Below are 144,179 nucleotides of genomic sequence, written 5' to 3' on the forward strand. Positions count from 1 at the left end.
CGTTTTAAAGTCTTAAAAGAGTGTGTATTCTTTGATTTAGCAACTAGATATCTAGACGTTTATCTAAGAAATCATCACAGATGTGCTCAAAATATAGCTACAACGATATTCATTAGAGAGCTACAAATACTGTCGAAAACTTAGAGACAGCAGTGTCTAACAATAGAGAATTGTTTAAATTCGTCATAAAACATTCATATGACAGCACACTACCAGAAGCAGAAGAATATTTGATGCTCACAATACATTAAGTGAAAAGTTTTCAACACTACTTATTGCACTGTTTCAGTTTTGTATCCACACACTGAAAATGATAGAAAACAAATCATGCTACCAGTGGTTATCTTTGGGAATTGGAATTATTGGTGATTTTTATTTTATTCTCATTGTTTACCTGTCTTCTATAATGTTCTTACTACTACTTTTATTAAACAGCTGTGTTGAGATATAATTTGCATATCATACAACTATGTTACTACTTCTATAATTAAAAAAAAGCAATAAAATTATTCTTACCAATTGAGGTAAAGCTTTCGGGGACAAACATTTCATTAATATTTCATCTCGATTATTTTAACATCGAGCTCATATCCAACATCTATATGGCACTTTGTGTTTCACACGCACCTATACCTTTGCACAAGGGTCTTCTAGCCAAGTGGGCCTTCTTGCAGACAAACAACTAGTGACCTACGCCTGTTAGAGCGCAAGGAATTAAATCTTGTTGGGGTCTCTGCTCCCCCTTAACGGAAACTACACCGTGAATCAGACAGCAGAAACAGCCTTATTGGAAAGCCTTAGATATATGTCATGTCCCTCTTTCTGACACACTGTGGGTCTTCATAGAATTCCCACCATGACTCACGACTCATGCCAAAGAGAGACAGAATACAACGTCCCTCTTTCTCCATTACTGTTCCCATTACATCAAGGATTCACAACCACACAAGAGGTGCAAAACTCTGGCAGCCACGGACGCGTCCAAATATGAGACTTCTATGTTCATTTCATTGTCCACTAACACACAAAACTAGCCTATTAAATGTGAATAAATTCTGCATTCAGAGCACCTAAAATACTGGCCAATTCCTCACTGGAAGGATCTTGGTGATGCTGGAAACCTTGAAGTGGGGGTTCAGGGCAGTTTGCATGATTTGGGTTGCCGGGGGACACTTAGCGTCTGCAGGTCAAGGATGGGGCGTGCTCTCAGACGGCAGAAAGAGCCGAAGTGTTGGAAAACAAGGGTCAGTACAAGGGTTAAATGAAAGTGAAACCATGCTGCCCCAGAAACGCAAATGAACATACCTCAGCCCCCTGTAGAACTCCAGGAGCCTGAATGTGCCATTCTTCCCTCAGATTACCTAGTGTCCCAGGAGAGGCTCCGGCGATTAAGAGAAAAGAGATGAAACGTGGAGGGAAGCAGCAGGCAGCAGCGGAATCTAATTTTATTTGAGAAGCATCGCCACAATTTATTGTGAACTTCTCGCACGGGAAAAAAAAAAAGCAGTTTTGAAGTTTATTTCCCTTTCTTTATATTGCTTTTACTACCTTTACTAGTCCAAAGTCAAAGCTCAAAATTGGAGGTGATTTTAAAACTACATCCTAACCAATCAAAAAGCAAGAGCACGCAAAGCTTGGAGATTTATCATTCTCATCAGCATTTTGTTCTACAAAGTTGCAAAGTGTGCAGGAAGCTCCTGGCTGCTGATAGAAAGCTCCCTCAATATAAATTTCAGGTAAATAATGTCATGGCTCTCATCATTAATGGAATTAGGAGACAGAGAGGAACGGAGGACAGAGGGAGGGAAAAAAGAGGTGGGGGAAGAGAAGAGAGATGATAAATTAAAGAAGAAGAAGAAGAAATGGACGCAGATTTAAAAGAAAAAGCACAGAAACCCAGATCAGCAAGGGACTCATAGTTGGGGGCGGGGTGGGGGGAAACATCAAACAAGGTAAGCCAAGGAGAGAGAGCAAAGGGCTTACAAATGTGGGTGGAGAGCCAAATGGCCTGGGCTTGAAGCCAAGCTCCATACTTAATTTCTGGTGACTTTAGGCAGGTGACTTAACCTCCCAAAGCCTTGCTGAGAGAGATCATTTGCGAGAATCTACGCAAAGTGCCTGGAATAGTGCTGGGGCAGAGCAGGTGTTCAATCACCACAAGCTCAAGTGACAGCCCCTTCCTGTACATCCCTGTCCCAGAGGGAGGTGTGAGCCAGCCTCCCAACCTCTACCTTCCTCTGTCTCCACACCTGAGGTCATAGTAATGACCACTTGAGGGCCTGGCGACACATCCAAGACAGGGAGCACTGAACTTTTGAGTTCAAATCTCTGTTCTGTCACTTACCAGCCGTTAATGCATTAATTTACACAACAAATGCTTATCAACCATTCACTACCTTCAGGTTCTGGGCCAGTGCCTGGTGAATGAAAACAGACATGGTCCCTGCCCTCAGGCAGTTTACAGGCTCCTAGGAGAGCAGATAGTAATCAAATAAGTAAGCAAGTATATATAAAATTAAAAATACGAAAGACGGGCACACCCACGGAAGTACATACAGTCCCTTGAGGAAGACACTATTGAGCTGAGCCCGTCAGCGGAGAGGGCATCAAGCTAGATCTTGAAAGGGAAAGGAGGAACATTTTAGGCTGAGGGAACTGCCAGTCTAGTGGAAGCCCAGAAAATGAGATTGGAACAGTCTCCCAGGGCCAGACCAGGCAGGGCGTGGTAGCCAGGTTGAGGTCTTTGGTCCTTACTCTGAGAGTGAATAGAAAAATCACTGGAGGATTTTTAATCAGGAAAATGTCACGATCATATGCAGCTTTGGAGAAGACCACTCAAGCTTCAGGGTGGGGAATAGATTTGAGCAGGGCAAGGCAGACAATCCAGGAAGCTCCTGCGCTGTCCACAGAGAGCACGTGGAGGCTGGGGCTGGAATGGAAGCTGTGCGGGGCATCTACAGGTGGGCGGACATGACATCAGCAGGACTTGCAGGCTGGACGCAGAGGGAGGGTTTCTCCTGGAGGAAGTGGATGCTAAAATTTTCATTCACCGAGACAGAGAATGCTGGGAGAAGGCCAAGTTCAAGTTCAGGGGCGGAGGGGAGGTTTGCTCACAGGTTTAGTTCAAGGCATGTTTACTTATATGGCCTTGGGGAAGCCACTTAACCCCTCTAAGCCTCGAAATCCTTGTGAGGATTAAAGGAGATCGCATGCCTGAAGGCCTGGCTACTGAGAGTAGACGCTCAGTGCATGGTGGTTAGTGTGCGTATTGGGATTTTAGACAAACACTGAAGCAACTTCGCCTGGCCTTCCACAGAGGGTCCGGGTCTTTCACTTTACACTTCAGATTTCATCTTTCTTGAGACAGTATGTGATCCACAAATACAAGATCCTAAAGCAGAATGCCCCATCTGAGAACAAAGTAAATCAGGATCCTTGGATCCACCGGGGAGGAATTCACATTTAATTTATTCACGAGGAGATTCCTTGATCTGCCCTTTAAAAAAAAATTATTGTAAATCAAGTTCTGAGACTTGTACACATGGTGCTTTCTCTTCATCCTCTTGCACAGGGAAACCTGCATTTGACTGTCCAATTTATGAACTTTAAGGATAAACATATAATATATATTTAACAACTATTTCTTAAGCACATCCTTTATGTAATAAACTATGGAATGAATACAAAGACAAATGAGGCACATTCCTTGTTCCTAAGGAGACTGAGGGTCTGATGGGAGTCACCCACACCCACTGAAATACCACAAGGCAGTGTGCAATAACAGAGGGTGGGGAGCAGAACGCTCAAGGCTGAGAACAGCAGATCCTAAGTGTCAATTGGAAACCGAAACACAGAGCTGCTTTCAAATGCTGCGCCAGCCCCCTGGTTTTGGTGGTGAAGCGTCCTATTTAAGTTTGGGTCTCAAAAACCAGCTGGATGGACACTGTCTCAACCCCGTGACAGAACAAAAGATAAAGGGACTATCAAGTTTGGATATAATAAACATAGACAGCCAAAAATCACTATTAAATTGAATTCTTTTGGGGGGATGAGGGAGATCTTAGTGGATCTGGGAGATCTGCTGAGTCTAAGGAAAAAAAGTATTTGCTACAGAGAAAGATTTTTCTAACATCAAATTAGAGAACTACTCGTACAGCCAGGGAAGTGATAGATATTATATCACATGGTTGACACCCATGGTTTTGTCTCATAAAAGTAACTTGAAAAACATCCACACAATTCTGCCTGGCACTAGGTCTGCTAAACACCTTCCAGTGTCAGCTCTCTAAGAAACAGCAAACTCAAGGAGCCAGCTTAACTCACGTGTTTTTGCACTTTGTAAAATTTCTTCTGAAATTTAAATTAAAACCAGTTCTTCAGTAATGGTCTTTATTTTCATCTATACAGCAGTTTAAAGATGCCATTTATTTTCTGTCTGCCCTGAGATTGGAAAATGAGGCATCGCTGAAGACAAAGCAAAGCTAATTCTAGGAATTTCCAAAATCAAAGACTATTCCTAGAACATCCTCACATCAGGGAAACTTGAGAACAATCTTAGAGAAGCCACCTTCCAGATGGTCTTGTCCTCCAATAACTGAAATGATTAAGGCCAGAATATTCACCGAATTGCTTGAAATAAGAGTCTAGTGTTCAGCTAATAGGTTTTGTCAGTTAGTCTCCCGAGTTAATCCAAAACGAGTTAATCCAAAACTTCCCCTTCTAGCAGGCTGGTAGCCATTAAGCAGAAAAAGTAATTCTATTAATGGGAAAATTGGTGTCCAACACATTCTCTGAGACCCAACTCAAATGTCACCTCCATTACTGCCTCCCTGGTCTTGGTACACAGCTCTTTTGGAGTCTTTGTGACATTAAATGGAAATTGCTTCCAGTGCCCATCTGTTCCTCTACACTGTGAGCTTCTCAAGGGCAATGACAAGGGCATGTGCATTTTTGTGACATAATCCCTGACACATAGTAGGCATCCTATCTGAATTAAATGAATAAAAGGCAAACAGGGAGAGAAACACAGAAATACAATCAAGAGAGACAAGTGTCCCAGAGAAATAACAAAACTGCACCCGTCACAAGGCCATACAAAAAGAGAAGGGCAATGAAAGCCACTGGAGTTACAGTGACATGTCCAGGAGGCTGCTGAAGAAGCTGGATGTCAACCAAGGACCTGGGTGTGAGAGCCTGTCATTTCTCCCCACAACTGTCACCTCCTTTGAAAGTGATCTTGCCTTGCTATTTCCCCTTGGGTCTGGCTCATTGGTGAAGGGGATGGAACAACTCCAGAAGCTGGGTGTGTTGTCTGAGGCAAGTCCCAGGCTCCCACCCAAGTAATATATACGTGGCTGGGGTTTGAGTTCCTTGCTGTTGCTTTTTCTTTGTTGATTTTTAATGGCAAGTGGAAGGCAAGGGGTCTTACTGGCAAGTGGAAGGCAAGAGGCCTATGAATGATCAATGCACTCTCTGAATGGGCCATGTGCTTGAGGAATAAATCTAGTTGCACAATCCCCTCAAGATACACCATAAAGTTCTATCACCCTCGTCATGCAAGCCTTTATCAAAGCAGGAAGGGGGGTTTGCAAATTCTATACTCAAACAGGAGTTCAGATGAAAATCTTACATCTTTTGGCTTTGATGCTTTTCAAAGGAAATTTGTATCTTTGTAAACGCTCCTGGGGGTTGTTTTTATAAACATGATTTTTAAAGCAATCTTTTAGATCAGACATGGATAAACAGCACCAGAAATGTTATACGATGTTTTAATGTCTAACTTTAGTCTTCGTCTTTTTTTTTTAAGATTGTCACTTGAGCTAACACCTGTTGCCAATATTTTTCTTTTTTTCTTCTTCTCCCCAAAGCCCCCCAGCATGCAGCTGTACCTTCTAGTTGTGGGTGCCTCTGGTTGTGCTATGTGGGATGCCGCCCCACCATGGCCCAATGAGCAGTGCTGTGTCCGCACCCAGGATCTGAACCTACGAAACCCTGGGCCACTGCAGCAGAGTGGACGAACTTAACCACTCAGCCACTGGGCTGGTCCCAGTCTTCATCTTAGTAAGCTTAAATTCTTAATTCTATGAACAGATACTCTCGAAAAACTTTTCTTCATTTTTTTCATCGGGAATCATCAAATCTTAGAGCTGGAAGGGGCATCGTCAGCCATCTGGTCCAATATACACACCTGGACTCTCTCTCTGCTACACAGAAGTAGAAAGAATCCGGTTTAGCATTGTCAGGAACCAACTTTTGTACTGACAGGAATCCAATAAACAGAATTTTATTACTGATTACTGAAAGGTAATATATCCCAAAATGTATTTCATATAAAACTAGAGACTTCTGAGATAATTTTTTTAAAAGATTCTGTGATCAAATGTGTTTTATACGTACAGGGCTAAACAAAGTTTAAAAAGCTCTTTCTGTTTTTATTTTAAACTGTCATACTTCTCAGAACTTGTAAGACACCAATATGTACATCATGAATATCCAAGAGGGGGTAAAGTATGCAATGGAAAAGAGCCTGAAACCTTCTTCCCCATGAAATATTCATTGTGTCATAAGATGCTAGTGTTCAGTAAAACACAGCTTAGGAAAACTGGCTACAAACTTTTCAGCTGTAATGAACATCTGTAATTTGCAGTAGTTATTGGCTTTTATTCACAGAGATAGAATATAAATTTGTCCTTGAGCTTCCTAGTAGCCAGTGCAAAAAGGAATGATCACATGATCAATGATCACAAAAAAAGTTCACAGCATTCATCAGATGACAACAAACCAGTTGTTCCAAAAGCACCAGCTATTCTTGGTAGTTGGAACTGAAAGGTACAGCCCTCAAAGATCATCATAAAGAGTATCAGGATGACATCCTCAGTAACACCCACTTCAGTGCATAAAATGGAATTTCATAGGAAATCTTCTAACATCCTTTTCTGGAGACTGATGGAAGACTGCCACAGTGCAGTTCAGTAGAAGCCCTTTAGAAGGAGTGGCACCACGTTTCAAATATCCATAGCTCTTCATTGCCTAACTTAACCCAAGATTCCAGTCCCACTTTGCCGCTACCAGCCACACCTGTCACTGCAGGTGCATCATTTGCCTGCTCTGGGGTTGAACTAGACGAACCCTGAAGTCCAGCTTGAAAATTCTAGAAGTCTATAGAATTTATTACCTTGTTTTTCAGAAAAATGTCAAACTTTTAGTCTCCTTTGCAAGTGTCAATTGATCCTTGTAGGTATCTCACGTGGCTTTCGTAGCTTACACTCATAGGAGATATGCTGAACACCACGAAAACCTCAAGCCGTGGTAATGTGTCAGAAATTTGGAAGAACAAAAAGAAAAAGGGAGAAACTAAGAGTAGAAGTGGGAGAGTACAAAAATCATTTTATCTACTTGAACATTTTTCTTTACATCTTCTTTCGCTTCTTTAGGAGACTTTAATAATAATTGATGGCAATAATAATCATAATAATTTGCTCTAAATCAGCCTATAGTTTCTTAGGAAATAACAATATTAGTGGGAGTGGTAACAGTAATAGAAGCAGCAGCAGCAAACACTTATTTGGTGCTTCCTACATACTGGGCCCTATTCTAAGTGTTACACATAATCACTCATTTAATGCTCACAATAATCCGAAGAGGTGGACACAGTTCCCATCCTATTTCACAAATGGGGAAACTGTGACTCCAAAGGGTGGCATAACTTGCCTAAAGCCCTGTGAGTAGGAGCAGCCGATGCAGAACTCAAGCTGGCTCTGGTGTCCGCGGCTCACCCAGCACACACGCGGCCTCCAGGTACCTGTAGTCAGAAACTGCTGCTCGGCCGAGAGGCGGCCTCACTGCAGCCATATACTGGCTATTAGAGAGAGCACCCTCCTCTCAAAGGAAGACTTTGCTGAAGAAGAGATGTGGGGCTTTCTAAGAAAAGTGGCTCCATAAACGCAGAGAATAAAGATTTTAATAATCAATGATTATTACCCAAATATTAATACAACAGAAAACAATTCTGCAGTTCCCCGAAAAATCAAAGGTGGTATCTCCATGATGATGCAGCGGTCATGACTCCTTTGGTAAAACTTGAACACGCGGACTGCCCTAAAAGCCACCAGAGTTCAGATGGCAAGGGGGTGAGGGCGTGCAAACTCCCCTGGGAACAGAGGAAGGCCCTGGGTCCACACTCAGACGTGCAGGGCTCCCAGGCTGTCTTCCTCCCTGTCAACATGACCTACTCCAGTTTGCTCCAACATCCCGTCTTCCTTCCAGCCCTTCTCCCCTGCCTCCCAGCACGGCTTCCTGTTGGACACATAGGAGAGGAGGGTATTTGAAACAGTCTGGCACCACCCCAACACAGAATCACCCGTTCTAATCACGCATCCAGGAATCCCGTGTCACACTTCTAACCACCTTTCATCAGAGGATCTCAAAGCACTTTTCAAACAGTAATAATCTTCTCTTCTTATGTATTTTCCTCCTAAGAGCTGAAAGGAGAAACACAATGATTATATGTCTTATTCCTTAAACTACTACCGACTTTTCTCTTGAAACCCTTAAGCCAAACACACACACACACACACACACACACACACACACACGTACGCACAGAGTGAGAGAGAGAGAGAATTTTTTTAAATGGTGACAGGGCAGTGGATTCTTCATATCCAGTCCTGCGCTCACAGCATGGGTGGGGCCCATGCCATCTATATACCATAAGCGTTAATGATGACATAAAGTTTTCCAGCAGATCAGCAATAAAATAAGACTCCCTTTCCCTTTGTGAAGTTGCCTGCCTCCTGTTACTAATCTGTCTTCTCTGAGCCACCCATACCCTGACTGGGATAGGTGGTTTTAGCAAGACCACCCTTTTCTCATCCAGCCCATTTTGTAGTCCTGAAGTGCAGAACTTCCCCCATCAAGAACTGTGCATTTCAGAATTGGGTGAATTAGTTCTTAAACGTTGGCTACTTTCAAAATTTGAATGCGATCAGCTTGGCCCTCTCAAGTGAACTGCAAACCCATGGTAATTTCCTAATGAACACGGACCACCTAAGAGGCGAAGTTGAAGCGACCTTTGGCTTGGCTTGTGCTACTTTCCTTTGGTTTCTCTCCTACTTGGAGCTTTGAGTCAAAACAGTAAGACATTGGAGAAACCTGAAGCTGCTGTTGTCTCAACATTCCCCGTGGCCTCCTTCTAGGAGCCCCATCCCCAAACCCCACATCCAGCCCAATGGCTCTGCCTGGCCTGAGGAGCAGCTCTGGGCCATTTCAGGGTGGTCCCCAGAGAAGGAGCTGTGCTTCCTGGGGGCAGACTGCGAGGCCCAGGAGAGCCCCTTGAGGCCATGACTTTGGATCACCCTTGGAAGTCTCAAGAAGCCATTGCATAGCTTGTTGCCCTGTATGGTGAGCAGAATATTCTGGAAAGCAGATTTTGACTCCTTCAGCTGTGAGATGTAAGCTTTAAAGTGTATATCGCAGTTATCGCTCTTGGAAAGTCAGGATTTAATGTAACTGCTACCCTGCTTTCAGCATCACATTAGAATCCCTGCCCTCACTTTCAGGAAGGGAAGTGAGCTTTGAGACCTTGCCCAGCCTTGACTTTTGGTCTTCTCCAGGTCCCTCCACCCATCTGGAGATGCTTTCTGTCTCAGTGTCTTCCTTTCAGTCATCCATCCTATGAATACTCTACTCACCTAGTGTGTGCCAGGCTTTGTGCCAGAGCCAAAGGAACGAACAAAACAAACGCCAGCCACGCCCTCTTGAAGCTACAGTCTGGAGGGCACACAGATGGTAAACAATCAGGCAAATAGCTGCATTATTCCAGAGCTGTGATACGCGCTTTCTGGAAAAGTAGAGAATGCCATGAAGGAGCATAACAGGCAGGCCTAATGCAGGACACTTGTGCAAGAGCATTTGTCAGACCATCTGTCCAGAGCGGTGGACCCCATGGGCGTGCGCCACAGCCAGAGTGTGCTTCTCATAGCTGCCCTCCAGCTCTGGCGAGGATTCCTTAAAAGAAAAGCAGCTGTCTTCAGGGTTCGCCTTAGCGAGAAATCTGGACTGTCGTCCCAGTTTGCTTTAAATCGTAGAGTTTGAAGAGACTTCAAGAAGCAGGATCTCCCTTGGGGCTGGCCCCGTGGCCGAGTGGTTAAGTTCGCACGCTCCGCTGCAGGCGGCCCAGTGTTTCGTTGGTTCGAATCCTGGGCGCGGACATGGCACTGCTCATCAAACCACGCTGAGGCAGCGTCCCACATGCCACAACTAGAAGGACCCACAATGAAGAATGCACAACTATGTACCGGGGGGCGTTGGGGAGAAAAAGGAAAAAATAAAATCTTTAAAAAAAAAAAAAAAAGAAGCAGGATCTCCCGTCACACGGCTCCAGGGCAACCTTCACATTGTCATCTATTGATGGGGCCTCCAGAGTTACACACGCAGCTAGTTAATGACAAAGCCCGAATTTTCTAAGTAAGATTTCTAACTCGTGGAAGAATATTCGAGCAACTGTGGATCTTCCAGAGCACTTATCACTATATCTCTCCCATTTCCCCTTTAAAACAACATTGGCAGGCAGAGATTTCATCTCTTCCCAATAACTCTGTACAGGAAGCATAATTCCCCTTAATTAATTCCAGACTTTCCCGCTTTGCCTGGTGACGGTGGGCGCCGGCCTGAAAGGGAAGCCCAGGGCTGGGTGCTGGCCCTGGGCATGGCTCACAGGAGTTCACCAGCGGTTCCTTGAGACCTTCGTGGTGACACGTGCCCTAAAGCGGACCCTCCACACTGCCCACGAGGAAGTGGTGCACGGGCTTGGTTCCCAAAATACGTGCAACATGAGGTTTAAGAGGGCAGGCTCTAGAATCAGACCGACTTGAGCATGCATCTCGGCCCCACCACTAGCTAGCTGTGTGACTCCGGGTGTGGTCTTCAATCTCTTTGGGCCTCAGTTTCCTCATCCATAAACCTCATGTTCTGTGTGTGTGCACATGTGTAGATTAAATGAGATAATGTATATAAAATGATTAGTCAAGTGCTCAACATAAACACTCAATATTTGTTAGCATATTTATATTTATATTATACATATATTTAGCAAAAAAAAGTACACATATATAAAATAGCAAGCACCTATATGTCAGCAACGTGCTCAGAGTCATACGGTTATTAAGTGACAGAGCCATTTGCTAATTTGAACCTGTGTGGTCTGGCTCTGGTGGCTTAACCATTCTACTATAAATAGCAAAATAAAAAAGAGGGGGGAGGGGGAAGAAAAGAAAAGGGAGAAGAAAAATAGAAGGAGGAGAATAAAAAGGAGGCGGAATAAAGATTTAAGGCAATATTTTAAAAAATCAAAACTGATGCAAAAAATCCATGATAAACCAACTTTCAAAGTTTTAAATGAAGACAGGATTAGTATTAGCGACTTTGTCTTTGCCTTAGGCTCCAGCGTGGCTTTGCATGACACTGAAAGCCATCACCATTTGTGGGAAAGTGTGCTGGCTTGCTTCTTCTTCCTGAGATCTGAGAATCGATGGGCCGTGAGTGAATGTCTGGGGCTGGCTCGTAGCAGCTGGTGAGCGCCAATTCCACGCAACTCTTCCCAACTCCACGTTAAGGACATCATTTTGATAGCTTGAATTCAAATACGGTGAGAACTTTATACCAGGGAAATGGGCAAAGGCCCTTTTTTCCCCCCCGAAGATGCCCATTTACCTAGTGCAAAGTTTGTCAACTCTCTATTTGGCAACAAACATCGTTGGCGAGGGTACAGTTTTAGAGCTGGCTGTACTGCAGGGTACAACTGACATTTGGGGCCAGGTAAGTCTGTTTTGGGAGGCTGTCACGTGCATTGTAGGATGTTTAGCAGCATCATTGACCTCTAACCATAGCACTCCTCCAACCCCTCGATGACAACAATCAAAAGTGTCCAAATGCTGTCACACGTCCCTGGTGCTAGAGAGGAGGGGACACACATTGTTCTTTTGAGAACCAACAGCGACCAAAGGGGACAGCCCCAGGCTGAGGGAGCCCAGACACTGTGAAACAGTTGCTTCCACCCTTTTCCCAGCAGGAAGAGGCAGCAGTTGGAAAGAGCCTCCTGGCTGGGAGTTTCCTGGCTTTCCGGGGAGGTTTGTCATGCCTCCCTCAGGACTGGTTTCCTCAGACAAAAACATTTGGTTAGTGTAAGGGTAATCCAAATGATGATTAGAAACAGATTACCCAGCTCAAGACTTGTGTTTGGCCAGGAACAAAACCACACACACAAATCCCTAATCACTTTCCAGGAAGAGGCCTCTCTTCAACTGGGAAGTGGGGACAACGGGCCGTTTCTTGAACTTTTCATCTTTTCACGTATTTATCCATCCCTGTGCTTCCACTGGCCTCGAGGCAGCTTCCAGCCAGGCCCAGAATCTTTGAACACACTCCCCTGCCAGTGCAGCCAGGATGTGTGCACAAAGGTGGTCACCTGCCGTCAGCAGATCCTGACAAGTAGATTTCTGATTTTCTCATCACCAGGATTTGGGACAAAATATGAGGTGAAATCATCTTTGGTACAGAATTAAAACTTTATAAATAATAATTTGCCACTGAAAAAAAGTTGGCCAGCAATTTTTACCCACTTCCTGCTGTGAGTTTCTCTCTCTCTTTCATACACACACATCCACTCCCCACCCCCACCACGCACACACACAGACACACACTCATCTTGGCAGCAGCTGTAGCCAGATAGTATCTTCATCCTGGACGCCTTCTTGATTCCCAACACACAGCTGTTGAGTTGGCCCTCACTCACCCTCTCCAGCTGCTGTTTGCAGAATTAGAAGCTGGACAACTGAAGAAGAGGCTATGCTAAGCAACGGAGGAGAGAGTTAATGCACTCCTTTCTTGGAATCTCAAGGATCTAAGGACTGTGTTGGGGGGATCAGGACTAGCCATCCAGGCACCAGAAAACACCCGTCCACCTGCCCTTCCCCATGCAACCGGAAACCCAAGCCCTTTTTTAGGTGATGGAGGAAGCTAAATAATTTGCCATTTCAACTACTACCCCAGTGACGACAACTCCCAAACCTTCATCTTCAGCCCTGACTACATTCTTGAGCTCCAAATCTGAATTTCCAGTGTCATGTCCACAGGTGCACCTGCCAGCCCCTCAAATGCAACGTGATCCATGTGAAGATCCCCATTCCCAGCCTAGGAGACCCTTCTCCTGGGGTCCCCTCTCAGTGCCATCCTCCCCCACCCACCGCCCCTGGAATGCACAGGCTTGAAACCTTGGATCACCTTCAAAGCCCTTTTCTTCGACATCCCCACATCCATTCTGTCTCTCAGACCTGCCCCTTATATTCAATTCTACAGAAATGATTCTCTCACCTAAATTACTGCACTACTCTGACCACTGATCACTCTGCCTCATTTCTGTCCTTAACCTAGACACTCTTTCCTAAACAGCTCAAACTTTGTCCCCTGCTTATAAAACAGCAATGGCATTCCTTGACCTATGATGGCCCTGAACAAGTTTCTCAAAGACTGCCATGGTTTACCCGCCACCTCACTTTTCCCTTCTCACGTGTCCTTGGAGCCCTCCCTTTCTTCCAGCCATCACGAACCACTTGTCCCCCTACAGCCGGGCGATCACACTCCGCGGCTGCACGTGCTGCTTTCTCAGTCGGGAGACTCTTTCACCCCTTTCTCTGACGACCAGCATTGAGTCCGGGATCAAACGCTGCCTCTTCACCTGGAAAATCTGTTTCCTCTTCTTTCTCACGATTCTTTGAGAGAGATATATACATATACATATTTTTAAGAGTAGTTTATATTTCATACATCTTATACATCTTATGCCTTAGCCAGCCCCCTACCCTCATTCTACATATTAGCATACTGAGGCACCTTATCTGCATTTGCTTGTTAGTTGCTCAGGAAATAGCTCCTGAACTAAAACCAATTCCCAGAAAGAACAGGCCAAATTCAACAGGTGAAACTAGGGTAAGATTCGCTCTAGGGGCAGCACTGAAAGGGGAAAACACATTGCAAGAGTAACATATAATAAGACTGTGGGGATGGAGGGGGCAAGAGCAGATCACCCCCTTACTTTGGCAGTGAGGAAATGGGAGGAGGTCCACACCACCCCAGTCTCCAGTTCCCTCGGCGATCCCCCACCTTCCTCTCTGGAAAGAACCCTGACTCAGCAATGTCCCAACGCCTGCGCTGGACCGGAGAACAAACTCAACACTGCCTTGGGGTCAAGAGTTAAGAAACCAACCCCGTGAGCCCACTGGGCCAACCGCACACCACAAAGCCTTTCCGCAGAGATTTCCTTAAATGTGGTAACTCGATACTAAATCTTCCCTTAGTGCAGATCACGTATTTAAACTGCGGTTCTTTGACTTGAAATATTCCTTTAAAAAAAAGCCTCAGGGGACTGTTGAGGAGCGTAATTACAAGGAAAGCCCATATCCCAAGCCAAAAGTTTCTTCGAAAACTTTTAAAAAATCAGCCCTGCTGAAGTAACTAGAAAAGGCGAAAAAGTGAGGAAGACAACAAATCGTTATTTTTTAACTCATATTCAAATCTCATTTGTTGAGCCCCTACCTTATGCAGGGAGGCCACTGGATCTAAGTGTCACACGTCACACAGGTGGGTGGAGTTATCTTTATTTTCGAAATGGGAAGACTGAGGGTCAGGAGCATGTATGTGACTTGACTTTGTCACTTAACTAGCTGATAAGCTTTTTGAGGCGTGCCCAGTCTTACAGTGTCTTCCACCGTGTCGAAGAGTAGTATGTGTTCAACAGATACTTGCTGAGCCTCAAAATTAAGATTCCCCGCCCTTTTGTGGAAGACATACCTTTAGTAATTTTTCTCCTCCCTATAAACAAGAAGTCACCTCCTCTCGCCTCTGAACGCCCACATGGCAGCCAGAAGAAGGAGACTTCCTCCTCCATGGAGCATAAATGATGATCGCTGGGCTGCGGCCAGCCCTGAACTGCACTCCCCAGCTGCCAGACCACCCCTCCCACGGTGCTCCCAGCCAATGAGTGAGTGCCGCAGCTGCCGGACCACGCCTCCCATGGCGCTCCGAGCGAATGAGTGCGTGCGGTGGTGATGCCAAAGCGTGGGTTCCCGGGAGACAGGGCACTCCTCTGACCTTCAGCTTTGGCTGGTGGGTTCCTCGATGGCCTCGCCGAACCTCTCTTGGACTGAGCTAGAATGTAGAGGACGGTCTTCCGAACCTTCCTTTCTTCCCTTCTTCACTCTAGGGTCAGACTTGCCTCACAGTCTGACGACTCTCCTAGTTTCCTCTCCATTTTTTTTCGTATGCCTTCCCCCTAATAAAATCCTGGCAGGTGTAAACCTGTCTTGATGTCTGCTTGGAAGACTAGGGACTAACATACCCCAGTTTTTGCTTTAATAAAAAATTTATAATCTTCATTCACTTCAGAGTATTTGGTGAGCACCTGTTGTGTGCTGGGAATACAGTGGGAAACAACAAAAGCATTACTGATGTCCTTAAGGAGCCGGTGGATTAATCAAATAATTACAAGAATTAAAAGCAGAGGGGGCTGTGATGCGATGTAACAGGTGGAACCTGACCTAATCTTTGGGATTGAGAGGGAATCCTTTTAAGAAGAGGGGTTTAAGCTGAGACCTGAAGTATGCGGAGTTGCTAAGGAGGCAACGGTGCAGAGTAATTCAGGCTGATGGAACAGAAGGTGCAAAGGCTCTGAGGTGGTAGGAGTCTCAAAAAAAAGAACACAAAGGCTGTGGGGAATGTAGAGCAATGAGACTGAAGAGGAGGCAGGGCCCATCACAGGGGGCCTGGTGCACCATCTTGGGAATTTGGGAAGATTATTTATCTTTCTAGAGTGTAAGTTCTTTGAAAGGAAGTGGCCCTCTTTGCTTGGTCTTTTTAATAAAATGCCTGGCACAAAGGGAAGGCTCGCTAAATATTTGTCGACTCAAAGAGGCAGAATTCAATGAGCAAATAACTGTATTATTATCCCTAACATCAAGGATATAGGAAATTAGCCAAAAGTGTCAGCCACATGGAAGCTTCTGTGCCCTGATGGTGGATAAGACTGATGATAACAATGAGGATGATCGTTCCTATGCATTGGTCGAATCCTTAAAGAGATGTAAGCAGAGAGACACGCCATATCAGTGGGCACTGTGGTGGGTAGGAGCAGGTCCTGGATCAGACTGCTTGGTTCAAATACTGGTGTTACCACCTCCTACCTGGGTGGCTTTGAGCAAGTTACCTAACGTAACCACGTCTCAGTGTCCTCATGTGTAAAGCAGAGCTGATCACACTACCCCATTGGATGCTGGTGGGGGACTGTGGGAAAGCACTATGTAAAGCACCCTTAGCAGGCTGCCTAGGGCAGAGCATATGATCAATAAATGGGACCAATGGTTAGTATTCAAACACAGTTCTCTCCGCTGAGATAAGAGAACATTAGCAGGGAGATTTCCCAAACCAGGGTGAGTTGTCACAAACCATCTGTCATCAGCACTGCGTGGGATCACTTCTGATGCAAGAGGTCAGCTTTGGGGGCCAGTCGGGTGGGCTGCAAACCCTGGGACCTGGCCAAGAGACCATGCCCAGACATGTACTTTACACACTCAGACTCTGAATCTCACACTAGTAATTAAATATAGATCTGAACATCAGGCCAGACAGTGCACCACTAACGTGTATATGCAATACGCTCACAGGGCAGGCAGTGGCTGGGGAAAGAAGGACATGCTGCTTCTAGACTTTCTGTCCTGGAGGGCAGAGGCTGTGCCTTTTGGCTTCATTTCCAAACAGCAAAAGGCAACACTATGAGCAGATGCAGCTTAGTTAATGCCTTCCGGGTTTGTTTTCCCACGTTGGACAATGCAGTTAGAGCCCAAGCTTAGAAGAAACTGCCTATGGAATCAAAAAGGATGAAAGGAGGAAAAATACCTGGCTCGCTCCCCAAGCACTGTGTCCCAGCTGGCTCGGGCTGCCTTGGAATGAGGCAGGGTTGTTGGGATGTAATTGCCCGGGCAGAGATATGAGGTATGCAGGCCTACGTGCGCTGTAGCACACACTACCGGGAGGGACTCTGTTTAGTGAGTGTCCATCTGATAACAATCTGGATCCTTAAGATGCCAGCTGCCTGCCAAGCTGGACATGTTCATGCAGTGGCATCCAGAGGTCCAGGAGACAGAACAAAGGGCCTGTTATCGACTCAGTCCTGTGTTAGCATATCATCCTCACCAAAATAAATCTTGGACCAGGCTGGCAGAGAGGCTGTATCCAAGAATCGCAGAGTCTAGAATGGAGACTGTCAAATTCCAAGGGGCTCTCTGATGGCAATTTCAATGTCAATGGTTGAACCTGGGCCGTCTCATTAGGATTTGGCACTCGGGCTCATACCTTCCTAAGAATATTCTTTTCCATGCCTCCCATTGTCGCCAGGCCCCATGAATGCTGGCTCTCTTGGGGCCCTCCTCTTTAGTGCACAACATCCCTCAAGGCCCGAAATCTTCCCTTTCCCCATTTCACTAGGACATAATATTAATTATGGCCAACACATATTTACTACTTACACTGGCCACTTACTGCTCTATACGCTTTAGATATATTTTAACTCATTTACTCATTGCAGCAACCTGAGGAGATGTGTACAATTATTTTCCCATTTAACAGATAGATAAATTGAGGCACCGAGAGGTTAAATAATTTACCCAAAGTCACGTAGAGCCAGGAAGCAAGTCCAGGTAGTTTGGATCCAGAGTTCCTGTTCTTATCTATTATGCTATACTTCCTTTCTATCCATGACCCATTTCATACTGATAAAAATTTTGAGAAGGCATCATATTCCTCGGTCTATTCTTCGGAATAAATAGCACTCCACTGCAGAGGTAGGATTTGATAACTTCCTATTTTGTGTATAGTAAAATTGGGAAATGTTTACAAATTAGGAGTGGCTAGGAAGGGAAGCTGAACTGCCCAAGAAACTTGATATCAGCATTAATATCTAGAACTCTGGTGTTTTTAGCCAAGTGAGTACTTGGGCAAAGTGTCTCTCTTGGTACAAGCTATGCCTCGGAGTTTCTGGTTTAACAGAGACATAACTTAGCCCAGTTAGGGGAACTGGGTGTATAGTTAGGAAAAGCAGCTACTGATTCATGGCTTGTTTATAGCACTGCCTCCCCACAGGGGAGCTCTGTGTCCATACTGATGAGCCATTCCCAGGAATCCATCCCAGAAGGAACTCCTTGCAGCCACAGAAATGAAGGAAGGGATCGATGATTGTTGAGCACTTAGTCAGCTAGCATATCATGCTCACAGAAAGCCTGGGGTTAGTTGCAATTTTCCCCATCTTGGAGGTGAGACTACTGAGGCCCGGAGATCCTATATACTTGCCCAAGGTAAGTCCTGGTAAATCAGGACTCAAACCTCATCTGATTCCGAAAGAGGGAAGGACCCAGTCCAAGCCCAACTTTTCCAGGAGACTTCCCTGATTCCTTGGACCCACATCAGTCCCTCTGTCTTAAAATACCTATACTACATGTAATTTTTGCCCAATCTAGTGCTTACTAACATTGTTTCACGCTGGGCCAGTCTTATCAGCCAATCAGATTATAAATTTTGGGGGGCAGTGACTGCGGGTTGAATTTTATTTCAGGCTGTTCCTGGGTATTTCAGGGCATGAAAACTGGGGGAAGTAAAGACCTAGAACCACAGTCTGGTCTCCCTGGTCAGGGTAGGTCCATCCACTTCTTCCCCAGAAGGGGCCAGCTTAGCTTTCCAAGTTTCTAAAGCGTTAGCTGGGAATGGCTTTCATGTTACTCTTGCCCTCCTTTGTCAATCTCTTTAAAACTCCTTGCGGCTGGGTCCAGACAGTGCAAAGCATCCCCCAAAGGAAGTAAGTCTTGCTGCATTGTCACGAACTTGGCTTTGGCACAAGAGGAAAGATAGCTGAGTTTTCAGCCCTGCCCCCGCTTTACTTCAGCCCACCATGCAGCAGGCCCCTCTTCCTGGTGTGGCGCCGACCAACATGAGACCCAAGATCTAACCTCAACGCTTCCTGAACCCCAAATACTGTAGACTAGAAATAATGCCACACGGCTGGCATACTCAGGCATGTATGTGTCACCACCAATCAAAGCCAAGATGTATTTCAAGAGAATTTACAAGGCAGAAAGCACCTTCTAATTTAACAAAAAAAAACAAGAAGGCTGGGTGTTTCCTTTCCTTCCCAAAGCAAAGACACAAAAGCTTTTCTCATATTAAAGAGCTGGAACCCACCCAACCTGATTCTCTCCTCTCAGTCAACAAGTACCTCAACGTCAACAACAGTGACCAGGGCATACTGAGTCACGTATGAAAGGCAACACGAGGAGGGTGTCAGCTCTGTCCTACCACCTCTCCAGCACACCGGATAGCTAGGGGATTGTCAGCTGACTGCTTCAAAGGCGAGTAGAGTGGCAGGCTGTTCCAAGTGCCCTGGGAACCTCACACCATAATTTACTACAAACACAGAGCAGGGGCCGCAGAGACAGCTATAAGATAAGATGGTGAAGATATCAGTTCCAGGCCCTTCCTGATGCCTCTCAACTACTTAAATCTCCCCACTTTAAGATAGATCTTGAGGCCACCTTATGCTCCAGTGTGCTGTTCTCTCTCTGCTTTCTAAAGGGACAGATCCTCTGGTCAGTGACTCCACAGGAATATGTCGGTGTATTCTCATGTATTACAGCACACCAATTGCCAGCCTCTTGCCTCCTCCTCCTCGGTTATATGAGCATCTTAAATGCAGGTAACTTTCTTAAGTGGGACTCGCAATTCCAGCTTCAGTCCAGACTAGTGAGGCGTGAACTGAGGTTCCTCTCAAATCCCCATTTCTCGCTGCTTTCTCCTCATGCTCTAAGGTGCATTGGGCAGGACGTTCCCGAGGGCAGGAGTTCTGGGTGATAACCACTGGTTTCCCCTGCCACTCCCAGCCCCTCCTCGAATCGCAGTCCCCTCCAATTTCGTCTCCACTCTGGTTACTCTTGGAGCAGTGCTTTTCCAGGGATGTGTGTGCTCTTTGGTCAAAAAGCAAAAGGAACTGGAGACAAAAGGGAGACCCCTTGCCCTCTTCCTCCCTGGCACTGTCCCCATTTCTCCACAGGTCACTCACCATCTCTCTGGGAAGGAAGGTACCCAGAACTGTCCTTCAGAGGCCATGGAACTAGCTCAGAGCTTCTCAAATAATCTGCAGCAAAGGGCCAGTTTATTATTTTTTTTATAATTTTCAACCTGTTAGAAACTGAAACATTTGTTAAATAAAAATGAATTACTAAAGAAGAATTTAAAATAAAAGGCAAAACAAATGTAAGCCCAACCTTTTTGTTATTGGATTCAATAGTCATAAAATTAGTCTAGCATATTGCTACAAAAGTTTCAAACATTCCCTCTCAGCTCCTGACCTTGTTCCCAGACCAGCGCTGGTTTGAGCAGCTCTGCTCTAACTCAAGGCCCTTGCCTTGACTTAGCCACTGGGAGCCTGGACCACTCATGTCTGACGGATGGGAGAACAGGCCACACCTCAGCGGGTCAGTGATGTCTCATGTCTCTATATTCCAGGGACTCCTTTCTGATTCTTCCTTAGGTTCTAGAAATATTTCCCACATTAGAATAATGCCGACTTCCTGAGGAGGGGATTTGTCTGTACTTCTGACTGCGGATCTAGAGCTACCAGGCTCTAAAGCACCTCGGAGAACAATGAAAGAAACGTACGAGTGAGGAGCAGGCAAAGGCTTTCTGGTTGGAACGAATAGGTATTTTGAAAAGCATCCTCAAAACATGTCAAAAGTCTGAGAATTGTCATCATTGTGACTGGTGAGTCATGGTCCAGGCTGGCACTAATGCAATTGCCAGCAACGCAATTGGCTGCTGTCTATTCAAAAACCTGCTCCTGGAACCATGCGCGGGGTAGTGGGGGGTGAAGGTCAGTCCTTAAATGGCTTTGGACAGGAAAAGAGGGCGAGCTGGTCTACAGCACTCAGGAGGGTCTGGGAAGTAGCTGGGAGGGAACAGTGGCCCAGTTAAAATTCTTTCTTTACTTCCCGAGGAAGCAAAGTGATCTGTCTCTACGCATAACAAAGGACCAATCGCCCTTTTGGAGCAAAATTGGGTGTGATCATCCTTTAGTAGTGGAAGCTGGAAAATGAGGTCCGACAAATTGGCTGGGGGAAAGGACTCCATTTCCTAATTTTAAAAACAGCTTTATTGATGTATAATTGATATCCAATACACTTCACATGTTTACAATGTACAGTCTGACAAGCTTTGACATATGGATGAACCGGGGAAACCACTCCCACAATCACAGTAAGGAGCGTGCCCATCACCACCCAGAATTTCCTGGTACCCTTTTGTAACCTCTGCCTCCCACCTCTTCCCACACCACCTACCAGGCAACCACTTTCTATCACTGTAGATTAGTTTGCATTTTCTAGAATTTTATATGAATGGAATCATACAATATATACTCATGTTTGGTGTGATCTCTCTCAGCAAAATTATTTTGCGATTCATTCATGTTATTGTATCTATCATGTTGTTGATCATTTTTACGGCTGAGTGGTCTTCCACCTCGAAGCAATTTTACATCTCAAGCAAGGTTATCTTGGGACTAAGATTTTGAGGTGTTAAGGGAAGTTTATGAAGATTTGAATTCTTCCTTAGAGTGGATCTTGCTGCCCCTATCTTAGAAAATAAGCCTTTTTTGCTTCAAAATTAAGGATAGAACAAAGAAAAATCAGCCATTTAAGATTCTTAAATGATAAAAGGGATTTTGCAATATGCAAGGTGTGTGGCCTATGAGGAATAAGGAGAAAGAGACCTGAGAAACCAGCATCCTTCCTGCTCGAGACACTTCTCCAGCTTCCTGAATCTCCAGTGCCTGTTCAGTTTGTTTCTTCCCCTGGGGTAGGAAATGCTCTGAAGAGAATGTTCCCATCACAATTGTGATTTTGCTTTTGGAATCTCAAAAAAGGAAGAGTACACTGCAACTCCATAATTAGAGTTACTCATTCATTTGTTCCTGCAATCATTCACTCACCAGACATGGATGAGGGGTGTCTATGTGCCAGGCACCATGGTGGGGATACAGAGCTGCCCTAGGGACTTATAGGAGGACTTGGTTCCTGCTTCCACAGAGTTATAGGGTGTGCAGGCTTCATGGCTGGTTAGTTTTACATCAGACTTCTTCACGATAAATCAGGGATCAGAGATGGCAAACAGGTCAACACAGTGGTTGGGCCAAGCTGTTATCATCCTGGAGGCTGGAAGACAGGATTGAATGTGACAGTGGTGGCAGAGGAAGAGCTCTGGTTCATGGACTATCAAGAAGCACAGCGCCCCACTGACAGTGACAGACAATGCCACCCCAACAACCCCATAGCGGGCAGTGGGGAAGAAAGGAAGACATAGGGGACACATGGAGCATGTCTCCTGGCTCCAAAAACTAGCCTTGGACATGCACATTGTTGGCTGCCCTACCAAAAAGTAGAGCCTATTTTTGTAAATAAGTGGTGGTGGTGTTCTAACAGAAGAAGGTTTCTTTAAAAAGCAGACCTGTATTTGTTCCCAATCCTTCTAGCAAGGCTACACTAAAAGAGCACAGTGGAAAACAGCAGGATACAAAAGTGAATGAGTAAGATGATGATTATAATAAATCAAACAATCTATTCCTTAGAAGGGAGAGGTCTAGTGGAGAACTGTCCAAAGAAAACACACTCAGAAAGTTGAAAACCACTTGTTTGTGTCTTCAAATTTTCTCCAGTGAGTATTGTGCTGCTAAGACTTTGAAGAGTTGCTCTGAGACGCACTCTTCTTGGGAAATATGGATTCTCAGCCAAAGGAAACCACAGTCAACAGTTCGAATTTGCCTGCAGTCTGGAGAGAAGCCCGGAACCATGGAGGGACATCAGAGAAACCAGCGACAGAGGAAGAGTGAGACCTTGAAAGGGGGCTTTCGCCAGCCGGAGGGCTCCACCCTGAGGTGCGGAGAGTGAAGAAGACGCGCAGATGGAAGTGGGGCCTGGGGTTCAGCTGGAGAGCAGGGCAGAGGCAGGCATGAGCGTGCCGCTTCCGAAGGACCAGGGCCAAGGAGGCCAGCACCTGGCTGGGAAGTCACAAGAAAGTAGTTTCTTTTGGCCTCAGGATCCTTGTCTGCAAATGGAAAAGCAGGACTAGGTGATCTTTACGGTCACTTCTAACTCTACACGTGTAGGAATCTGAATTGTATGAATCCTGTCAACATCTCTCCATTGAGGACCTTCCATGTCTGAAGCACTGTGGGTCGGCAACCACAAACATCTCTTCAGTTGAGCTCACACCAATCAGAAACAATTGAACACCTGTTATGAAATGTACAGTGATGTATATTTTCTAGAAAAAGAGTAGTACAAAAGCAGTCCCTGATTACAGCAAAGGCTAAGATAGCACATCTACCTCTTTTATAATGTGACAATCCATTCTGGTTAGGGGTGTCAGAAAAAGGATTCTCCAGAAGTCATGGAATGGAAATTGACCCACGCCTTAGCCGGGAGATGCCGAGGCATTGAGAAAGGCCTGCTGCCCTCATGGGCATCGCTGTCGGAAGAGGTGTTCCTCTTCCGGCTCCCAAAACCAGCTCCAGTCACCACTGTTGACTAAAGTTGGAGGTGAACTGCTGCCTGTTGGTGAGATATGTGAAAACTCACGCACAGATGGGTGGAGCAGGAAGCTGAGGGAAGGTCAGAGAAAAATAAAAGGGGTTTCCTGTGATGAGTCACTGCCTTCTGGGAAACAATTTCAGAAGTGACCACAAAGTCCCCAGCACCTGTCCAAGGCTTGTACTTTGTGCCAAAAGAAAATATGGCAAATGAAGGACTGAGCCACATCTGACAGCCTGCAGGCCATATGCAGGGCAGAGGTCTGAGAAAGAGCCAGGCTGGGCCAAGCACACGTGAGAATTTGCAGATCGCCTGCCGGAGTCTCCAGGGCACGCATGGGGGTGGGCTGAAGACTCCCAGTTCTTCTTTTCCTTAAATGGAGCAAACACTATACTGTTGTTTCTTTCAGTAATCACAGTGTGGATTTTCAGATAAAGTTTTTTTCTTCTTTTTGTTTTTTTTCTATTGCCCTGTGATTAAGGTCAGAGAATATCAGATAAGGTTTTTAAGTGTAAAAACCTTACTGAATCTAGAAAGAAAACAATTTGACCATAATTCTGGGTCTCCAAAGCAAAATGGGAATTGTTGGACCTGACGTGGGATGAATTCCTTTTCTTGGTTTATGTTGATCTGAAAACAAAACCAACATTTATTTCCTCATCCATTAAAAGGGTGTGGTTTATAGGTAGTAGGGTAAAAAGCACAGAGGCAGTCTCGAGCTATTACTAGATGATATATACAACAAGCCGAGAGAGTAACCAAGACATAAGAAGACACAGGAGCCAGAACCCAGGGGATCCAACTCAGGAGAGAGGCGGAGGGCATCTCCCGGGCGACGATGAGGAAGACGTGGAGCAGCCCTGGAGAGCCACCAGTCCTGAAAGGAGACGGGGGACAGGAGCCTCTAGGAGGGCTTGCTCGCTCTACAGAAAAAAAATAATAATGTTTGCACATAGATCAAGCTGTGATATACAGCTCCGTCAGAGAGCTCTGTATGGAAAACTAAGCAACTGCATAAACAGAGCAGAGCTGCCCCTGCCCCCCGACACACATCAAGGCTCACCTCTTCCCCCAGGGCGTCCTGCTTGGCCAGCTCCCCTCCAAGGGCAAGCTCCCTGGAAGCAGGAGCCAGGGAACACATGGAGGGACAAGACATCCAGAAGCTGCCATGGGGCCCTCGATGGAGCAATCGGACTTTATTGGTCATCTCAGAAAAGACTATTGAGAGCTACTTTGGTTTTTAATTTTCAATCTGTTAAAGTTACAAATTTAAAAATCTAGGTCTTCCTCAAGCTTTTAAGTTTAATTTAGAGGTCTTATTACATCCGTTGTCTAAAAACCTCTTATAGCTCTAACAAACTTTAAAAAATGACAAATCTTAGAGTCTTTCAAATATTCCAATACTGACAGTAATTTTAGAATGTCTTCTAATTTAAAACGACAAAACTAAGTCAATTTCTTAATTACATATTTTAAATTGGTATCAAAAGGATGATCATTACTCTAATGGGCCAATTTCCCTTAAATATTGCAAATACTTAAAATACCAAATGTGTACAAATTAACAAAAATATAATGAGTTTCATGATTCTCTTAAACATTTCTACATTTATTTATAAATCTTTGTGGGATTAAAAATGCTTACCCAAAGTCCATGGTTTACTTTACAGCTCACTCTTGGTGTTGGACATTCTATGGGTTTGGACACAAGTATAATGACGTCATAAGGTAAACTATGGACTTGGAGTGGTTATGATGTGTCAGTGTAGGTTCATCAGTTGTAATAAATGCACTCCTCTGATGGGGGATGTTGATAATGCGGCAGGCTATTTATGTGTGGGGATGGAGGTATATGGCAAAATAGAGCAGTTTATTTTTTTAACTGCTCTAAAAAAATAAAGTCTGGCCGGTCCGGTGGTGTAGCGGTTAAGTTTGCGTGTTCCACTTCAGTGGCCCGAGGTTCACCAGTTCGGATCCTGGGGGCAGACCTACACACCAGTCATCAAGCCATGCTGTGGCAGGTGTCCCACATATGAAATAGAAGGAGATGGGCACAGATGTCAGCTCAGGGCTAATCTTCCTCAAAAAAAAAAAAGTAACCATCAAAAACTAAAGCCAATTTTTAAAAAATTGCTTACCCTCTAAGGAAACAATGCCCTCTTAAATAGTCCTAGGTTGCTGTCCCAGACAATTTTGGGGGTGCTATCTCAGCTGGATGAGGCTTCTGGTGGTGACCCCACAGGTGTCTGCCTCCAGCCCGCTGTCATGTGGAGGATGTTTCTGAATTGCCTTGTCTCATAGACTGCCTCCCAAAGATTCCAGTAACTCCTTTTCTGACTCTATTCTCCCCCAGTTCACCACCTGGTTAGTTCCAACCAATCTATTTTCTCTGCCATTTTGTTCTTAATTTTTTTCTTATTCATCCTTTTAGCACCACAGATCTTACAGATATTTCAGTGCCACCCCATGGAATTCCTCACAGTGCTGTCCACCTCTGTTTTCCCAGTTCCAAGTTCATGCCACTGATGGGAAGAAGAAGACGGAGAAGGTAAAGCGTATTTAAATTTCTGCATGGCTTTCGCCATAGCACCCTCCTCTCTATAAGGATCAGGGAACAAGCAGAGAAGGTACCATTGCCCCTGAACTCTTAATGCACCCTGGGGTCAGCCCCATCACTTCTCGTCTGCCTGAGCTCAGGATTCTCCCTGTAGAGTCCTGAAGGCCCAGGCCTCCAGGCCCAGGGTCAGTTCACAGAGCCAAAGGGGCTGATCAGGCTGGCGAGTGATTTTGCTTGTCTCTCTCTCTCTCACACACACACACACACACACACCCCTCTATACAACTGATCCTCTGTGGCCCTGGACACAGGCTCATAATCATTCCCATCCACTATCACGAGGCCAGGCCCTTCCACGTTGAAATTCCTAAGCAGGTTACACGAACTCTGTCACATCCTTTGGCTGTTGACAGTGGAGCTGCCTAACCTATTTCCTTTCTGGTCTTCGTTTACAGCAGTCTCACTTAAATACAAAATAGGTTTTGGTACCAAGGCAGACAAGTTGAATGACTAGTTTAGAACAGACTGTTTGGGGGAGGGGGATAATTTAACAAAACAGATGTGGCGAGGCTCCCTCCTCCCACCACGGGGGGCAGTGGTGCAGTGAGTGGAAGAGCACTGGACACAGAGTCGGGGGCTTGGTCTCCAATCCAGTTTCTGTGACAAACTCTGCATCTTGGGCCCAACTCCCATGAGCCTTGGTTCCTTCACCTGTGACATCACTGACATGGACACAGGAGCAATTGACAAGGGTGTTTCCAAGATTAAACTTGAAAGTACACAACATAAATGAAGTCTTCAGTTGGCTCCCAAGATCTGACACATTCCTGGTTTTCCTCCTGCCTCATCAGCTGGTCCACCTCAGTCTCTTTGCTGGCTCTTCCTCATCTCCCCAACCTCTAAAGATTGGGTTCAATCCTTGTACTTCTGCTCTCCATCACTACTTACCTGATGCTCTTACCCAGTCACGTGGCTTTAATATCATCTGTAGGCCGATGACTCCCACATTCCTATCTCCAGCCCAGAACTCTCCCCTGAACTGCAGACTCGTCTTTCCACCGCCTACTCATCATCTCAGCTTGGGTGACAAATAGGCATCTCGAACTGTACATTCCAGCCCTATTCTCCAGCAGTCTTTCCTTGTTCAGTAAATGGCAATTCCCTCCTTCCAGTTGATTGGATCCAAAATCTGTGCACTCATCCCTGACTCATCTCTTTCACACCTCCCATCCATTCCATCAGCAAATCCTTTGAGTTATCTTCAAAAGATATCCTGAAGCAGACTGTTCCTCACCACCTCCACTGCCACCACCCTGAGGAAGCCCACATTATGTCTTACCTGGATTCTTGCTGTAGTTTCCGAAGTGGTCTCCTTGGTTCTGGCCTCGGCCCCTTCCACCCTCCTCAGTCTGTTTTCAACACAGCAGACACAGTGAAGACTGTTAAAATATAAATTAGATCATGTCATTCCTGTCCACAAGACCTTTCAACTTCTACCCATCATATTCAGAGAAGTTACTGTTACACATCACTCACTACAAAATGGGAGCCATAATAGTGCCTACTTCATGGTGTTGTGAAGATTCAAAGAGTCAATATATGTAAAGGACCTAGAACTAATACTGATTGAGTGTTTGCCACGGATCAAGCCCTGCCCTCCATACTGATATATATTAACTCATCATGTATTAACTCATTACTTCTCAGAAGAATTCTAAGGTATATACTATTATTATACCCATTTTACAGTTGAGCAAACTGCAATGTGTTACAGAGAAGGTAAGTAACTCCCCCAGGTCACACAGCTAGTGAGGGCAGAACTGGGCTTCCACTCCTGGTAGTTGGCTCCAAAGACTGTGTGTTCACTACTTGGCCTCATCAGTAAGCCTTCTTCTGTGATGTACTCTTTAGAGGTTGACTAGTATCCCATCCAATGGAGGGACCATTCATTTACTTAATCAGTTCCTCATTAAGTCCTCTGATCATTCTGGAGGTTCTCATTTAAGCTAATAAATTCATTTATTCAACAAATATTATTGAATAACAATATACTAGGCACTGGGGACAGAGGAATGAACAACCAAAAAATGGACACCGAACTCTGTCCTCATGGAGCTTACATTCTTCTGGAAGTACTTTTGATAATGGAAGGGTTTCTAGAGACCTGACTGGCTTGTTGACGAGTCGTTCTGCTCTCCTGAGGCGATCAGGCTCAACTTCGTTCGTTTGGCACCTCTCTTGGGCAAGGCCCTTGGCTGACTTCTGTGGGAGGAACAACAATGATTCAGACGTGGACCTTGCTCTCGGGAGGTTGTACATTAATGTGCGCCTGGGTATCTCTAGGAAGCAGTTCTTGTCGAACTTGTTTCTGGGTCTCTCCAGTGCCTTTTTTCATTTGCACACCTCTGATTAAACATCTCAGCTCCCTAAGGAGGAGGAACACTCTTGTGGCTTCCTTCTCTTCTCACAGAGCCTAGAAGAGTGCTTTGAATATGCTGGTTTCACAGTTTTATGTTCTTTGTTGAGCACCAAGTTCTAGAAAGATTCCTCAAAAAACTCTTTGGCCACAAATTTTATTCCCCATCTTTCTGCCCTTATTAAGGCCACAGAAGTTTAGTCCATCAGCAGACAGAAGAAGATAAGGCTGTGAGCTACCTTTTGTAATTATGAGTATTTTAATCGTCCTCTTCCCGACGAGTTTTAACCTGTCAGTCACTAGGATGGAGGAGGCCTGATGACCTGTTGAATGCTCACTTCAAAATACAGCAGATGAATTGCGTCACAAACACACACACACACACACATCCTGCTTAACACCCTTCAAGGGTTTCCCATCATTCGGGAGGAAAAACAGCCAAATCCTCAGCAAGGCCTCCAATGCACATGGCCTGAGTGGCCTGGCTGTGCCTGCCCCTCCAGCCTGGCCTTACGGTAGACCATGAATCTCCTTGCTTTCTGCACTCCAACCACAGGGCCTACTTGTGGTTCCCCAAACAACCTGCTCCGTTCTGCCACAAGGCTTTTGCATGTCCAGTTCCCTCTTCCTAGAAAGCATTTTTTCCTCCAATCTTCAGATTCAACTCAATCATTACTTCCTTGGGAAAGCCTTCACTGGCCCAGGGCCCGAGGCTTTAGCCAGCATCAGTCCTTCTCAGAGCATCAGTACCTCTCCTTCAGGGGTACTGTTTACCTGTTCATTCATGCTGGTGGCAATTTTACTTGTATACGTGAAAATAAGTCATTACTGTCTCTCCTCCACTAAACTCTGTGCTTCCCGAGAGCAAGGACCATTTCTGGTTCTGCTCACCGTTGTGCATCCAGAATAGAGCACAGTGCTGGAAACTAAAAAAGTGCTCATTCGCTCAACACATATTTAATGAGCACCTTTTGTGTGCCCGCCCTATTCTGTGTGCTGGGGATACATGAGTGAACAAGCCACAGCCCCTGCCTTCCTGGGGCTTACATTCTGGTTTGGAGAAGAGAAAATAAACAGAGAAGCAAGGCGATTTCAGGGAACAATAAGTGCTATCAGGATAAGGGTGTAGGATGTGACCCCTGGGGATAGGTGGGACGCTGTTTCAGATAACCGTCAGGGGAGGCCTCTATCAGGAGGTGGCATGTGAGCAGAGTCCTGAGCATTCTGAAGAGGGCTGGATTTTCAGAGCAAAACTTGGGACAGTCCCAGGCAAACCAGGACAGTTGATGACCCTAGCACGGAATGTTGCTGGGAGCCTGCCCACGCCTTCGGCCACTTACTCAGGAAAACGGTTCTCCCACACATTCTAAATCTCTTTTCCAGAAACATTAACTTTTTGAGAAATACAGTTTAGAACTTAATAAATGCTTTGTAATGATGAGGAAGCTTCCCAGGAATCCACACCCACTCAGCTTAAGAATGACCCTGGCTTTGGTATTGATCCCGGCTTTAGGACTCCCAGTCACACCAGGCCCCCTCCTGCAAACCTTGGCTCTTGGAGGCCCATATTTGGATTTCCATTTGGGTGGAATCCACTCACCAGGAAAAGCTCATTTCCTCCTTCCCTCTGGTTCACACTCTCAGCCTGGAGACTTCTTCCACAATACCCCCTGGCAGACTCCTGCACTCTCTCTTGGCTGGCTGTGCCTCCAGTGAGTTCTGCCCAATAATCAACTACCTGTAATAAACTACAGAGTGGTCGATCCCTGCCCAGTGGTATTCCCACTCCTTTGGGCAAACGGTCAAGCCAACTCTGCCTAAATAATTGGGGGTGGGGGGGGGCTGCCCCCTTGGCACAGGTGCTAATTCTTCCCCACTCTAACTGCTCTAAACTACTTCCTTTTTTGCTTTTTTGCTGAGGAAGATTGTCACTCAGCTAACATCTGTGCTAATCCTCCTCTATTGTGTATCTGGGACACTGCTACAGAGTGGCTTGATGAGTGGTGTGTAGGCCCTCACCCAGGATCCAAACCTGTGAACCCCAAGCTGCCAAAGCAGAGTGCACGAACTTTAACCACTACACCACCAGGCGGGCCCCTCTAAACTATCTCTTTAATGGATTTCAAAATAGTTCACTGACTAAACTTATTTTTCATTTCATCTGTGGTCAAATTCCTAAGCCGTTGTCACACGCCTCTCTTCTTCCTCATCCTCTTTCCCACCCTCGTTTCTCCCTCCCCTTCTCCTCTTGCCTCCCCACCTGCTCCTACTGATCTGAGTGTCCTGGGGCTCCAGAGCCAAACCTCCAGGGCTCTAGTCCCAACTCTCCTCTCACCAACTGTTTGGGTAACATTAGCACCTACCTCCTTGGGAGGATTGAAAGAGTTAATGTAGGTTAAGCCACTAGAACAGTGGCACACAGTAGGCCTTCACATGGATTCACTGGGCAAATGGAATGCTAGCTCTTATTACTGCCCCTGAGACCTGAGGGCCCTCTGTGCCCTGCTCAGAGAGTAAGTGGCTGCCTCTTATGGCTTTATTTGAAAAGACAAAATATCCTTTTGTCCAAATGCCTCCTTCCTAACTTTGAAATCCCTACAACTAGCATCTTCATTCAATAGAGCACACGAGAAGGAGGGGAAACATTATAACAATTACCCATTCTTTTTCCAGGAGGGCTTATCAGATTAAATGGAAGAAGAGGGGCTGGCCCGGTGGTGCAGTGGTTAAGTTCGCACGTTCTGCTTCAGCGGCCTGGGGTTCGCCGGTTCGGATTCCAGGTGTGGACTTATGCACCGCTTGGCAAGCCATGCTGTGGCAGGCATCCCACATATAAAGTAGAGGAAGATGGGCATGGATTTTAGCTCAGGGCCAGTCTTCCTCAGCAAAAAGAGGAGGATTGGCAGGAGATGTTAGGTCAGGGCTAATCTTCTTCAAAAAAAAAGAAGGAAGAAGAATACTAGGGACTAAAGACAGACAGGGAGGAGAGACTATGTGCCTTGTTGAAAAGAGAAGGTCAAAAGTGGTGGGGGCCGGGGGGGGGGTGCGCCTCTAGAGCCAGCCCTGATGGCCTACTGGTTAAAGTTCGGTGCACTCCACTTCTGTGGCCCAGGTTCAGTTCCTGGGTGCAGAACCACACTCATCTTTCAGTAGACATGCCATGGTGGCAGCTCACATAGAACTAGAAGGACTTACAACTAGAATGTACAACTATGTACTGGGACTTTGGGGAGGAAAAAGAAAGAGAGGAAGATTAGCAACAGATATTAGCTCAGGGCAAATCTTTCCCAGCAAAAAAAAACAAGGGGGAGCTCTCTAAGGAGGGGAGGCCTCATGAGGGCACTGGGCTCTCAAGCGGGCGAGGGAAGCTGAAGCAGAGGGCATGGAGGAGTGGGAAGGGTATGGATAGGAGAGATGCAAAGATAAAATTCGTGTAGGGTGATGGAACCAACTCGTTTTCTAGATCAACCCACCTTCCCTCCCCAGCTCTGGGCTGCTTACTGCAGGCATTCAGGCCAGGAGAAAATAGCCTGGATTTTCATGCCAGCATCAACTCAGAGCAAATTCCAGTTCTACCATTTACTAATTGACAAAGATAACTGACCTCTCTAAACCACGGATTCCTCTTCTGTAAAAACAACACAAAACCAAAACTCTCCAAGAGTTGTGAGGATTAAATAAGCAAAAACATGTGACATGCCAGCTTAGTGCCTCGCTCCCAGTAGGTGCTTTCTTCTAACCATCACCCCAACACGCGCCTGGAGCATACTCAGTCAGCTTTCTCAACACACTAAATCCATAACTTCGTGCACATTTTCACGTCTAGTTTTACATGTAATTGATCACATCCAATTCAACTCAATAAAGAGTTTACAGAACGCCAAACACTAAACTGAGTGCTAGGAACACAACAGGATCAGGTCCCACTTGCTCCTCCCCCCAAAACTTATAGCTTACTGGGGAGCCTGGTGATCAGACATGTAGTTACGACAGTAGTGAGCATTCCAATAAGGTAAACACAGGAGCTGCCAAACACACACAGAGCTCTCATATTATATAATAAATGCATATATGAGATCTACATCCTTTATGCTGTGTCAGGACTCAGCAATCAATACAGCCACAATAGAAATCTACAGAGACATCACAGTGGGGCTCATTATTAGGTTGAAAGTAGCTCCAAAGTTAGCACAAAACTGAAAACTACATAAGCAATCACCTCTAAAAACAATCCCTTTATTACCCATAAAGTACAGTACACATGGTTTTGATGTACAACCATGGATAGTTATGTAAGTATGTAAATATGTAATAATCTACAATAATAAAGAATATGTAAAATATATTTATACATTTTTATTATACAGAAGAGACCAAAAGGTGAATTGGAAAAAGGTTGCAAAATTCAATGTTCCTCGTGTAAAACCTTTCAGTAGAAATGCATGTTTATTTCTGACAAAGTCCTAAAAGGTCAATATGCAGCTGCGATGCAACGCACACTTACACTCAACTGCCCTGAGCTTTTCTCAGAAAGTGTAAATAAAGGCCGCAGATTCAGGAAATCATCCTTTAGTTCTGGTGGGATCCGGTTGATCTTACAGAGTAATAGAAAGAAAACTAGCCCTCTAAACCTTACTAGCCTTGCATCCTTGGACAAGTGATAGAAGCATAAAATCTCAAGGTTTTAAGGGAACTTAAAGATCATTAGTCCAACTTCTCATTAGATGTTTCAGTCCCTCCCAAGGGATCAGCAACCTCTACTTAGATCACTCCAGTGGCTAGAAACCACCCATTCCACCTAAGAACGCCTCCAGCAAGAGTAATTAGACACACAGGGACTTCAAAATGTAATATGACAAAATGATGTGTGGCATCAGGATCTCCCTGGTGTTGCTTCACTTTAAAAATATTATGAAGAATTTACTCTGCAGTATTTTAGAAAATCACTAAGATCTCAAAAGATACACAAGTAAAAATATAAATAATCAAGATATTTGATTTAAAAGTTTAATCTAGCTCATTTAATAGGCAAAAGAAGATCTCACATTTTAATACATTAAATAACAAAGGTTTTGAAAACGATAATACGCAACATTAGCAAAGCAGCAATGAAACACACCTAGAAACTGCTGGTAGAACCATAGATTGCCATCAGTTTTATGTATTTCAATTTGGCAATACTCATTTGTCAAAGAACAAAGACCAAGACCATCAGAGGTTTTGCTTGCTTTTTTTAAAATCACAGCTGAGTCTCCTAATTTACCAGGCACGGGAACATGCCCCAGTGGAGAAATTTGCAGAGTAGCTTCCTGAAGGGAGAAAAGTTGGGGGGGGGGGGCGCGGTTTGCTTTTTTAAGTGCTAGGACGGTGGTTATTCTAATTAAGCACCGAGAGCTAGCCTCCTGGAGAGGCAGTTGGTTTAAACCAGTCCTCCTACTCACTGGGCAGAAGGGTCTTCAGTCAGGTCCGGGGGCCAGGGCCTTAAAGTTCATGGTCCTTTATTATCATCAGCTGGTTAGAACCAGTTGGGATGAAACATAATGTTTAGTTTTGAGATTTCCTACGCAAGTTCTCCCATAAGTGAAAACTTTTCTTTTCATTCATCTATTCATTCAAAGACGTGCATTAGGAACCAACGCCAGGCTGGCCCCTGGCAATGCAGCAGCCCAGAAGGCAGGAATGTCGCTGCATTCAGGGAAATTGCCACTTAGCAGTGTGAGCCCGTCATGAAAATGTTTATATCATTTGACCTAAAAATTCCACTTCAGGAAACCCATGCTAAGGAGATAATAAATAAAGTGGTCAAATATTTATACACAAAGACAGTCACTGGAGTATTGCTTAGCCAAAAAATGGAAACAACCTAAACTTCCAACAATAGGGAAACTGTTGGAAAAAATATAATACATTTATAAAATTGACTATAAAAGGTTTAATGACATGGGAAAATGTGTATGACATAATATGAAGCAAGGCAAATAACATAAAATAACATAGATTGTGGTCTCAATTAAAATGAATTTTAAAATACCTAGAAATATATCTGACATGCTAACAATATTGGTAAATGAATGCTGGATTATGAAGAGTTTTTTTCTCTTTATATTTTAGTTTGATTAGAGCACGTATTAATTTTATAATCTAGAAAGTTTGGTAAACCCCCTGTCCCCTCCAAATAAAAAAAAAATCAGAACAAAAAACAAGCCCAAGTAAGTAAAACTGAAAAGTACTCTACAAGTGGCTTAGTTCTGTGTTTGCAATCGAGATCCTGTAACCTAGGACTCGGTGTTGAAAGGCAGAATGTCCATGAGAATTAATCTCATTTTTCTTCCTACTGACTCTATAGACACTGCGCTCCCCACGGTTTGCCCAAGATGAGCAAACAGGGTAACACAGACTTTTCTGAGATGGACAGTGTCGTCATGGACCTCCCCCCCCGCCCCCCGCCGCGACCCCCGTTGTATGACCAAGGAAAAGAATCCCACCTCTCATTTCTATGGGCCACAGGAGTTAAGGAAACTCCCTCATCTTGAGCCTCACAGCAACTCAGAGAGGTGGCAAAGTGAGGAGAATCTAAAGCTCAGTTGCCCGGAGTCACGGTCGTGACCAGAGAGAGCCTCAGACTCAGACGCGGACCTAGGGCTCCAGGCCGGGCCCTTGCGGGTGGCAGGCATCCTAGGACCCGTTCGGTGGAGCTGAGGACTGATTTTACCTTAAGCTCGGCTGTGTCCATTTTTAAATCTACCAAAAGGTAACAGCCCTGGAAAAATTTCACGCCTCTTAATACAAACTCTCCCTCCCCTTGGTCCTCTTTAGTCTTTCCAGTGAACACAGGAAAATGGGAGATGTCGCCAAAACAGGCTATGCCAGCACTACAATTTATTATCCAAGAGCTAAGTACTTCTATATATGTTATCATAAATCGTTCTCTTGTGGACAGATAAAATATCTAAAGATACGCTTTGATTTCCTCATCTGTCAAATGGACTGAAGAGCGCCTGCCCTTCCCATCCTTTCCCTGCCACAGGGTTGTTTAGGGATCAACCGAGATAAAAACGGTGGGAGAGAGCACGTGGACACTAGATGGCTCTACTTAGGAAAGATGCTGTGAAGTGCAGACCCAGAGGCCGGGCCCGGGCCGCCCCAGGAGCGAGGAGAGGCTGCCCCGAAGCGTCCGTGCGCCCCTGACGCGCCTCCGGCTGCCCTGCCGAGCAGAAACGCCTGGACGCTACCGCTGCGGATCAGGGATCGCGGCCCCGCTGCGGCCGCACAGCCGGAAGCTGCTCGGAGCGGCTCGCGAACGCGGGCAAGGGCGAAGTCCCCGCGGGCGCGGCGGCCGGGCCCGCCGCCAGGAGCAGGGCGCCTGCGCGCCACCGCCCCGAGCCCTGGACCGCGGCGCGGGGGGCGGGCTGGCGGCGCGCCCGGCCGGGCGGCTCGGCGCTCACGTAGCGAGAGCGTGAGTCAGCGCGCTCGGCCGCCCGCCCGCGGGAGCGCGCGCTCCGGGCCCCCAAGTGGCTCTGGAGGGGCGGCTTCGGCCCAGTCGGTCCCTGCCGGCCCGGAGCGGGAAGGGTGGGGCAGGGCAGGCCAACCCCCACCGCGGCCCTTCCGCAGCGGGAACTCGATGTCCCTGTCCCCGCGTCCCTTCCTCTGAGCCGCACACTCGCGAGCTCACGCCTGGCCCGACTTGGTCGTCCCCCGCCCTCCGCCCTGGTCGGGAGGCTATGGAGCCGGGGCTCTGCGCCCAGCGGCGCGGGCCGTGCCCAGGGCAGACCCTGGAGGCTGAGGCCACAGCCTCCGGGGGGAAAAGTCCCTTATCAACTGCGTCTCCCAGGCTGCGGGGACTTATCCGAGTCGGCCTGCATTTCCTCAATTCTGCACCTGTTCAGTCACAACCACCAACTTTCTAAGAGGAAGTTGCCTACGTGCCTGGCGGCTGAGGGACAGAATTAGAAGTCCTCTTGATTAAACGTGTGAATGGAGCCTCCCGTTCAGCTCTAGACCTACGGGGTTGCAAGGCTGGGCCTCCCAAGGGCAGAAAAAACGCCAAGTCCTCCTTTGCCTTTTGGTAAAATATTCTTTCCCAAATTAGGGCACATTATAAAGCACTCCTCTTCGTGCACCTGTGATGTTCCTGTGTCACTTTTTCAAAGCTTGTGCAAGAGTAGGCGTGTTATGGCGAGGGAAACAGGAGAAGGATGCTTAGGAAGGGAAAGAGATACATGGGGAAGAGGGGAAGTTAATTAGGAAAGGAGCATTGAACAATAAGTAAAGGATTAACAGAACATATGGAGCCCCTAATGGAGTTCACGCATGGCTGGGCACTGGAGAGGCAACATAAGTGGCTCCCCAAGGTCTCCACTCTCGGGAGTGCACAGGGGAGAGGAGGACGTCAACTAAGTAGAAAGTTCAACGTAAGGGAGACTCAGTGCCCTGGTTCAGCACCCAGACTCAGGAGTCAGGCTGGCCAAGTTCCCATGTCAGCTCTGCAGCCTGCAGACTGTGTTACCTTAGCCCACTTGTTGTCTGCCCCAACTCCCACTTCATTTACCTCGTTTGAAAATGATAGTTGAAAACAGTACTTTTTAGGATTTTTCAAAGAACTAAATACGTTAATACAAACAAAGCCCTTGAACAATGCCCTGCGTTCACTGGGCACTCGATAAATATTGCTAAAAGAATGAATCAAGGAGACACAGACCGGGCCAAGTACAGCAAGGCGGGCTGTGCACTGCACAACTCCAGGAGGCCCGTACACACAGACATGAATGAAGCTTTCTGGAGCTGTGCGGAGGGGGAGTTCTGAGTACAAGTATGTCTATTTTAGAATTGTTCATAATAGCAAAAAATTGAAAATTCAAATGCATTTATTTATAAATAAAATGTGGTACTTTCATACAATAAAGTACTATTAGAGCCATTAAAAGGAATAAACTACATCTGTGTGTATCAACATGGATAAATCTCAAAAATATATTCAGTAAAAAATAGCCAGTTGCAAAATGATACATGCAGCATGATGCCATTTATATAAAGAAAGCATGCACACAAAAAATCTATGTATTTTATCTATGTACGTATTTTTTTAATGCTGGAAGAGTACACACCAAACTTAAAGGTATTTCTGGATGGAGGGGGAGGAATTAGAATTTGCAATGGTGGTCATTAGAGATTTAGTTTATTCCACATTGCACTAATTGTTTCGAAGAACAATGTACCTATACATCATATGGCTTTGTGTTTTTTTAAGGTATAGATATATAAAATAAAAACAGAAGCCAATATGTCAAAACTGGCTAATTCTGGGTTGCAGGAACATAGGCAATCACTACTTTTTCATCTGTAATTTTCTACATATTCAAATTAAAAATAATTACAACCTTGCAGGGTAAGTGCTGTGATAAAGTTATGAAAGGGGTGGGGCTGGAGGGGCGTCTAGGCTTGCACGCCGAGATACTTTGGTCCTAACAGAGAACAGAGCTGGCTTCCCGGGAGCCCTCTGTTCTAACTGTACCCTGGGGCAGGAGAGGGGCCTCTGGCATCCCAGGGCTGGCCCGGGTTTGTCCCTGAGCGTGATGTTGCTGGTGCCCACACTTTGCCCGTTCCTCTTTCTATTTTCAGCCTCCCTACAATATGGCATTGTCATGCCCGCTGTGGAAACACTGAGTGACAGTAGAACCCCTGAGAGAGGCCACCATGCTCTACAAGTGTGTCCCCTACAATACTGAACATTTCAGTGAGCTACGGGCTGTCACACAGCCAGCGAACGGTAGAGGAGGAGAAGGAAATCGCCTCCACTCCCAGCGGTGAATGCTGACTCTTCACCTCAGCCTCTGCTGAGGACACGTTTATGGGTGTTGCCCTTTTGGGGAGCAGCTCCAAGGAGGGATCAAGATTCAGGCTTTGCAGTCACTCAGACCTAGGCTCAAGTTGCCAACAACTACGATTTGGGACAAGTTACTCAATTTCTCTAAGCGTCTGGCTCTTCTTTTGAAATGGGGATGACAATAGCGCAGGGAGGACACGCTGGGATGGCAACGCGGTGGCCCCCAGGGAGCCCTCAGTCAGTGGTGGCTGGAAGAGGTCTTTTCGTCATAGCGCCTGTTCTAAAGAGGGGCTTCTTCCTCACCCTGTGGCTGGTAACCCTAGCAAAGGGTTAAATAGTGTGTAGAAAAGGAGGAAAGCCCTTGCCTCCGTCACGTGGGACTGAACTTGATATTGACATTCTACAAGGGTTTGAGGCCTAGGAACAGTTGTTTGAAGAGCGCCCAGACCCCCCTGAAAGAACCACTTGTGTTTTTGTTTCTTAACAGCCACAACTATCCCCTGAAAGCTCCCCATCTCCAAACATTAAAAAAATCACTTGGAGCCAGTGCTTCTGAAGGGAGCAGACTAAGGGAAAACACACTAAAAATTCCTTTTTTCTCCTTTGGTTGCTTTCTCTCCCTGGCACCCAAGAACAAAAGTGTCTAAGAGATTTTTAACTCAGCTGTGCTGAAAATCCAAGGTTTAAACCCGATTCCCAGCTGCTCCTTTAGAACGGGTTGCACGAGAGGTGGCTAGCTCTGGGGAGGGTTAAACCCATACCGCTGGATAGTGGGACGTGCAGAACGTCAGGAGAACAGAACCAAGCAGAGCTAAGCATGTGCTGTGACTAATAAAAGATGACTTAGGGTGGGGCTGTCATGAGAGAAATCACCTCCCCATAGGGCCGCGGTACCTAAGAGAGTTCGGGAAAACAACATCTGACTCCCAGTGTTTACCCAGCTAAGGTGAATGTGGCTTCAGTTATCATGTTCATGCTTTTCCCAGCTGCCCTCCTGTTTGTGTAGGAAAGGGGTGCTGCCACAGGGAGTCTTTTGGGAAAGCCCCATACCTGCGAAGCCGGCAGCCCAGCCCCCAGCAAGACAGAAAAGCCCCCGCCCTCAGCCCTGGCCTGAGCAGAGATGCCCAGACATTTTCCATAGGCATTCCCAGCCCAACACTCCTCCCTTTCTTTTCCCCAGGGTTTGGCTGGGCGTGGAGGGAGGCTCCTGGCACAGGGCACCATCACTGGCACGACTACACTTTCCTCCGTGTTCCAGGACAGCACTGGCCTCTCACCAAATGCAGCTTCTCTTATTTTTCAAAGGATTGTTGGTGAGGATTGCATTTGTTTGTTGCTGGCTTAGAAGTAACACATGCAGGTTGCAAAAAGGAACTTAGATGAAAGAGAAACAAATGAAGAAGGAAATATCAACCATCCTTGTACTGGGTTGAATAGAGTCCCTGCAAAATTCATGTCCACCTAGAACCTGTGAATGGAAATAGGGTCATTGCAGATTTAAGCAAGTTAAGGTGCAGTCATACCAGACTAGGGTGGGCCCTAAATCTAATATGACTGGTGTTCCTATAAGAATCAGGAAATGTGGACACAGACACACAGGGAGATCACCAAGTGATTGATGGAAGAGGCAGAGACTGAAGCGCTGCAGCTACAAGCCAAGGAATACCAAGGGTTGTTGGCGACCACCGGAAGCTGTGAAGAGGCGAGGAAAGAGCCTTTGGAGGGAGCATGGCCCTGCTGACACCTTGATTTCAGACTTTTAGGCTCCAGAACTGTGGGATACTAAATCTCTGTTGTTCTGGCCACCTGGTTTGTGGTACTTTGTTATGGCTGCCCTAGCAAACTAATACAACCCCAAATCTACTAACCAGAGAGAAACACTGTTCACTTTTTAATGCATGTCCTTCAATTCTTCCTATGGCTACATGCATCTTATGGGGAATGGATGGCCAGCCTTCTTCTGGGAAAATTCCAGTCATAGTTCTCCTAACTGACCTCAGGCATCCACTACATTTCCAGAGAACTAAAAAGCTGGCAGAATACTGAGGAATACCCCCGATCCCTCCCAACATACCCCGAAGCTCAGAGCCCAAGGCCCTAAAAAGCCCTGCTGTCACCTCCAGGTGACTGTACAAGTCATTCTGGGCAGGACTGTCCTAGTTGGTCTGAGTGGCAGATGCAGCCAGCAGGGCCTTCATGCCAATCACCCTCTCTACCCCTGTGTTCCAGGGCAGTGAAAGCCTCCCCTCCCCCATGGAACCTCTTTCCTTAACCCTCCCCCAGCTCCAAAGGGAGAAACTGACTTCAGACTAAATGTCTTTCCTGGACAGATCACTAGCACCCCAGCTGTGTTTGTCATACACTAGCCATGTGCCCATTCACCTTGTTGGAAACCTTGACAAAGGTTTTGGCTCCTCCCTCTCCTTTTCCTTTTACTCCAACCATCCTCTCTAAATCTAAGGAAATGTCACATTCTGAAAACCTTCCCTGTGTAAGATTTCATAAAGTCATCCTCCTTCTACAGCTGCTCAGACAGAGGCTCCAGATCAAGGTCAACATCCACAGTGATAAATCATATTGATAGTATAATGTGATGAAAATGGCAGTTTATCTCTGTAATCTTCCTCCCCAAAACCATAACTCTAGTCTAATTGAGAGGAAAAAATTAGACAGATCCAAGTTGAGAGACAATCTACAAAATATCCAACCAGTGCACCTCAAAACTGTCGAGGTCATCAAAAACAAGGAAAGCCTGAGAAACTGTCACAGCCTAAGGAGACAGGTTGACTAAACGTAGTGTGGTATCCTGGATGGATCCTAGAACAAAAAAAGCCCATTCTATAAACACCAAGGCAATCTGAATAAAGTATGGTCTGCAGTTAATGATAATGTATCAATATCGGTTTATTAATTGTGACAAATGTACCATAGCATATAAGATGTTAATAATGGGGGAATTGGGTGTGGTGATATATGGGAATTTTCTGGGCTATCTATGTAATTTTTCTGTACATCTAAAGCCATGCTAAGAAATTAAGTTAATTTTTAAAAACCTGTGTGAGATCTCTTACATAAGGCCACCTCTCCAAGATCAGGAGATGTAGCTGACCTGCCTAGTACATAGCTATAAGCACAGAGAAAGAAGCAAAATGAGGCGGCAAAGGAATACGTTTCAAGTAAGGGAACAGGACAAAACCCCAGAAAAGGAACTAAGTGAAACAGAAATAAACAATCTACCTGACAAAGAGTTCAAACAAAAAGTCACAAGGATGCTCACTGATCTTGGAAGAAGAATGGATGAACTCAGCGAAAACTTCAACAAAGAATTGGAAAATATAAAAAAGAACCAATCAGAAATGAAGAATACAATAACAGAAATGAAAAATTCACTAGAGGGACTCAATAGCAGAGTAGATGATACAGAAGAACAGATCAGCAAGCTTGATGAAAGACTAGAGGAGATCACCCAAGCTGAACAGATAAAAGAAAAAAAAATTAAAGAGAATGAGAATAGTTTAAGGAAACTCTGGGACAACATCAAGTGCACAAACATTTGTATTATAGGTGTCTCAGAAGGAGGAGAGACAAAGAGGTAGAGAATCTACTTGAAGAAATAAAAGGTGAAAACTTTCCTAACCTAAGGAAGGAAGCAGACATCCAGGTACAGGAAGCACAGAGAGCACCAAACAAGATAAACACAAAGAGGTCCAAACCAAGACACAGTGTAATCAAAATGTCAAAATTAAAGATAAAGAGAGAATCCTAGAAGCCACAAGACAAAGGCAACAAGTGACATACAAAGGAAATCCCATAGGGCTATCAGCTGACTTCTCAGCAGAAACCGTACAGGCTAGAAGGGAGTGGCACAATACATCTAAAGTGCTAAAAGGAAAAAAACCTACTGCCAAGAATACTCTACCCAGCAAGGTTATCATTCAGAATGGATGGAGAGCTAAAGAATTTCCCAGACAAGCAAAAATTAAAGAAGTTTATCACCAAGAAACTAGTTTTACAAGAAATGCTAAAGGAACTTACTTAAGTGGGAAAGAGAAGACCACAAACAGGAACATAAAAATTATTTTTAAAAAAGGGCAATAGCATCACTGGTAAAGGCAAAAAGGTAGCAGATCAACCACCTATGAAGATAATATGAAGGTCAAAAGACAAAAGTACTAAAATTACTTATTTCAATGATAGGGTAGTGGATACACACACACAAAAAGAGGTTAGATGTGACATCAAAACATAAAATTTGGGAGGAGGAGAGTAAAAGAGTAGAGCTTTTAGAAAGAGGTCAAACTAAAGAGACCATCAACTTAATATAGACTGTTATATAAGCAGGTTATTATACATGATCCTCATGGTAATCACAAACCAGAAACCTATAATAAATACACAAAAAATTCAGAGAAAGGAACCCAAACATAACACTAAAGAAAGCCATCAAACAACAAGGGAAGATAGCAAAAGAAGAAGAAAGGAACAGAGAGGAACTACTAAACCACCCAGAAAGAAAGTAACAAAATGGCACTAAGTACATACTTATCAATAGCTACTTTAAATGTCAATGGACTAAATGCTCCAGTCAAAGACATAGGGTGGCCGATTTGATAAAAACACAACACCTATATGTATGCTGCAGACAAGAGACACACTTCAGACCTAAAAACACTCACAAACTGAAAGTGAAGGGATGGAAAAAGATACTCCATGTAAATGGTAATGAAAAGAAAGGTGGGGTAGCAATACTTAGACAAAATAGACTTTAGAATAAAAACTGTAAGATGAGACAAAGAAGGGTACTATATTATGATGAAGGGAACAATACAACAAGAGGGTATAACATTTGTAAATATCTATGCACTCAACATAGGAGCACCTAAATATATAAAGCAATTACTAACAGACATAAAAGGAGAAATAGACAGCAACACAATAATAGTAGGGGACTAACACTCCACTTACACCAATGGATAGATCATCCAAACAGAAGGTCAATAAGGAAACACTGGCCTTAAACAACACGTTAGACCAGATGGGCTTAGTGAATATACACAGAACCTTTCATCCAAAAACCACAGAACACATGTTCTTTTCAAATGCACATGGAACAGTCTCCAGGATTGATTACATATTAGATCACAAAACAAGCCTCAATAAATTTAAGAAGAGTGAAAAAATACCAAGCATCTTTTCTGACCACAAAGGTATGAAATTAGAAATCAACTACAGGAAGAAAATCAGGGAAGCCACAAATATGTGGAGATTACACAAAATGTTATTGAACAACAACTGGGTCAATGAGGAAATCAAAGGAGAAATCAAAAAATACCTGGAGACGAAAATAAAAATATGACATGCCAAAATTTATGGGAAACAGCAAAAGTGATTCTAAGAGGGAAGTTTATAGCAATATAGGCCTACCTCAACAAACAAGAAAAATCTCAAATAAACAATGTAACAGTGCACCTAGAGGAACTGGAAAAAGAAGAACAAACAAAGCCCCAAATCAGCAGAAGGAAAGAAATAATAAAAATCAGAGCCGAAAAAAATGAAATAGTGACTAAAAAAACAAAAAAAATAGGGCTGGCCCATGGCCAGGTGGTTAAGTTTGTGCGTTCCGCTTTGGCGGCCCAGGGTTTCGCTGGTTCACATCCTGGGCGCGGACATGGCACTGCTCGTCAGGCCACGGTGAGGCAGCGTGTCACATGCCACAACTAGAGGGCCCCACAAGTCAAATATACAACCATATAGTGGGGGATTTGGGGATAAAAAAGCAGAAAAAAGAAAAAAGATTGGCAACCGTTATTAGCTCCGGTGCCAATCTTTAAAAAAAAGAAAGAAAGAAAAAAGAAAGAAAGAAAGAAAGGAGGAAGGGAAGGGAGGGAAGGGAGGGAGGGAGGAAGGGAAGAAGGGAGGAAGGGAGGAAGGGAGGAAGAGAGAGAGAGAGAGAAAGAGAGAAAGAAAGAAAGAAAGAAATGAAACCAAGAGCTAGTTCTTTGAAAAGATAAACAAAATTAACAAACCTTTAGGTAGACTCACCAAGAAAAAAAAGAGAGCATGCTTAAATAAATAAAATCAGAAATGAAAAGGGAGAAACTACAACAGACACCTCACAAATACAAAAGATTATAAGAGAAGACTATGAAAAGCTCTAGGCTGACAACTTGGATAATCTAGAAGAAATGGATAAATTCTTAGACTCATATAACCTTCCAAAACTGAATCAAGAAGAAATAGAGAATTTTGAATAGACCGATCCCCAGTAAGGAGATTGAAACAGCAATCAAAAACCTCCCCAAAAGTAAAACTTCAGGACCAGACAGCTTCCCTGGTGAATTCTACCAGATATTCAAAGAAGACTTAATACCTGTCCTTCTCAAAATCTTCCAAAAAATTGAAAGGAAGGGGAAGCTTCCTATCTCACTCTACAAAGCCAACATGACCCTGATACCAAAACCAGACAAGGACAACACAAACAAAAGAAAATTATAGGCCAAGATCACTGATGAACATCGATGCAAAAATCTTCAACAAAATACGAGCAAATCAAATACAACAATATATTTAAAAAGATCATACACCATGATCAAGTGGGATTTATTCCAGGGATACAGGGATGGTTCAACATCCATAAATCAATGTGATACATCACATTAACAAAATGAAGCATAAAAATCACATGACCATCTCAATAGATGCAGAGAAAGCATTTGACAAGATACAGCATTCATTTATGATAAAAACTCTGAGTAAAATGGGTATAGAAGGAAAGCACCTCAATATAATAAAGGCCATATATGACAAATTCATGGCTAATATCATTCTCAATGGAGAAAAACTGAAAGCTATCCCTCTAAGAACAGGAACCAGACAAGTATGCCCACTTCCACTGCTCTTATTTAACATAGTATTGGAAGTCCCAGCCAGAGCAATCAGGCAAGAAAAAGAAATAAAAGGGATCCAAATTGGAAAGAAAGAAGTGAAACTGTCACTATTTGCAGAGGACATGATTTTATATATAGAAAATCCTGAAGAATCCACCAAAAAACTTTTAGAAATAATAAGTGAATATGGTAAATTTGCAGAATACAAAATCAACATACAAAAATAAGTTGCATTTCTATACACTAACAATGAAGTAGCAGAAAGAGAAATAAAGAATACAATCCCATTTACAATTGCAACAAAAAGAATAAAATACCTAGGAATAAACTTAACCAAAGAGGTGAAGTATCTGTACACTGAAAACTATAAAACATTGTTGAAAGAAATTGAAGAAGACACAAAGAAATGAAAAGATATTCTGTGCTCTTGGATTGGAATAATTAACATAGTTAAAATGTTCATACTTCCTAAAGCAATCTACAGATTCAATGCAATCCCTATCAAAGTTCCAATTACATTCTTCACAGAAATAGAACAAAGAATCCTAAAATTTATACGGAACAACAAAAAACCCCAAATAGCCAAAATAACCCTGAGAAAAACAACAAAGCTGGAGGTATCATAGTCCCTGATTTCAAAATATGCTAGAAAGCTATAGTAACCAAAACAGCATGGTACTGGCACAAAAACAGACACACTGATCAATGGGACAGAATGGAGAGCCCAGAAATAAACCCACACATCTATAGACAGCTAATTTTCAACAAGGGAGCCAAGAACACACAACGAAGAAAGGAAAGTCTCTTCAATATATGGTGTTGGGAAAACTGGACAGCCACATGCAAAAGAACGAAAGTAGACCATTATCTTACACCATGCACAAAAATCAACTCAAAATGGGTTAAAGACTTGAATGTAAGACCTGAAACCATGAAACTTCTAGAAGAAAACATAGGTAGTATGCTCTTTGACATGGGTCTTAGCAGCACATTTTCAAGTACCATGTCTGGCCAGGCAAGGGAAATGATTAAAAAAATAATCAAATGGGACTACATCAAAGTAAAAAGCTGATGCAGAATAAAGGAAACCATCAACAAAATGAAAAAACAACCTAACAAGAAGATATTTGCAAACCATATATCTGATAAGGGGTTAATATCCAAAATATATAAAATACTCATACATCTCAACAACAAAAAAACTAACAACCCAATTAAACAATGGGCAAAAGATCTGAACAGACATTTCTCCAAAGAAGATATACAGATGGCCAACAGACACATGAAAGGATATTCAACATCATTAACTATTAGGGAAATGAAAAATCAAAACTACAACGAGATATCACATCACTCCCATCAGAATGGTTATAATTAACAAGACAGGAAACAGCAAGTGTTGGAGAGGATGTGGAGAGAAGGGAACTCTGGTACACTGCTGGTGGGAGTGCAAACTGGCGCAGCCACTATGGAAAACAGTATGGAGATTCCTCAGAAAATTAAGAATAGAACTACCATACCATCCAGCTATTCCACTGCTGGGTATTTATCCAAAGAACATGAAAACAGGCATGCATAAAGATACGTGCACCCCTATTTTCATTGCAACATTATTCACAATAGCCAAGACTTGAAGCAACCTAGGTGCCCATCAAGGGACAAATGGATAAAGAAGATGTGGTATACATACAACAAATACTACTCAGCCACAAGAAACGATGAAATCCAGCCATTTGTGACAACATGGATGGACCTTGAGGGTATTTTGCTAAGCAAAATAAGGCAGAGGGAGAAAGTCAAATACCATATGATCTCACTCACAAGTAGAAGATAAAAACAACATCAAACAAACAAATAGCAACAGAGATTGGATTAGCGGTTACCAGAGGGGAAGTGGGGAGGAAGGAGGGCAAAAGGGGTGATTAGGCACATGGTGTGGTGATGGATTGGAATTAGTCTTTGGGTGGTGAACATGATGTAATCTACACAGGAATTGAAATATAATCATGTATACCTGAAATTTATATAAGGTTATAAACCAATGTTACTGCAATAAAAAATACATATATATGAAAACAAAAGACAAAAAACTGTGTGTGCATAGGGCAAGGAGCTGGTTGTGGATGAGGATGGCGGTAATCAAGCATCTTTAGCGTGGCACATCCCCTGCTGGCCCGATAAATCAAAACACCATTGACTCTGCCCACTCCCACCTCTCAACCACCAGCAAAGGTGTTCAGAATCCAAAGAACTAATGGCTCTCCCAGTAAGAGGGGAAGACATTTCCTTTCTTTTCTTGATTGTGTTTCAGAGAAGTGAAAACAAACCAACAACACGTTGGGCAATCACTGCGTTAAAATATTTTAATATATTGCCCTGTCACAATAATGTGGTCCTAGATTTTCCTTAACACTTTATCTACCACTATCTACCCTGCATAAGTCTCATGTTTTAGTCAAATTAGTCTAGAGCAGTGGTTCTCAAACTTTGCTATGCATTATAATCACCCGGCAGGCTTGTTAAACACGAATTGCTGAGATTCGCCCCCGAGTTTCTGATTCGTTAGGTATGGAGTAGGACCTGAGAATTTGTGTTTCTAACTAGTTCCCAGGTAAGGTTGGTGCTGCTGGTCCAGGAATTACTGTTTAAGAACCACTGGTCTAGAATTATCTACCTTACCTACACACTTTTTTCCTTCTTATCTCTGTGCCTTTGTGCACTTAGAGTCTCATCTGGAATACAATCAACATATTATGTACCAGCCATGCCAACAGATTCTTAGGCTACACCAGTGAAGAAAAGAAATAAAGTTCATATCCTCATGGAACTTACATTCTAGGAGTCAAACAAAAACAAACAAACAAGAGGATTACAGACTATGGAAAGTGCTGTGAAGGACATAAACAGGATGACATAACAAGCAATTCAGAGCAGGAGGTGTATGAACATTTCTCGGGTGCCTCATCACCATCCTTTCTCTCCAGTCCCCACTCGCCGCTACCATGAATTTCTCAGCAATGTTGCTTGGGTGGGACTGACCCTCACCCATAGCTCTAAAGGCGGACCCTGACTGGCTTAAGCCAATGAGTGCAGCAATGCTCTTGGCTCCAGTGGTGTAGTGGATGCTGTGGTGCCCAGTTCAGATGTCCTTTACCAGGCAGTGCACATATCCCCGAGCTACTGTGAGTATTGACTGCTAAGTCTCACAGCCGTCCTTTTTCTCTAGAGAATTGCCCTGGCTGATAGGAGCTGCCTTAACTGGGGGCAGTCCTCAGCCAATAAGTAATATGTGGGCACAAAAGACCACTTTGACTCCAAGGCCACATTGCCTCTGTGCGTAGTTTATGCTCCCTCTGTGAATTAGGCCAAAGCTAAAGTTGACCTGAGATTTTATAATTGCTCAGTATCTTCCCCTTCCTTAACCTGTTCCACTCTCTCCCTCACAGGTGTTTCCTCCCTTCCTTTCTCCCTCCCTCCCTCCCTTCTTTCCTCCCTCCCTCCCTTCCTGCCTTCCTCCCTTCTTTCCATTTTCCTTCCCTCCCTCCTTTCCTCCCTTTCTCTCTCTCTCTCTGTGTTTCTTGTCAAAATGCTGCACATTAGGTCTTCAGGGCTTATTCATCTTATAACTGAAAGTTTATACCCTCGGACCGCTTTCCCCACTTCTCAGCCTCTGGCAACCACCATTCTATTCTCTGTTTCTATGAGTTCAACTTCCTTAGATTCCACATATTCTCACTGCAAGTGATATAATGCAGTATTTGTCTTTCTCTGTCTGGCTTATTTCACTTAACATAATGTCCTTTAGGTTCATCCATGTTGTCACAAATAACAGAGTAGTATGGACATTTTAATAATATTAATACTTCTAATCCATGAACAAGGAATACCTTTCCATTTATTTGTGTCTTCTTCAGTTTCTTTCATTAATATTTTATAGTTTTTGGTGTACAGATCCTTCACCATGTTGGTTAAATTTATCCCTAAGTATTTTATTCTTTTTGAAGCTATTATAAATGGGAATGTTTTCTTAATGTCTTTTTCAGATAGTTCATTGTTAGTTCATAGAAACACAACTGATTTTTATGTTGATTTTGTATCCTGCAACTTTACTGAACCCATTTATTAGTTTTAACAGATTTTTGGTAGTCTTTAGGGTTTTCTATATATAAGATCATGTCATCTGCAAACAGAGACACTTTTACTTCTTACTTTCCTATTTGGATGCCTTTTATTTCTTTTTCTTGCCTAACTGCTCTGCCTGGGACTTCTAGTACTATGTTGAATAGAAGTGGTGAGAGTGGGCATCCTTGTCTTGTTCCTAATCCTAGAGGAAAAGCTTTCAGCATTTCACTGTTGAGTATGATGTTAGCTGTGGGCTTGTCATATATAGCCTTTATTATGTTCAGGCACATTCCTTTATATCTAATTTATTGAGAGTTTGTATCATGAAAGAACGTTGAATTTCTGCATCTATTGAGATGGTCATATGATTTTAATCCTTCATTCTGTTAATGCGCTATATCACATTTATTGGTTTGCATCTATTGAACCATGCTTGCATCCCAGGGATAAATCCCACTTGATCATGGTGTACAATCCTTTTAAGGTGCTGTTAAATTTGGTTTGCTGGTATTTCGTTGAGGGTTTTTGCATCTATGTTCATCAGGGATTTTGAACTCTAGTTTTGTTTTCTTGTAGTGTTCTTGTCTGGCTCATGGTAATGCTGACCTTGTGAAATGAGTTTGGAAGTATTCCCTCCACTTCAGTTTTTTGGCAGAGTTTGAGAAGGATTGGTATTAATTCTTTAAATGTTTGGTAGAATTTAGTAAAGTTATCTGGTCTTAGGCTTTTCTTTGTTGGGAGATTTTTGATTACTGATTCGATCTCCTTATTATTGGTCTGTTCAGATTTTCTGTTTCTTCTTGATTCAGTCTTGTTAGGTTGTATGTTTCTGGGAATGCATCCATTTCTTCTAGATTATCCAATTTGTTGGCATATAATTATTTGTAGCAGTTTCTTATGATCCTTTGTATTTCTGTGCCATCAGTTGTAACATCTCCTCTTTCACTTCTGATTTTGTCTTCTCCCTTTTTTTCTTGTTTAGTCTAGCTAAAGCTTTGTCAGTTCTGTTTATCTTTTTAAAAAACCAACTCTTAGTTTTGTTGATCTTTTGTATTGTTTTTCTGGTCTCGATTTCATTTATTTCTGCTCTGATCTTTGTTCTTTCTTTCTTTCTTCTAACTTTGAGCTTAGTGTGTTCTCCTTTTTCTAGTTCCTGGAGGTGTAAAGTTAAGTTGTTTATTTAAGATTTTTCTTTTTTCTTAATGCAGTCATTTATCACTAAGAACTTACCTCTTAGGACTGCTTTTGCTGCATCCCATAAGTTTTGATGTGTTGTGTTTTCATTTTTGTTTGTTTCAAGATATTTTTTGATATCCCTTTTGATTTCTTCTTTCACCCATTCGTTGTTCAGAAGTGTATTGTCTAATTTCCACATATTTGTGAATTTTCCAGTTTTCTCCTGTTACTAATTTCTAGTTTCATACCATTGTGGTTGGAAAAGATACTTGACACCTCACAGGTGTTTCCTGAAGAGCACTTACCATGTGCACCTGAATCTCTACCTCAGACTCTGCTTCTGGAAAGAAGACATAAGACAAATAAGCACAAGACCCAAATCAGGACTATGGGGGCTATGTGTATTTGACTCAGTACTCAGACTTTGGATGAGTTGTTGACAGCCATTGGGGAGAAGAGAAGAATCAAGCCAACACTAAGGAAGTAGAGTGAAAAATAGAAAATAGATCTTGGTTATTTAGCTTAAGCTGTGGCTATGGTGTAATCTTAGGCCAGATCTATGATTAGTTACTTAGCTATGTGAGACAATAAATTCCCTTTTTATAATATAAGTTAATTTAAACTGGAATTTCCATTACTTAAGAGGAAAATCATCTTAGCTAATATATGGGGATCACGAGAGAAAGTAACTCTAAAGTGACATTTAGACTGAAATTTAGAGCATGAGAAAAAACCAGCCATGTAAAGAGGCGAGAAAGGAAAGAAGAGAGAATAACAAGTGCAGAGGCCATGCAGCAGGAAAGAGTTTAGCAGCTGGGGCAACAGAGAGGAGGCCAGTGTGAGCAAGGTGGAACGAGGTAGGAAACAAGATTGGGAAGGTGAACAGAGACATTATAGATGCAGTTTATGCAAGAAAGGTGAGTAGAACTCTAGTCAACAAACCCCTACTCATAGAAGAGGCTTTGTCTTAGCCTCAACAGATTGATGAGTAATTCTACATTTAGACAGTTTAGGTGAAAATATTATGTTTCTGGTATATATGTATCGTTTTTATGATTCCCAATTGAAAATTTTTTAATTAAGCAACTACCCATTACAGATACCAGGTGAGAGTGTTTTTACCCTATCTTATCATAGAGATATAGTATAATCTATTTAACCTTATTGATTGTTGCCAGTGTTTCCTATAATTAACAGTGCTGCAATGAATGACCTTGTACATACACCTTTGCACAGTTATTTGAGTAAGCCTCCCATTTGATGAACATAGAATTTGTGAATCACAGAGTATTCATATTTCCATTTTAAACAAATGTTGCCAAGTTGTTCCTGAAAATATATGCCAATATATATTCCATTTACAGAAAATCTCAATGGGCATTTTATCAATTAAAAAATACATTTTCTAATCAAATAGGCAAAACAGGCTTTAATTTGCATTTCTTCAATTATTGAAGAGTATTTTCATTTACCTATTGGCCATTTATAATTCTTCTATTATGAATTCCCAATTCATGTTTTTTTGTATCCTTCTGTTGAGTTCTTTAGCTTTCTATTGACTTGTAAGAGGCCTTTGGAGAGTATGAATATCAGCCCTTTATTTGTCATACATCAACCAAATACTTTTCTCATTATCATAGGTCTTTGACTTTGTTTATGGTATGTTTTAGATTTTTGTGTAATGAAAATTATCCTTTTAAAAAGCCCTCTAGGTTTTGTTTCATGCTTGGAAAAGCCTGTGTACTTAAGATTAGAAAGCCTCTTACCCATGTTTTCTCTAACATATTTATGGTTTAATTTTTTACTTTTAAATCCATTTGAATTAATTGTATGAGGAGTGAGGTAAGGATTCAGCTTAATTTCTTTTCCAGAAGGCTTGCCAGTTGTCCCAATGTAATTTATTGAATAATCTACATTTTTCCTACCAATTTGAAAAGAGCCTATTATCAAATACTAACTATTTTATATATTTGGGTCTATTTCTATGCTCACTGTTCAATTTCATTAATATATCTATTCTTACATCAGTACCAAACTGTTGTAATTACTACAACAAAATGCTTGCTTTATACCTGCCTTTTCTTGGCTCTTCTTATTGCCAAGTTTTAATGGTTATTTATTTGTTTTATCCCCCAAGTGACCTTAAGTTCTTTTAGAGCAGGAACTGTTGCTTGAGCATTTTTATAGCTTCAGCAGTTTGGCTGAGTAAGTATTTATTTTTCTTAGTAGCTTTCCATCCTACTCCCCGACCTCACAGTGAAGGCACAAAGTAATCATTCAGCAAACATTTATTACATTTTAAGTGTTACAGAAGCAAGAACAAGATGTTCCAAGATAAGAGATAGACCTCAAAAGAGTGAATTCACAAGAGGCTGAAGCAGATAGCCCAATGGTAGTCATGAAAGACAACTGAGATGATAAACAGCCCCAATCAGAATGTCAGTCTGTTCACAACAGCACCAGTATTGTGGGTGCCGCTGAATCGGCCCTGGTGCTTGATCAAGTGCTCGCGTCAACAGATCTGGTCAACAGATGACTGAAGGAATAAATGCCTTTGTCATCCACATCTGTAATGGCTGCATGGAGAGCCGACCACCCATTGCCTCCTGCATTTCCTGAAGAACGGCTGTCACTATAAAGTACTGTGACTTGGCATACACAGAGCTAATCATCCCGAGGAGCTGCCCCCCTTCACAGTGGCCACCAGCATGTTGATGAATTGCCTCTGTTAGGAAGCGGTATATTTATTCCAATGATTCTGCCACAGACCACAAAGTTTTATTGGCATTGCCCTCAGAGCCTAAGGATAATCCACATGTAAGAGGATTTGGGAAAAAGCTGCCAGCTGAGAGTTAAACTCCCAAAACTAACACAGAATCATCACTTTCCAAAATTTGCATCTACGTTAAATTGTTAAAATTTCAGATTTCCAGTCATGTGGAGAGTCTGGTTTGGGAGGTTGGTGTGCGTTTGAATATGTGTGTCTAACAGGCTCCCTCGGTAATTATCAGTTTGGGAAACACTAACATAATGGATTGGATTAATGTAGGTAGAAATGGGTTATACAGGAGACTTAGGAATCACAGAATTAAGCTCATTAGGGTGTATCTTTAAAACTAGAGTAGAACTAAAGAAAACCAAACCTAATTATTTACACCGAGAATTATTTAAAAAATAAATTAAAAAACCTGTGCTGACACGAGATTATGTGTCAGACTGAAGCCTAAAAACATAAATCAGAAAAATATGTATTATTAAAATGAAAGAATGAATGAATACACAGACCAGCCAAAGCAAAATTTCAGCTCCCCTTTGATAAGAGAATTTCGGAAAAGTTCTGGCCATGGCAGGTGCTAGAATTCAGTATACAGCTGACCAGGATGACAGATTTAAAATATAAAACTCATCCGAATGCAGGTGTTTCAACATGGATTACTTTTAAAAAGGCTTTAGTTTTAAGTCACACTATGTGGCACTGATTATAACTAAGTGTGTGACTTTGGGCAAGCTGCTTACCTCTGTGGGCGTGTTTCCTGCCTATAAAAATGAGGTTAGATGGTTTCTGAGTCCAGGCAATCTATAAGCTCATATAGGCCTCAAATTCTTTGGTTCTATGACATCACCATCTCTCACCTAAGGCACACACAGGGATCCCTGTTGCTGACATTGACCTGGAATCTCATGGCCTCACTTCTAGTCCTTCTCAAAGACAAGCACTGTGACCCAACCTGAGGCTTCAGGCAGGGGAGGCAAGCTGCCGCAGAACACTCCGGCTCCTCTAAGATCCTTGCCTGGCCTCTGAAGGGGTTTCAGGTCTGGGTTCCAGTGATATGCCTTGCTTCCAAATTATTCCTTTCTTTCCAATGGGCATTGTCCTTTAACTGCTGGTCAAGCAACGTGTCACTTAGCCAAGACCCCAAGGTCAAAGGTGAATATGATTTTCTATCATCTTTCAAGGATTTCTGTTCACCAATAGTTATCCAGGCAAAGACACTTGTCATTAAGAGTCCCTAAAACAATGTTTCTATAAAAATGTGTCAAAAAAGTAATAAGAGAGAAAGAGAATTGTGTCCTTTAAAAAAGTAGATAGAGATAGGGACAAAGAGAGACAAAAAGATCTTTATAGGTTAGGGAGGTTAGAATTATGTATATATTAATCTAATACACAAAGAACTCTGAAAAACTGAGGAATAAATGACAAAAAATCTGATAGCAAAAGATACAAACAGAAAATTTACAGAAAAGACATAAAGCAATTCATAAACATGTAGAAATCTGTTCAACTTCAAAATAATGATAGAAATACAAATTAAACAATACTGAAATACCTTTTTTTCCAAGTTGTCAAAACTCAAAAACCTTGACAAAATGTTTTGCCGGCAAGGCCATGGGGAAGCAGTAACTCATACATTCCTGGTTTGCTGTTAGCGCCGTTGGGTGGATTCCAACTCCTAGGACCCCGTATCCAGCAGAGCGAAACCCTGTGCAGTCTTTGTGCACCATCTTCTCACCTTCCACCGCCACATCACACAGTGCTCTGCTGCTTAAATAGGGGTTTCATGGCCAATTATTTCAGAAGAGCATGGCCAGATCCTTTTTCCTAGTCTGTCTTAGTCTAGAAGCTCTGCTGAAACCTGTCCACCATGGGTGACCCTGCTGGTAATTGAAATCCTGGTGGCATAGCTTTCAGCATCAAACCCACATGTAGCCACCACAGTATGACAACTGACAGACAGGTGGTGTGGTTCCCTGAGCGGGAAACGAAGCTGGGCCACGGCAGTGAGAGCACTGAATCTTTTTTTTTTTTTTTTTTTTTGAGGAAGATTAGCCCTGAGCTAACATCTGCTGCCAATCCTCCTCTTTTTGCTGAGGAAGGCTGGCCCTGAGCTCAGATCTGCACCCATCTTCCTCTACTTCATATGCGGGACGCCTACCACAGCATGGCTTGCCATGCCGTGCCATGTCCGCACCCGGGATCTGAACTGGCGAACCCCAAGCCGCCGAAGCAGAACGTGTGCACTTAACCACTGCGCCACCAGGCCAGCCCCAGAACACTGAATCTTAACCACTAGACCACCAGGACTGGCTATATTCCTGGTAGAAAGGCACAATGGTACAATTCTTATAGAGGGAAATTTGATAATATCTAACTAAACTACATATATGTTTAACTTCTGACCCAGCAAACTCACTTTTATGACTTTACCTTAAAACTATATCTCTACCATTGGAAAAGATATATCAGCAAACGTATTCATAGTAGCAATATTTGTAATTCCAAAATTTTGGCAGGAAACCCAAATTCTCATCCATAGGAGAGTAGTTGAATGAACGGTGGCACCTCCAGTCAATGGAGTCTGCATCCCTGTAAAGAAGAATGAGGAAGACCTCCATGAAATGAGATGGAGTGAGTTACAGAATATAGAGGTAGGTGAAAAAGTGAAGTGCAAAGAATATAGACAGTATGCTACCTTTTGTGTAAGAAAATAAAGGTGAAATAAGAAAATCTACATGTATCTACTTATTTTGCAAAAAAAACACAGCAAGAGTAATCAAGAAATGAATGAGTTTGTTTATCCACAGGACAGGGGTAAAAACAAGGTATAAAAGATAAAGGGAAGAGTGAGAGTTCTTGGAATACATTTTTTAGGTATCATTTTGGCTTTTGGAAGTGTGTCGCTGTTTTATTTACTCAAAAACATGAAGTTAAACCAACAAGAATGGAGGTGGATGAGAAATCTAAAATGGAATATGAACAGAAACAAAATAAAAACCTTACTATATTTCAAATAAGCAATATAAATACACTGAAGAAAAATAAATCCAAATAACTTTTGAACATAATACTTTGTTTCTATAACCTTGATCTAATGACAAAAAGAATAACAAACAAATATTGAACTCTACTTTAGTATATTCCTTTTTCTCAGTAGTATGGATATATAATTCCGAAATTCTGTGTTGAAGAATTAAGCAAATGAATAAATATTTTGATGACCTTGGGCACCAGGTTTCTTGATTTTGGAGAAGAAATACAAATATGGAGGGGGTATGCTAGGAACAATCCTGTGTTGTTAGATTGAAATCAGATATAGTAGGAATTTATAGTTTTCAATATATATAATATAGAAATAGATGTATGTGTTTCTTAGCTCTTGGTAAAAGAGCCTAGAAGCTTTGATACTCAACAACATCCAAATCTTGGTTTCTAAATACCATTCCCCACTGAAAGGAACCGGGAGTCCCTGGAGAAATGGCTGATCACAGGGCTGAGGCAGAGAAAACACAAGATGAATCTAAACTATCTTGTGTCAGAAAGTAAACAAGTGCTCAGAAAAGATGAGGACGTGTCAAAAGAACATAAGGACCAGCTTAAAGGTGCTTCTGCTGGTCAAATCTGAGACAATTCAAGCATCAAAATCAATAATTGTAGTAATGACTAATAACTCATTGAACAAAAATAAGAATCCATTAGTCCATGCTGATAATTAATGATGCCAGTAAGTGCTCCCTTACAACAGAATGCCAACTAACAAATGCAGAAAAAATGGAATTAGAAAATCAACATTTTGCAACCATCATAGTAATAATCGATTCAGGTAAGAATCATTAAGAATAACAAAAGTAGTAGATAAAAGCTGTGTGAGAAACAGTTTATTTACATAATCTCAAAACATCGCACCACTAATTATTCGTTAATTACCAAGGGAAAAGTAGTAACTTTGCAGTAGAGAAATCTGGCAGACACCACCTTAAACAAGTGATCCAAGTTAACATCATCGATAGTGGGTCACGCTGACCTCAAGAGTTTCCTCACAGAGTGCACTGCGAAGGACACGGTATCACTTACGTAGGATTCCTGCCCAAAAGGCATAACCTGAATCTAATCATGAGGGAACATCAGACAAACTCAAACTGAGGGTTATTCTGGGAACTATATGGCCTGTACGCTTCAAGAAAATGTCAATGACATAAAAGGCAGAGGAAGCTGAAGAATCATTCCAGATTATGCAAACTAAAAAGCCATATAAGTAAATGTAATCTTCGATCCTATATTGGATTTTGGGCTAGAAAAGCAAAATTGCTAAACAGGACACAAGATGAAATTTGAATAAGGGTATAGATTAGATGAGAGCATTGTGTCGATTTCAAAATCCCCTGATTTGATAATTGAACTGTGGTTTTGTAACTGAATATCCTTATTCTAAGGAAATATGCATGGAAATATACACTGAAGTACAGAGGTATGAATAATCTCAAGTAATTCAGAGAATGATAGAGCAAATAGGATAAAATGTTAACCATTGGTGAGTCTGTAAAGGGTGTATGGAGGATTTTTTATACTATTCCTACAATTATTCTGTAAGTTTGAAATTATTTCAAAATAAAAAGTTTTTAAAAAGTAAGAAAGAAAAATCCCCCCGATATCCCCCTGCCCAACATCCGAAACTGCCAGGTATTCTTTCTGGCTTTTGTGTGGAACTTGACAGTTACTGATTGGGTCACAGGAAAGCCCTGAAACCCAAAGGCAACCTCAGGCAAGAACCCGTCATTAAGAATTCTAGTCTCCTACCTGAAACCCTCAGGCCTCTGTCCAGGAGGTCACCAGTTGGCCCACTAACGTGTGATCCTCACAGAAGGGAAGCGAGAGTGTTGAATGGCCAACTCATAGCCATGACCCCAAACTATTCATGACTTTGCTCTATTACAAAAGACAGCAGGTAAAGTAATTTTTTAAAAAGACAATCCCAGGAGTCTTCTGTGCACTGGCCAAGCTTGTGTTCTAGTTAGAAATCTCAGGGGGCTTACATGAAGTTCCCCATAGAGTACAGACTGGATTACAGAGGCAGAACTAGGCTTGTGTCCCTGTGTTGTAACTTAATAGCAACTTAGTTTTCTAAGCCTCAGTTTCCTCACCTGTCAAATGGACATAATTGTGCCTACATCATACAACTGTGGAAAAGATGAAATAAAATTTTATATATATATATATATATACACATGTGTATTGCACCTAAATTATGTTCAATATGTATTTTTTTCTTTTCCTTTCCCACAAATGACAAGAATGTGCCTGATAGTATAAATATCTTTAGGAGTGTGGCCAATATTCAAATATGGAAAGTAAATTTAAAAAAATTCCAAATGAATGAGTGGTAAACAGATTAGTTAACTCTAATCAAGAAGTAAACTAGTCAGAGCTGGAGACTCAAATCAGAAGAAAGAATTGGATAATGGTCTAATTTGAAACCAGGAGGTCAGCTATGAAAATAACCCCATTTGAAAACAACAAAGGAGTCTTTTGTTATCACCGTGACTATGAAAAAGGTGCTCAGCATCTCCTCAGTGCACAGTCAGGGCCCTGGGCTTTCAGACCTTACAACCATAGCCGAGCCAAAACTCTTGGCCAAAAACAGCCCCAACTTGCTTGAGATGGTAAAAGCTATCTGTCAACTCTGGAATGTTCAGAATTAAATATAGAGATGAGGAAATAAACCAAACCATGCTATGAATAATTTGATCATATATTTAGGAGTAATCCGTGTCTATTTTAAGAATTTGGAATGTTAAAGAGATTTTAGGAAATTTGATATATTTGGCCTTTGATTCTAATTTAAAATGTATAATTGAGTAATTTATTTTAGACAGATTTTCAGTTGAAAGATAAAGAGAATTATGCAAAATTTTTAAACAAAATCGGCATGCATATGATTAACTTGATTTGGACCACATTCATTAGTTTAATTAGATTTATTAGAGTGGGAAGGCATTGGTAGGTCAGTTAGGCAATAGAAGTGCTTTACAAGATCAGATATATTCAATTTATAAATGCAGTCTAAAATGTTCCAGGGAATTTTATAAATTAAGATGTGAAAAGATTGTTTCAGGGAATTTGGTCAGTTCAGCTAGTCAATCAAACTGTAATCAGATAACTCACCAGATTTTTTATATTTATTTATAAAATAAGAATTGTAATTCGAACTTGAGAGCTTAAAGAAAACTAGATTGATTTTTACTTTTTAACTTTTCTAAATTGAATATTAAGTTTAAACTCTCAAGGTTTAAATTGTATTTTGTATCCACAAAAACATATAGCACAGATACTAAATAATTCACCTTGACAGTACCAATTTTTAGGTCAATGACCACTTAGATTTCTACTGTATTTTGTTTCCTAGGAGTGCTAGATACAGAAAATGGAATTTACTCAATTTTGAATTAAATATTTTGAAACTATTTTAAACCTCAGGAGATGAAAAAATGAACAGGAGGAAAAAAAATCCATGAAAGGATCATAATGATGATGAGGATAGCACAAACTTATTTTGTTTTTGTGTTTAGTGAGTAGCCGGCACGGCTCTAAATGTTTTACAGATACTACTCATTAAAACCTCCTAAAACCCCACGAAATATTAGAGGTATAAGAACAGCATAGGAGAAAAAAGAAACTGCTGTGCGGGTCACCACAATCTAGGAAAAATTCTTATCTTGGCATGTCAATGTCTTCTAAACAACCAAATGTTGAGGAAAGACTGCAGATTATTTAGAAGTGAGAGTCGATGCAACTTATTGGAAATCAGACGTTAAGGAAAAGGGGGTGTCTTCTCCCAGGTCCTCAAAAAGCAAAGCCTAGGCCAGAGTTAAGGTCATTACAATTTATTTGGTAGATGGAATCCCAAGGAAGTGAGAGAGAGGAAAAAGTGAAGCGGTCAAGGACAGGTGTGCCATAACGCCCTGTGTTGCATTGCCACCTTGGCTCCTGTTCATGACAGGAAGCAGAGAGACAGTGGGTCACTTGGGAGGTGTGTCTATTCAGCACACAAGACTCCTTAGAAGGGCTACAAAGAGCAAACATCACCTGAAGTAATCCATAAAAGAGAGAAAGGAGAGGGGCTTTATCTCACAAGTTACTGCCTATCTTCCATCTACCAAGACAAAGAACCCTAAGGAAGGAGTGAGTGGAGTGGTAGAAGGTGGTGAGAGTTACACTTGGAATATGTTTAATTGGCTCTTATGAGATGCCCAGATGGAAATCTCCAATAGGCAGATGAATGTGGTTGGAGTCTGGAGCTCAAGAGAGAGAAAGCCAGGTTATCAAAGGCTGGAGAGTGGGCACACAGTGTGTGCTAGGCTGGGCCTTTCAGAACCTCCCACTAGGAATGAAGCACTCGTCCTCCTGGCTGCCAGGACTGTTGCCGGTTGGTGGCTCATGGCCATATCCCTCTTTAAGAATTACCCTTTATCAAAGGAAGCTGCCTTGTCCAAGTTTATGCACTTGCCCCGTGCATCCAATGACTGCTTGACATGAGGTTGCAAATACCTGTCCCCTTTGCCTCAATGCAAATCATCTCTGAAAGGCCATCCAAGCTCTCGGGTTCCCTAGAATTGGGTGATGCCACTGTTGCATCTACACTGCTACTCTTCCCTCTGCCAGTCCTGCTGCGATGAGAATGAGGGAGAAGGAGAGGATGGATGTGAATGCAGGTAAAGTTATTTTCAGTGTAAAGAAGGTTAGGTCACTCGCTGAGAGTAAGATGTACTGGAGACAGGGGAGCTGGAAGCCTGAAGACAGTAGAGACATTAGAAATAGGCACTGGGGACAACGGCAGGGAGAGTCACCTGGCAGAATGCCACAGAATTGCTGAGCAGTGATGAGGGACAGGTTGAGAATGAGGTCACCAGGAATTTATAGTGGCAATCATCATAGTACTAAACATGGTATGTTATAATTATTCACAGACCTCTCTCAGCACAAGCTGAGAGCCTGACAAGCTGGAGGATCCAGGAAATGTTGACTGAATGAATGAACCCAGTTTCAGTGAGCCCTCCAGTTAAAGGGCCACATCTCCTCCACCATCACAGTTTCATCAACTAAAACTATATGACAGCTATCTTGGGTCTATCTCTCTCACATTTTCAGTCTAAAGAAATGTTGAGGTGGAAAATGCACCTTTCTCTGCTTTTGTACAAGTTTATTGCATGTTATATATCTATGCTTTGTAATGGCTGTATGCATTTAGTAATTTTCCAAAGATCACTGGGCAGGGCAGAGCTCGAGCTAACTCGGATCACCTGACTCCCATTCCACATACTGTGCTATGAGACGTGCTGTGAAAAACTGTCAAGGCATTCTAGATGATTCAATATTTATATTATAGACTATCTATAATATAATATAATATCTATATTTATAGACTGTCAATATTTCCTCCCTCCCTCCCTCCTTCCCTTTCTCCCTCTTTCCCTCCCTCCATCTTGCCTTCCTGAGCATGGTGGGCCTCTTGGAATCGTTTCCAACCTCCCTACTAGGCTGTCCCCCAGCTTCATTATGTTCAGCCCTCATTTGCACATGCTCTTGACACCTGGTGTTTGGTGGCAGAAATGGCTGATAAAATTCCACACTGATTAATTTCGTGTTTAATCTAACTGATACCTCTGTAGCCTTTGCAAATAACCTTTTTGAACAAAAACTGCAAAGGCTCATTCCAAACCCGATCAAAGAGGTATGCATGACTCACGGCCACTAAATAAACATTGATGCCTGATGGCAGTAATATGGCTATTTATATTCAGAGCCTGATTTAACCAGTGGCATTCCTGTAATAAGATAATAAGCATGAGCTGTTTACTAGAAAAAAAGGAGAGTCTGTGGTGCTGGTGTTCAATAAAATCTCTTAACAGGCAAATGAGTCTCTGAAATTGGTTGGCAAATACACCCAGAATGAGATGTGCTAATTAGTTGCTGTTACTGATTTTCTAAAATAAAGAGTTTAAACTTAAATTAGCTCTGAAATTTAGTACAATAAAAAATACTGAATATATAATATCATGTTGAGAGTCTTATAGATTATGCCTAATACATGGCCAGCAATACAATTAAGAAAAAAGGACTCTGCACCTAAATCATTAGATTTTAAACAGAGACTGTCGATGAAGAGGTTTTGTATGTGGAGAATTATAAGCATAGATATTTGAATCTCAGGTTCAAATTTTTTTGCATTTGGAGAATACTTATAGGTGATCTTCTTGGCTAAACTGGTAGAGATCCATTACTGTCAGCACTTTAATTTTAAAATAGAAAGAGCAAAAGAATGCAAGAATTATCTTAATAGAATCAGCATACCCTTTAAAAATAGATTAACCCATTCAAAACCAAGATCCCAGAGGTCCTAGGTAAGCAGGTAGGAGACAGTTGTCTGGATTCAGAAATAAATGATGAAAGCGTCAAGCTTGTGAAGCCTCTCCCAACACCTTCCAGCGCTTTCTCCTCCCCTGACGTAAGAGCAGCAGGTGCATTGTGCTTGCTTCCTTTCTCCTTCTGCTACCCTCCACACAGCCCCTCCCAGCTGCTACACACGTCTTCGCACCTCCACCGACACTGCTTCCTTCGCCCAGTTGGAAGGGACTGCCTCTCTGGGCACTTGCAACCTTAAATAGTGAGATGATCTCAGGGGACATCCAAATATTTTTTTTTTAAAAAAGCAAATATTGCATATAAAAAGATATGGCCAAGTCATGAGAGGATTCATGTTGTGTCTCTGTCATTTTTTTTAAAAAACAGGTTTGAATTCAAGAACCTGTTGTCTGAATTTAGCTGTTTGACATGTTTGTTTTCCCACAGCAAATGGTCATTCTTCTTTTCAAGCCAGCTAGATGGGTAAATGTCAGTGCTGTAGCCCCAAAGTAGTAAGGTTCCTAACAATAGCAAAGAGTTTATTCATTCATTTGGGTTCTATTTATCTATAGCTAAACAGACCAAGTTTGATTTTTCATTTGTTTTAATTAAGATGTTCAGTCTTTATCAGAGTCTTTAGTCACCAGGGGTAATTGATCATGTACATCTTGGTTTCCATCTCACAGTGCAGCCCCCAGCTCAGGTAGCAACCTTTTCTGCTATCACTGAGATCTAGGATTGTGGGGAACACTCTCACATAGCCTAGCAAAGAACTGAAATTATAAACAGAACCCTGAGTCATGAACATATGGTCTTCCCTATATTTGTCAATAGTATTAATTAAGGTTCTCTTGAAACCAACTCTGGCTAGCTTAAGACAAGGGGCAACTTACTTGAAAGGATGTTAGTACTCTTACAAAATATAAGGAAGACTTGGACAGCCATGCCTCAGAAGTGCAAGAACCACAGCAGTTCCAGAGACATAAAAACAAGAGTTTCTGGGCTTATTCTGCTATTTTTGCAGCTCAACAACTAATATCTCCTGGTTCCTTTGTTTCTTTTTTTAAGATTCCATATTCTTAGACAAGAAAATCTGGTTGGTCCAGTTTGGCTCAAACAAATGACCTAAACACATCAGTTATGACTAACAGAAGAGGGGGTCGGGGCACGTGGTATGGACGTGGCTTCTGTGGTGGTCCCCAGAGACTGGAGGATGGTTGTCAGCTGGGGAACAAACCCAAGGGGCCGTAAACCAGTGCTCCTCTAAGTGCCAGTCCCCAAAACAATTTGATGCCAGTCCAGGAGCGGGTAAGGAGCACGCACCAGAATGTAAATCAACACACTGGTTACTTTTGAGAAAGTCTCACTATTTAAAAAAATGTCAGCCAGCCTAAAGAGTGTGCTTAGTGTCAAAGTGGGTTTACATTCTGGGTCAGTACTTCTTACCTCCTGGGGGACCAGGAGCAAACAGTTTGCTGACGGGCAACTGCCTGTGGACCACCCCTTGAGTAGCAGTCTCTTCTCTTCAGCCCTGTCCGATTTTATAGGACTGGTACCAGAGGAATCGAGAACGTAGACTTTGAAGTCATCTGGGTTTTAGTTCCTGCTGTGCTTCATAGCTGAATGAAAAAGAGATGTTATTGGTTTATGAAACAGGAAAGTATAATAGTGAGGGAGGTACCACATACATCTGAATCTGGGGCTCAAATGAAGAAAGAGAAGCCTTCTCTTTCCCAGCAATCAGAATTGGATTACGTGGCATATAAAGACTCTAACTGGCCCTACTTAGGTCATGCTCCCAACCCTCAGCCCAATCACTGTCAAAAAAGACATTAAGTTTCATGATGGGCCAGGCTTGGGTCATGTGCTTGGGAGTAGGCAGGACGCTATGACTAACGGATTGACAGGCCTGTCAAATAAACCCTTTCTGTCTTGTTCTGTCATATCTCTGGTGCCTAGCACATAACAGGTGCCCCCCAAATTAGGTAAATCAGTGATTAGGGAAGGGGTAGTATGCAGCCTCTCCAGTCAAAAGAGCGGACAGACAAAAGCAATACAATGCCACGATAAATGCCTACATCACTTGGTTGTTGAGATTAAATAAGAATGTGATGCACATGGGACAGGGCCTGGCACATAGTGGCACTTTCTCTGCGATTTAGATCAGGTCAATATGGGAGCCCATATTTTCTGTGCAGTGACTTGCACATAGCAGGTACCCAGGTTTTTTGATTGACTGAGTAAGCTAATAAGTGAACTCATGAATGACAACGAGCAATCTGGATCTCATATCTTCCTTTGGAAAATAGTCTTCATCCTATTGCAATTTTGATTTTGTCTAAAGTTTTTCTATGAACAACCAGACAAGAATCGTACAATCAACAGAGCAAGAGTAAATGGGCACTAAATTACAACTGGGGCATTTTAGTTAAAGACCTATGTTAGGAAAACATTATGGAGTCTGGAAAACAAATTTTCTTTGATGAAACTTACAGAAAACAGGCTGGTTTTTATTACTATTCTTCCTAGTGGAAGAAAAGGGACAGATGACTTTTAAGAGTCCTTGCCCATTGACTGGCAGCTTTTGAATGTCACATTCCGGTCCAAGGGAGGACAAAGGAAGGGGGACAGGAGCAGGAGACACAATGTCAGAATGTTTGGCCTGGAAGTGTCCACAGAGCTCACCTAGTCTAACCCCCTCTTTTTGCTGAAGAGGGAACTGGGGCCTGAGGAGATGAAGTGGCTTGTCTAAGGGTCACAGCTGGTAAGAGGCAGAGCTGAGTCCAAATCTTTTTAGTCATGACCAGTATTTGTCCTCCACACCACACCACAGGCAGTGATGACTCACCGTGCACCATTAATGCCCCTGTCACCACTGTAAGGTGGACAGGGCAGCATGTGAGGAATCATAATGCCTCAGTGAGAAACTAGGAAAGACCCTTGTGGGGTGAAGGGTCAAAGGGTGGGGGGTAGCATGACCCAAAAGACAATCTGACTCCACTTTTGGTCACAACCCCCGTGTATTGCTAACCCACACCTTCCCACCTGCCACATGAAGAAAATCCAAAACATGTACAATATATTTTTTTAAATGTTACATGTGTCAAGCAATTTAAGCAAATAACAAATTAGGCTATTTTATGAACACTTCATTTTTTAAAATAAAATTCAGGACGCTTGAATCCGACAGAGGATATTTGAGCCTCTTTGAGTAGGAAAAACATACATTCAGGTGCTGAAATGTTAACTGTGTGGGTTTCTCAGGAGAACAGGCAGCTTATTTGCAACTGGGACAAATCTAGGACATGTGCTCACTTCGAGGGTCTGGGTATCAGTCGTGGGGCAGACTACTAGTTACCCACCGATAGCAGTTCCGCCCTTCCTTCCTGGCAGAGCTCCTCTATTGCCGGGAGTGAAGGATTCCCAGCTTAAATTTTTTTTATGATTTACGTGAGATGCAAGTAAAAGTCATTGAGGCTTTCTAGAAGCCCCTTTAAAGGGACTGACTCAGCTGGCAGGCCCGTTCTGTCCTCCCTCTTTCTACATCTTCCAGATGCTGATCAGATGACTGAAGCTCCAGAAACCATACTTTAAACATGGGATGAGGATCTGTCCTGGGGATCGTGGAATGGCGAGCAGCAAAGAGCTTGGGTCCCCAAAACCTCCTGGGCCCACCACAGCAGGCCTGCACTGCCCACTTCTGGATGTCTTATTAGATAGAGGAAAATAAAGCCCTGTCATACTTAAACCAATTTTCTGATCAGCCAAGTTCTGTTCCTGACTGATGCGAACTCATGGTACAGGCTTGGCAAAGTAAGTTCTTTAGCCCCTTCGTGCCTGTTTCTTCCTCCTTAAAATTGAGTAAGAGTACTAGCCACCATGAAAGAACACAGAATACAGTGTTTTAAAATTCCGTTGACTGAAGCCTTAGAAATTTTTTGGAGGAAGTTCAAAGGAGTGAGGGGGGTGAACACATGGGTATCTGAACTCCACAATCGATCAACAGAACAGTTTCTCTTCTATTTAATTTTTATATTGAGTTTCCAAGTAGGATTTCATTTGGATGGAAAAAAAAGAATTTAATGGCTAAAATAATTTGAAAATCTCTGGCCTAGATAAACGCTTAGTCCTTCATATGTGAGAAGGACACCGGGGCATACCACTGCTCCTGAGATGAAATTTTTCCAACATTGCCAATGGATCTGATGATGCTGGTTGGAGCCTTCTTGGGACCAATATCCTACACTTGTAGACCGGCCTAAGGGAGCAGTCTGGGGCCTCCAAGCAGTGTAGGCCACCCCGATCCACACAGGAATAAAACCACTCAGCCCCTCTGCCTTCACACCGTGGTCTAACCCCCTGAAGAATAACTAATGAGTCTGAGGTGTTACATAGAGAAGGGAGGAATCTGAGGAACCCTGTCCATTAGGAAGGTGTCTCATCCATCCGTGGTTCCCATGGCCCTGACCTCTCTGACCCGTCAGACTCCCTGGACTGACTTACCCAAGGGTTCAGCAGCCTTTCACATGAGAGAAAGTCCCCATCTGAGATTAAAAAAAAGAAAGAAAAAAAAACGTCCTGGGACTTTTACAAAACCTTGACTTCTAATCATCTATCTCTTAGCAGAACATCTCACCTGGGCTCTGAGGGATGAGCTAAACCACAAAGATCTTGGGACCTTGGAAATTAGCCATTGTCTGGCTGAACCCCAATGCCTTTGCATCCACAGGTATAGCCTCAAATCCCAAGAAAATGATACAACCAGGGCCCTTTCATTATACAAGCCTCCCCTGCATGCAAGGCCACCTCAGATAAGAAACAGCTGAGGGCTGAGGCTGGTGCCCTGGAGCAATCCCAGACCCTGACTCCAAATTCTCTTTCCTAACCAACTTGATCTCAACTTTGGCTTGCCAATCACGCTGCAGCTTGTTCAGCTCAAGTCCTTGGCTCTGTTTCTATGAGCGTGACCACTGTCTGTCTGTTCCTCTCACTTTGTTGGGGTCACGTCCCATTGCTGAGCCCCAAATCCCTTGTGAGCCCTTGCCTTTAACCCCTGCTCACTCTGCAGGCTATCTCCAACCTACATATGTGCCCGTTCTGACCACTCCTAGCTGCCAAATTCCAGACTCTTCTGGGGATAGTCAGACTGTCTGCCTTTTTTGTTTTTTATGTTCTCAAACATCTCTACACAAACAGCTCATTCAAATAGATCATGAAAGTAGACTATATTCTGTTTGCATTGCATGTTACCTCTTTCCTTTTCAACTCTGCTCTCCCACCCAATGTGGCTTCTGCAAATACATCCTTCTGAGTGAGTTTTTATATAATGGGAGAAATAAAAGAGGAAAAGTGACACTAAAAATAAGGGGAAGGTGTCTAGAGAGTAATTATGAAGAGAAGATGGAAGGTCTCTGATTCCTATCAGATTCAGGGAGGTTGATGGGAGTACTAGATATTGTCTCTCAGCCCTCAGCATCTATTTCTGCCTCTTTCTATGCTCCCCTTTGGATCATAGGGGCTGAAAGTCTTAAAACCATATTTTCCCAACTCCCTTTCTGCTGGGGTTTTAGATGAGATTTATCTTCTGCCAATAAAATGTGCTCAAGTGCTATCTGGCCATGCAAAAGGGACGTGGAGGGCATTCTTTCTGGGGCAGTGGTGACTGATGAGCATGCGCCCTCAAACATGAGCTTTTGCAGTGGCCAGACTCCATGTTACACTGTCTGATGACCTGCCTCATGGGTTTTGGGCAGCTATCAGGCTGGCAGCAGTTTCCTGCCCTCTGGGTAATAGTAGAAAGCAGATGGAAGGGAGAAAGAAGTCTTCTTGGATTAAGTAAGGTGGATTGAGCCACGCCCCTTAGCTGGAAGAGCTCCAGCTTCTTACCCCCGCATCCTCTCCCCTGCAAAATAGGGTCAAATAACGGAGACACTGTTCCTTATAAATGCTCTTCAAAATGTGATACTATTGGAATGACTACTGCTCACAGGATACAAGACTGGTTCAATGTTCAAAAAATCAATCAATGTAATCTACCATATTAATAAACTAAAGAGGGAACATCACATGATTGCAGAAAATCACACGTAGCAGAAAAAGCATTTGATAATATTCCACACCCATTCATGATTAAAAAAAAAAAAAAAAACCTCTCAGAAAACTAAGAATAGCAGAAAACTTGACAAGAACATCTACAAAAAAACCTATGGCTACCTTTATTTAATCCTAAAAGACTGAATGCTCTTCCCCTAAGATCAGGGACACGGTAAGCATGTCTGCAAGGACGTCTTCTCTCACCACTGCTATTCAACCATTATCTAGCCAGCTCAATAAGGCAAGAAAAGGAAATAAAAGGCATACAGACAAGAAAGGAAGAACTAAAACTGTCCTTCTTTGCAGACTTAGATTTTCCACATGGAAATCCCAAGGAATCTTAAAAAACATTCCTTGAAACTAGTAAGTGAGTTCAGCAAGGTCGCTGATACAAGATCAACATACAAAAATCAATTGTAACAATAGAAAAATTAATTGCATTTCTATATTCTAACAGTGAATACATGGAGACAAATGAAAAATACAATATCATTTATAATCACTCAAAAACATACAGCAATGGAGTGACTGCTGTTCACAGGTCTCTCGGCTGCTAGAGAGCCCCGTCCCGTGATAAGATGCCTCTCCACCCTGACTCTAGTGAAGAGGTCAGGAAACCTTGAGTAAGGTTGGAGGTATTAATTTCGGGCAGTTAATTACATTCTTTCAGCATCCGTCTCCCTGCAGTTTTCACTGGGCAAATCCTTCAGGAGGACATCCCCATTAGCTATTCATTTTCCTTTCGCACTGACTGGAGAATGAAGTGACTGTTGGCTGTGTCACACAACTCGTCGAAATTCACCCCTGGGTGCAGTGATCCTCAAATAATTACCAAATGTAGTTCAGGTAACTGAATTAGTGAATTACATTGGCTCCTTTGAGATGAAAGACTCTTTAGGAATGTGAAATACTTTGGCTCTTTGTTATTAATAACCTGAACAATGAAAGGACCCAAAGTAGTATTCAATATGCTCCAGGAATGGGATGACTAAAATTAAAGAATACAATTGATTTTCATTTTTCATACTTTTCATTTTCTATCCCTTTCATTTCAATAGTCAGGACTGAGCCTGAGAAGTCGTCAAATCCCCTCTGATGTTAATAAGGCATCAATGATAGAGAAAAATTCAGCCGAAGTATGGCAAGTAGGTGGATTTCCTCCTTTCTATGATTTGTTGCCATTTCCTCTCCCCTGCCCTATGACAAAACTTGACAGGAGAAAATCTTGTACCTTCACCTGCTTCATTTTCTCCTGCCTTAGTCTAATTTTCCAAAATTAAGTGTGTCAACTACTCTTCTACCTTTCAGACAAACAATTGCTCCCTTTCATGGTGCTCACGAGAGAAATGTAGGATGCCCTCTGCTTAGTGCTCTGCCCTGGGTGTGAAGAAGACAGAAGCAGAGAGGTGAATCCCTGGCAGACAGCCTGACCTTAAGGCAGGAGGGATAGGAGTGGTGGGAGGGGGTTAAGGGGTGGCAAATCAAGGCCCAGTCTACCTGAGGTTGGTGGAGGGCTGAAGATGTTGGTGGAGATTCTAGGCCCTACTCATGCTGGATATGAGTGTGCTGCATTTATGGAATCCAATTTACAGTTCCTCATTTTTCGTTTTCATTTTTAAAGCATTGAGGGTTTTCTCTTTCTCTCTTTTAAAATATCTTTTGAAGTGCAATTTATTTATTTTGCAATTGGAATAGGTAATACATTCACATAGTCCATAATTCAAAAGGCACACAACTGTATACAGTGAAGTCTCCCTCCACCCACCCACATGCTCCAGCCACCCAGTTGCCCCTCCAGAGGCATCAGTGTCAAGGACTTCCTACTTTCCCTTGCAGAAATATATAAACAAATTTGTATAAAGTACACCCCACCATCTTTTGTTTACACAAACGGCAACTCACTGTTCTGTTCTGTATCTTTCTTTTCTCACCATATATTTTAGAGATCATTCCACATTAGTACACAAAGAGCTCCTGAATTGTTTTTAATGATGAATAGTAATCCATTATATTAACATGTCATCATTTGTCTAACCACTCTCCTATTGATGATCATGTGCATTATTTCCAATTTTTTGATACTACAAACAATGCTGCAATGATTAACCTTGTTCAATAAGTAATTTCCACATGTAGGAGTACGGCTGTAATTTAATAGAATTTCTGCGGTTAGACTTACTATAAATAATTCCTATTAATAGAATTGCTGAATCAAACATTATGTATATTTGTAATTTTGATAGATATTGCCAAATTGCCAATGTACATCACCTGACACAATATCCTTTGCCCATTTTTCTGTTGCATTATTGGTCTTTCTCTTATTGATTGTGTAGCAATGAGTTGCAAGTATGTTTCCCAATTTGTCTATTGACTTTTGACTCAGCTGTGGTTGTTTTTGCACACAGACATTTTTTAAAACACAGACGAATTTTTCAATCTTATATTTGATTACTGCTGTAATTTGCTCATATTTTAAAAGGTTTCTTCAGTCATAAGTTACTATAGGAAAATCTTTCACGATTTTTTTTCATATTTTTATGGTTTCACCTTTTTATATTTAAAATGTGTAACCCATCTGGAATTTATTTAGTGGTGTGAGGTATGGTTTCAACTTTAATTATTTATTTATTGTTAAAGCTGGCTACCCTGTTGTCCAAACATCATTGATAAACAAATCTAATTTTCCCCAGTGATTCGAAATGAGAACTTTCTTTATCATACACTAAATCCCTTTATGCATTTGGGTCTACTTCTTGATTTTCTATTCTGTTTCATTTCTCTATTCACGTGCCAGTGGCACCCTGTTTTATTTTTTAAAAACTTAATTAAAATTAGTTATACCTCAATTTCTAAAACTTTATTTATGTATCTCCCCACAGCGACTTTTCCTTTTGGTTACTGATTCAATAGAAACAAGGTTTCCTGTCTGTGTCTTATGTTTTGTTTACTTCCCCTCAGATAGCCCATGACCAGATTTTTCTTAATCTTCTAGGAAAAGAAATTTAGCCTGTATCTTCTGAGTGGAATAGTCAAATAAATGAAGTAACCTCGGGCTTATAAGGAAATACCACAGGAATACCATATTTCACTTTTCCAAATCCTAGTGCATAATGGGTTCACAAGGAACATGATCTTTTCTTTCTAAGGCTATCACTTTAACATAAAGTTATAGTTAATGAATGTTTACTATCTGGCAAGTTGTCTCAGGTAGGATGCTTTGGGCTTCAGGTCGTAGAAACAGTAATGCCTTTCACAATAAGGAAATGCATGAATTTGGCTAACTGTAATTCTTAAGGGGCAGGGGTTGGGTAGGCAGATTCCATAGCCCGGCCATATCCTTACAGATCCAGTCTTTTACCCTTTTTCTGTTCTGCCATCCACAGCATCAACTCCTTTCTCAGGCTGATGGCAAGATGGCTTCAGTATTTCCAGTTATCCTTTCCAGACATGACAACACCCTGAGGAAGAAGAGACAGCATCTCTTCTTGTTTTCTTTCTTAGGAGCAAGGAAATATTTCTCAGAAGACTCCCATGTATCATTGGCCAGAATTGGGTAACATGCTCATTCCAAGTCAATCACTGACAACAGGAATGTGATTGCCTTTAGACCAATCAGACCTACCTCTGGGCTGGGGAAGGGTGAGTTTCCCCTAAGGCGCATGGCTGCTTGGAAGAGGGTGGATACCTGCACAAAACCTGGATCCTAGTAGTGACAGAAGTGAGTAATGGATACTGCTGATGAGTCTGCCCCATTCCTCTCTCTTTCTCTCTTCTGACTGGTTTCCTTTACTAGACAACCAGCAGTGTCCCCCTCGCATACACTTAGTGTTTGGTAATGTATTAACTGCAAACTCATTTATCCAATAAACACTTAGTGAGCTCATTCTATATGCCCAATACTATGTGAGGAACTGAGGACTGGAAGAAAGAAAGACAGGGATCCTGATCTGAATGATTTAGTGAGAGAGGCAGAAAAATAAGGAATTCCACAGCATAGTGATAGGTGCTATGTACATGATTAAAGGTTGCTATGGGAGTTCCAAAGAATGAGCAACTTCATGGGGAACTTCATGGTAGACCAAACAGGGAATATTCAGCTGGGCTTTGAAAAATCAGTAGGTAATCAAGGAAGAAAGACATCCAGGAAGGGGAGATAGCTTGTATGAAGGAACAAGAGGGCACTGGCACGGCATACTCCGCTTACTATTCGTGTTCAGGATGTCAAGCTACTGGGTGAACATGATGGTGAGGCCCCCTGGGGAGGCTTTGGTTGCAACCTCAGTTTATACTGTTTAAGAGACATCACCAGTGGAAACCATCCCTAAGAAGTTCTAACAGTGGCTAAAGCTAATCATAGAATTCAGACACAAACAACAGATTATTAACCAACTTTTTGAAGTCAAAGACCACCTCTCAGAGACCCCTAAATCCTTCCATCACTTCACAATAAAGCTTTTTGAAAAAGATATCCACACTAACAATCTTCTCACCTCCATTCAATCCTCAATCTCAACCCAGTGATGTGAACAATATGGTGGTTGCTCCTGCTAAAGTCACCAGTGGCTTCAATAATTGTAAGACACAAAATAGAATAAAACCACCAATAACAGTGAAAAGATTCTCCCACATTCTACCTTCCAACCACACTGAACTATTTAAAATTCACTAATTACACTGATTAATATGTTTAGAGACCCATGGCACTGAAAGTATTTCTTTCTTCCACTTCAACATGAAATTAAAATTAAAAACATCCTAAATCATAATTTTTTTCCATGAGGACTTCATTTTTCTTTTTTTGAAATATGAAATTCTTTAAAAAAACAAAAAATCTCTCTCTCTCTTAGTACTCCTGCTTTGTGGCTTATCTAAACACATCTGTGATCCACCAGTTGAGTAGTCCAGCAAGAAACACATTTGTACCTTGTTCATAGTGTGTTGAATAGTGTCCCCAATAAAGTTATAGCCACCCAGAACCTCAGAATGTGATCTTGTTTGGAATAAGAGCCTTTGCAGGTGTAATTAAGGCAAAGATCTCAAGATGAGATCATCCTGGATCAGGGTGGGGTCTAGATCCAGCGTTGAGTATTCCTATGAGAGACAGAAACAGAATTATAGAGACTACACGGGAGAGTACCACGTGAAGACGGAAGCAGAGATTGGAGCAAGGCATCTACAAACCAAGGAATGCCAAGAACTACTGACGACCACGCAAAGCCAGGAGACCTCAGAGCCTCCCGAAGGAACCAACCTTCCTGACACCTTGATTTCGGACTTCCGGCCTCCAGAACTGTGAAAAAATACATTTCTGTTGTTTTAAGTCACCTACTTTGTAGTAATTTGTCACAGCAGCCCTAGGAAATGAATACATTGTTCTATAACATTTTGAATTAAAATCAGGGAACTTCCGATTGTAAGAAAAAGAAACTCACTCCAGTTAGCTCAGGAAATGAGAAATTTATTTTAAAGAACTACAGTCTCACAGGACACAAAGACAAGGAACTAAGCCTCCTGCTTTTGGAGCTGGAAACCAGGGCTGGGAAGGGAAGTGACTCTTCATCTCTAAGAGTCATCTAAACTCCCTCCTACTGCTCTCTCTGTGAGTCACCCTGCCCCTCTCTCGTCCTCTCTCCTGTCTGGCTTCCTTTGCTTCATACACTCTCTGGATGTGCACAGCTCATCAAGGTGACTTCAGCCCCAAGTCTCTGTAAACTTTAAGCTCACTCCCCACATCTAACTGACTGTCTTTCAGCACCCCAATTACAAATTTTCAGGTGAGAAACTGGGTTGGCTCAGCTTAGAGTTACCCAAGAGCTGGACCCCAGGCCAGCCAGTGGACGCCCATCTTTGGCGCAGTTATAGCACATGAGAGGTGGAGTCTGTGGTATGGAGCACTGCCCTGTCCACTGGCTATGGCCAGAACTCTCCCTGCAGGGGCCACAGGAGTGTGGGCAAAGCTTCACCCCTCTGATGCAATCTGGTCATTTTTCTGCTCCTTGGATAGATTGTGAACCCCTCGAGGGCAAGAAATTCAGGTTGTGTTGTCTTGTTCATGGTAGACTTCTCCAAGGTATATAGGTCTCAGTGCCTGACACACGGTAGATATTCAAGATAAGTTTGTTAAATAAAAAGGAATTAGTTGAGCTTTATAGAATTGTATCTATTCAGTAGACTAAGGAAAAGAAAAATGTTTAGACCACCTGCTCTGTTCTTTCTTGACAAAGGGGTGATTTTAAAACTGACTCACTTCCCTTAGCTCATTCTTGAAGATAGCAAAGAGCTTACTTCTACATATTCGATAAAAATAGCACTCACAGGGGCTGGCCCCGTGGCCGAGTGGTTAAGTTCGCACGCTCCGCTGCAGGCGGCCCAGTGTTTCGTTGGTTCGAATCCTGGGCGCGGACATGGCACTGCTCATCAGACCACGCTGAGGCAGCGTCCCACATGCCACAACTAGAAGAACCCACAACGAAGAATACACAACTATGTACCGGGGGGGCTTTGGGGAGAAAAAGGAAAAAGTAAAATCTTTAAAAAACAAAAAAATAGCACTCACAAATCCACACAACCTCACCATGGGCCATGATCCTTTATCAGGTAAACAGTTCCCTGATCCCTCTCTATTGGTGTCCAAACCCCCTAACCTTTTGCCTGCATATGATCCTCTGAAACAGAGAGCCCAGGCAAAGAGGCTGTTTGGGCCATCCTTTGCCTCCAGTTATGGATTTCCTTTTCCTCCTTTTTTAAAAAAGTAGATTCTTTCTTCCCCAGAGAAGATCTTATTTTGACAAAAACAACCTGCTGGAAGGTTCTTTCAGGAGCTTGATTAGCTTTCTAGAAACTTCCCTTGCTTTAGCTATAGCTAGTTTGTTGAGACTATTTCCTAATAGCTTCTCACTTTGGCCTAACCTTCCCTGAGTACACAGTGCTGTGCCAGGGCCTGCTGGAGAAAGAATTAAAAAGGACTAACCTACGTCATCACAGAGCTCCCAGAGTGTGGGGGACCTTGCTGGGCCAATGCTCAGAGAGGACCCAGGAATCATCAGTGCCTCACCTCCATGAGATTTGCAGACCAAAAGGGTCATGGCCCTAGAAACCATACTTCTCAGTCTGGTGGGGAAAAGATGGCCATTATTGTACTAATCAGATGGACAGACTTAGCCCTGAGCAGGAAGAGAGAGACAGAAAATTCCTAAAACCATTCTGTTTCTTCCAAGACAAGCAGCCCTCATCTGAAGGCCCCCCAAATGATCATTAAAGCCACCTCAAGGGAGAAATATTAGAAAGGAAGCAGGTGTAGGGGTCACTTTATACCCTGCAAGGCGTGGACATCACAGTTCCTTCCATGACGAATTGGAAGTGCAGAAACCTAAGTAAAATCATTTCTGTCCCCGAACTATAACTGTTTCTAAGTTTAAATGTCAATCACCTCTTCTCTTCCTTGTACGTACCAGCAAAAGGCCCTGAGTGCTGTCAAAGGGCTGTGTAAATGGTGGACCCCCATGCAAGGGCAAGGCATTATTGCAACCCACACTCATGCTTGCATAGTCACACACAGCATATACACACATATGCACTTGTCCAGAGAGATAAATGGCCCAATTGCCCAGCAACCAATGCCTAGTGCTATGCTGGCTGGATTTCCAGAGAACCAAAGTCCTTGCCCAGTATTAGTAATGTGCTCACTTCCTCCACTATTTACATCCTCGGGTCACCAGGGAATGGCTGAGACTGAGATCCCCTGCATGGGGACAAAGGATAATTGCCAGGGTCCCCATCAGATAATCAATAACTGTGAATGAGTGGACCATATGAATGAATGGGGCCACTGGGCAATTGGACCAGCATTAGGACAGAGTGAAAACATTTTGTTTTAGAGTCTTGGACATCTACAGAAAAGGCCTGAGGCAGAGGTAACCCAGATGGAACACAGGACCTCTCCTCCCTGGAAAATTACCCTTCCACCCCTTTCCCAACTCTCCCCTCACCCTAGTGAAAGCTCCCAGCCAGCCCAGACAGTGTCCCACCCACTCCAACTCACTTCCCATTCATTCATTCGCTCACTCATTCAACAAACATTTACAGATACTTACTGTGTGTCAGTCACTGTGTCTGGCCGTGGAGAAACAGGAATGCTAGACACAGCCGGCTTGCCAGACCCTGCTGGGGAAAGGGTGGGAGCTGGCCCTCTGCTCCTCTCATTCCAGGCATGCTCCACACAGGCCATCTCTTCAGAGAGCCATGGTTTTTCCATTTCTTCTCTCTGAGGCTTCACCCTAGTGCAGGAGCAGTGACAGAAAATTTCTGTCCTTTCCCTCTCATTGTAGGACTTTTTTAAACAGCAGCAGTAGCAGCAGCCTTGGCCTCCAAGAAGCCTGTGGCTTAGGCTATTATTTACATGTATTTGCATTTCCTTGATACCCACGGATGGGGAAAGGGTAAGGAAGGGAGTTTTGCCAGCGAATGAAAATGCGCCCTGGACCAATCCTCAAAGCGCTATTGCAATTGACAATTTATAGTCAAGAAGCAACTTGTTTAGCTAAAATTCAGGTAATTTCTATCACTCCCACTCTGGCTCTTCTTGCCCTGCAAACTCACAGCTCCTGAGCCGACCTGTGCAACTGTTCAAGCCAGTTGTGGGCGAGCTGTGTTTTGTCTTGGTCTTACATGCACTGGAAATCTTCTTTCTCCTCTTAATTCTTCAGGTTTTGGTCATTTTCAGAGAGCTCTGTGGGCACCCTCTGGTGGCTGACGGAAAATTTTACCTGCAAAAATTGCAGTTTAACAGGGATGGCTTTATCTTGCAGTCAGGCCCTATGGTTGGATGTTGGAAACTGCAAGTTTCCTTGCTGTCCTTCGTACCACCTTTATCACCACACGATACCTGAAGTTGAGCCTGGAATAATAGCTTTGCCCTCTCGGGAGGAATGGTTCCTTATGGAAGGGGCAGAGCTGAGGAACAGGGCCTGACTTGCAGGTTGCAGTATTTCCAGGTCAGCCTGGGTGAGGAGGACGAGAGCAGCCCTTCTTTGGACTCTCAGAGGACTCACCCTTGAAGGAAAACCACCTTCATTCCCGGAGCAGGCCAGGCTCCCTGAATGGCTTTCTTCCCAAAATTCCCACTCCTCCGCCAGCCCAAGGGGCAACCATTCCTGAGAGTCTTCCTGGTCTTTGGAGAAGGGTGGGAATAGGGAGGGAGGACGGAAGGAGCAGAGGCGGGAAGGAGAGCTATCTACCTGAGGCTGAGCCCCCAGGCCCTAAAATCAGAGGATCTGATGAGCAGAACTGCTCTGTCGACACAATAAATACCACCACCTGAATTTCCTTAGATCTTTCTCCAAAGGATTTTATTAGTCTTGGGATACTCCCCAGAGTCGGTTAATGTGCCATCATTTTGCAAAAAGAAGCCCCAGGAGGTTAAGTACTAATGTGACTTCACCCAGCCCGTCAGCGTGGGCCAACAAGAGTTTTGTCTCCTGCTGGTAGCACTCTGGAATATTTACCTGCGGCTGCTGTGTCTCAGCCACACCCCGCCCCTGCATCTGTCCATCGGAGCTAGCCATGCTCTGACAGGCAAATCATGACAAGGTATTGTAGGGAAAGATCTTAAGGACGGGTACACTGGAGGCACAGGAAGTAGCAATATCACAAGTGGGTTCCAGAAGCTGGAAAGAGAACCAGGTTGCTCAGATTCCAGACTCCATTGTCTTAGGCCTAAGGCATATCATTTACCTGGAAACAAAGAGGCATTGTCTACGAGGGGCAGCCTTTTTTATTGCTACCATTTTTCATTTGCTTTCTTTCACAACCAGGCCCCAGGGCAGAAGGGAAGTTCAGCTCCCAGTAAGCCATCCGTCACCCGACACTGGCTGTGGCAGCCCCATTCTGCCCAGGTGGGTGTGAGAGTGCCACTGGGGGGAATGATGTCTTTGGTGGGCAGCCCAGAAGCTAAGATATGACTGGAGCAGAGCAAAAAATGCTCTCCCACCTCCCCTTAAACCAGGGCAGTCTTCCAAAGCTTCCACTGACCAGATTTTGCAAAATTCCTGCTGGACATTGGCTCTGAAACCCAGGGAGCGGCCTCCTTTCCTCCTAGAGGCAGACCTGAATGGGCTCCTCCCTCTCAGCACACTGCTCCAGGGATCCCCTCCAGGCGCTAGCAAGGTAACAGGAGTCCTGATTCCGCCCAGGTTGCCTGGGTTTGGCAATCTGGGGCTTCCAGCCCTGGAAGCTGTCCCTCTCTTCCTTAGCCAGATTATTCCAATTTCCCTGGAAACACAGATATTCATTTTATGGGACATGAAGGCAGAGCCAGTTCCTTCGCTGGGTATCAGGCTCCCCAAGGGACCCCTCAGACAGCCACTCAGGAAATTGAGGAGTGGGTGGCCCAGCCACACCACTTCTCCTGAGGAGCCCACATTCATAGGGCATTACCGCATTTTACAGCTTATCTGTTTGATTAAGAAATGTCTTACGCAAATTTTTCTCCCTTCTAGCTTATCAATCACATACCTGGCTACCTTCCAAAATTGACTCTGGCCTTTGTCTTTTAAGGTTTGTGTTCTGCTGTGTTGGGCAGTTGAGTTTTATCAAATGGAATCAACACCATGACACCAATTTCGAATTGCCTGGGGCCTGTGCTAGATGTCTTCCATTTGTCCCTCCAGATCTCCCCTTCACATGTCTCCAACCTGTTCTGTGTCCCAGGGGGCTGATCTATGAGTACGGTGTCAACAGCTTCCTTGTCCTCTGGCTTTTGTTGGGTTCGTCCGATGGAGGTCATGGCAGTAGATGAGTAGACAGGAGGAGAGAGAGGCCAGGGCCTGTCCCCCGGCTCCCTTCCTGCCTGGTTACCATGGGTTATCTGTATCCCTCTACTGAGCCTACAGCCCACATATTCTGGCATCCATAGGTAGGTAACAAACTACCCCCAACACATAGTAGCTTAAAGCAACAATCATTTATTTTATTGATGAACCTATAATTTGGACAGGGCCTGGGGGGTCACTCATCTCTGTTCCATGTGACATAAGCCAGGTCAGCTGGATTCGGCTGGAGAATCTATTTCCAAGATGGCTAGTACACGGGTGCTAGTTATCGTCTGGCTGTTGGCAGACTTCCAGGGGGGCCTCTCCTTGGGGCTGTTAGACTTCCTCCCAGCAAGGTGTTTGTGTTCCAAGAGCAAGCGGTCCAATGGAAAGGAAGTGGAAGCTGTCAGTCTCTTAGGTGCTGGGTGTAGAAACTGGCACAACATCCCTTCTACCATGTTCTACTTGTCACAGCAGTTGCAGAGGCCCCTCTGATTCAAGAGGAGAGAACATAGACTCCACTCTTGCTGTATCAAGGACTTTTAGACTATCTTTACTCCCCTACGTTTCATAAGTGGCCTCTCCTGCAGCACCATCTCAGGTTCCAGTACTGCTCTCTCCCCTTACTCCTTCAGGCCAGGAGCGGAGCAGCCAGCTCTTTGTGAGTGCTTGTCCCGAGGTGCTGGACTATCCTGGGTTTGATTTTCCTAAACCCTAATCACACATTGGTCATAGTTGCTTTATTAAACTCCCCTCAAAGTATCCAGCTGGAGTGAACCCAAGTATTTGCTGAGACCCTGGCAACATTTCTCTACCAAGTTCTTACTTGCTCCCATAGGAATATTCCATGAGACCACCCTCCTCAAAACCTTTCTCCCAACTCCAACCAGCCCCCAAACTCCCACACTCCAATCTCTTTCCAACTTTACCTCTTGCTTTTCTTCTGGTCCTTGGAAGACCTCCATTCAGTCAGTAAGAGCTGGTTAACTTATCAAAATAATTCATGCTTCCATGCTTCCAGGGGCTCATGGCTTCCCACCCACCTCACTCAGGAAAATGTTTATACTGTCGTAGAGTTTCTCAAGAGTCACTTCTTAACCCAAAGAGAAATCCATAAAAAGAGAAATTTGTGACCCTCCAATTAGACCAATAAAGAGTCTTTTGGGGCAAGCTAGACTTTTAGCTCCTCTGAAATCACACAGGCAACCTCCAAATCTTCCTACTCTCAGCTTCTCCAAGACATTTGCCTTGACCTTGGATCCCCATGCAGAGCTTGAAGATCTATTTTTCTTTGTTTGGCTTTTCCCTATAATTCAGTGCGGGAACTGTAACTGATAAATTCAGGGCCAGGGCAAAAGGGCGTGTTTACTGCCCCAGTGCCTCATTTCACTCAAAGACAAATGTATTTCCAGCAAGTGAAGAGGAACAAAGGTTGCATTTCTATGACAGTGCAAAAGATAGCATTTTCTGGATTCTTATCTAGAACTCTGATTATGGATTTAATCAGCAGAGACAAGAAAGGCAGAAACTTAACTATTTCTCAGATGGTTTCTTTCCTTCTAGTGCTTCTGAAACTTCTTTTCTTTAATTAATTAATTGAAGAAACAGTTATTTGAACACTTGCTGTATGTGCCAGGCAATGTACTAAGCATTTAAAATCAATGACAAGCAAAAACAGATGGACTGGAAGACACATTACTCAAAGAATGACACAAATTGAAAACAAGTTGTGATACCAGTTTCTGTGTAGCATGAGTAAGTATAGTAGGGAGATTGTCATAATCAGGGAGGTCACAGATAGGCATCTGTCACTCAAGTCCCATTGATGCTCTTGCCCTCAACCAAGCTCATCGCTGCCCTGGAATAACCACAGAACTGCTAAAATAAAAGCATTAGTCCCTGTTGCTTGTAGCCCTGAGCTGCCAAATGCTGGGGACTTCTACCTACAGCAGCCCTGTCAGTTTCCTAGTTCAACCCACCCACCCCATGAGATGTCAGGAGCCGTGGGACACCACTTCTATCAATGAGAAGGGTCCGGAGTGGGTCTTGGTAGGAGGCTTCTTCTAAAGCAGAGTAAACCTTGTTTCACAGTGGCATAGCTGGGTCTTCTATGACATCTACCTGTTGCCACACCAGGCTGCCCAAGGAAGCAGTTTCAGCCCCATTTACTAGAACACCTCAAAGGCAACGTTACCAGAGATGTCAGTGGGGTATCTGGCTCGGCTCTTCATCCAGGTTTTTAAAGAGCTGGTTTTGACCCCTTCCCTGAGTCCATGTGTTATAGGATTCTATGGGGCTCTTTCTGCCATATCTCCAGGTATTATTATCCTGATACTTTTAGTTGCTTCTCTTCTTAGAGGCAGTCACAGATTTAGGCAGTACCCAAGGTTCTCTGGGCTCCATGTTCGCTCTGTCTTCTAATGGGAGCCAAGTGCCAGTGAACAGCCGCCTGGGGACTTCTGTGCCCTCCAGATGCTGCTCATGTTACTAGAGCAGACACCCCATGAAGCTCTGCCCTCCCCTGCTCTTTCCTGCCCGTGTATATAGAACGGGGGCCTGCCTCGCGGCAGAGGCCTCATGTGCTAGGATGAATGGTCCCATTTAAGGATGCTAGTGTGGTGAGGCAACAAACAGTAGTGAGAGAAACATGAGTCAGAAGTTGATTTAAATGCTGGTTCTGCTATTCACAAGCTATGTTCATTTGGGCAACATACCGAAACAGCGTCCGTTTCTTCATCAACAAAAAATGAGATAATAAATTCCACCTTCCAAGCATAAATAAGACAACAACAACCCTAGCACAGGGCTGGGAACCCAAAAGGGGCTCGATAGAGTAAGTTTGCTTTCTGTTCTGACAAATCTGCTAAGGCCAAAGATCCTCCAGCTAGGTCTACACTTGGCCATCCGCTCCAAGACTGAAGCAAAGATGCAGGTAATCAGAAAGACATGCTATTTGCTGAAATAAAACACTCTTTCCTGGAGAGGAGGATGGCATCCTAAACGCTTTGGAGGCAGAGAAGTCAGATTCCACAAAGAGCACCATGATGGGGCTGAGCTACACTTTCACACGCAGTGGAAGTTCAAGGCATGGAGGCTGGGGGGTGTCTACTGGGTCGAAGAGATTCCTGCAATTCTGAGGGAGAAAATGGGGATATTGGAAATGTTTCAAGTAGAGTCGGCCCACTGCCCTAAAATGCTGCGCTGACCTGACTCAGGCCGGCAACTCCAGGCCCACCCCCATTCTACGAGGCAAGAGGAGGCAGTGATGAATGACAGGGTCTCCAAACTCCTAGAAAGAGCAAGCTAGTGCTTCCCAACTGCTGGATCAGAACAGGATCTGTGAAAGGATCTGACGTCACCAACAACACCAACAAACGGATCTTGACGACCTCTCCACGCTGAGTCAAGAGTTTAAGAGACCCTCTCTGCGGGGCTTGGAAGAGGCTGTGAGAGGGAATATACACATATGCATGGGGCTCAGCGCAGAGCAAGCCTCCGGAGTGTCTGAATAAATGCATGTTGTTCTGCATGCCCAGAGGACAGGGCTGCCTCTCCTTGGGTGACCTTGCTGGCAGCAGTGGCTTTGTTAGTGTGTGGACTTTCATCATATTCAAAAGACTCTACATTTGAGAGGAGTTAAGCTGGAGGAAGCTGGGAAAAAAGGAGTCAGAGAAGGCCTACTGGGGTAGTATAAGCCTTCAACTGAGTTGTCACCCGGGGGCCTGAGTGGGTAGTAGACAAAGAGGGCTTTTCTCTCATACACACACTTTTCCACAAGTGAGAGGTTATCATAACAATAGTGATCATCATCACCATGACCGAGTTGACCGCATGCCCTGAACTCTCCCGAGCACTTCACATCTGTCCTGTAATTTCACCCTCACAACCACTCCATGAGGTGAGTATTCTCTCCGGTTTACAAACAAGGAGACCAAGGCTCAGAGATGACAAATCTCCAGCCCTAGGTCATAACTGTTAGTAAGTGGTAAAGCTGCCATTCTCAATTTGTGAAGAGTAATAAAGGTAAGTCCAGCATCTTAGAATTAGAGTGCAGGGCTGGCTGGTGGCATAGCGGTTAAGTTCTCATGCTCCGCTTAGGTGGCCCGGGGTTAGTGGGTTTGGATCCTGGGCATGGACCTAAGAATCACTCATCAAGCCATGCTGTAGCAGCATTCCACAGACAAAATAGAGGAAGACGGGCACAGATGTTATCTCAGCAACATTCTTCCTCAAGCAAAAGGAGGAAGATTCGCAACAGATGTTCACTCAGGGCCAATCTTCCTCACCAAAAAAAAAAAAAAGAGAGAGAGAGAGAGAGTGCCCACAGGGTAAGGGTTTTGAAGTTACAGACTCTGAGGATTAGAAGGCATCCCGTCATTCACTCCAGGCTTCTGTCTCCTGTTCCCCAAGGGCAGGAGGAACGGGACCCTGGGCTCTCAATGAAACACCTCCTCTAACTCATGGGCATGTGACACACACTGCAGGTTTGCCCCAGAGTATTAGGGCCCTTCCCTTCCTATCCCATCTTCTTCTTATCTAGGAAGGTCCGAGCTAGGGCGGGCTTCACAGGCCTGTGCCCTGCGAGTCAGAGGGCCCTTGCTGAGGAGGATCCCACCCTTGATTTACTGCTCTGCAGTCACTGCCTTAATACATTTTTAAACAAAGGACCCTGCATTTTCATTTTGCAATGAGCCCCACAAATCATGCAGCTGGGCCTGGATGGAGCTGTAGGGTTAGGGTGGGGCGAGGCAGCCACTCAAACCACAGTCAGTGTCTTTCCCCTACAGCCTCTGCTCGTAAGTAGTGGGCGACCCGGTGGAATGCCCGTCACAAGTGATGGAGCCCGAGGGGCACTGACAGGCCCCTTTCCAACAAATGCAGATGAAACTGTCCTGGGAATTTGTCAATATAGGAGAAGCTCACTGGTAAACGTGCGTTTTCAAAAATTTACCTGTGTAGTCTCTAGTACCAACAGCACAAACTGGTCACTAACCAGCCCAGGTTTTACTCAGTTTCATAAAAACCACAAAGAGCTTGCCACCCTTTCCTCATCACTGCTAAGCTCAGGAATTTCAAGTACACAATTGTAGCAATTATCACACTTTTGCTCAGATTTCCACAGCATTGCAGAGGGTCATAAGGAAGAAAAGAGCATTGTTTGCTGTCCAGTTGTGTGGAGCATGTAGGAACAGGAGTGGAGGTCCTGATGGCAAAACCCTTATGTTTCTCTTACCCTGTGCTTCCAGGCACGCTTTGCTTTCTGGTGCTAAGGAGCCAGGGGCCTGAATGAAGAGATGCTGGGCCTTGATCATTGTTATAGGACTGAGATCCTCTGAAGTAGCGTTTGCTTTCACCTAAAGACAAACCGCCATTCCAGTAAGGATCTGTGTTTGTGGAGAAGTAGGCTCCTCCAAATCTTGATTTCATGGCACTTAAAAATTTGTAGGCAGGGCTGGCCCCATGGCCTAGTGGTTAAGTTTGGTGCACTCCACTTCAGCCGCCCAGGCTTGGATCCCGGGCGCGGACATACACCACTCATCAGCGGCCATGCTGTGGCAGCGGCTCACATGCAAAATAGAGGAAAATTGGCATGGATGTTAGCTCAGGGAGAATCTTCCTCAACAACAACAACGACAAAAATATGTAAGCAAGATGAGCCCAGGTAGATATAAAGAACTAAACTAAATAAAAATTAAGTGGGGCTTCAAAGATTATTTTAAAGAGAGGAACAACTATTTTGACATATAGGTCTATTATGCACCCCTGGAACACATACAATTTTATCTCCTTTATTCAAAGACTAGAGGTTTTTCCTCTCTAGATTTGGTGCTGGAATAGCTGACACCAGTGATATTTATTCCAAGGCATCATTCATTCATTCATTTACAAGGTCAGGTTCCACTGACTAGGCTACTGGTTGAGCACTCCTTCCTCCAACATGCTTTCACTATTTGTTCAGCATCTATTTAGCAGAGGTTGGAAAGCTGATTTGATATTAATAAAAAATGAAAATGTCTTTGTTTATAACCCACATCAACTATCCTTTCATCCCCTTCTCCGCATATATTCAAAGCAAAACTCCACTTGCTGAAGAGCATTGGTGAGCAATGAAATTTACTGACATGTCTGAAACGGTGATGGAGAAAGGCATTTACATTGCACAGCAGCCAGTATTTTGCTTGAAAAATCCCAATATCATGTGTGTAAGATGCCGATATATGTTCTAGGTAGACAGAAAGGCTCCTCCAGGGAAAGAAAAATATGCTTAAAATAAACCTGCTTTGTCCTCACCTTTTTATTATTACTCTTCCCCCCACACATCCTCCTGAACTCAAAGAGTGTTCCACATTTGAGTGGAGTTAGTGGATCCTTGGTTAATCCAGCTAGGATGACTGGGAAGCAAAGCAAAAGCAGCGCGGTCCTCCAGTGCCTTGTAGTGAGCACAGACTGGGAGGCCCAGCGTGGCCACAGAGCCTGCGCTCACCTCTTCTCTCCTGCACGTCTCCTCCACCCTACCCCACCTACACAGACACACTCACATAGTCTTCAAGACAACCCACCCCCAGAGGCCCACATTCGCCGGAAAAGCCAGACTTTGGTACAGTCTCTTAGTGTAACTCAAAGGGGACGTTGCCCATCTTGTAGTCACCCAGACCTCCTCTATCAGGGGCTCAAGGCTCTAGGCCCTGCCTTTATCTGCAATCCCTTCAGTAGAAGGCCTCCTGGGATAGGAGACCAAGAGTTCTGGAAACAGAAGATGGAGAAGTAAAAGCTAGCTGGGACTCTTTGGGAACAGGGAGAAAAACCCCTGATTGCCTGCAGGAGTAGGGGTAGACAGGAGAGTGATGTATAAGAAGCTGAGGGGAAAACCTCCTGCTAACAGTCACATGGCAGGTAAACCACTCCCTCCTCTTTCCATTCCAGAACTCTCCAGAAGGATCTCCTGGGAAGTGTAGGAAGTAGGTAGTGATAGTGTCTTGCTCCAATTTACCTCTTGCACAATCTCTTCCCCTATCCATAAAGAAAGCTACTCCTTGAGCAGTTTTTATTGGAAACCAACAGTGATGATTAAGAAAATCACTAACCAAGCCTTATAAAGAAGGCACATTATGAGAACTTTTGAATATCTTCAGAATGAGACCCACAGAGACCTCTCCTTCATGTCATTTACTTTGAATGTTACTCTCAGACTTTAAGTTATTTTAATATGCCTTTCAAGTCACTTTCCTCTCTGCTTAAGCCCTCTATTGAATCACCCCTGTCTGTCATTGTTAGCACTGGTGCTGACACCCCTAAACAGTACCCACTCTCCCCACCCTCACACGCTAGGTGGAGGTACAGGGAATACAGTAAAAGAGCAACAACAAACCCAAACAAAGTAAAGGGTGCAACTGTCCAATGAGTGTTGCAGATAGAAAGAGCTGGAGGAATCAAGAGGGGAGAGAGAGCTTTAACCAGAAGCAAGCAGAACAGGAGTGACATGGAAGCAGAGGGGAGTGGCAAGGATTATGAAGACAGATCTACTTAAGGGAAAGTGAATTCCTCAGTCTGAACTAGTCTGTTGATTCAAAATGGAAGGGCTCAAGAGAGTGGTGTGCTGGTGTGGGGGACTGGAATTGGCCACCCCAAGATATGTCTCTTTGGCATGAGGATTATTTGGGGCTAGTTACTTTTAAAAAACTTCAGACAGGAAAGAAACTCTGAAAAGTAGAATTTACTTACCCTTTGTTGAGAGACATTTACATTTGTAAAGGAAATCTCCATCTGTAAAGGTGTCTCCCTCTCTGTACAAGAAAGAAGGAGGGATGACCTTATCTCTAGAAACTCTTATCAATGTAGAAGGCAAGGACTCAAGTCTGCATAATAATCTGACTCTTGTTTACTGTACTTGTGTGGTCATCTCCTGTAACTGACTCCCCCACCCCCAACATCCTCCTTTGTCTTTAGCTGAAGATGATATTTAAGGTGGTGGCTTCAGCCATTTTGGTGAGTTGCTCAGTTTGCCTGAGCCTCTCCCATGTATACATGTTATAAAGCTTTGTTTAATTTTCTCCTGTTATTCTGTCTCATGTGAATTTAATACATTCTCCAGCCAGAAGGACCCAGAGTGGGTAGAGGAAATGTCTTCCTCCCCTACACTGGTAAATGTTTGACAGCTATCTCTGATTTGTAGACTTTGCCAATTTCCATGGTGTAAATACTTCCTCCCATTGCAACCTGCCAACATGGTCTCACCAAACACAGAGTTAGGAAGACATGCACAAAACTGGCTCCCCCTGCCAAGGAGGTGCAAGTTGGCTCAAGCACACCACTGGGGCAAGACCTCTGGTGCCTGCTGCTTAAATCTAACAGAGTTTCATTAGCCTCAACCAGCACTTTTCAAGATGAAAATGGGCTGACATAGAGAACAATCAGCTATGTCAACACCTGATGTGCTGCCTCCATGCAAAGAATAGGGAACTGGCCTGTTTTTAGCATTGCAATTCCCTGAATACTATTTGCAATTCTCTGGCCCACCTCTAGTCTTAGTATTCCCTCTGTAAAAGAAAGGATATCTTATCAGCCTCTGCTCAGCCTTTTGAACTAAAGAGAATGTGCTCCAGCCCAATCTACCCTGTTCCCACCACTGTTGATGCCCCTAACAGCACCTCCGCAGCCTCTCTTGGGATCTGCCTGGAGGCACAGGTGGTCATATACTGATTGTATCAGTTCCTAGTGCTAAAATGGTGATCTTGAGCCTCTGGCCAGGTAACATGTGCTAACATAACTCCTAGAAGTAAAATACCTCAAGACTCTCTGAACCCAAAGTTTTTTTTTGTGCTACAAAGGGAAATTGGAAATATCAAAAGGCAACAGTTAGGGCTCCTGGGCGGACCTCTTACAGGAAGCTCAGCTTTCCTAGGGTCCCTTCCAGAATTACCCCACTTCCCTTTTACAGCTACCCTACAAAAAGGATGCAACTATATGAGTCAGGCCATAGCAACACTTCAGGGCCTACTTCCAGTGCAAGTAAAGTGGTGGGGAGTGATGGGGCCGAGGGGCAGAGTCGAGTCTGTGAGTCCGGCATGAAAGATTTGTCTTCCATCCTATAAGTGTGTCAGAAGCACCGCAGGTTCAAGTGTCAAGAAACGAAAGCAAACACTTTCCAAGCTCTCCTTCACCTCTCTTCCAGTTGGAGATCTATGCAGGTTTTCTCAGAAAACAAGATAAGCCAGGAATAAGAAGTAAAGAGCCAAAGATATATCCTGAAAAATTAATGCAAATAGATATGAGGGTATTTTTTCTTTTTCATCCAAATCCTACTCCCAATTATTTTTTAAGACCTTGGTTATGGTACAATTGGAAGAAAACATTCTAGGTAGCTGTTCTGAGACATAGTCAATAAGTCCATTTATAATTTCTTGGAGTGTTTGAACTATACAACCATTCTGTCTTTCTCTTGGCCTCTACCCTTTGCTTTCCAAGTGACTTGAGCTAAATGCATTGTGAGAGATTTTATTGTATCATACTCCCTCTTTCTAAATACCTGACTGATTTCATTGTTTTCTCAGGCCATGAACCTAAAAACCTAATTGACAAAGGAATGTGTGTTTTCTCAGAGTTGCACATTCATCCCAGCAGAGGGGTTTCTGAGTGTCTGCTATCGTTCCAAAGTCCCTGGTTACTGATCCTGATATTGCACCATTGTCCTATAAAGATCTTAATCACACAGACATAAATTAGCAGAAGGACTGAGAGTCTTCCTGAATATTCCTGGGTAAGAGATGCTTTTCTGACTAGAAAAGCCTGCAGGCAATCGCATGCCATGTTGGGAAGAGGAAGAGATTTCCACTGGGAGAACTTATCATTCCTTAAATCTTTATGTTTGCATTCTCAGTTATAAAATTACCACATCCCTCTGAAGAATTCCATCAAATATGTCTACTGTCTGAGGGGATTGTTTTTTTCTTTTACTACAGCTTTCAAGTTAATACATACATGACTTTTTAAAACTTTCAGTCAGGGGACTCTCTTTTGTCACAAGAGAGACGTGCAGGCTCACCAATTTCTTGAATGTTTCTCTTTTTCGTAACTATACAGAAACCACACTCTGTGCGCATTCAACACTCTTCCAGGAAGTACAGCTTATGACAGTGGAGATCCTGCCTGTCATTTACGACACCTTCCTCTCTGTTACTTGCAGTGAAATCTTAAGATTTCAGAGTCAGATGAAGTCATCTGAAGTAACTTTTACAATTTATTTCTCTTCACTTTCGTTATGGGCAAAATGGGGAGAAACATACCTGCTGCTATCCCACAATGAAGAAAGAATGGGTGGCTTGCCTTCCCTGGGGAAAGTGGCATTCTACAGAGCACAGGACAAGTGCTGGCAGAGATGGAAGCTCCTAAGTAACTTACAATCTGAGCCAAAGTCTATAGAAAAGCCCAGAGACAACTCCATTCATTTATACTCCAGGATAAGGCCTCCATCTCCCTTTCATAATTTCCCAAGATGCTTAGCACATTTTTATGTCCAATAAATGTGGCTGACTAAATGAAAGATGAATAGTCAGCTTGAATTAGTGTTTTATCTTTGGCTAACATGTACAATATTTAGTCCTTCAAAAACTGAAATGGTAAGATGGATAACTCTTGCTTGGAATTATAAAGTGTCCAAATGAAAAGTGTCTTTTTGTCATCATTAGTGTCATTTTGCTATCATATCTCAATTTTATCCCATTCAGCAACTTTCTAGGATACAAAGTAGAATGATGGAGTCTTAAGGACATCTCCTGAAGCCCAAGAGATTATCTCATCCCATATTTCACTTTTTGGAATTCCTTTGGCATTCTGTTGTTCGACACAAGTCAAAAACAATATCAATATGTTTTTACGTGATTTGTTAATTTGCAGAGAGAAAAATATAAATTTTAGGCCGAATTCAATGGTCAGAGAATGTCTCAGATGGATAAAGACCAATTGGAGAGATTTTTAGTGTTTGCTCCAGCACATCTCTAACTGATTTCTCAGAAATGTTACCTGGACCATTAACTTCTTTAAAGTGAGCTTCTAGTATAAATTATATCATTCTTCCTATAAAATTTTCTTTTCACCAGCTAAATGGACTGCTAGATTTAGAGGAACAAGATCAGAGCTCATTCGTTTATTTTACAAGTGAGACCTTAATAAGTGTCTCTTAGTGAAAACCAAAACAGTGGTAGCAAAGACAAGCTTTTGGTGGAAGCTGAAATCCCGTGAATATCATGGTTTCTGATTTCCTATTCTGCTACTTTCACGCTGAAAATTACTCCTTGATCACCTTGATAATACTTCACAAAAGTGCTTAAAATATAAAATGTCCTTGAATCTTTATAACCAAAATGTTGTATTAGTATGAGTTCAATTCTCTTCAACAGTTCTATAATTAACTCTGAATCTTTTCAATATTAAAAGGTGGCATATCCTCTAAAAAAAAAATCACTTGTCATCCAACACTATTTTGGGGTCTCTTCTCTAACAATTTTGGAACCACCTCCTTAGCAGAGTAAGGTTTCTTAATGACCAGAGAGCTCCCTGGCCCGGACACCAACTGGATTCACATCCACAACTTTAACGGGAGACCCCGAGCTCTGTTAAGACTTCTTATATCACTCCCCTCAACTGGAGAGGTCAGACCACTGAAAGCCTGAGATGAAATAACGCATTGCTTAATTTCTCAGGAAGTCAGCATTCACCACTCTGCTATTACCCCTTCGTGCTTTTCTTTGATTCCTAAGATTTTTAAAAAGTCTTCCTTATTTCCACAGATCTTTGAACTGGATAGAACCCTGCCTTCTTTGAATATCCTCATTGGATAGGGCCACAAACCTACAGTAGTAAATTAATATCTGATCAAATCTCTCATGGCTTTGCCCAAATCTAGTCGTAGCTCTGGAGTCTATGCCCATGACAAATCTCAGGCTTTCTCAAGGTCTTCTGATGGCATGGACTGGGCCAGCTGATACAACAACAAGGAGTGTGATGACAGTAGTGGCAGCAGTAGCAGGAGTCACAATAGCTATTAATAGATATAGAAATGTGGGTACAAAATGCCATGTCACAAGTAGCCATAATTCCAAACTTCACAGACAACAATAGGGTCAATGCTGATATTTCTATTCCAACCAAACCACAGTCCACTTCAGTGAATGTATCCTTTGTGCAATGTGTATTTTTAAACATTGACATTCCCACTCAACTTTCATTCATTTGTGCCTTCCGACTTTCAGCTGGCAGTGAACATTTGAAGCTATTGCCTGGGCTTCGGCAAACCTACCAATGGTTCACTTTCAGCACCATTACCTTCTTTGTCTACACAGCATGAATTTGAAGAATTTGTTGCATTATAATGTTATTGTTTGTTTAAGACAAAGAAAATAAACAAGTGCAGTTGCCAGTGATGTAAAGCACAGATTTTATAAACATATTCTGATTGAGTTCAAGATAGAAATCATTAGTAGTATCAAAAAACTCATGAAACTGACCAACAGAGACTCTTGAGCACTTGAGAAAAAGCTGTTCCTGATCCTCAGTACCAACCTTGTCCAGGGCTGCTGGTTCGGACCTGGAAGGCCACAGCCAGTCAAGTTCAGGCCAATCAGATTCTCCGTCTCACCCATCTGCAGCTTTTCTGAAGCCTGAGGCCTCCGCTGGAAGCACCCCACTCCCAGAAATTGCAGAGAAGGCAAAGGGCCTCTAGGAAGGACGGATCATGTAAACAGCCAAACAAGCTCCAAGATTTTCTCTGAGCCAAAATTTTCTAGATTGTCCTGCTTCAAGATCCAAATTCACTGGGACAATCGGTACACCTTCCCTCTGCACACACATACTTCCTGAATTCTTTGGAAGCAGAATGCCTCATAAATAAACCATAGTTCAATAAATTACATTTGTACCATTGCCTCTGTCTCCTAGTAGGAAAGAAGCTCCTGGTCTTATTCTTTCAAAGTTGATGTTTCAAGGCAAAATTTCAGCATATTTTAGAAAGTTTCCCTTTTTATTGAGTCAATTTTCGGGTTTTGAAATATTGTACAAATAACTCACATACAGTACGCTGGAAGGGTGAATAATCTATCTTTTGATGAAAAGCATAAGTTCTCTTTAGAAGGAATCATTTATTTCTTAACATCCCCAAAGCAAAAACCTCCCAAGATAAAGTTAGGACTCTGCCCCTCTCTGGCTTATTTGACACCATATTTATAAAAGAAATTCTCTAAATCAAATGATCTTCAACACATGATTTTGGAGGTTTGTGCTCTTCACATTCTAAAGAAGAGAGCTATTCAAAATGTTCGTTCATTCAATCATTCATTCACTAGACAGTCACTGGGTGCATAGGATTTGCAGAGCACTGTGCCAGGTGTTGGCACTAAAGGATGGGGGTGGATAAGAAAGGATCCCCGTGCACTGGGAGACCAGAAGTTGACAACACGTGAACCAAGCACTAAATACACGGAGCAACTAGGAGGCGCCAGTATGGTTCCTAAATCTGGCGGCACACCAAAATCACTTGTGGAATCAATTAAAAATAAAAATTCTTGGACCGCCCCTACTTGGCTGAGATCGACTGCACCAGAGGGCCCTAGGAGAGCCTGAGAATTTATATTTTTATAAAATCGCAAGTAATCCTAAGATTCAGGCAGGCATGGGAACCACCGAGACTTAAATAATATTCTAGTGGCTAGAAAATCCCACCTAGCCTCTACCGCAACCACCAAAAGCATTTTGCTTCATGATCATAGTCAAGAACAGGGTCACCGAGAGCCTCATTTACAAAGCCAGAAAGCTAGCCTACAAAGAAATGGTCTGATTGGGGCCGGCCCGGTGGTGCAGTGGTTAAGTTAACGCGTTCCTCTTCTCGCCGGCCCAGGGTTCACTGGTTTGGATCCCGGGTGCGGACATGGCACTGCTTGGCAAAAGCCATGCTGTGGTAGCTGTCCCACGTATAAAAAAGAGGAAGGTGGGCATGGGTGTTAGCTCAGGGCCAGTCTTCCTTGGCTAAAAGAGGAGGATTGGCAGCAGTTAACTCAGGACTAATCTTCCTCAAAAAAAAAAAAATAAATAAAGGTCTGATTTGCCTAATCTCCAGGAAGAGATTGGTATGCAAGATTATTCAAATGGAGTCACAGCTCATCAGAGGTAGGTGGAACCTCAGAGATCAGAGCTCACAAACTCAAATGGTTACAGGGTCAGGCAGTAACACAAATGACTGAAGCAGGCTGGAGGGGACAAGGGGTAAGGGGGCTAAAGTGGGCACCGGCTACTCCGCTCTGGTTGGTACTTGTCATGAAAGAATGCGGGCCCAATGGGCCAGGTCTTCCAAATTTTCAAGAGAAGCCAGAAATCTAGATTTGAAAAACTATTCATGCAAATAGAACAGTCTTTGCAGACAGATTTGACCTGTGGGCCACCAGTTTGTAATTCCTGATCTAGTCCAAAGTCATCATTTAACATATAAGAAGATTACATTGCCCTTTTCCTTGCATCTTTTCAGTTTGGCCTGCCACAGAAAGAAGGGAGAGTTGCTGTTGAACTGTTTTCCTCTTTTCCCTGGGCTTGAATTTTTCAATTTTATTTATTGGTCCAGATGTTCAAGTGCAAGTTTGCTAAAAGCCGCCTGCAGTAGGCACTGCACTGCCCTACCCAGGTCCCTAATACCTCAGTTCACAGGCGTCAGCTCTAAGCCCTTTCCTAGAATTGCCTTCAGCTACCTCACGCAAGAGTGTGTCCTCTCCCTGGGCATCTGGCATCCAGCGGCTGGAGGATGCTTGTGGATAAAAGCTCAGTGCCCTTGCCCCAACTCAGTGCCCCTCTGCAGGCCATCCCAGCTTCAGAGTTCCCAAGGAATCAGCTGAAGCCTTGTTGTGGCTGCATCACAGCCCAGCTTCTGCCCAAACCCAGTCCTACAGGTATGGAACCCAGAGCATTCCCCAGTACACTTCCTGCACAGATGCTCTGTCTCCAAGTCTGCTTCCCGGGAGCCTGACCTGTAACACTGTGCACATCAGGATCTCACTGAAAACAACCTCATCTATGAAAGGCCAGATTTGCAAAGTCAAATCAGAGAACAACTTTTTGCTTCATGGAAATGTCTTCAGTTGTTTATTTTAAAAATTGTCTTGCTGGTTTTTGGAAAACCACGCCATAGCAGACGCCTCCTATTTCATGTCCCCACCTCTGATTTTAGCCACAGCTGTGGTGGGCAGCTCTGGAAGCTCAGACTCACCGGGTACTGACATGCCTCTTTCTTCCTTCAGACTCGGGGCCCTTTCTTATGTTCTATGGGCCCACTGGGCCCTCAAAAGCAGAGCCTAGAAAAGTGGAGGTGTTCATGCCAACAAGGACTGGGAGCCAGTGCATTACTGCTCTGGTCTCCTGGCCTTTCGCAAGTCCCTGTGGCAAGGAGCTCTCATGACCCATCCCCGCAGCCTTTACACATCCTGATAAGGGCTCTCCCCCTGCCTGTCTCCATCTCCTCGCTCCTTCACTCCTCTTCCCGGAATCAAGTCCCAAATCAACTCCACCACGTCTTTCCCCATGAGTTTCTGCTTCAAGTGGGACCCAGACTGTGACCGACGCATCCCCAATTTTAAAACACTTAACAGTACAGAAAAATACAAGAAGAAAGTAAAAGTCCATTTTGAAACATCCCTCTAGTCGTATTTCTATGCATGAATGCCCACTTATGGGTAACTTTAAATAAACCGGATCAACCTAGACACTGTTTGGTAACCTACGCATTCCTTCAAACGCTGGTCTTACTGAGTACATTTAAAATTCAAATTAACTTCTACAACTATTTCATTCATTCATCTATTCATTAGACAAAGGTTTGTTCCAGGTCTTCTACGTGCAGGGCACAGAGCTAAACACTGTACGTGTTACAGAGACATGTCCCATGCCCCTAGGATGTTTACACTCATTTTTCTAGTCAATTTTTCAGGAGCATATTGACTGAACAAATTAAAGCACACGTGTTTTCAAAAACCACATTAGGACCCCCAAAGTCTAATGCCATAGGCTTTAATTAATAGAGTTTTCACTCAGGTCACACGTACAAAATAAATGGATTCCTGCCTTCACATCTTGGCTCTGGCACTAAGCATAAGTGAGACTTGAGCCTCACATTTCTTGTTTGTGAAATAGGGGGTAACAATAATAACTATTATGAGCAGTTGTGAGGATAAAAAGAGAAAATCAATATAAAGACCTAGGCATAGTGCCTAACACAGAGTAAGCACTCAGTACATTTTCACTACGCTAACAATTATTATTTTCACCTAACGTTAACCTCAGGTCCACTATGTGTGCAGCATGGATCCAGGCACCATGGGAATTGGGCAGAATAAATTGGAACTCAAAATACCCTGTCCAACGCTGTTCCCCTCAGCGCAGTTTCACCAGCGTGGAGTCCTGTCACATCCCTGGGGGGCTAAGGCACCAGGAAAGCATTGCGTCCGCCTGGTCACTCCCTGTAACCACAGAGAGACTGGGCTCACCTGTGGGTTTGGCACCAGTGTACAGGTGCAGGGAGTGACTTTGCCACAACTGGAGTTAGCGCCAGGCTCCCTGAGTCCTAATCAGTGTTTAGCAGTCCTCCAGGGAAAACACAAACCAGAAGAAGGCAGAGGGATGTAAATACCAGATTTCCTCAGCTGTCTGAGCAAATACCTTGCTGGCATGGAGATTCACATTGCATCTCAACTCCTCAAGAAGTGTTAGGTCAGGCAGTCTCTGCCTGAGACACGCTGTCCCCTCAGTATAAGGGCCATGCTCACAAGGAGCTGCTGTCCATCTCTCTGAGTGCTCCCAGCACCCCATGGAGCCTTAATCCTCCTAGATGCTCAATAAATATCTGTCCGCTGACTGGTTGCAGATCTCCATGAAGATTGCCCTGGCAGAGAAAGAGTGTAAGAAGTGTGGAGAATGTTTTAGGCAGTGCCTCACTTTTGAAAACCTGACTTTCCAATGACTTCCTGCTTAGGCTTTGTAAAGTGCTTTGAAAAGAGAGAGAGAGAGCAGATAAAATCAAATCAGCCTCAGGATGTGATCACGTGTGTCTAGGCGGGAAGGGAGCAAGGGTGGGAGCTACAAGGTAACAATGGGCTTCAGCTTATTCACATTCAGCAGCTTATTCACTTTCCAGTTCACCGCAATCCCCACCACCCTCTAATCTCTACCTGCCATCACATTACATAAGTAGCCATTTATCACCATACTTCTACTATTGTCTTTTTTACAGATAAAATTAGGATGAAAATTAAATATTTTTGCACTATCTCTATCAAAACTGGAAAAATGAAAGACAGACTGAAAGAGCCACATATTTTATAAAAATGTTTTTACCTATAACCCACTCTACTCATTTATGGTACATTCTGGACTTCGTAGGCATTTTAATTTGCACCCTGTATTAACTTCCTATTGTTACTGTAACATACTACCACAAAACTTAGTGGCTTAAAAACAATACAAATGTATTATCTTATAGTTCTGTAAGTCAGAAGTCCCGATGGGTTTTACTGGTTAAAAGCAAGGGGTCCAAGGCTGCATGGCCTCTGGACGCTACAGGGGAGAATCCGTTTCCTTGCCTTTTCTAGCTCTAGAGGCCGCCTGCATTCCTTGGCTCACGGTCTCCAGCCGGCAAAAGCATCATTCCAACCTCTGCTTTGGGTCAACACATCTCTCTGACTCTTACTTTCCTGCCTCCCTCTTCCTCCTATAAGGACCCTTGTGATGACATTGGGCCCACCTGGATGATCCAGGATACTCTCCCATCTCAAGATACCTAATTAGTCACATCTCCAAAGTCCCTTTGGCCACGTAAGGTAACACATTCTCGAGTTCCAGGGAATAGGATATGGACATCTTTGGGGGGGTGGGGCGGTGTGGCGGCATTATTCTGTCCACCACACACCCTACTGTAGAGGCCAGGAATGAATAGACCACTGCTTTCAAAGGAATTTCTGAAGAGAAAAACAGGCCAAAGGGAGAATCAAACATTTCAAAACTTTTTAAAGTAATCCATTAAAATTCGACTTGCTCAAATTTTTCAACCTAAAACGAGGGAAATAAGGAAATAGATTGGTGACGTGGTATTATGTCAGCATTTAAATCCCTTTCCAAGTCTGGAGAAAATGAGGACAGCTTCCCATCATAGCGTATAGATATGCTAGATATGGGCTTTCCCATCTTCCCTTGCACCTGGCGCCCTGGCCTGGGATCTGGCTGCACCCATCAGGAAGAGCCACATGGGCCTGGAACTGACAGCTGACGGCACAGGAAGCAAGGGACAGGCAGCTTTCTCACTTTGGCCAGTAGGAAGGCATCAGCAGTTTTCTCACCAAAACCACTAGTTCTAAAGGGAACTAGGCTCTTTTTGCTGCCTCTTCGCTTTGAGCTTCGTGACCTACCCTCACAATCATTCTGTGAACTACCCAGTATTTCAATAAACTCCCTTCTTGCTTAACTCCATCACAGTCAGCTTCCATTGCTTCAGTTAAGAACAGTAACCAATGCAGAGTATGTGGATAGTACCTGAGTTAAGAACTCTGGGGCCAACCAGCTCTGTGTCTAGGTCCTGGATCTGCCGCCTTGTACCAGTGTAACCTTAGCCGGGTTACCTCACTAAGTTCAAAGTGATAGTCATTGCATTGACCCTAGCCCATAGGCGTGTGGGCAGTAAACAAGATAACACACCTGAAGGACCGAGCCCAGTGCTTAATACATGGTGACAGCTCAGTAAATAGCAGCTATGTTTTAATTTTAAAATCTTCTGGTTAAAAAAGTCAGCAGAGAATGCTAATTGTCCTCCAATATTCACGCTCTTCTTTTTTTTTGGTAACAGTATTCCCAGTTTTCAGCTGGACACAAGGCCACGTGGAATAAAGTCTATTCCAGCCTCCTCTGAAGCTCAGTGTTCCTGTGTGGCTAAGGTTCTGGCCAATGGAGTAAAGGCAGAAACAAGCAACTTCCAGGAAGCGTCCCTACAGAGAACGGGCTCTGATCTGTCTCTAACTAACCGTGGTCAACAGTCCAGTGTTTGTCTTTCTAGTCCAATCTCAATGCAATTACATACATACATGTAGTGAAACAGTAGCGAAAATACAGAGAAGGGACCAGATGAGAGAACCCACAGCACTCAACAACTGATAGAATAAGGGCATGGTAGAAGAGAGATGAGAGAAGAGTCAAAAATGAAATCCAGGGGTTAAGCCTGGGTGAAATCGGGCGGACAGAGTGGGGCAGCAAGGAGAAAGAGAAAGACTGATAATAAGTCCAGTTCTGGACAGTTTCATCTCCAGAAGTTGACTGAAGTTCTAGGCAGACGTCTAGAGAGGTTGGAAATGTTGGCCCGGAGTTGAGGACGAGGAATGCAGTCTCGTGCGAATAGCCAGGGCATGGGTGAGACATCGAGGCCATGGGGGTAAGGAGGGTAGGGTGGAGAAGAGGGCCAGAGGCAGATTTGGGGGAAAAATCTGCCTCTAGAGGGATTAGGAGAAAAAGCAACCAGAATAGAAAGCCAATAGGTAATTAGGAAGATAAAGGAGATTTCCTTAAAATAAGAATGTATTACTTTTTTAAAAATTTAAAATAATGAAGAAAACTTAAGTGAGAAAGAATAGTTTGAAGCACATGAGGCAGCTCAGCAGTGTGTAGAAGAGTAAGGATGAGGCCAGCGGTCACTTCCGCGAGTAGCTGTTTCCCTGTGCAGTGAGAGCGGACGCAAGATCGCACAGACCTGAGGGGCGGGTGGGAGGCGGGAGGGCAGCAGCGAGCGCACAGCCATGTTGGCCAGGGCAGGCTACACTGTGCTGCAATCCCAGAGTAAATCCCCACATCTTAGTGGCTGAACACGATAATGGTTTTACTTCCCAGTTCCATAAAGCCCACTGCAAGTCAGACCCCCATCTGTGGCTGTGCATTCCTGGACACAAGGCAGAGGAAGTAGAGAATGATGGAAGGAAGACACTCGATCTTTTCTTTCCTCCAGTTTTATTGACTGGAGACAATAAATTTTGTCTCCAATTATTTGTATAATTGACAAATAAAATTGTATATATTTAAAGTGCACAACGTGATGATTTGAGATACATATACTTTGTGAGATGATTACCACAATCAGGTTAATTAACACATCCATCACTTCACATAGTTACCTTTTGTGTGTGTGTGCGTGCATGCGTGTGTGTGTGTGGCGAGAATGCTTAAGATCTACTCTCTTAGCACCTTCCAAGTATACGAGACAGTATTATTAACTACGGTCACTGTGCTGTACATCAGATCCCCAGAACTCATTCATCTTATAACTGAAGGCTTGTACCCTTTGACCCCGTCTCCCCACTTTCCCCAGTCCCCAGCCCCTGGTAACTACCATTCTACTCTTTGTGAATTCAAATTTTGTTTTTTAAGATTCCACATACAAGTGAGATCATACAGTATTTGTCTTTCTCTGTCTGGCTTATTTCACTTAGCATAATGTCCTCTAGTTTCATCCATGTTGTTACAAATGGCAGGATTTCCCTTTTTCCTCACGGCTGAATAATATTCCATTATATGTATATATATATATACCACGTCTTTACTCATTCTTCTATTGACAGACACTAGGTTGTTCCATGTCTTGGCTATTGTGAATAATGCTAAATGAACATGGGAGTGTAGATGTCTCTTCAAGATACTGATTTCATTTCCTTCAGATATATACCCAGCACTGGGATTGCTGGCTCATAAGATAGTTCTATTTTTCATTTTTTGAGGAAACTCCATACTGTTTTCCGCAGTGGCTGCATCAATTTACATTCCTAACATACTAATTTACATACCAACAGACACCAGCTCTTGATTACCTCAGTGTGGAAGCCACACGTGTCAGTTCTGCTCGTAGCAGGTTGGCCTCAACCTAACAACACAACACAGGACATTCAGTGAGCACTGACCATCTACCACAGGCACCTTGGTCAAGAGGAGTAGAGAGGGAAAGGTAGCTGAGAGGGGGGGAGCCTGTGCTCACACAGCATACAGCGTCTCCAGTGTGTTTGAGGAGAGTAGGACAAAGGCAGAGAGCGTTCCAGTTATGGAGATCCAAAGGACTCCTGCGTCTGCCCCTCCTGTAATAGTCGGCCCTCTCAGCCTTACATCATCTGCCCTTTGAGAAGCCTGCCTCCTCTGACCACCTCCAGGCTTTGATGGTAGCATTGCCTACAGTCAGCTACCACACCTTTTCAAGCATACAAATCAACACCAGAAATCTGCTAGTCCAGCAAAGGCTGCTGACTGGACTCGAGACCTTCCTGCAAAGTGAGACAACCATGCCTTGCACTTGCACTTTGTAGAAGGCTTTAAAATGCTTATCTCAGTTGATTTTTATTATAATATTGTGAGCTAGTTGTGGCATGTAGAACTATTATTATCATCATCATCCTTTCTTTACAGATGAGAGAACTAATGTGCAGAGAAAGCAAATGACTTACCCAAGGTCATCTGTTGAGGCTTGAACTTAGGTCTCCAGGCTCCTAGTCAGGCTCTCTCCTCTGTGCCACAAGATGCCATCTGCTTCTTTCTGTACCTTTTGGGGAAGATTTAAAATAGCTGATACTTTCTGCAGACAGAGTGGGCAATGAGCTTGCCATGTCTTTTTTTTTTTTTGGTGAGGAAGATTGGCCCTGAGCTAACATCTGTGCCAGTCTTCCTCTATTTTGTATGTGGGACACCACCACAGCATGGCTTGATGAGCAATATGTAAGTCTGTGCCTGGGATCCGAACCCATGAACCCTGGGCCACCAGAGTGGAGCACATGAACTTAACCACTAGGCCACTGGGCCAGCCCCCTGTGTCTTTTGAATAGTTTGTGAAATTTATTTTATTTACAACACTTTGTATAAACATTAAAGAAATTGTTTCAGCAACTTGTATTCCAACTTTGGACTCTAGCAATCCCAGTTCTCTCTGGAGCAGATTTAAACTGGCATAAGAGATGAATGGCACCACATCCCAGCTCCCACATGCACCTTGCTGTGGAGATATGTTGCTAGTGACCCAAGGTCAAGTGGTTGGGTACAACGAGTTGATGGTGTGTGTGATGCCTGGGCCAGTCCTTTCTCTGTACCTCCATGCTGTTTACTTTTCATTAGAAGTCTCAGAAATGCTATGTGATCACTCAGTGAACGCGATCAGCATTCACCGGGTGCTAATAGGTTCCGAGGCTTTATGTCGACTGTCCTAGTCAAACCTCGCGGAAGCCTGCAGAGTAGGCATTATTCTCAGTTTACAGTGGCCAGAGAATTTAGGCAAATTATCTAAGGTTCTACAAGTGCAAAATAGCATACCTGGGATTCAAAGCTGAGCCCATTGTTCTCCAAGGCCCGAGCACTTTCTACTGGCCCACTAAGCCTCCTGGCCAAGAAAATGACAAGAGAGCAACCCCAGTCTTCTTAGAGCACTGCACAATGCCCTAATAGACTCTATTTTCTCAAGGAAAGAAAAGAGGAAGGGAGGAAGGAAGGAGGGAGAGAGAGAGAGAAAGACAGTAGGTACAGTTTGGAACACTCTGGACATGGTTTAGATACCTGAGGATACGTCGTCCCATGTTTTCAGAGCCCCTGGTTAGTGCCCAGGCTCGGCACAGGCAGGCCCTGGGAAACAGCAGCCGCGAAGTAAGAGGAAAAGGGGGAGGAGGTGACATGGGCCTCATGGGCAGAGAGGAGATCCGTGCCTTTCCGTGCTGCCATCACTAGTCTGTTTAACAGACTGCTTTCAGGTTTTTATTTTCATGTAATAACTTAAACACTTTAAAAATTAGCATTTTGAGCTAAAGGGAGAACACAAGAGGTTTTGCTTAAAACAGAAACAATAAACTGGCTTCTTCTTCTTCCTCCTAAACCTTGTCCCAGGTTGCAAGTGCGAAGACACTTTGGCCACTGAGGCTCAGCTGGCCCCTGTCACCTGCTGTTCACAGGAAGGAAGTGACAGCCCCACATAAAAGAAGCCCTCAGCTCCTCCGCCTCCTGGGCTACCAGAATCTCCAGTTTCATCTCACAGCCCCTTGTGAACTCTGCCCCGATGCCCGGAACAGCCTCTGAGCCCACATTTGCACGTCACGGAGTGTGTACGTGAGTCCCTTCTCGTGCTGCGATTAAAACTCGAAGCAACTACTATTTTCAGCCCGAACAGCTGCCAGGTCTTCACAGCCAGGTTGGTGGAGGAGGCTCTCCGTGCCCAAGCTGCCTGGTGTGAAACATGAAGCATCTGAGGTCAAAACCGCCAATCTTTCTGGAAATATGAGTTTCAGACACTCCACTTCAGTGGCATTCCTACACAAATAGACACCTTTCCTTATTGTCAAAGCCCACTGGCAGGAGCCACAATAGCAGGTCCCGTCTTCCACAGATTTCTTTGAAGTACCACAGTGACGGAAGGGCAGGGGCTAGGATTTGCCCATCCCAGGCTCCCAAAGCGTGTACAGGGTCCTATGGGGAGAAATCAGCATGCACTATACAGTGGGCCCCAGCTTAGGGTCCCAGCCTAGGCAACAACTCTGACTCCAAGAGCTGGACTCAGGGTGGGGGAGGGGAGGCAACACTGATTTTAAGATATGGCTCAAGTCACTAAAGGACCAGGCCTTACTTTTCCTTTGCCCTAAAATGTCTATGAAGGACAGAGTGAAGGTCATCAAGTCGAAAGAGGATCTTCCGAAACAAGTGTCAGCTCAACTATAAGGCACAGGCCAATGGGATGCCCAGCCTGACCCTATGAATAGGCTGGCCTGCCTCAAATGCTTCGCCTGGGTCATGCCGACCCAGCCCCAACCTGGGGTGGGATGGAAGACTGTGTGCTTCCCATAAAAGGGTGTAAAGTACAGCCCTTTAGCTAGAGGATGGTCTAAGCCAAGACATGACGCACCTGGAGAAGCCACTCAAGTTCCACCCCAAAACCAAAGGTGAATTCATGCTACTCCCAGTGGTGTTCTGCCTGCAGAAACCTAGGCGTTATTTTGACAAAACAGAAACCCAGTCCAGGCCAGGACCAACCTGGCTGCCTGGAAAGGGAAGGGAGGCTATGGGTATGGATGGGAGGCAGGAGCGGGCAGAAGGCTTCATTTTGGGCTTCCACAAAAGAGAAGGCTGGCCTCTTTGAGCCTTGGCCGTGCCCTCCACACTGCCCTCAGCACGTTCTGCTGCCCCAGCCTAGCCCCTGCATTTGCCCAGGGTCCTCTCTTGGGCTCCAGGTCTTGGTCTTGCTCAACTGAGGGAAGTCATGAGAGGTTCAGTAACTCACACAGCTGCTGACAGAGCTGGCTCAGAGCCCAGGTCTCCTGCCTTCTAGCCCAGTGGTCTTTCCCACCAGAACATGGACGACTCTGTGTCTTCAGCCTCAAAAAGCAGTACTGACAAAAATACCCCTGGGACCTCTGCAATCGCATTCAGTAATTCTTTGAGTTGACTGAGCTCCAACTCCAAGGACACGTGCTAAGGGACAGTCAGCTGACTCCTTTCCCCTTTATGAGCACCTTGCCACTTGGCAGAGAAGGCTAAAGCAAGAGGTCCGAAGTGACTGGGCCAAAGGTCACAGAAGCATTGGTGCTGGAGATGAAAGCAGACATATAAGGACAGCAGCACTCCGCTCCGCTAGCAGTGAGCCTCTCCTCGCCCCAGCGCCAGCAGAGAGCAGACCTGCACCTGTGAGCCTCGCCTGCCCTGCCATCGAGCACCCGGCCCAACAGCCTTTCCCTGCCGCTCACTGTGTGTTGAACAAAGCTGTACCATCCCGCCCTGCCAGGGGACGAGCCAGCGGGGCGTTAAGTAGATTCTAAGGGCAGGAGCCACACTTTTATCTTCTTGTCTCAAGTAACATTATGTAACCTCAAACTTTTAACCCAAATAAATGTTGCTAGGGATGAGAATTTCAGGGTAGGTAGGATAGGAGGATGCAAAAGGGTTCCTGGACCCAATTCGAACATGTGTGTGCGTGAAGGCTTCCCCACGCCAGCAAGCAGTGCTCGCACACCAGCAGGGTGTTCGAGAATTCAACTCAATTGTGACACTATCTACCCAGAGATAGAATCAGATCCCACAGGTAAAGGGCTCAGACCCACAAGACTGTCCCCCACTTCAGATGCCAGTCACAAGCCCAGCTTGTTACCTGCGTGTCTGACCAACCAGCTACGAACTGGAGGTTCCAACAACCCCCTCGGCGAGTTCAATGAATTTTCTAGAATGGCTCACAGAACTCAAGAAAACCTGTTTGCTCACTGGATTACTGATTTATTACAACATGAATCAACAGCCAGATGAAGACATACATATGGCAAGGTCCCAAGCAAAGCACTGGAAGCAAAACATTGTCGCCCTGGAGCTTGGGATTCAGCACAGTAGCATATGGAAGCGTTCTGGTTCCCCAGTGTGGGAGCTCTCTGGGAAAAGGGGACAAGCTGTCCTTTTGGGTGTTTATGGAGGTGTCACTATGTAGTTGTGATTGACTAAGCCATTGGCCATTGGCAGTTGATTCACCCTCAAGCACCCCACTCTCCAGAAATCAGGGGGTGGAACTGAAAGTTCCAATCCTCTGATCACATGGCTGGTTCTCCTGGAAACCAGTCCCTATCCTTAGGTGCTTTCCAAAAGTCACCTCATTAACATAACAGAAGACACCTTTTTCACTCTCAATACTAGAATATTCCAAGGGTTTGGGGAGCTGTGAGCCAGAAATGGGGATGAAGACCAAATAGATATTTCTTACAATAAACCATAGCATCACACAGTTTAGCCCTGGCATCTCCTGGGAGGCTGGACACTGCCTCCACTGGAGCAGGAACTGATGCCAGGGACTCGTGGCTCACAGCTGCGCGGGCACTCTGTCCACTGGCCCAGGTCACTCTGGGCGTTTCTGAGTGTGGCAGAGCGAAATCTGCCACCTGACACGTTCACCCGGCTGTGCGACTGCTTTGCATGCCTATGGGGCAAGCAGGCTATTTGTGAGCATATTTCATAACCCGCTTTGTAGCTGCTGCAGCCGCAGATTGCACGTGTTTCCAGCTCTGTTCCTGTGGTGAGAGTGTTTACAGAGAAGGCGCATTGTCACAGAATGGAGAGAGAGCAAGATGGAGAGATTAGGAGCACAATTTCCATGTCTGGACATAGTTCACGCAGCCGGCATCTGCTCTAATCGGGGTCCCCACATTCGGCAACTTGTGCTGATCACTCTCAGGACCGTTCATCGCATCCCGGGAACTTCACTGTGAAATCTCCAAGGGAGTGGCAAGGCTAGGACAGCGCCCTGGCATCCTTTCCAAGAAATCCAGGGTGGATTTCTGAGTGTTGTGGGAGGAAAACAATCAAAGCATGAGAAAAATCTGTGCAAGTCTGCATTCATTTTTCTTTCTGTAGTCTGAGATCTCCAGCCCTGTTCTAGCCTTAGTGGTGGCTGCCTCTCACTGTCCTGGCCGGTAGGCTCGTCTTCATCACCACGTTGGTTGCCAATTTATTTATCCCAGTCTGCTTTCTCCCTTTGTTTACCTCCTGTCAGCCTGATGACAACCTGCTCACCTATTTTGTTTTGAATTTCTCCATCGCTCCTCTTTTCTGCCTTTCCCATCGTGCTCAGGCTCTGTCAGAAAGCTCTGTCACTCTGTGACATTCAGCTTTCATTTTCGAGCCCCACCACGTTTGAACAACCTTTGATTCCACTTGTTACGTGTCCCTTTCGCCTTCTCTCCTGGCTCCTGTCACGTCCTCTGTCATGATTGCCCAACATAAGCTACCTCAGGGCAGGATCTGTGTCCGCTTACTCTTTGACCACGCTCATGGTCTTCTGGGGTGGTGGTTTCAAGAAAAATAATACCAGGCAACAGCTGAGACCACGTAGCAGGCTCTGGACTAATGCTCTACATGCATTTTTTATTTTCACTTAATCCTAACAATCTTCTGAGGAGATTGCTGTTATTTTCCCAACTTTACACATAAAGAACCTGGGGCTTTGAGAGGTAAAGCCGTTTGCCCAAGCATGTGCCACTGGCTGGTGGCAGAAACAGGCTTCAAATTCAGGTCCGCTTTCCTCTGGAGCCTGAATGCTTAGATTCCTGAAGGAATTTAGGGATGAACAAATGACTATTCAAGATCCCCAGCTTTGGGGTCATTTTGTTTCTCATATTTGCTTCTGGTTCTTTTCTGACTTTCAAGGAAAGTAGAACCCTGAAGAGAGTTCTACGATCTAAACACAGAAACCAACCCCCATTCTCCCAACAGCTGCTGGAGACTTAACGCCCCTTTCCTTACCCAGCCTGGCAGAGGGAGGACTGAGGCCTTCACTGACTCACTCACCATGAGGGACCGACATCACTGCCCCCTTCACGGGTCTTCCCAGTTGGGCTCACGGCCAAGGTGGCCCAGGCTCCACACTCAGCAGAGCAGGTCCGACACAACCACAGCTGAAGCTGCGTGAATTGAGACAAGACCATGATTTTCCCCCAGAAAATCAGGAGGGAGGCCAAGGAAACCACCAAAGCTAGAAACAAACAAACAAGGTCCTGACAGAGCCTGTGCTCCTCCCATTTACAAAATCAAGAGCCAATTTTCTAGCAAAGTGACTGCAGAAATCTAAGTTTCTCTGAAACTCTTTCATAAATCTGACATCCTTGAGCTAAAAGAGCCAAACGGAAGCAGCTTCTTGTGGTCGAGCTACCAGCTTGAGAGAAGAAGCAAGAGCTTAAATCCTAATCTTAACCCACACCCATCTCCTGCCAGTGCGTGGTCCTGGGACCTGCTCCCCAGGAGGACAGAGTTTTCGTGATTTGACAGGGGAATGTCATCCCAGCCCTTCTTTGGAGGCCACCACTGCAGGGCTGGGGGGGAATGCGGTGATGTGAAAAGGCATCAAGGGCAACTCAGGGACAACGTCTGCTGTGGTCCTTCTGCCCCGCTCCCAGCCCCAGCCCTGGCCTGTGTGTGCGACGTGCCTTGCTGCCTGGCTCCTCAGGTCGATTCTATTTAGCAAGAGTTTCCCCAGCTCCTCCCAGGTGCCCGTGCCAGTGCTGGTCACTTCTGTGGACAGAGAGGCAAGAGCCTGGAAAGAGCTGTAGAGATGTTAAAGGACCAGTGCTCACAGGGTCTCTCTCCCCTGCTATTTAAAAAGAATTCTAAATTCCTACAGTTTTCCCCTTCCTCCTCTTAAAGAGAAAGGACTTTTGTTTTCTAGAAAAGAGGCTAAGTGATCCACATAACAAGACAGAGGAGAGAGAGGAGAAGAGAAGAGAGAGGAGAGAGCTTGAGTTTGTTGTGGGAGACAGTCCTCGAGACCCAAGGACTGCAAAGAGGAGACGAGTAAGTCAGTTCCGGATGGCTTATGACCTGGCTCCTGTTTAGTAACTTAGAGAGACCCTGGTAAATAATTAATTCTTTTTTAAAAAATATTTTTAGCAGCATTTCTGCAGAACTGTGTTGCTTTAGATGTGGTTCCATGCAAAAAACAACTCATATGCCTCTACTTTCAAAAAAATGCAGGAGGAAGTATTTCGAACTCTTTGAAATCTTTAATATAGAAAGATAATCATCACTTTGAAGGCTTGGTGCCCAGGGTTGCTCTCTTGATTCTGTGATTGCTGACTTCTTCCCTTTCCTTCTCCCTGTATAGATTAAAAGTGGAGGAGAACACGGCTCCTGGAGGACAGGGAAGATTTCTGATCCCCAGCAGTGACCTCAAATTAGATGCACAATAAATGGTTATTGAATTGAATTAAGAATTCAAGGGCCAAAAATTTCATGTCATGAGATGCGCACAAGATTAAGTCGTGATAAAGGAAAGATATCAAACTATTTATATCATATAACCTTAATTTTCAAAAAAGAAAAGACATATATACCCACACATACATATAAAAAATTAAATAACCAAAATATTAACAGTGGAGTTGTTTTTTGGGTTTTTTTTTAAAGATTTTAGTTTTCCTTTTTCTCCCCAAAGCCCCTGGTACATAGTTGTATATTTTAGTTGTGGGTCCTTCTAGTTGTGGCATGTGGGACGCCGCCTCAACGTGGCCTGATGAGCAGTGCCATGTCCGCGCCCAGGATCCAAACCAGCAAAACCCTGGGCCACAGAAGCAGAGCGTGCGAACTTAACCACTCGGCCATGGGGCCGGCCCCAACAGCAGAGTTTTGAGTGGTCATTTGGTTTTTGTTTGTTTGTCGATGTATTACCAAATTTTCTTTAATAAACATGTAGTTTCCCCCATAAAACATTTTTTTAAAAGGCAAGAAAATTAAGGTCAGATGCATTTGGATGATAGGACAGGTCTTTCCCAGAGAGAGGAATAGTCTAAACATAGGCCCCAGATCCTGAGATGACTTCAGCCAGGGAGAAAATGTGAAAGGAACCATTCCCCATCTTCAGCATGGCAACCTTCCTGGCGACAGAAGAACATTCTGTGCCAGCCGGTAAGTAGGTTTACAAGAGAGAACAGATGCATCTTCCTTCAGTTAGGAATATATATTTGCTGTTAACCATGTACATCTATAACCTTCTCCAAACCTCAAGACATGTTCTTCTTCAGAACAACCCTAGCATTTTTGGGGTACCTTTCTTGACATTTATCACCCTCCACTTTGCATTGCACCAACTCGTAGGAAAGGCAAGAGCACTGAAATTGAAATCAAAAGATACAAATTCAGGTCCTGGCTGCACCACTTGTTAACTCAGGGATGGTGAGCAAGGCATTTTCCTTTTCCAATCTCACTTTCCTTGCTGTTCAAGAAATGTTGTACAATAAGAATAACAAAAGGGAAAGAAAGAAAAAAAATCAAAACCAAGAAAGGCAGGAAGAACAAATAAGCTCCTTATAAGGGTTGATAGAGCTTCCATTTTTGAACGTCAGTTTGCCTCTGTGTTCCTGGTCATCATTTTTTTGCTATCCAGCATCCATCCATCCTGTCTAGCCTACTAAACTTCCCTTTGGAGACTGTCTCATTAATCTTAAGAGTGGTGGTCCCTCACACTGTAGTCATCAAAGGGACTAGCTCCCCACACTGAAGCTTGGCCAGTCAGAAGGTTCTCTCAGGACTTGAATCTTGAGTGAGTGACCCGTCATGATGGAAGCAGTTGACTGCTTACACACCTTGGCCCAGCAGCAGAAGAACCAACTTCTTGGGCCTCACTTTCCATAGTGCCTTTGGTTCCTATCTGTTTTCCAAACTTGGTTTTGAGAATGCCATCTATTTTCAGAGCTCCACTCCGATTGGACAACATTCCCTGAATGGCAAATAAAGTGAAATCTGAAAAGGATAAATGACTTTTCCAATGCCCCTGAGTGAGTCAGTGGTATGGCCAGGTCCTAAGTGTATATCTTTTGTTTTGTTTTGTTTTGTTTTGTTTTTTGCTGAGGAGGATTCACCCTGAGCTAACATCTGTTGCCAAGCTCCCTTTCTTTTCTTTTTCATGTGAGCCTCTGCCACAGCATGGCCACTGCCAGACTAGTGGTATAGGTCTGCACCCAGGATCCAAACCTGGGCTGCGGAAGCAGAGCACACTGAATTTAACCATTAGGCCACAGGGGCTGGCCCTGCATCTTTTGATTTAAATATCTTTTCCGCAAATTCCTCTTTTCTGCCTAAGACAGCTAGAATTGATTTCTGTGGTTTGCATCCTAGAACCCCAGCTTTTTCACAGGGTAGAAATAGAAACATGATGTTACAAAATTCTCATGTCTAAAAAGAAGATGTAGACCATTTTCCCACAGCAGACAAGGTTTTCTTGGCACTAAATTCAAAAAGTAATTTCTCAAGGGGGAACACATATGGGGATGGCATTAAGTATCATAAAAGATTATGTCCCCATGATGACCAGATAGCCTTTGAGACCCAAAAACTTGGTGTTTTATGTCTTATTTACCTACAGCATGTTGTTCATAATAATACTCAGTATGTTTTTGCTGAATGAAATGAAAGAACTTTCTAGAAACTTTTCTCAGCTGGCATTCTCAATTACTATTTGTTACCTTTGTCTAGGAGAGACACAGGGCTTTCATTAAAATGCCTGAGACCTTCTTCTTCCTCAACTCCCACATGCACCTACAAGCATTAGCAGGCCCTATGTGACTACCCACATGATAGGTGCTTTGCATATCTCCTGATTCTTCAGTCTCCCTCTCTGCCAGCAAGAATACAACGTGTCGAAGCTAATCTTTGTGTTCCTGTCCTTTCCATTCACCTAGTCCAAAGCCAAATGTGGAAGCCAACCTGAGCTAGCAGGAGTTCATGGAACTCATCCTGATGACTACACTGAGGACATGTTGCAGGTACAGAGCAAGAAGAGCCAATGGGCTGGACCCTTGCCCCCTCAGCCCAGGAGCCCTTTCCCTATATCTCTGGCTGGTTTAATAACGAGATAGAACATGGCTTTGAATGCTGCCCAGACAACTTCATGTGGTTAGAATGACTAGTCAGACTTAAGGTATGGAAGACTGAAAACTACTGCTCCTGTCAGCTCCATCTGCAAGAGATGTATGCCTAGACTATCATCCTGCTAAGACCTTGCCTTTTGCCAACCCCATTGCTTAAGGACACTTTCTCCTTCCGTACTGAGTCATGTTGATAATAAGATACCTATTTTCTTTTTTTTTTCTTGTTTTATTTGTGAGGAAGATTGGCCCTGAGCTAAGATCAGTTGACAACCTTCCTCTTTTTGCTTGAGGAAGACTGTCACTGTGCTAACATCTTTACCAATCTTCCTCCATTTTATGTGGGATGCCGCCACAGCGTGGCTTGATGAGTAGTGTGAAGTCCACACCCAGGATCGGAACCCGTGAACCCTGGGCTGCTGAAGCGGAGCATGCAAACTTAACCACTAAGCCACTGCGCTGGCCCCAAGATACTCATTTTCTTAATCTTCTCATTGAAGCTGTAGAGATTTTGAATCTTAAAAATTGGAACAATAATCCAATAATATTCTTCAGAAGAGTATTTTTCCTCAGGTGAGCTGGGTGGTAACCACGGATAGCAGCTTCTATTCACCCGAGATGAGTCATTACCTGGAGACCCTGGCAGGGATCAGATTCTTGAAATAAGTTATGTCTCCTCAGTTACCAGCAAACACCAGAGTGTGGAAACAGCTTTCTAGAAGACAAAAGTATTGCCACGCTCTCCCCTCCTGCCCCCAGTTTCCTGGGAAAGCCATGTGCAAGTTGAGAACAACTTGCTCAAATACAAATCCAGAGTAAGAAAAATGGTGTCCTAACAGGCCATAGCCCACCACACCACATGCCTGCTTTGCATGGAGACATGCAAAGGATCAACTCCTGAGGCCAATCCCCGTCACACAGTTAAACTGTTTCCATCACCTTCAATGTACAGCATCACCGTCACTGCTGAGTGGCTGGAGAATAAGTGGAAGCAATTCAGCTCAGTAAGATCCACATTTCACCATCTCCCCATGATCCAGTAATGTACAAATATGCTCCGACAAAACCAGGAAAGCAAAGTAGTATTACAGAGGTCTGAATTAAAAGCTGAGGGCCATCTCACTCATCAGCATCCCCTCTGATGGATGGGCAGGTTCCTTCCCGCCTCCTGCAGAAAGACACTCATTGCTCTTGCTTTGAGCCTGGCTCACCAAGTCTAGGTAGGTCTCTAATGCCAGAGGGATGTGGCAAGCCAGAGCTAAGGCCACCAGGGGCCTTGAGTGAAGCCTCAAGGGCTTCCCCCTTTGCTTTTCCTATTAAGCACTTATTTAAACTAAAATTTACACATTTGGCTTCAGTCCAAGGACTAGCATTTTGTGAAAGAGCCTGAGCCCAGCCTATTTTAAGCACATAATAATGAGAACTAGAGCGACGTTTTGTCTGGCATCTCTCAATTTCCCAGGAAGGGAGAAAGCAGACTCTTGCTTTGTGGCCTGAGGATGCAAAGTTACCTACTCGGCCCCCAAAGCTATTACCTTCACATATTTCCAGCATCTCTCTCAGGAGTATTTTTCAGAAAGCAAAGCTTTAAACAAGCAGGGGGGAAAAAAAAGACTTGTCTGAACACATGGCAATTTTAGAAATGTTGAGTTATGTGAACTCTCAGGTGTCTGGGAAGTTAGATAAACATGGACCATGCTCAACAATCATGTAGCTATGGTTTTTCTGTTTGAGCCAGAAGATGACAGAGGTCTCTGGGCAGCGTTTATGTGGTCGCTCCAATTGCTTCTCACGAAGGAATCACAATGAAAAGGCAAAATGGCATTTTAAGTGCAGTGGTTGACAGGGTTAGGGGAGATGGAGTGAGAGTGGAGGCTGGAAAGAAGGAAGAAACAGAATTATACACCTGAAACCAGAGGCGGGAAGCACTTGTCATTGTGGTCAGCTGACCACTTGCCCACATGCACCGCCATAATAACCACTCAGTGAGCCGGGACAAAGACAAACCAAAAAGTGTGTTCAAAGAGAATTTGGGCCTGAAATACCTGATATATGAATCCACTTCTTTAAGAGCTTTATGAGGCGCCGCCATCTCCAAAGAATGCTGGCATCGTTGTCACAACCCTACAATCAGTCCCCAGCAGGCCTCTGATGCTCTCCCAGGACAAGAAGGGCGTGGTTCGCTCATCCTTCCCTGTTAATCAAGTTTAGATTTTCTGAAATACGCTCTCACCTTGAAGGTGGATTTCAAAAAGGGCTCCAGTTACAACTCTTTTCAATTCTGATCCTCTTTCTGATATATAAAAAATATACAATATCCTGTTCAAATGGCAAAATGGGGGAGCATGTCTGGGACAGCCACCAGGACGATGGCCCGGAAGTTATGGGGCAGGGAGGAGGCAGCCTCTCTTCTGATACCTCTTTGCCATCCCCTACCCTGTGTCCGTGACCGCCTCAAAGTTATGAGAGACTCATTGCAGCTTTTTCCTGAAACTGACACTTTAACAAAGGTTCCAAAAGCATTTTGAGGAATATTCTGTAGAATCAATGCATCTCAGATTGCGTACTTCCACAAATAAGCATTAAAACAATATAGGTAGCACTTACACTTCTTACAGTTTTATTAACTCACATAATTCTCACGTCCTCATTGGAAGTGGGTATCATTACACCCAATCAAAAGATCATGAAGCCGAAACTGGAAGAGGTTGACTGTTTTAACTAAGGTCACACAACAAATATATGGCAGAACTGGGTTTGAATCCAAGCCTTCTGTCCCTTTCTACCACATCATAATTCCCTCTCAAATTTGTAACAGAATACTGAAATCAAGGGCCTGCTACAGTGCAATAATTATCACCTTCCCTTACAGGATCCCCATCTAAATTGAGGTATGCAAACTCAGAAGCTTCCAGGGGCCAAGCCCTGTGGGCAGCTGCAGAGCTGCAGGGCTGTGCCCCATCTAAAGAGGCAGTCACTACACAGTTCCAGCTCAAAGTTGCCATCAGAACAGGGGGATCAGTGTCACCAGGGAGTCCAGTTTTCAAGAGAAGTTAGTAACCTGAGTTTGTGTGTGTCCGTGTGTGCGTGTGTGTGTCTGAGAGCAAAATCACCACCGCATTTTTTAATATGGGCAAATAATGCACACATTTTAAACCACTGTGCAGACCAAACAAACATGTCTTTAAGATAAAATTGGCTCCTGGCCACCATCTGAGAGGATGGCAGGTGTCACGCAGGTCAACTGCTGTCCTTGCTTGGGCCAATTATTTCCCTAACAGAGAGCCCCACCTCCACATTCAAGAGCCTTCATATTCACTTCCCTCCCTGGGTGGTCTGGTGCCTGGAGCTTCTCCCAGCTCATTGCTCAATCCACCTTCTTCCAGGGTAGTGCCCCCTAGTGCAAAGAGCTCTAAGCCTGTGGTCAGGAGACCCGAGCTCACTGCTTCCACATGACCTGGTTGAGCCTCAGTTTCCTCAGCTGGAAGACCTATGATTTCAGTGTTAAATGGGGCCATGTGGTGACCACAAACGAATTCCATCCACATCAGGATTCAGATGGGCACCACTGGAAACTCTCTCCTAAACTGTCCCATATTCAACACCTATGCCATTCACTAGACTTTTAACCTCGGCCTGCCTTGTGTCATCTGGTATTGGGATTAACTCTCCTGTTTTCAACTCTTCACACAATAGGTTTTTCTTTCCCCACTTACATTGCAAGCTCTGGAAAGCAGAGATCACCCGGGGTATTTCCCAGGGTCCACCTGCCCATTGTGATCATCACCAAAAATGTAATGACCAAATGGAGTGGACAGTCTGTAGATGATTCTTAGATGGTCTGCATTCACCTTTTACTCCTTTCCAGTCTCAGGCAGGGAATTAGGTTTGTTGAAGGGCAGAGTGAGGGGTGACTTATAGGGAAACAGAGGCAAGCTTGATGTAGAGGAAACCAAGAAAGAAAAGAAGTTCTCACCGTGTAAAGACCTCTGACTGATACTGGGAAGTGACCTCAGGGGACTCTATGTCTCTATGGAGACGTAGAGATGAAGTGGGAATTCTGGATCCAAATAAGGACAGGAAGGAAGGGCTGTGTTTCTTCCCAGTCCTGCCCTGTCCTCCCACCATTTCCTCATGTAAAACAAGGGAACGAAAAAACAAAACCACACTAAACGCAACCCAAAAACACAAACAAGAAGATGAAACATGGAATTCCAGCTAGAGGCAAGCTCAATGTGGAGGGAGGAGGGAAGAGCGGATGGCAACAGAGCTGGGACCCTGTGACATTCCCTGCTTGCCACCTTGACCTTCCTTGATGTCTAAGGGGCTGGTAATCCTGTCACTTTTATTCTTGGGACAAAGTCTGTTGCTATACAGATGAAAAGGCCTGGTGTGTTGATACAATGCCCAGAGTGATGTGGGAAAGGGGAGACCAGTGACACACACAGCCATGGTTACTACGACACCCGTGGACCAGCACCAGTTAGAAGCATCTTCACACAAGTGTGGTGACTACAACTTCAGACTACATGTCAGAGAGAATTGGCTCTGCTTCCTGTTTTAATTTTATGATCTGGATAACCACCAGGGCTCATTAATTTCTTCCTTATTGTCTGGAGTCTTGGGCTTTCCCAAACAAATTTTACTTTTGTTGACACTATAAACAAGAAAAAATCTGATGAAGGTAAATGTTTCAGTAGCTCAACCATTCTTTCCCAACCTAGGTTTGAGAATTCTTGAGTCAAACACTTCCAGCATCATGTGTACCTCTTTCTCCATCTTCCTCTTCAGTAACATCTCAGCTCCTTGTACCCCTCTCCTCTCCTTCTTACCTCCCTTCAACCAATCTATGACAGAAAATCTTGATTCAGGAATCTACAATGGAAAATTTGATATTTTATTTGTCTGTGGTCTAAGATTGATAGGAAAACGTTGTAAGGCTCTCCTTTTACAGTTTAAATAAATAAATAAAGATAAATATAAACAAGATCCCAGGAGAGTAAATGGCTTATGCAAGCTTGCATTGGCTTGACCTCTGGGACTAAACCCACGTCTCCCAAATTCTAAGCCATGGCTCTTTCCCTTATATCACACTGGACTCCTAGAAAGTACCATCAGATCTGGTGTCAAGATGGCGGCATAGGTGGATCTGAACTCACCTCCTCCCATGGACACAACAAATTGATAACTACTCTGGAACAACTACCCCTGAGAGAACTGAAAGCTGGATGAAAAGAACTCCCACAACAAGGGACAGTGCTGACTCAGGTGGAAGAGGCAGAAATTCCTCTCTGGAGAGGAAAAAGCCACCTTCTAGCCCTGGCAATTCATTGCCAGCCAGGTGCAATCTTAGGCTAAGAAGCCTTTCCTAGAGGAGTCGGGGATCTGAGCAGGAGAGCTTTATCACAATAAGCAGGTTTTGGACTCAGCACAACTGAAGCAGGTGTCATAATACCTGGCTTTGCTGGCTATTAAGTACAATGGGGAATACCCCAAAAATGCTATTGGACATAAGGGGGAAGAAAGCCTGCTCTTAAAGGGCCCACATACAAATTCACCTGTTTCAGAGAGCAACCTAAAATTACCAGAAAGAAAGGTGCACAGTCCTTTGGTGAAAAAGACGCACTTGATAGGCTCTGGGTGCATCTTGGTGAGAAGTGAGACCTCCCCAGGCTGGAACCACCTCTCCAGGGACTGAGACATTGGCAGCAGCCATTATTGTGACATAGTACAGGTATGCTGACACAGAAGCTGGCAGACACCACTGGAGTTCTTACTCTGGCCTGTTAGTGCAGGGGTCTGCCCCACCCACTAGAGCACCAATTTAATCCAGCTCAGCCAGGGCAGGCAGCCTGCCCTAGGGACTAGCAACCACCCAACAGCAAGCCCTCTGGCAACTTGTGGGCCTGCACAGGTGGGGTGCATGGGACCTCTGCAGCAGGGTGAGTGGATCTGCCTCTGCAGGGCAGGGTGTGTGTGAGACGCGGGCCTGCACTGGCAGAGTATGTGTGACCTCTGCAGCAGGGCGAGTGGGTCTGCTTCAGTGGGTTGGGGCATGTTCATGTGGCAGGACTGTGTTCATGGGGTGTGTGGGCCTGTAGGCAGTGGGGCTTGTCAGCTGCAGCAGACTTGTGATTCTCAAAACAGTCACAAAGTGGATCAGCCCTACCTTCCAAAGCCTGAAACAATTGGGTGCTCCCATGCCTGGGGCTGGCCCCACTCAGCTGCAATCCTGAGAGAGCTGACAACAGCATTGCAGGCCAAGGCCTAAACCAATTGTAAGCCCCTGAGCCTAACAACCAGCCACAATGGGGACCTACTCACTGAACAGAAAAATTGCAACAGGAACGTGCTATTAGACCTTGCAGCCAACTGTGCTAGGGCTCCCTATGCCCAACAAAGTGACCAAAGGGTCCATAGCAGCCACACACAGCTGAGCATTACAATCAGCCTGCCAGAAGGACTGCCTAGCCTCCCCAGGCACCTGCAGCAAGAACAACCCTGCCACAACAGAAGGACACATACAGCCCACACAGGGGACACTTCTGGAACATTTGCAACTAGTGACTAGAGGGAAGCACACTGCTGGGCCTCATAAGGCATTTCTCACATAAGGCCACCTCTCCAAGATTGGGAGACATAGCTGATCTACATAATACATAGATAGAAGCACAGGTAAAGAGACAAAATGAGGAGACAAAGGCATATGTTCCAAATAAGGGAACAGGACAAATCCTCAGAAAAAGAACTAAATGAAACAGAGATAAACAATCTACCTGATAAAAAGTACAAACTAATAGTCATAAGGATGCTCACTGATCTTGGGAGAAGAATGGATGAACTCAGCGAGAACTTCAAGAAGAACTGGAAAATATAAAAAAGAACCAGTCAGAAATAAAGAATACAATACAGGAAGTGAACAATTCACTAGAGGGGCTCAGTAGCAGATACAGAAGAATGGATCAGTGAGCTGGACAAAAGAATAAAGGAAATCACCCAAGCTGAACAGATAAAAGAAAAAAGAATTAAAAAGAATGAGGACAGTCTAAGGGATGTCTGGGACAACGTCAACCTCACTTACATCCATATTATAGGTGTCTCAGAAGGAGAAAAGAGAGACAAAGGGGCAGAGAATCTATTTGAAGAAATAAAAGTTGAAACCTTTCCTAACCTAAGGAAGGAAGCAGACACCCAGGTATAGGAAACAGAGAGAGCACCAAACAAGATAAACCCAAAGAGGCCCACACCAAGACACATTATAATTAAAATGTTAAAAATTAAAGAAAAAAAGACAGAATCCTAAAAGCTGCAAGAGAAAGGCAATAAGTGACATACAAAGGAAACCCCATGAGGCTATCAGCTGACTCTCCAGCAGAAACCTTACAGGCTAGATGGGAGTGGCACGATATATTTAAACCGCTGAAAGGAAAAAAACCTACAGCCTAGCATACTCTCCCCAGCAAGGTTATCATTCAGATTGGAAGGGGAAATAAAGAGTTTCCCAGACAAGCAAAAATTAAAGGAGTTTGTCACCAAGAAACAAGTCTTAGAAGAAATACTAAAGGGACTTATTTAAGTGGGAAAGAGAAAACCACAAATAGGAATAAAAAAATTATCAAAGAAAAAAAGCAATAAAATCACTGGAAAAGGCAAAAATACAGTAAAAGTATCAGATGAACCACCTATGGAGACAATATGAAGGTCAAAAGACAAAAGTACTAAAATTACCTCTTTCCATGATAAGAGGGTAACAGATACACACAAACGAGGAAAGAGGTTAGATATGATATTAAAAGCGTAAAATGTGGGGGGAGAAGAGCAAAAGAGCAGAGCTTTTAGCAAGAGGTCAAACTTAAAAGACCATGAATTAAATATAGATTGCTATATACGTAAGTTATTATAGATGAACCTCATGGTAATCACAAAAAAGAAATCTATAATAAATACACAAAAAATTAAGAGAAAGGAACCGAAACATAATGCTAAAGAAAGCCATAAAACCACAAAGGAAGAGAGCAAGAAAAGAAAGAAACAGAGAATAACTACTAAAACACCCAGAAAAAAAGTAACAAAATGTCTATAAGTACATTCTCATCACTAGCTACTTCAAATGTCAATGAACTAAATACTCCAATCAAAAGGTACAGGGTGTCTGATTAGATTAAAAAACAAGACCTATATATATGCTGCATACAAGAGACACACTTCAGACCTAAAGGCACTCACAAACTGAAAGTGAAGGGATGGAAAAAGATACTCTATGCAAATGGCAATGAAAAGAAAGCTGGTGTAGCAAGACCTATATCAGACAAAATAGACTTTAAAACAAAAACTGTAACAAGAGACAAAGAAGGACACTACACAATGATAAAGAGAAAAATCCAACAACAGGATATAACACTTGTAAATATCTATACACCTAACATAGGAGTTCCTAAATATATAAAGCAATTATTAAGAGACATAAAAGGAGAAATAGCAACACAACAATACTTGGGGACTTTAACACTTCACTTACACCAATGGATAGATCATCCAAACAGAAGATAAATAAGGAAACATCGGCCTTAAACAATACATGAGATCAGATGGACTTAGTAGATACATACAGAACATTCCATCCAAAAAGTGCAGAATGCACATTCTTTTCAAATGCACATGGAACATTCTCAAGCATAGACCACATATTAGGCCACAGAATAAGCCTCAATAAATTTAGTAAGATTAAAATAATACCATGCATCTTTTTTCACCACAACGGTATGAAACTAGAAATCAACTACAGGAAGCAAATCAGAAAAGCCACAAATATGGGTAGATTAAACAAAATGCTACTGAACAACAACTAGGTCAATGAAGAAGCCAAAGGAGAAATCAAAAAATACCTGGAGACAAATGAAAATTAAAAAACGACATGCCAAAATTTATGGGATACAGCAAAAGTTGTTCTAAGAGGGAAGTTTATAGCAATACAGGCCTACCTCAACAAACAAGAGAAATCTCAAGTAAACAATCTAACAGTGCACCTAGAGAAACTGAGAAAAGAGAACAAACAAACCCCCAAATGAGTAGAAGGAAGGGAATAATAAAAATCAGAGCATGAATAAACAAAATAGAGACTGAAAAAAACGAAATAGAAAAAAGTCAATGAAACCAAGAGCTAGTTCTTTGAAAAGATAAACAAAGTTAACAAACCTTTAGCTAGACTCACCAAGAAAAAAAGAGAGAATGCTTAAATAAATGAAATCAGAAATGAAAATGGAGAAATCACAATGGACACCTCAGAAATACAAAAGATTATAAGAAAAGTCTATGAAAAGCTATATGCAAACTAATTGGATAATCTAGAAGAAATGGATAAATTCTTAGAACCATACAACCTTCCAAAACTGAATCAAGAAGAAATAAAGAATTTGAATAGACCAATCACCAGAAAGGAGATCAAAACAGTAATCAAAAACCTCCCCAAAAATAAAAGTCCAGGACCAGACAGCTTCCCTGGTGAATTCCACCAAGCATTCAAAGAAGACTTAATACCTATCCTTCTCAGACTCTTCTAAAAAGTTGAAGAGGAGGGGAAGCTTCCTAACTCACTCTACGAAGCCAGCATTACCTTGATACCAAAACCAGACAAGGACAACACAAACAAAAGAAAATTATAGGCGAATATCACTGATGAACATCGATGCAAAAATTCTCAACAAAATACTAGCAAATCGAATACAACACCACGTTAAAAAAAAACATACACCATGATCAAGTGGGATTTATTCCAGGGATGCAGGGATGGTTCAAAATCCACTAATCAATCAACATCATACACCACATTAACAAAATGAAGCATAAAAATCACATGATCATCTCAACAGATGCAGAGAAAGCATTTGACAGATTCAGCATCCGTTTATGGTAAAAAGTGAGTAAAATGGCTATAGAAGGAAAATACCTCAACATAATAAAGGCTATATATGGCAAACCCATAGCTGATATCATTCTCAATGGAGAAAATCTGAAAGCCATCCCTCTAAGAACAGGAACCAGACAAGGATGCCCACTTTCACCACTCTTATTTAACATAGTATTGGAAGTCCCAGCCAGAGAAATCAGGCAAGAAAAAGAAATAAAAGGGATCCAAATTGGAAAGAAAAAAGTGAAACTGTCCCTATTTGCAGAAGACATGATTTTATATATAGAAAACCCTAAAGAATCCACCAAAAACCTTTTAGAAATAATAAATGGATATGGTAAAGTTGCAGGATACAAAATCAACAAACAAAAATCAGTTGCATTTCTATACACTAAAAACGAAGTAGCAGAAAGAGAAATTAAGAATACAATCCCATTTACAATTGCAACAAAAAGAATAGAATACCTAGGAATCGATTTAACCAAAGAAGTGAAAGACCTGTACACTGAAAATGATAAAACATTGTTGAAAGAAATTAAAGACATAAAGAAACAGAAAGATATTCCGTGTGCCTGGATTGGAAAAATTAACATAGTTAAAATGTCCACGCTTCCTAAAGCAATCTACAGATTCACTCAACCCCTATCAAAGTTACAATGACATTTTTCACAGAAATATAACAAAGGATCCTAAGATTTACATGGAACAACAAAAGACCCTGAATAGCCAAAGGAATCCTGAGAAAAAAAGAACAAAGCTGGAGGTATCACACTCCCTGATTTCAAAATATGCTACAAAGCAATAGCCATCAAAACAGCATGGTAGTGGCACAGAAACAGACACACAGATCAATGGAACAAAATCGAGAGCAGAGAAATAAACCCACAGATCAATGGACAGCTAATTTTTGACAAGTGAGCCAAGAGCATACAATGGAGAAAGGAAAGTGTCTTCAACAAATGGTCTTGGGAAAACTGGAAAACCACATGCAAAAGAATGAAAGTAGACCATTATCTTACACCATACACAAAAACTAACTCAAAATGGATTAAAGACTTGAATGTAAGACCCGAAGCCATGAAACTTCTAGAAGAAAACACAGGCAGTAGGCTCTTCAACATTGGTCTTCGCAGCATATTTTCAAGTACCATGTCTGACCAGGCAATGGAAATGATTTAAAAAAAATAATCAAATGGGACTACATCAAAGTAAAAATCTTCTGCACAGAAAAAGAAACCATCCACAAAATGAAAAGACAACCTAACAACTGGGAGAAGATATTTTAAAACTATATATCTAATGAAGGGTTAATATCCAAAATATATAAAGAACTCATACACCTCAACAACGAAAAAACTAACAACCCAATTAAAAAATGGGCAAAAGATCTGAACAGACATTTTTCCAAAGAAGATATACAGATGACCAATAGGCACATGAAAATATGTTCAACATCGCTAATTATTAGGGAAATGCAAATCAAAACTACAATGAGATATCACCTCATTCCCATCAGAATGGCTATAATTAACACGACAAGAAATAACAAGTGTTGGAGAGGACATGGAGAAAAGGGAACTCTCATACACTGCTGGTGGGAGTGCAAACTGGTACAGCTAGTATGAAAAACAAAATGGAGGCTCCTCAAAACATTAAAAGAACTACCATATGATCCAGGTATTGCACTGCTGGGTATTTATCCAAAAAACATGAAAACACGAATGTGTAAAGATATATGCACCCCTATGTTCATTGCAGCATTATTCCACAATAGCCAAGACTTGGAAGCAACCTAAGTGCCCATCAAGGGATGAATGGATAAAGAAGATGTGGTATGTATACACAATGGAATACTACTCAGCCATAAAAAAGATGAAATCTTACCATTTGTGACAACATAGATGGACCTTGAAGGTATTAAGCTAAGCGAAATAAGTCATAAGGAGAGAGTAAAATATCATATGATCTCATTCATAAATAGAAGATAACAACAACAACAAACAAACACAGAGGCAGAGATTGGATTGGTTGTTAAGGGGAAGGGGTTGAGGGAGGAGGGTGTAAGGGGTGATTAAGCACATGTGTGTGGTGATGGATGGTAATTAGTCTTTGGGTGGTGACCATGAGATAATCTACACAGGAATCGAAACATAATGATGTACACCTGAAATTTATATAATGTTATAAAGCAATGTTATCTCTCTAAAAAAGAAAATAAAGTACCATCATAGCCACTTTTGTGCCAGGTCCACTCAGGGCAGACAATCCCAGCCGCGATTCTGGAAGGAAAAGTGAGCAGAGGGCTTCTAATACTCAGAGGCTGTTCTGCCTCTGCTGGTGCCGACTACTGGCTGTGAGAATGTCTGCCCACCCATCATCCTCCACACCCAGCTGCCCGTTGACTCCTTGCAGTGGATTTATAGCGGCACACCCCACCGAAGGAGAGAGAAGTGCTGGCTCTAGCATCATGAAGGCCAACTGAATTTCAGCGGCAGATTCCTTCTCCACAAGGAAAAGCAGAGCCTCGTGAACTTCGTCACGGAGCCTCTTCTTCATCCCCTACACAACCCCTCTCTTCTCCCTTCTCAATCTCCTTTCTGGTCTTTTGAATTTGGGGTTTGATTTTCCTTCAAATATATTTCTCCAGTAGTTTTATTTGTTATTTTTTGATAATTTTAATCTTTTTTCATATTTACTATTTTTAATCTTTAATCCCTTTCAGTATTTTAACTTTCTGATTCATGCAACATTTGTATTTTGTCTTAGATTTTATCTCCTTTTCTTTTTCACACTTTTAGCCTTTATCTCATTGATTTATAACCTATCTCCTATCTTAAATCTCACCTACTTTATCTTTTTATTTTGAAAGCTTAACTTTTTACATTTATTGGACTTTTGAACTTATTTTTAACTTCTTTCTCTTTCATTCCCTTTTTTTCTTACTTACATTTTTTTCTCTCTCTCTATTTTTTAAATGGCTTCCTAAGTTTCTATTCTACTTTCATTTAAGAGTTTTCATTAGTTTTAATATTAGTCAGCAAGAAGTGTAATAGGGGAGAGCTCACACCATAAATAGATTTTGAAGGTCTTTTTCCTTTTGGCTTCCTACCACCACCCCTGACTTTCCCTTAAAATTATCCTAATTCTAAGGATGGCTTTTAAAACAGCTCTCATGAAGGGAGCTACAAATATGGGAAGGGAAGTTTAGCATAAACCCCATCAGGCTGGATTACCATCAGAAGTATTAGTGTGAACTCATGGCATATGTATGTGTGTGTACACACACACATATACACAGTCATACGCATATATTTATTTCCTAGCTCCGTCTGCTGACAATGCAGTAAGACCCCAGTAGCAATGAGCACATCAGCTGCTGGGAGCTTGGTTTCTAAATATCGGTCTCTGTTAAAAGGAATAAGGACTCCTTGGAGAAATGACTGCTTCTAAGGCTGAGGCAAGGAAAGCATAAGATCAACATGAAATATCTCATTGTGTCCAAAAGAAAGCTCATGATGATGCAGACATGTCAAAAGAACACTGAACTCAGTTTGAAGGAGTTCCCACTTGCCCAATCTGGGACATTTTGACCATCAAAATAAATAATAATAGCAACAAATTATAACCCACTGAATAAAAGAAGAACCCATAAATCCACACAGAAATAAATACATACCTACATACATGATGGAAACCTCTTCCTTACAGTGGAATGCCAACTAATACATGTAGAAAGAATAATAGTTACAAAATAGCATTTTGCACCTATCATAGTAATAATTGATTCAGGCATTCACAAATGCTAAACCTAGTGGGTAAAAGTTTGACAAGAACAGGATATATACATAGACTCAAAATAGCTCTCTACAAATCACATATTAATTTCATAGGGAAAAATGGAGAAATCTGGAGGACATCAACTTAAACCATATGCCTACTGCCATGATGCTGTCAGAAGAATACAATATCACTTCTTGCAGCATTCCTATTTGAAATACATAATCTGAATCTAATCCCGAGGTAACAGCAACTAAACTCGAATTGAAGGACTTTCTACAAGATAATTGGCTTTACTCTTCCAAATATGCCAAGGGCATTGAAGACAAAGAAAGGCTAAGGAACCATTCCAGATTAAAAGATATTTAAAAGACATGATAGCTAAGTGCAATGTGTGATCCTGGTTTGGCTCCTGAGGGGAAAAAATAGCTATGAAGGACGTTATTGGGACAATTGGCAAATTTAACATGGACTATGGATTGGATAATGATAATAGTGTATGAATATTAAATGTTTATTATTGTGTTGTGATTATGTAAAAAAATTACTTGGTTCTTGGAAAGTACACACTAGAAGAATTTGGAGATAAAAGTCTATAATATCTCACTAGCTAAATCTGGGACATCAAAATAGGTGATGATAGTAATGAATTACAACTCACTGAATAGAAAGAGGACTCCATGAGTCCATATAGATATATATAAATACATGAAGGGAAACAGAAAGCTCTTTCTTGTAGTAGAATTACTCTCAAATGGTTCAGAAAGAGACTGTGTGTTTGAGAGCATACACGAAATGACAAAGCAAGTGGGGAAAACGATCACAACTGGTGAGTCTCAGTAAAGGAGAGTTTGAACGAAGTGACAACAGCAAGCGCTCAGATGGTAGGGAGGGAGGCTGATGGTGGGGAGGAGCTGGGTGGCATGGAATCTTCACTTCCCTTCTCTTCACTCTAGTGGGAAGAAGACAGTGGAGGACTCTTCTCTGGGCTCCACACTCTAGCCAACCTCTAAGATATTTCTTTCCAGGTTGTTCCATGTGCCTCCTCAGCAAAGTCAAAGGAACAAAAGTCAAACTCCTGTTGTAGAATTCACTGCCTTCTTTATGAGAGTTATTGCTGGCCAGAATGAGGACTATTTCAGCTGTTTAAAAAACATCATTAACCATGCCTTTTCTGGTCAGTTGCCTTAGGCAACACAGGTGTGCACAGTTAATTGGAAAAACCTCTTTCAATCCAGATCACAGGCCACTGTGATTCCTGGAATACCTCTCAGTGTACAAGATGGTGGCTGAGGCAGGCTGCCTCAGAGCCTCTGTCTGGGTCTTCAAGGAGAAAAAGATTAGGTTATGGAATGGATGGGTCCTGAAGGACAAGTCAGTCAAACCTCAGAACCTTGGCTTTAGTGACAATGTACCTTTCTCCCCTATATCTCTTGTTAGATCCTCTTGTAGGATTCCATTGAGGGTCCTTATACCATCTCTCACACCCAGTTTCAGAGAGTGATTTTCCCCTTGGTTCTTTCTTGACTGAAGGATGAGACCCTCAAGCCACCCAAACCCACTACCGTCAGATACCACACTCTCTGGGGAAATTCTTGACTCATTGTATAAATGACTCAGCACTGAGCCCCACCCTGGTCCCAGTGACATAACCCAGAAAATCCGAAGCATTCCCTAATTCCAACTATTGCTTGTTGCTCCACTTTGGACTGGATGAGCTTGACTTGCTAGATGTGGGACAAATCAGGTTTCCTGAAGAAACCACTTAACTGGGTGATATGCTCTAAGTCTGCAGTTGCTCTCTTTGGGCTTGGTGAGGTCCCTAGTGTTTGCCCCTTAATGAGTAAGAGTCTTCTAGAAACACAGTAGTGTGGCAAAGGTAAGGAACTGAATGTGTTGGCTTTTTTAAATAGGTTCTATTATCTGCTTGTAAGAAAACAATTTTAAGACATTAGTCTCTCCATATTAGTGGTTTAAAGTTAGAGAACTATTAAAGAAGAAAAGAAAAACAAGATATAGATAGCCTATAGTGGAAACATTGTTCCACAAATAATACTTATTAATTATGGAGGGAAAAATAGTAACTTTACAATGGAGACATCTAGAGAACACCAACTCAAACCATGTGCCTCCTGACACGATGTACTGAGAAGAATACAATAACACTTCTGTGATATTCAGAGGTAAGGATGAGTGACATCCTCCTTCCTCTCACCTCTGTGCTGCTCTTGAGCTCCATTGCTCACATGGCTGGACCTCTTCTTTCTAGTCCTCATTAATTCCTTCAGAAGTTGGACATGATTTGTCTTATCTTTTCCACATTCACTTTACCTCCCTCCAAAGTCCACACTGTTTTCTCCCCATATGGGCTTTTTGTGATATTGTTTAAATCTCAAATTAATCTGTGTCTTCCATGGCACAGCGGCTTGTCTCTAAGACCCTGGACACCCGGATTTGCACTGAGTGCAATGAGACTCAGCCAGGAATCATTTAGGAATGAATGGGTCAATTTCCTGTGGGATGAGGGCATTCCTTTAGAGATTCATTAAAATTGATTATGGATAGAATCTGATGGCAATAAGTGGTAGCTCCTGGGAAAAATTAAAGAAAAATGTTACTATATGTCTGCCTCAAAGATTAGAATAAAATGTTACATTAGAGCTAGTTCTTGTCTACTTATTATCATCCTTGGAGTTAACATTTAGGACCAGGTAGAAAGAAACAACTTTCCCTAGGTTTTAAGTCTAAGGATATCCACCCTGGAGTCAGTCTGCACTCATATTTTTACGGGTTTATTAAGAAGTCTGGGGACGAAGAATAAGTTGAGGGACTTTCAACCTCTGCTGGTGGTCTGTTGCCATCCTATGACCTTTCAGAACTTTGCCTCAATGCCTGGAGAAAGAAATTTCTTTGCTCCCCTCCTTCCAATTGGTTGCTAATAACTTAAAACCTGCGTCATCCACGCTGGGTCTCAACCACACAGGACTTCCCTTCCAGAGCCCATTAGATATAAACTAAAGAGAGCCAGGGATCGCCAGAGAGGAAAACCAAAGCAAAATGAAACCAACAAACAAAACTGTAAAACCTACATCATGATAATCAGAAGAACTATCTGGGAGTTTTCAAAACTTAAATATTATTATAAACTTCTCATCACATTAAAAATACTTTCTAATTAATCTATGTGATAAGATCTGACTTTGACCATTGAATGTGGAAATGAGGGCAGATTCTGGGGCGTTGTTATCAGAGCTATGAATTTGATGAATGAGGTGTTAGAAGTCCAGGTCTTGATTAACTGTGAGAAGCTTGTTTTCTCAGCTCTGTAAACCCAAGTGACTTTATACATTCCAGGCTGCTTTCCTGCTGTGTTTAGGTAGTGCTCCCTTGTATTGAACAAATGATTTATAAAAATACAGACTAACCAAATAAAGTACCTGGAGAGACATCTTTCCCTAGAACTGTCAAAGGACTGTGGGAAGGCTGAGCACAGGTCCCTGTTTGTAAGCATCTCTGTTAACTCTACAACTATGCTGTCGCCCAGGTAAAACTACCTTGAACTCCATCACAGTTTTCAAAGGGGAAACTTTACCATTCCCAAATTATAGAATCAGAGTTTTAGCAAAGGTAGCCCCAAAAGCAGTCACCAAAGGTAGTGGTGTCCTCCAGACAAACGTGTCCCAAGATCAAGGAAGAGGCCATTTTCCTGGACATAGTTGATGACACCCTGGAAAGCCACATGGGCAATGACCACTAGAAGGGTCCCACTTTGCAACAGGACTACCCCCAATCCTGACTGCCAAGAAGCTGAAGAGAAGCAAGAAATGCCTCCAACCTTTCCATTGCTCTCCAACTTCCACTCCCATCCAATCACAACTCTCTAAGCTACAGCTGAATGTTATCCTTTCGCAGTATCGAAAGTTAATGTCACAGAGAACTTACACGCTGAACGAAACCAGCTAAAGAGAGCTGCATGTTGTGACCACCGAAAAGCGCTCTACAAATAGTAGTACGCCTGTTTCTTTCTTGATAAATTGCAAGTTTAGGCCCAGCAAGCCAATATTTTATGCAGGAGAAGGTGGCCTTTAGGGTAGTTATTCCACTACTGATCATTGACAAACTCTGTATTAACTTGTAAAGAAATATCTTCAGAGTTGAAAAAGATTGTGCGTACTCTTTTAAAATTTCTTCTTTATATTTCAGTAAATGGGAATTGATTATGGATGGAGATCACAAGATTGGTATGCTATTGATCCTTATTATTGATGCTTAATGAGATCCTGCTTCTTAATCCACTGTCAGAGTTGGGATTTATAACTGATCATCAGGTGGAAATTACATAAAAGATGCCACCATTGTTTTTACTTTGTATAATCATACCATTCTTGGCTGGGCTGCATATGCACTTTGTCGTGGAATATTGAAGGAAAAACATTCTCACATACAGATCTTATTCTTTCAAAATTTGGAATATAGTGGCCTGCTATAAAATTCCTGCCACGTAGACAGTCTACATACAGGTCAACTATTCTAAAATAAAGTCGCCATTTGGGGTAGGCATCTCACTAAAATTTGGACTCAGGAGCCAATCTACCTGTGTTTGAATGCCAGCTCTGCCACTCACTAGTTGTGTGACTCAGCTGTCAGCTGGGGATAATAACAGTATCTGCCTCCTGTGATTGCTCTGAGGGGTAAATAAGTTGGTATATGTAAACTGCTTAGAACAGTACAGAACATAGTAAACTCTGTGCAGCCGTTAGTTGTGGACATTGTTGTTATTTGAACTGAAATGCAGTGTAGTCAATTATCCAGTACAGTAAGTTAACTCATTTAGCTATCTATATGTAGACATTTTTTAATAATCAATTGATGGCCAAGGTGATAGTTTGCAATATCTAATTTTAATTTTTTCCCAAGCTAAAACTAGTGCAGCCACTGGGACACTGACCACCCTTTTGACTGTGTACTGCTACCTACCCAAAACTACTCACGGAGAGATGCTTGGCCATGTCCTCAAGTACTTCTTGGCCCCTGTGGAAGCAAGGTAGTCTTCTATTAAGGCTGCTCTATGTAAAGTACATAAGTGTATGATTGTATTCCAGGTACTGCTCGTGGAGTATCACCTTCTACTCACTGATCTCAAAGTATATCAAAAACTCAACCGGAAAAGCAGTACTTATGAAAGTTTGCCTGAAGGATATACATTCCTCAAAATGATTAAATAATAATAATAATCCTGTAAGGATTTTGTTAGGGTCATTGTCCTTTTCATTAAACAGTATCCTCTCAAAAGAGATTCAAAGAGAAATTTTCTTTCTTGTCTCAGTATCAGAAATGATAACAAACGTTAATGTTTATTGAGTGCTACTAAGAACCCATCACTTTTCAAAGTACATTATATGTATTTAATCTGTGAAACATGTCTATGAGTAGATACCATAATTATCTTCATTTTACAGGTGAGAAAACTGAAACACAAAGAGATTAAGTAACCGTTCAAATTACATAGTTAGTAAGTTTTAGAGTTAGGATTGGAACTCAGGCAGTCCAGCTCCAAGAAACAGTCTCCAAACCACCACCCTATACTGCCTCTTGAAAGATCTACTCTGCTCCTGAACAGCTAGCTTGATTTCTGTCTCAGTGATTTTTGCGAATCATAAAATTGGTTTGAATCCATTGCTAGGAAGCTCAGAGCCAAATGTCTAGCCATGTAAGAGATCTGATGGTATAAATTTTACTTCAAAACCTGAATCCTAACTTTTATCTTCTATTTTTTATTTACATTTTTCCTTTGTCCCATTATTCTTATCCACTTATAAAAATAATGCCTACCTGATATAAAAAACCTGTCAAGAAAATTTAGGAAAGGAACATTACAAGCCAGTTTTACTCATGAACATAGATGAAAAAAAATATTAAAAACATTAGCAAACCAACTTAAGCAATGTATAAAAAAAACTTAGCATAATCAGATTGGGTTTATCTAAGGAATGCAAGGATGATTTATGATTAGAAAATATGTGAATAATGTAATTCACCATATTAACAAATTAAATGAGAAAAATCATATAATCATCTGAATCCATGCAAGGAAAAAAGTATATAATAAACCATAGCATCTATTCATAATTTTAAAATATTTTTCAAAGACTATACACATATATGTATAAAGAATATACATATAGGCAGGAAAAAATTCACCCTGAGATAACATCTGTTGCCAATCTTCCTCTCTTTCTTGTTTTTTCCTCCCCAAAGCCCCAGTGCATGGTTGTTTATCCTAGTTGTAAGTTCTTGTAGTTCTTCTAAGTGAGCCACCACCGCAGCATGGCAACTGACAGACCTGGGAAGTGAACCTGGGCCACCAAAGCAGTGAGAGTACCAAACTCTAACCACTAGGCATCATGGCTGGCTCCATAATTTAAAAAAACGTTTAAAACCTTGGAATTGAAGGGAACTTCCTTACCTACCAAAAAAAAAAAGGATTTTTAAAGATAAACCTACAGCAAACAACATGTTAATGGTGAAATATTGAAACATTTCCTTTAAGATCAGGAACAAGACAAAAATTCGCATTACTTCCCTTTCTATTCAACAATGTACTGTGCCTGATCAACAGAGAAAGGCAAGATAAAGAAGAAATAAAACAATCATTATTTGGTGATGATATGACTGTGTATGTAGAAAATAAAAATTCTACAGGTAAATTACTAGAATTAATAAGAATCAATATGCAAAAATCAACTGCATTCTACATATCAACAAAAACAAATAAGAATAAAACATTTTAAGAGATACCATTCTCAACAGTAATTTAAAAAATGACCTTTATGGAAAAAATTACAAACCTTAGTGAAAGACATTTTTAGAAATCTAAATAAAGGAGAGATGTACCATGTTCATGGATTGGAAAACTCAATAATTTAAACATGTCAATTTTTCCCAAATTGAGGTCATCTCAATCAAAATCCCAACATTTTGTTTATTTGTTTGTGGAATTTCACAAGCTGATTCCAAAATCTATATGGACATACAAAAGGCCAAGAGAAGACAAAATCCTATTGATGAAGGACACGGTAAGGGGAGACAACTTGTTCTACCAGATATTAAGTCATTCTATAAACTGTAGACATTGGGACAGGGAGTATTTGTGCAAGAATAAACAAACTGACTGATGGAACTAAATAATGACTCCAAAAATGGTTCTATACCCAGTGGATGTTTAATGTGTGACATAGTTGGCCCTGTAAATCAGTTAAGAAAAAAGTGGGCTTTTCCATAAATGGTGTTGGACAATTATCCATATGGAAAATGCAAAATTAGACTCCTACCACACACAAATACCAATTCCAAGATAAAAGTCCCTAAAGCAAATAGTAAAATATAAAACTTTTAGATGAAAATATAGGAGAATATCTTATTCTTATCCTTATAGAAAAAGAGTTTGTAAATAAGACCAAAAACACAAACCATAAAGTAAAAGCTCAATAAATTTGGCTGCATGAAAATTAAGAACTTCTGTTCATAAAAGATTCCATAATAAAGGGTAAAAGACAAGTTATAAAATTAGAGAAAACATTGGTAATTCATATAAGCCACAAAGAGATCATAACCAGAGTATATAAATCGATTTTTAAAAAGGCAAACAATTCAGCAAGAGCTTTAAAAAGGTACTTTCACAAGAGAAGAAACCTGAACAGCCTATAAACATATGAACGGATGCTCAATTTCATTACCTAGCAAGGAAATACAAATTAAACCACAATGACTTACAATTTATAGTCACAGATTGACAAAAATGTAAAAGTCTTTAAACTTAAAATTTTAAATAACATGCATTGGTGAGGGTGTGAAGCAAAAACTAAAAATTGAGCTCTCATCACTGAGAATGAGAGCTAAACTGGAGCAGTCACTTTGGAAAACACCTTGACATTACCTAGTATGAAAAGGTGGTAAAGTCAAATAAAATTATTATACATGCGCACAGAACTGGCTTTCTTGGGGAAACAAAGCAGAGCATCAGCAAGACATGGATGGTTCACGGTTAGCTCAATCTCCTACAAAGAAATGTGAAGCGCCAGGATACCATCGGATGCACCAGGGGGCTCTACTCCAGAGACAGGACCCCTTGAGATGGCCTTGCTAATGGGTGAAAGGTGGGGGGAGGGAGGAGTGATCGGTGTTTGATCGGATTGCTTAGCAATCTGAGTTCAGATGCCTCTATCAGATGCCTCTATCAGATCGCTATCAGATATCTCTAACAGAGAGTTGTCTGGCGGCACCGCTAGCACCCCAGGACCTTTTGGGAAACTGAGTGGGGGCACAGCCCCTTCTTCTGGGGAAGGAGGATCTCCTGATCCCAGCTCTCTGGGTGCTGGGCAATCTGAACTCCCAGGGCATTTCTCAGACAATCTCACTTGTCTCTTCACAACTAGTTAAGTTGACCATGTGCTTTACAGCCCAGCAATTTCACTCTTAAGTACATACCCGAGGGAATCTCTTTACATGTACAATATTTTACATGCACAATAATATTAATAGCTGTATTGCTTGTAATACCAAAATACCCAAATATCGATCAATATTAGACTGGATAAATAGTGGTATATTCAAATATTGGAATGCTATAGAACAGAGGAAATGAATGAAATTTAGTTATATGGATCAATATTTTAAAATCTCAATAATATAATATTTAGAATAAGAAGTCAATCACAGAATTCAAAAAAGACAAAACAAAATTATATACTATTTAGGGATATCCTTCTAAGTGGTAAAATTATAAAGAAAAGCAAAGGAATGATTATCACAAAATGATGATTTTAAGATTATCATACAAGTATAAGAGATTTGGTGGGGAATGGGGTGGGAGCTGCAGTTGTAGAAGGCCCCAGAGGATGCTTCCAAAACACTGGCAACTCTCTTTTATCTTAGCCTGAGGAGTAGACACACAAGTTTTTGCTTCATTATTATTCTTTTAACAGTACATATACATTTTTTTACACTCTCCTGTTAATTAAGATATTTCACAAATTACAAAAGCAGAGAAAAGAAGTTACAAGTATATGACAAAGATAAATCTTTGAACAGACTTCAGGTACTATCCTTGCGATAAATTTCTAGGCATATCATTGCTAAGTCAAAAGGCATGAACACTTTTTGGAAGCGTCAGCATTTATACACACTTCAGCAGTAACCCTTCTTTTAAGGTTTATTTTATTATGTATGCATTTATGTAAATTCCCTTCACTCTTCTGGATCAAGGTGAAGTCTAAATAAATCAATAATAGGGCGAGCAGCTAGGACTAGCTGCGGGGAACAGAGCCTCTTGCCTGTGTGGTGTTTTCTCCCCATGAAAACATAGGTTAGATTCCCATGCAGGAGCATGCAAACGTGGTGGGGGTGTTATCCCAGGACGGCAGATATGCAGCCTTCTTCATGAACCAATGTCAGGGACCAGGAACTCTTCTCACCTTCAGCCTGCGAATACCCTTCTAGGTTTTCCTGCCTGTCTACGCTGGAGGGCTTCTCAGGCCATCTAATATCAGCTTTTCTATTCACTGGAATTCACCGCAGGCTTTTCCAGTGTGTGCGTAACATTCATTATTGGCTCATCCTGATGGAAGTGCCCTGACTTCAAAACCACGCATAGCTATCAGCAAAGCTTAACATCGACATCCTAAGAGATATTTCCTTTTTGCAGAGGCTTTGCAGGGTATAGAAATAAATATTGTCAACTGGATCTGGGGAGAAAATAAATCTCCCCCCTGCTCCAAGACCACAGGAAAAGCAGAAGCCTCGGCAGTTCCTGTGTCCTTGGTCTAGTGTTGTCACAGGGACAGCCCCGCAGACGCCCCCACTGCACTCTCCAGCCGTCTCCAGCACAGCCCTTCCCAGGCCGGGGGAAATACTTGTCTCTATGTCTGTCTCCCTCTTTTCCCACCCGGCTGTGTCTTGTGCGTCTGTCATCCTCAGCACCAGCATAATGACTGGTGCTTATAATGGATTCTACTGCTAGAAGAAACTCCCCTCAAAGACTGGTGGAACCCTACTCGTTTCACCCAAAGGAAAACATGAATCCAGATTGGCAAAGAGACATGTCCAAAGCCGTAGAGAGGGTGGTAAGTGGCAGAATTGTTAGTTTTCTGAATCCGTTCCTATTTACTGCTGAGGCATGAAGGTTTCAGTGACAGCTCTATTGTTTTCCAGTTCTTGGACTCCTCGAGTTTGCATCTCTGCCCTGGCAGAAACAAAATGAGCTAATTAAATGCTTGCCACTGGCTTATTTTGGAAACTTCATGGAGTGTGTGAGAGCTCGAATGAATTTCAGGCCACTATTGATTACTCCAAAGGCAAAGGAAATCATCCAAGCATGGGAATAAGGTGAGGAAGCTAAACCTGTGGCCGAGGGTTCTTAATATTGTAATGCTTTTGCATATTGGCACAGAACAGCAACTCTTGGCTATAGAAAGGACTGAAGCTTAAAGGCTATAATGGAGGAGAGTAAATAGAATCCTTTAAGGTTGAAGAAGAGTCCAACCAAATACTCTACCTAATTGCTCTGGAATAAGCAAGATCACCCTGCTTACTGCGGGAGAAAGAAAATCAATAGATTGTATTTAGAAGGAACTAGAGGCACAATGGGTCATTCTCTGTGTGGCTAGTAGAGAGTGGTACCTTGGCACAGATCCCGAGAGGGCGACAATTAAGTGAAAAGCAGTCCGTGCTGCCTAAAATAACCTCACAGCTTTTAACTATAAAATAGCTCATTGCAAAACTTAATGGCTTCCAGCGGATCTGTAGAACCACCCGTGAGTGAGAGGCTTTTATAAGGCATGTGGACCTCCACTCACCTTTCCCTCCAGCACATACCCCAGTGAGGCGTGATTTAATCCAGTGGTAAAACGGGTAAGGTTTGGGGGCGGAGCATTAGTCCCAGTCACAGAGATTTCGGGGAACCAAATTAAATCTCTCCTGTTCCTCGTGAAGAAAGACTTCTTAGTCCTCCAACCCAGAGCTTTGTATGTCCAACTTTTGAACCTTCCTAGACAAAATTAGCCTATATTGTTCATCCCATGGTAACATCACTTCAGAGAACACAGGATACTTCGGAGAAATACGTGCCATCCTTCAACAGTCAGCACCGGACCCACCCAGACCAAACAGACTTAGAAACACCTGGCCTCGAGCTGTGCTGATTCCAACCCATCACCTCCCTGTTTTGACCTTTCAGTAGTGATATTTAGGAAGGAACTAACATTTGTGAGAGCTTCAATCTGGGATTCAGGTAGACATTTAAACAAGGCCTATTATTTGTTTCAAGGTAAGTTATGGATCAAGCGATTTCTAATACAGTGTCCACCTAAATGATTCTAAAAACATTTTTAAATTAAGTAAAGTCAAGCTCTTTTGCAGAATAGATTTTCAGGGCCCGTATTGATTTATTCTCTGTTAGCAAAAAAAAGTGCAATTCCTTCTCTGTTAGCAAAAGAAAGTGTAATTTGATTTGTGGATTATTCTAAAGTCAGCCGGAACACAGCTCATCCTTCCCCTGACACCTTCCACTCAGTCCGTTGGTCATCAGACCGTGACCCCCCTGCTCTATAATCTGCCGGCTCCTCTCCCTCCTCCTGCTCCCCTGGCTGCTGGCACAGCCTCCTCTGGGTTCTGCCTGGTGCCGTTGCTCCACCTCCGGCCTCCACACACCTCCACACAGCGCTGCCACTCTCCCGCCTTTCATGTCTTCTAGGCTCTCTGTTGCCTCTTGAAAAAGTCCAAACTCTTCAGCAGTATCATGATCCCTCAGAAAACCCCTGGCTCAGCCTCCAGCCTCATCTCTCTCCGCTCTCCAGCATCCTCTGCTCTGGCTGAGCCAGAGTCCCCTTTCCTCAAACAGGTCTGGTACTTCATGTCTCTGACTTTTTTATACTATACTCTGGCTGAAATAACTTTTTCTTGCATCTTTACCAGGAAAAGTTCTACTTATCCTTCAATAGCCAGGTTCTCACTACTTCTTGAAGCTTCCCCGTCTCCCCTCTCATCTACACTTCCATTGCTTTCTGAACAGTATTCGTTACACATTTTACACCCTGGCTACACCACCAGCTCCTTGTGGGCAGGGCCCTTGCTGGGCTTCTCTGTGTGTCCTCTATGCTTCTTTCAGTGCCCAGCACACAGAAGCTACAGTACATCTTTGCTGAAAGAATCAATTCTATGGGATTGCCAGAGAAATGATATCACCCCAAGGGTTTAGATTGGGAGACTCAACTCTATCATTTACTTTACAAGGGGCGACGCTCAGCCCTGTGAAGTGCAATGTAACATCCACGCCCACTTAGTTTACAAAAGCGTTTATTTTTTTCACCAGGTTTGATGTGTAATGCTGACACTGTTGTGTTGACAACATTACGTGTTTTTGTTGTCACCTATTTTACCAGGGAAAGGCATCTTTGCATCTCTATCAGAGAGGGGCACTCTTGCAAATGTCTTCTCTAAACTTGAAGATTTGAAGCCATTTCCATCTCAGGAACTACACTGCTCCCTGCCCATCTCTTTTGGTTTTAACCTTGTCATAAAAAGTAGCACCACTCACCTTGCGGATGCATCCACGCAATGGAGCTCCAGTAAAGGCACATGCTGAGGGCGACAGTGTGGGCATGGTGTCTTCCCACTGACTCGCACAAACCAAGCACACAGGAAGTGATTGTTTAATTATAATTGTTGGTCACATTTTTAAAAGATTATTTTGGGGGTACTTCTCTTCAGTCTTAGTAACTTCCCTCTCTGTTCTTGGGTCTAGTTGATCATCCAGTTATACACTCCACTTTCAACTCCAAGAAAGGACATATTCACCCTCACTAGGGCATGGCTTTTATTGTGGTTTTGCTTTCTTTCAAATTTTAATAATTTCTACATTATTAATTTTATATACATCCATGTGGTACCAAATATGAAAGTAATTATATACATACTAGTACAATATGTAATATATTAAATATAATAGATCACATGATACAAAATTCTAAAGGAAGCAAGATGCAAAGGGAAAATTCGTCCTCCTCCCATATCTCCCAGCCCTTCTCTTCCCTTCCTTGAAGCCTATCAACATTGCCTGTTTTCTCTCTGTCCTTCCAGATACAGTCTGCGCATATACGAGCAAATACATATTTTCTCCTTTGCACACAGTTGCTAACACGTTACACACACTGTTCTGCACGTTTTTTTATTTAATTTATCTTAGAGGTTGTTTTGTGCCTGTCCGGAAGAGCGTTCTCATTCTTTTTACAGAGGCAAAGTCCTCCACTGTGGCTCTCAATTACTCCTCCAAGCATGGGGGGGAGGGGATGGGCAGTGCCCAGGCCCTGAGACATTCGGGTCACTTCCTGGTGGCTGCTGGCAGACGCATGCCATGGGTCAACCACCAGGCAGCCTAGATCTCTTGAAAAGGAGTATTGTCCCATATGTGTCTGGCACACACATGGACTGAAGCCATACTTGGACCTCTGTTATGCCATATATAGCTAAGCTAATTGGCCCAAAAGACTTTATGAAAATAGAAAAGAATACTTATGACCTCCAGCATACCAGTAGGGCTGTATATTCTGAGTATATAGCCTTTGGTAGATGACTCAAGATGAGCACATAATTTCCTTAGGAGCTGCTCAACAAGTCTCTTTTTAGTAGCAGATCCAATGAAATCACTATTGATGAGACAGACTTGTTCAGCTTTATCACCTTTGTACCATTTAGACTGTATTTATATCATATGTAATTCACTATAGCTGCAAGTTCATTTCCATCATAACCCTTATGTGATTTGTGATTGGAATAAGAATCAACATGACTCTGGAAGATATATTTAAGGCACTTTCTCTCTCTCTCTCTCTCTCTCTGCATTGTACAATACATTTGCCATCAATAGATGTGGCATGAGTTCTTAAAATGTGGCTAGTGCCAATTGAGATAATATAAGTGTAAAATATACATCAGATTTTGAAGATTAATATCTCATTAATAATTTTGTATTTATTACATGTTGAATAGATATTGTAAATACTGGATTAAATAAAATATATTATTAAAATTAATTTTACCTGTTCCTTTTTCAATGTGGCTGCTAGAACATTTAAAATGCAAATGTGGGAGCCAGCCCAGTGGCATAGTGGTTAAGTTCGTGCACTCCACTTCAGCTACCCAGCGCTCGCAGGTGTGGATCCCTGGTATGGACCTACACACCATTCATCAAGCCATGCTGTGGCCACATCCCATATACAAAATAGAGAAAGATCAGCACAGATGTTACCTCAGGGTTAATCTTCCTCAGCAAAAAGAGGAAGATTGGCAGTGGATGTTAGCTCAGGGCCAATCTTCCTCATCAAAAGAAAAAAAGGGAGAAGCATATGTGGCTTATATTTTATTTCTATTGGACAGTCTTGGTCTATAGCATGCATTTATTTCCTACCTATTTTGAAGGCAGACTGGGGTGATAAAAGTGCATTCTGTTTTAGCTCCTAGAATCTAGGATTTGCCTTTCCTTTTGTTTAATAAATTTAAAGAATTTTAAAATTCAGAGCTCAAGTATAATTTCTCAAAAGTTAACAAAGAGAGGGAACCAAAAAAATGAGTTATTGAAAGTACAATCCGTATTGAGGATTAGGAATTTCAGAAGCATCAAGGAAGATGTCTGGTTCACCAGCAGGTTACATTTGGAAATGTGTGGAGGGACTCCCAACTCACCAGGAAGAGGTAAATGGAGCATGGGGAGAAGGCGCGGTAACCGACAAGTCAATTGCCGACTTTACCAGGTCTGCAGTTCAGAACAACGACACTCCTCTCCAGACATTCTTTGATGCTCTCTTTATCCAGGTTCTTTTTTCCTCTTACTCATTTCAACTTGAAAACTCAAAAGCAGAGTGTTAATCAGACTCGGATAAAAATCTCTAGGATCTCACACTGCAAAAATATTTTCAACATTTCTTTTGTAAAGAACATTAATTACCAGACCACTATGTTCATTATCAAAAACAAACCTTTTTCAAGTTTTGATCATAGGAAGAAGATTGTGCCAGGCACCCAGAATATGAATGGACACAGTCCCTGTCCTCAGGAGGCATCTAGTCTAATGGGACATACAGAGCAATCCGTCTCTCCCATTCTCTTCTTCCTCAATGCCTTCCCTTTCCCCTTTGCTGTTTTAGTCCCCACTCAGGAAAGGCATATTTGTGTTGTGAATTGTCTGGCCTCCTTGGAGTGGCCCAGGAGGCTCCTCGGCCACCATTAAGCAGCTAAATCCCTGCCAGTGCTGATGATGGAGCACCTCGGTATGAGTTGCCCCTGTGAGAAGCAGCTGGATCCCAAATTGCCTGCAGTCTGGAGTGTGGGCCCTTGTGACTTCCGGTTTGTGGCTCACATGTGAATCACCTTGGGCGTTTGCCATCCACAGCATCTGGTTACAGGTGGCAGGCTGCTCCTGATCAGAAGTGACGCAGGCCTTTCTCTGGACAGTGGTTCAGCCACCCCTGCCTGGAAAACTTCTGCTGAAGTGCATTTTGTTTACACAATGTGGCCTATATTTTGAGTCAGACTATTCCACCCGTAGCCTGCAAATGTCAGGAAAATCCAACTAGCTGGTTTTGAATGATGTAGAAACAATAGAGAAAAACTTAATTGCATTTGTTAGGCTGCTGAGAGATTTTTTTGCCCCAAGGGGATGGATGACCAAAGGCAGACGGAGGAAGATTGTTGTTGGATGGTGTCTTTCCCCTTTCAAAGGCACATTCCAACATTTGGCATATTTTTCTATTTCTTCTCCTTGGCTAGATCTAGTCTGTTAGTTCCTTGGCTCACATCCCTCCTTGACTTCCATTTACTCCACGTTCTTTTCTCTGTGTTAATGGTTAACAGAGCATGTACTGTAAATTAGCATTTATAAAAATCAATTACACTGCTTCATAAGACAGAGCAGAAACTTAGATTGTCTTCACCAGATCATTTGTATTTATCTGTTAATTATAAACCTTAATTGTCTCTTTTTATCATATTAATTTGCACAAATTGTACAACTTCAGACTTTAGCAGTTTTCAAGCCCTTGAAATACAATTATTCTCTTAACATTCTTTTCAGAAACATGGTATTCATTAATGATTAGGTTGGTAAAAATTAGCAGTTCTGATAATTGGCCTTGGCTTCTCCTTGGCTTTTTTTCTTTCCCCACGAAAACCCTGGTTCTCACAATTATGCATGCCTGGTAGCCTCTCACTGTGCCCAGCTCAGTTTTAATTGGACTTTGTAGCCCATGAGACTTCACAGGGTTTTGGCTCAAAGTTGAATACCGTTCTATGCCAGTGAACTTATTCCAAGTAGGTTTGACTCTTTTCCCCTCTCCCCAGCAGAATTTGGACTTTTGTCCCATGGGATCATCTACTTGCCTAACCCTTGAGATGAAAAGGCTGATATACGAAGGGAGGGAAAAGGCTTTCCGAATCCCAGTCCTATTTGCCAGTCAGTTGCAGCCTCTTACACTCGGCCAGTTGGCGAGCAGGCATGAAGAAGAAGAGCCTCTCTGGGCTCTCCTCGGCCACCTCTCCACTGTGGCTCTGTTTCCACTCAGTGTGGCAGCCACGTAGAAGGAGTCATATGTCACATAGCATATATCCAAAGGCCAAAATAAGCTTTCTTCTTTCAAGAGGCTGCAAAAATCTGGGTTATATGAAGTAAGTGATCCAGACAGAAGGATGAGGCATCATGACCACCCTGGAACTAGGTGGCTCCTGCCTGGGGCTCTCTGCAGGCACATTCCAGAGGCCTTGCATCCAACTCTGATGACACTGATGGACAAGCTGCATGCACATCCCAAAGGAGCAATGAAGGGGAAGACACCCTGTCCCTTGCTGCCCCACATAAGGCAGCAAAGATGAGGCTTCTGTCCTATCCCGCTTGGGAAACCCAGCTGCATTCCCCCAAAATAGTGGGTCCACCCAGTGTGGGATGGTCATCCAAAATTACAGGAGAAAGTGTCCGATACAGCTAGAATTCTTTGAATTCTCTGGCTGGGTATCTGGAAATTCTTATTCACCATGATTCTACCCCTTCAGAAAAAACAGTTCAGAAGTTAGGCCAAATTTCCTCATATCCTACCAAAGATAGGACCCCAGCCAGGTACAAATTTGCAAGTGAAGACCTGAAATCTGTGGGCTGTGGATTTCCAGTAATTTTGTTTGTTTTAATGTTGGGGAGCAGGTGCTGTGGGAAGGTTGGGCAGCAGAAGCGCCACAGGAGAACAGCTCTCTGACGTCCTGGAGTATGGGGTTATTTGTTCCATCAAAAGGAAAGGCTTCCCTGTAGGTTCCAGCTACAGCAACTCTCTCTGATACTCTTCAGATCAGGTTACTTTTAAGAAAAGCCATGTTTTCCCACATACAAAGCCCTTACCAGCCAGATCTGTCTACCCTGTCCCTGTGGCTTGATGTCCTCTGGTGCTGGCTTGCACCAGCTTGTGCCACAGAAATGTAGTCAGAATGTCTCTCACCAATCTCTCCCCATCCCACAGTTTCCATCAAATGGGGCATTTCCGCCTCTTGTGCCAGTGCTTGGCCTCAAGGACTTAATCCAGTGACAAGGTGGGAAGCTATTCCTGGGGACTGACACATTTTGGCTGAAAGTAAGCCATTTACTCAGCCACGTGGCTCTAATCTGTCACTTCTGTGGACTGGAAGACAGGACTGCTACCACCCACTCAAATGTGTTGACAAGCAATGGTCAGAGGGGTGAGAACACATCTGTCTGGTTAGCACCTGGAGGAAAGGCTGGGAGCGGGAAGCAGACCTCTCCTCAGCAAAGAGCCCCTCTCTGTGGAAGCAGGGGAGGCACTCGGGTATTTTTGGTCCTCTCATGCTAACTGTGACAGTCTTTGCCTGTTATTTCTCCTCCGCAAGGCCCAGTGTGGCTCACAACAGTGTGTCAGACCTGCAGACCTGCCTTGTCAACTGCTCACCTTTGCTTCCCTCTCACCCATCCTCCCCGACAGGGACCTCCACACCTTCTTCTGTAGCCCAGGCATCGCCCTCCTTGGACCTTGGCACAGCACAGATCCGCGGAGGACTCAGCTGACCTAGAAATCAGTCTCAGGAGAAGCAGCTATTGCTGAGCCGTGAGGGTAATGGAAATTCAGGCACTGGCATCACAGAGCTCCAGCCGGGGTGAAAAGAGAAGGACTAGGCCAGCTGGTCCAAGATATGTAGCCACACAGTCAAGACTAAGCTGGGAGCCAGAGTTTCAAACGCATGGAGGGAACAAAAGAAATCTGAACTCTGCCTCAGGCCAGTCAGCTGTTAACTCACACCGCCCCTTTGTAAGAATTAGGAAAACGTGCCCCTTCCCCAAGACGTTTACTTCCACCTGTCGCAAAACTGTAATAATAAATACACAAATCTACCCCTTAGATATGGACCCTGGAGCAGTGCACAACCTATATAACCGCACGCAGCAGATTTGTCAAAGAGATAACTAGAAATAATAACAGTGGCCAATGAACTCTTTACTGTGTGTGAGTGCTGGGCTCAGCGCTTGATATGTGTTACCTCATCTAATCTTCACATCAACCCTAAGTACTATCATTATCCCATTTAGATTTTGCAAAGTAGGGTACTGAAACTGAGCAATCCGCCCAGACCAGAAGTTATTAGGCAGCAGAGCCAAGATTTGCATGGAGGTGGGTCTTATTCCAGAATCTGAGCTCTTGACCCCTATGCTCTATGGAAGTGGAAACATTGTATAAATCTGGATGTCTATTAAAACAAATGGCACTGTCTTAGGGAAGATTTCTTTGAGGCAGAGGATTTGAGTGCCTGTGATCTGTCCAGGGCAGGCTCTTCAGGAGAAACCTGTAAACTGGCAGAGGAAAGGGAAGATGCTAAGCAAGGATGTGGTCTCAGGAAACATGCAGTTTGGCCTGATCTATGGGACTCTGAAGCATAAATCATGTGGCAGAATTGTCCCACCTTAAGGCAAAGGGGCCAGCCTGTCGTATCCCCATAAATCATTCAGTCATTGGCCGTGGGGGTCAAGCAGTAGCACCTTCCATGTACCTCCCAGGGAGGGGCTCCCAGGATACATGGAGTATGGATGGAAGCCCGTGGCTGCAGCACATTCGGCAGCTGGAGGCTGCACGCACCAGCAGGTAAAGGGGATCTTGGTGGGGCACCAACAGCATCCACTACAGGCACCCAGTACATTTTGGCAAAGAGTCAGCAAATGAGGCCTCTGTGAGGTTTTTAGGATGCAATTCCACCTGAGTTAAAAGTAGAATTTTGTCCATTATGTAACATTGAAGTTACAGTCCAACCACCACCAAACTTA

The 144,179-nt window shown here is 43.2% G+C and overlaps 2 long non-coding RNA genes across 4 annotated transcripts; both read right to left on the minus strand.

The window, feature by feature from the left end:
* Positions 1–7,942: 7,942 nt before the first annotated feature.
* On the minus strand, positions 7,943–14,962 carry LOC111769106 (uncharacterized). Of its 2 annotated transcripts, none has more exons than XR_011440988.1 (5): positions 14,590–14,962; positions 13,605–13,766; positions 12,791–12,846; positions 8,407–8,480; positions 7,943–8,295 (listed from the first exon to the last, which is right to left on the minus strand). It is a non-coding gene; the product is annotated as an uncharacterized lncRNA (long non-coding RNA). The 2 variants fall into 2 exon arrangements; XR_011440989.1 differs by lacking the exon at positions 14,590–14,962 and adding an exon at positions 14,090–14,576 and having other exon boundaries at positions 12,699–12,846.
* A 6,262-nt stretch (positions 14,963–21,224) lies between these two features.
* LOC106782220 (uncharacterized) lies at positions 21,225–77,316 on the minus strand. 2 transcript variants are annotated; one of them, XR_011440987.1, is made up of 4 exons: positions 77,021–77,316; positions 28,353–28,494; positions 27,572–27,671; positions 21,225–23,190 (listed from the first exon to the last, which is right to left on the minus strand). It is a non-coding gene; the product is annotated as an uncharacterized lncRNA (long non-coding RNA). The 2 variants fall into 2 exon arrangements; XR_002801874.2 differs by having other exon boundaries at positions 22,169–22,301.
* Positions 77,317–144,179: the final 66,863 nt, after the last annotated feature.

This window comes from Equus caballus, chromosome 1, assembly GCF_041296265.1.
Source record: "Equus caballus isolate H_3958 breed thoroughbred chromosome 1, TB-T2T, whole genome shotgun sequence".
Classification (NCBI taxonomy): Eukaryota; Metazoa; Chordata; class Mammalia; order Perissodactyla; family Equidae; genus Equus; species Equus caballus.